General features: G+C 38.7%; 2 protein-coding genes across 4 annotated transcripts in view; both read right to left on the bottom strand.

The window, feature by feature from the left end:
• The window catches only part of olfm3a (olfactomedin 3a), a 21,482-nt gene extending 12,110 nt beyond the window's left edge, over window positions 1-9,372 (bottom strand). The window contains exon 1 of the mRNA XM_053342743.1: window positions 9,304-9,372. Within this exon, the coding sequence (XP_053198718.1) occupies window positions 9,304-9,372 (69 nt within the window). The remainder of the gene's footprint in view (window positions 1-9,303) is intronic.
• Window positions 9,373-37,537: 28,165 nt separating this feature from the next.
• Window positions 37,538-122,937, bottom strand: col11a1a (collagen, type XI, alpha 1a). Of its 3 annotated transcripts, none has more exons than XM_053342741.1 (67): window positions 122,823-122,937; window positions 117,373-117,537; window positions 116,839-117,052; window positions 113,820-113,982; window positions 105,393-105,518; window positions 102,947-103,039; window positions 101,494-101,592; window positions 98,650-98,935; window positions 97,793-97,842; window positions 97,423-97,464; window positions 97,238-97,300; window positions 95,167-95,241; window positions 94,962-95,045; window positions 93,838-93,894; window positions 92,471-92,524; window positions 92,295-92,348; window positions 91,166-91,219; window positions 90,924-90,977; window positions 89,935-89,988; window positions 88,334-88,378; window positions 88,042-88,095; window positions 87,903-87,947; window positions 86,623-86,676; window positions 85,613-85,657; window positions 85,094-85,147; window positions 83,907-83,951; window positions 83,633-83,686; window positions 83,403-83,447; window positions 81,529-81,582; window positions 81,301-81,408; window positions 81,093-81,146; window positions 78,870-78,923; window positions 77,726-77,770; window positions 77,476-77,529; window positions 77,102-77,146; window positions 74,897-74,950; window positions 74,227-74,280; window positions 69,610-69,663; window positions 69,092-69,199; window positions 66,396-66,485; window positions 65,443-65,496; window positions 62,133-62,240; window positions 61,878-61,985; window positions 61,277-61,330; window positions 60,949-61,002; window positions 60,620-60,727; window positions 56,939-56,992; window positions 56,805-56,858; window positions 56,526-56,579; window positions 54,923-54,976; window positions 52,293-52,400; window positions 51,833-51,886; window positions 51,631-51,684; window positions 50,502-50,555; window positions 47,756-47,809; window positions 46,028-46,135; window positions 45,660-45,713; window positions 45,100-45,153; window positions 44,145-44,252; window positions 42,898-42,951; window positions 42,766-42,801; window positions 42,602-42,655; window positions 42,206-42,452; window positions 40,975-41,087; window positions 40,484-40,552; window positions 38,321-38,554; window positions 37,538-37,684 (listed from the first exon to the last, which is right to left on the bottom strand). In XM_053342741.1, the coding sequence occupies exons 1-67, from the start codon at window positions 122,935-122,937 to the stop codon at window positions 37,538-37,540; spliced, it is 5,421 nt and encodes a 1,806-aa protein (XP_053198716.1). The 3 variants fall into 3 exon arrangements, with proteins under 3 accessions (XP_053198716.1, XP_053198715.1, XP_053198717.1); XM_053342740.1 differs by having other exon boundaries at window positions 97,793-97,858; window positions 98,654-98,935; XM_053342742.1 differs by having other exon boundaries at window positions 97,793-97,858; window positions 98,654-98,935; window positions 117,373-117,534.
• Window positions 122,938-144,179: the final 21,242 nt, after the last annotated feature.

Raw genomic sequence — 144,179 nt, 5'->3', positions numbered from 1 at the left:
TTGTCCTCATCAACCTTTTTTTTGTGCGGATGATGGAAAGAATTAGGGGTTGATAATGGAGTGAAAATGATAAGTTAATATGGTTAAGATTGAGTCGGTGAATAATGTCGGAGAGAGCTAGCTGCTGTCATCAGATCCGAATCACTTCCTTCTCTCTCACCCGTGGCGGTGAGCAATTTATGATTACGCTTCTGCAAACAGTGTTGGAAGTAGAGGAATATTAAAGGTTGTGTTGCTTCATACTTTACTTTTTTTATGCATATTATTTAGTAGAGCTGTTTTACTCCTCTCCTTGCTTTAGGATATTCTTGCTGTACTACATTTAAGACTATTTTTTTACATTAACTTGCACTTGAGAAAAGATGTTTGCTGCACTTTGCTCCCCTCATGCAGAACTCTTCAGATTTTTGCAAAGGAATGATTCTGTTCAGAGCTAAGTGAATCTGTTGTGACCGCTGCCAAGACTCACAGCAAGTCCATATACTGTAGCTGACTGCCTGCACCGTAAACTAATCTCCATCCCGCTGTGTATAGCCTCGGTCTCTTGATCTAATTTCTTTTGCCAGTCCCATGATGACTGATTCCATTTGCTACCCTGCAGCAGTATGAGTCTGGCAGTGTTAGGAATTCCCTTGAGGGATACCACAGGTGAGATGCTCCTGATAAAAAATTAAAAGATTGTCAGTGGCAGTGGAAGAAATCGATCTATTATAGAAAAAAAAGGGGGAAAAAACAGCCTGGATACAGTAAATAGCGGGAGAGGTAACCAGCTCCCTCAAAAGCATCAGATGAAGCTGCAGAGAGGTAACAAATGGACACGCGTTTAATATTACGCAGCCATCATTGCCGTACTGACACTGGAGTATAACATATGGCATATTGACTGTATGAAGTTCAGTCTCAGTTGGCAATGTATCAAGTGGCAACATCTCAAGAGAATGGAGATACTGTATAAGATGACAGAATAGAAATACATTTATGTTTCACAGATTACACCAGAGCATTTACAACTTCAGTCTTTGCCACTAATTCTTCTTTTTAAGACTCTCTTGAGACATTATTTAAATTCATTGTCCATACTATATTCACAGCCCCAATCTAATCATGCTTTATTATGTGCAATAGTGAACTAATCATCAAAAATATAATTATGATTAACCAAAGGAAGAAAAGATACAGTTATACAATTATTAATGTTGTCAGTACAATGAGGCCAGACAGTATGTATGTATCTGAAAAGACAGGCACATGTGCTATATGTGCTTATACATACAGTACCTAACAAGTGTCAGTATAGGCATGTGTATCTACCACATATCATCACATTAATACACATCATCCACCCATCTATAAATATCTGTGTTCGTGGATCCATTTCCTCCATGTTCTCACTTTACAAAGCCTATCCATTTATCTCATCTCCTTTCCAAACGTTTGATATTACCTCAGAGTTTATAAGTCATTTTCTCTGCATTTTTAATCTGCTGGACTAATTATTTCCATTTATCTATGCTTGGGCTTCCCCTCTTCCTTCAATTTTTGTTTTCTTTTGTTATTACGTTCAAAGAGCTTACTCTAAGTGTTCAGAGTAAATATTTGTCCTTGTGGTGCATTATTTCAGGATTTATGACACCTGAGAAGACGAATACAATAAAATCTGGAAGAAATGTTCAAAATAGATTATATTTCGGTTCCCAGTGTGAATTTAACATTTCACATGACCAGAATATGTGAGTGAACTTTGCATAGGTCTCTCCACATTCCCTCCAACATGACTCATATTTGACATTTATTTATTCGGGGTGATGAAATACTGCATCTGCACCTTTTCCATTCATTTTTAAGTGTTGAATATGTGTGTTAAATTGCAGACAATCTGAATAGGCAATTAAGTAATTTCACTGATTTGCAGCTTTGCTTAGTGTAGATTCTGCTCTATTTAGCTATTTAAAGCTTTTATCACACAGGATAAAAACACGTTGGTTCCATGTCTACTTTGATTTGTGTCAAACCTTTGTGCACAGGTTAAAATTGGCTTTGTATTGTATTGTATACATTTAAATACAAATCCAGGTGCCAGTGATGCCAACAAAACTGAATCTCATATCATAATAGTGCTGCCGTCCTGCCTGCCACTAGACAGAGACCTAAACAGATGCTATCTATCCAGTCATCTATCAACCTGTCCAAACAAAAAGCCACCAGGGTATTGGAGGCAAGTGAAGTGGAATGCGCATGTCAGTACTGTAACTGATGATCATACTGCATAAACGAGTTAACATTTTAGCTCTAATGGCAGGGGAAGATGAACTCGCATGTGCAGCCAGCTTTGTAAGCAGACTGATGCGGACATCTAAGACAACAGTGACAAATGGTAACACTCCTCAAGATGGCAGCAACAGCAATCCTGGCAACGATGATTGTGAGACCAAAACTGGTTCCAGTAAGAGACTCACAAAGAGATGCTGCATATTATGGAGGCAAAAGAGGGCGGGGGGCGGGAAAAAAAGACACAGCAAAAGAGAAAGAGAAAACTGTCTTGTCTCTCAGATGTGACTATGATGAAAGGCGTACAGGGAGATTAATTTCCTAGAGGCGTGCCACCTTTTTGCCTTTTCTGACCCCAGCAAAGAGAAGATTGAATGGATAATTCTGCAGGAGCTCGGCACATTCTGCCCTAGACAGTTTCTGAATGAGCTGCAACATTATCTGGTTCACACCCTCGCGCTTCTTCTCTAGGGCGCGCTTCAATGAGTCTTCTGACTGAGCAAGACGACATGTCAGTCATGAGTACCACGGAGGATGATAATGAAGCAGTCATCAAACATTATCAGTGAAGTAAAGCCAGTGGACAGCTCCAGGCCACACTGAATGGCACATGCATACGCAAGCAGAATACTAAGCAGCTGTGACAGTATGCCAAGTTATTTCTCGGTACGCTGAATAAGTCAGGTTGAAATAAGGAAAGTTAATGTGGGCATCTTTGTACTTCTATTCCTTGTCAGAATATACATAAGTGTCCACAATGTACACACACCAGAATTTGAGTAAATCGATGTAGCTACATTTTCAAACATGAGATGAAAAGACTGGATGTAATTTATAAGATGCTCCTCTTAAGCATAGGATCTGCAATGATAAGAACCTTCCTTAATTGATACCTACATCACATCTGTGTCCTCAAAATGCATGTCTTCTTCTCAGGTTAAGTGTTTAAGTAAGAGACTGCTCATTAGTATTGCAATAGAAACTCCCAACAGTGAGAAAAGGACATTCCTGCCATATTAATGTCACAGATTCCACAGACATGGCCACATCTTACAAAATGCTACAACAAAGGCAGTTCACCTGATTATTTCTTGCTCTTTAAAGCAACCTTTGAAAGTTCTCCTTCTAATTATGTTCCACAGATGTGCCGGTGTGCTGGGACATTAAATCTGCAGCAAAGGCTCTACACTTCAGACTCCATTCTGATGTAAAAGCAGGAAAATGTGCCGAAAATAAGATTATACATAATTTAAGGATGCGTGTGTCCACACTGGTTTAATATCAGCAGGGCAATAGGCAATCATTTCAATTCTAGGATGCACTTGGGGAAAAAACAATCAGACAACTGCTTTGAACTCCGAGATACCATCGCATTAGTATGTTCAGTGCATTCCAGGACACTCTTTGATGTAATATTACAATTTATTGCTTTCCTTAAACTTAACTCATACACTTCTGCTTTAGTTAGTGATTTTCAGTTTTTGAAAATTAAATTCAGCATCTTCTAGAGCATATGTCTGAAATGTGCTTCTAATAAAGTATGTATGCTGATAAAACTAGGATATATGGGCGTGTAAGGTAAATGTTAAGTAGTTAGCTAGCTAACTAGTTTATGGACTTTGGGTTTTCTGTGATTGCAGGTTTTCTAAAGGCCTAAGAAATTGATCATATTTCCTGTTGCACATCTGAATTATTACACATATCGTATAGTAGCTGCACTGGAAAGCTATAAAAGACTATCTTTTACATATCCACAAGTGACGCACATAGTAAGAATAATACTGTCTTTTTTTATAGCCTCTCCAAATCCTGGAATTAATTAAACAGTGCATTTATCTGCCCAAACTTAAGCTAAAATTGTTAGCATGTCTAGCGAACTAGCTTACTAAGTCAAGTTGCACATTGTTAACTAACTACATTAGAGTTGTAACAGTTAGTCGATTATCCATGCTATTTTAATATTCAGTTAGTCATTTTAGCAATTTTTTAAAGGACAATTACCAAAAATTAGCTTTAGCTTCTCAAATGTGATGATTTCATGCTATTTGTTGTCATACATAATGCTAAAATGAATATATTTAGGTTTGTCTGGGTCACATAAAACAAGACACCTGACAATGTTACCTTTGACTTTGGAAAAGAATAATAACTATATTGGACATCCACTGTGCAGTATTTCCCTGCTGCATGGAAGCCAGTTCTGAGTTTAGGGAGGCAATAGTCAGTTTTTCATGCTATATTGATTTGGGGAAGTTATTACTCCAGCAGCCACAGCCAACTTTACCTGAGATAGTGACACTTGTTATGTTAAAATTCCAAAGAAGTGAACTAAGCATGAACATTAACCTCATTTAACCTCAGTCTTTTAGCATGATATCATTATGTAGCTGTCAACTGCATATTTAAGACCCACTTTACAAGATTCCTGAAAATTGAGTTTCGGCTATGCATGTTTATGTCTATCTAGTCCAGAAACAAGGGTCCATTGCACGACAACCACACAAAAACAGAGAGCTTGAGAGGAAAAGCAACAGTAACTCAGTGCAGTGAGACTTAATATACTGTCAACTGGTCAGTTCTTCATGGCCAAAACTGAAAATACACCAATACAGAAACCAAAATAGACATTCCCAGTCACTGTTAAACAAGTTTTATGGCATACCTTTCTTAAACTCAATTTAAGTTTTGAGTTAGACATAGCAAACTCAAACTACACTCTCTTCTACTACATCAGCATCAATGGAAATCACTTCTCTGTTTAAAGCTACTTATAAGTTATATTACATTTTATCTTTGCTAGTAAGAAATTAACAAGCATGGCCCATAATCATTTCTCTGGTTGACTGACTACATTATAAATTTATTGAGACCACAACTGTCTTCCATTCCTCTCAAGTCCAGCCTTTCAGCTCTCATCTAGTGATATGTGTCTGATATGGAGACCGCTTGGGTTGTAATTACAGTAATCATAAGGGGAACAGAGGGAGAGGGCTGTAACTATGCCCCCGGTAGTTTCAACATCATGTCTCAACTCCTGTAATTATGCTTAGACTATTATTAACTAAGCTTCATTCACCCGAGGGAGTGGAAAAAAAGCTCAAAACAAGGGAAAGTCACTTTAAAAGAGTCATAATCATCACATATAAAAAAAGACAGCAAAGTTAAGCATTCCTTAATTACACATTATTAAGATTAAACATGGCACCTTATGAAGTATCACTTTGCGGGATGAATTGTACAGACTGGAAGCTAGAAAATGGCAAGGTAGAGCAATGAAAGAAGAGAAAATGGTTGAGTGTTGACTGTGTGGTTATCTCGGTCACTGCCAGTAGTTAGATATCTTATTACCAATCAACAGGATGGCTTCACTTGCTTGACAAGCATAAGCTCAACTGACATTTTTTCCCAAAGTGTGCCTACCTAGCATACCTAGGCTAACAATAGACACATCCTAAACCACACATTCAAAGAAAGTGACAGAAAACTCATTACAGCCTCTCACAGGCTCAAACAGTCTAACATCTCTCTATGTCCGAGCAGAAATCACTTTATATATACCCTGCTGCTAGTAGAAACGATTCACATCCATCATCAGTGGACTTGCTTTCTTTATTTCCAGTCCATAAGCTCTGACAACCCCCTCCCTGTTTCACACATGAAACATGCAGCGTCACAACTAATGGCCAGCGCTGGCAGTCTTGTGGCTTTGTGTTTGCTTTGTTCATGTTGACACATAGTTAGAGGGTGTCATCTCTAATTTGGCCCGTGGTGAAACAGCGATGTAAAATATGAAGCCTCCAGCGTTTTTTTTTCCTTCCTTTTTTCCCCTTCGCTAAATGGTTGTGTGCATGTGTAGGTGTGTGCCCACGGAAGCTCTCATCTTTTAATATGGCATCTGTGCCAGACAAATTTCCCTACCAAGCACATAAATGCTAATGTGAGCTGAAAAAGGATTTTAAAATAAGGAAGACAAGCGTGGCGGAAGACCCCTTCAGCTCTGTAATACAAGATAACTTCAAAGAATGCCTTTCCGCACTATGTTTCATATGATTAATGATCAACAAGGTGTCAAATCAATCGGTGGGTGTAGTATTTTCTCAGCAGGATTTTCCCAGACCTTTGCAATAGAGAAGGAATACCATATCAGCTCACATTGTTAAAGACTGATCAAAGTCTGATTATATGGCCTTAAGCATTGCAACAAAAGCCGAGGTTGAAAACTTGTCAAGATTGAGATTAACATCACAAGTGGGTTAGAGATTGTGTGTGAGCGTAAGCGCATGTTGGCGTGTGTATGCTCGCCTCCCACCTACTCACAGTGGCTAACACAGAGGGCAGGTGCCTACACAAACGCTCCATCCCACCGGTGTTGTAACTAAATCCCCAAGAGAGACTCCTCATGAACATTCACATTATTCACAGTTGCTTTAGTTTTGTCCGGAGCAGCCATGCACATCATTTGTTTATACACCAGGGTGCAAATCACATGAAGCTGAATTAAGGTCTATAATGTACTCGAAGAAAAAACACAAGATTCTGCATCTCTTTACTGTCACTGACCAGATCCCAGGGAGCAGTACTGCAATGTCTAATCTTAACCATAACAAAGCACTATTTGGCACACATATAAATAAATAAATCAATAACTGATTGTTAAATAGATAACTTAAATAAATCTCACAATTGATTTTTCGACAAAATTACAGCCATTAGTTGTGACGACTGTCTATTGAATTTTAAGTGGGCGATTGAATTCTGGCAACAGTCTGACGTCAGACTCCTGAAGTCTATTAAGTCTCTCTTGCTCCTCCAATCGATATGTCCTCCAGGTGCGGAATATAATGTGTAATCATAAAACACATATTCCACTCATCATTTTGATCATGATGAGAGCAACACAGTGCCGTTAGCAGCCACTGTGTAATTACCCGGCTGGCACGGACCATAAGGGAAAACTACACTATGCAAATATTTCATTTTCTCACAAAGGCTCCTTAGGGATCTGTTGTGTACACTGCAGAGGTAATAACTGCCAAACAGGGTCATATCATTCCACAACAAAGAGAAAATCCATAACATTAGCCACAGCTTTAACCAGTTCACCCAGGATTAATTATATTAAAGGTGCTAACCTGAATCTGTCGGGAGAAAAACAAAAAGGCAGCATGAATACATAACACCATAACTTGAATGCCTAGAGGTGTAAAGGCTGCTACGCTTTGCTAGAATGAACACATCTGTGAATAAAGCCTTGTGTACAAGGTCTGACAGCCAGTGAGTGACAGCTTAATAATTTCCAGTTTAGTGTAATGCCATATAAAGGTTTGCCTTTTCGGATCGTCTTTTTTAACACTGAAGCAGAAAGACCTTTGCGGCAGTGTTAGTAATTTGCATGCAGCTCCTGTTCCGGCATTATCTCATATTCCTCAATGGCAGAAGAGTATTCATTGATTTAATCGCAAGCAGATGAAAGATAGAAGCTAAACTGAGTGATAGTTCTCAGAGGTAACATCTCAGAAACACCATTGTAAAATATGAAGAGAATGACAGAGAGTGGGTACACGCACACGCACACACACACACACACACACACACACACACACACACACACATACACACGCACTGACAGACAAAGTCAAAAACCTGTAGACCAGAGATGAATTGTTGGGAAATTATTCATTTGTTTTTCACCTGTCAAAACAAAAACTGAGGTAACAAAAAAGACTAAATGAAATCATATGAAACAAGCAGCACCTCCGAGTTGGTGTAACTACAACACATTTGGTTTTCCGACTTCATATATTACATTAAGATGAGCTGATGGACAATTTTCTATCTATTGACTAATTAATTACTTTATTTTGGCATGATGATGGAACAAGGATCATTAATACAGCAAACATTTAGAAAGCTGAAAGTGGGGATGGATCTATAATGTGTCTTTTCTCTGTGGTTTACTGCACAGCCAGAGAGCTGGTGAGGTGAAGTTTCAGCACCACAGAGTGGACAGCTCCACACCCTCAACACCAGGAGACCTGGAGCCCTGAGCATTGATTTATCCATTAATCATAAACGGAGTTGTCAGCTTTAACTCTTAGCACACAAGTTAAATGATATTTTAAATACAAAATCATTGAAGGAGGGTGAAGAAGTTATGTTATAGGGACACGTTCCTGCTGTCACCCAGCTTATATGGAAGCATTCTTGAGTCTTAAGCGTCACCATCTAATAGACAAAACACAATCAATAGCCTGTGCTGAAATACTCATAATGTCGCCTAATGCTTTCTCTCATAATTACATTACAATCAATTTAGTTTACAGCCCAGAGAGGATCCACAAGTGACCACGATGGGCGAATAATAGAAAAGTGATTAGTCACAAAGGAAATGACTGTGTTTTAGCACAGAGCCACTTATGCTCCAGACAATTATAATGCTGTTAGAGGAAAGTAAGATGCTGCTTTCGCTGTTGTGCTGACTGCATAACTGCAGCAGGACTTTCTGTTTATTTCTACGATGATTGTGGCAAGCAAATCTGCATTAAACATGTGGCAATTTAATGATTTCTTGGACATAAGGCGGGGAAAAACAATTTCCGATCAAACTGAATTCGTTATTCACAATCTAGTAAATAGCTTATGATTGGAATTGATTCTCATTTCAGTTCATCGCTGTGGAGGTCTGCAAGAATCCGGATTATTTAAAGTTTAAATTCACTGTAATTATAAGAAATGCAGTTTTAAGTGCGTTGAATCTGCACCGATGTCGAGCTTCCTGCAGGTTTTTAAAACGTCTTTAAATCTTGTTTAATTTGGATTATATTTCTGCTGTAATGTAATGAAATATTAAATGCTGTGACTTTTAAATGAAGTTTGGCAAGACAGCCTATTTACAGAGAGCGGCACGTACCGGAGCATGTCCCCAAGACCCCGAGTTTAATTTAATATTGGGGTGTAATCACAGCAACGTGAAGCACTTAATACAAAACAACACCCTGAAACCTTGTAGAAGATAATATGTAAAACGAAACTCACCATGGATGGATATAATCCGAAGATGGTGAGGGAAAGGACCGGGTATAGGACGCTCAACAGGACCCGCATGCTGACGGGCTCCGGGCTGCCACTTTTCCCCAAGGTACAGTCCTTTAACATGTATCTGCTCCTGTCCAGTTTTTACCTTCTTACTGCTGTCAAACGGCAGAGAGAGCGCTCCGGCGGAGGCACAACGACCACACGCTCACCGGCATCACACCCACTACTCCTCGGTGCTCCGACTGATGGCAGAGCCGAGGAGAAAAGTTTTGAAGTGAGGTGAAAATATTCAAATATTTCAGTTCCAGGAGACTGCAGGGGAGGCGCACAAAGGCTGTGACATCACTTGATGGGTTACAGTGGCTATCTATCTATCTATCTATCTATCTAGTGCTAATGCAGTGATAGTGAATGTATCAGGTTATTAGGTTTGTGATGACCTTCTAGTCACCTTTGGATTGTGTCCATTTTTCTCATAAAGGTAAAAGAAGCATGAAAAAAGGCTTTGCTCTTTAGTGCCCACTCCTCTTATTATCACACAAGACTAGAATAATAATGTATGCCTCTGAAGTGCCTTTCCTGTGACAGTTTGACATTTATTTTCCATATAAGTACACATAAATTATAATAATAATTCAAAACAATATATATTTTTTTTGGTAATAGGCTGTTGGGATTGTGCTGACTGAGATTCAGAGCAGGTTTCCTTCCTACGGTCTAGCTACGCATCTCACGATCCAAGAACCATTTTCCTCATTCTTCATGGTCATAAAATTGGGGTGGGGGTGGGGGTGGGGGAGGGGGGCAGATGTGAAACAGGCTTCACAACAACAAAAACCCAGAAGTGATAAAAAGAATAAAGGTTCTTTTTCTTCAGGTAGGAGAGAGGAAGAAATGGAGGGAGCCTGGTTCTTTATGACCCTTATTCAGAGCTTGAGCTGAGAGAGTTTTTTTCATTTACAAGGTCAACGGGTGGGCTCTGCACTGATCTGTGGCTACCTTCATATAGTTTCATGAATATCTGATACCTGAGATATTCATGAAACTATTCATCAGAGGAGCAGCAGTGGGGGAGATGACATGCCGGTGCAGGCTAGTGTGACGATGCCTTCTCTGGAAAAAAGCAGTAGCACAATGTCATGAGAGGCAGCTGAACTCAGTTGAAGTCTTGATAATCTGGCCATCTGCTTTTTGATACTTTGCTCTGGGAGGGGAGGTGTTGGGGGGGAGGGGGTATCGTCTGTTGTCCTTAAGAAGAGTCTCCCCTCTCATACAGTCTGCATTTTCTCTTCAGTTTGTTTTCATTTGCTTTCATGGACTCTTGACCCTCAGTCGCCTTCCCCTTTTACTGATAGCTGAGTCATTCCTCTATTTATGATTTTGTTGAACAGACAAGACAACAAGCAGAGAAGAAGAAGATTCAGTCTGAGAGCTTGTGTATACCATCTATTTCCAAAGCTCTGAATCTGCTTGTATGTTGTGTGTTTTCATTACAGCAGCTAAACATTCCTCACTTCCTGTTATAGCCTATAGGTCTGCAGTCTCATTTTCAGTGACACATCCTTCAAAAGGCAAAGCATTCACAGTTAAAAGGTCAGCATAGTTTGCCTCCCCCCCCCTTGCTGGTAATGTTGACTTTTTGCTTAAAGTCAAACCACTCACACTAAAGTAATAGATGTATAATAACAGATGAAGAAAAATTTATTATTTACACATTTACAAATCCAGCGGTAATGGAGCAACATTAGCATTCATTTAGAGTCGTGTTTCTGTCCACCTGATGAATGTAAGTCCAATATTCACTTTTTTCTACCACTCTGGTTTTGATCTCTACCAACTCCTGAGGGAAATAGTTGGCTCTTCGGTGATAAATGTTCCACTGTGTTCCCGAGACAGTTGCTAACTATGTCTGTTGGCTCTTTAGTGCTGAGCAGCAGGTTTTTAGAGTGTTTCCCTCTATGAAACAGCTGCATGCTGGGTCTGAAAATAACGCCATGAGAGTGAACCAGAACAGTAAATTTGCAGGTTGGATAGCTCAACATAGAGCTGAAACTCACTATGAAGCTCCATAAAACTGTGTGGAGCTGCAGAGTGGAGGGATAATTCTCTGTAGGTTCATTACTACTATCTGTCTTATGATACATTGTTATTATGAAAATATTGATTTCAACCGCTTTAAAGGATCACCAAGTTACAATTCATCCTTATATGGTCATGAATGTCTGTGCCAAATTTCATGGTGATCCATACCAATAGAGACATCTCACTAAAAATCGCAAATGTCAACCTCATGGTGGCGCCAGAGGAGAGGACCGGGGGTCACTCAGGGGACCATGAATGTCCATACAAAATGTCATGGCAATCTATTGTATAATTGATGTCATAGTTCAGTCTGACCGACCAACATTGAAAAGTTCTATGGTCCAATTTAGCTGTCCAGTGGATGCATGTTTTGTAGAAACTCTGTAGTTTCACACACAACACACCCAATTTGTGCCTGCTTCCTCTCACAAACACCAGAAGCTGGTCTGGGAATAGCAGACTGAAGAGGTAATCAGCCTTACTCGTAGTATAATCTGTTAGTCCGTGAAATGTAAGAGCCACATAAGTCAGGGAACGTTTCTCAAGTAAGATCCATAATTAGATGCACAACTTGTACCCTTTAACAACCAGTGGATGGAGGAGGGAAGTGGGGGTAAAACACTGTTTCTAAATGCTTTCATTTGCAGGATTTCATTGTTTTTGGCTCCTCATATTCTGCCTTTTTATAAATACATGAGGTGACTTTCAGGCATGGCTCTGATTCCACACAGTGTTTCTGTTATTTTGAGCAGTCTTCTGTTTCACCTGGTGTGCTTGTGTTCATTCTGCAACACAGTGTTCCCTCCATAGCAGACAGAAAAAAAATATCCTGTCATAGTTTAAAACAACAGGGTATGGATCTGCTATTCAATATGCCACTTTAAGCACTGCTTACCAATGAGCTGTACAAAGCCATTTGTTTGAAGGAGAGACTTTGACACTTAAAAGGGAATGGGCTTGTTTGCATGTTAATTAGATAAGTGTGACCTCTAGTTTTTGGGTGACATGATAAAAGGAATTAAATCCAATCCATAAAGAGAATTAGGGGAAAGAAACAATCCGGGAGTGATGCAATGACTATTCACACCAGTATAATGGAGTCTTAATGCAGCGTATTTTAATAGAGCTAGTTCAAACGGTTTAGTTGGAGTAATTAAAACTAAATAGACCTTCTAGTGAAGAAGACCAATGGGCTTATTTCTTCTTTCAGTAGATTATGTTTGTGAACTGCACGCTCTGCTGTTTGTCATGTGTAATGCTGTTAGTGTATGTCTATATAGCATGTCTACATTATTTACCACTCCATTAGAGGCAATTGAATGGACAGCGCTATTCATATTGCTCTTTTCTTCTCTTCTACCTCTTTTTGGATGCCCTTGAGAGCTATCAGACTATTTCAGAAGTATCAAAGACAGACTGTAGATATAATATGACAGAGCAAAGATGTCGGTGTATCAATTATATAAACAAACAGTGTATAATAAGACAACCGTTTCTGTGTCTTGAAATGTTTCCGTGTGTCTGTGTACCAGATGATCTGAAGTGAGCTGGTGGTTAAAGGTTAATGCATCACTGAGGGATATGCATATGTGTTTGAGTGTGTGAGTGTGCATGTGACATGTGGCATGTGCGTGTCCATCTGCATTAATTTGCCCAGAGGGTATCTAATGAGTAGTCTGGGGAGTAGGGATGTGTCATGAGGTAGTCAGTCAGAGTCTTGGTAAACAACATTTGCCAACACTACACAGTATTCTCTTTGGTCCAAAGGATTCACTCTTTAATGTATCATCTTTTGAGTCCATAACTGGGAAGAAAACACAAAGTTGAATGGAAGCAGGATTTGGATTGTTCTCACTTCATGTTGTATGTTTTTCCAAGTATGAGAAGTCTAAATGTGTTTCATATCTACATTTTGAGGTTTTTTATTATTTATTTAAAAAGTAAATGCTCTAGAGTTCAAATCAGTAGTCCAAATATGTTTTCAACATAACCTTTATCTGGCCTTTCTTACCTTTATGTGGACAAGTTTACATCCAACAGCTGTCACAAAATCTTTCCATACTATATATCCTCAGGTAGATGGTATCTGTAAAGCATCCAGAGGTTTTGAAGAAGCACACAGACAACCTGAGCAAATATAAAAACACTGTTCACTGTGTTTTTAAATGGATTCATCTATGTTCAGGTTGTTCAAGGTGAGGCGTCTAACCTCGCCTTCACACAGCAGATGCTCCAAAGCAAAGCTACAGTTACTGAAAAGCTGCTTAGGCAGAGCAACATAATGGTTCACAAACAACAAAACAGACTGACACTACAATACATTCTATGTATCTGTTGTTATTTTATGGCAGAGCTGCAGAAGCATTAGAGCCTCCTGTGACTCTGCTATACTCATGACTAAAAGCAGCATCAGTGAAATCTTTTAGGTGCTCATTAAGACAGGTTTTGTTGCAGGTTTACAGGAAATATTGTAAAATCCTACAAAACACACTGGAAGGATTTTTTTCTAATCTGAAATTTTAACAAAGCAGCAAAGTCATATTATTTATTGTCCTTCACACAGTATTACACATAACAACACATAGACAAACCCTGAGTGGTTGTGCGAACGTACCTCGTGCAAAGGAGTGTGTAGTTTGATTGTGCGAGTAAGCAGCTTAATTTACTTGATTGACCTAATTGACTTGACTTTCTGTTGTTCGGGGCAATTAGGTGCCCTGTTCTTTCAAAAAGTTGTACATTTCAAAGAGAACACAGACAACTACAAAACATGAGACAGCAAAGATAATAGTGAAACTGAAAGACATCACTTGGATAGCCACCAACAAAGAGCTAGAGCAATAAGCAACATTCATCCACTGATCCAAATCCTCAACAAAGCCACAAAAAAAAAAAAAATCAATACCCCAAAATTCCACCAAAGCCTCGTCACAATAAGATCACTTCTTATCCGAGCATTATTAAGATACAAACTCACTTTTACAAACAGGAAACATGGAGCAAACTCTGCCAAAACCCCGTAGACACGATCCTTTTCTGACAAAGCTGTATACTTTTGTAAACAGCCAGGAAAATACCTACAATAATCTATTCACTTCAAACACTTCTCGCTGTGCAATACCTTCCTCTTACAGTACACAGTGTGCCTAAATCCCCCCTCTAAAAATAATAATAAACAACTAAATCTCATAGTCACACAGGTGAAAAAAAAGAACTTTTCCAGCCTATATGAAAGCAGCAGGCCTTCTGGGTATTCTCCATGCCAGAGAGACACAGACAGACTGCCTGAAGATGTCCATGACAACCTAAAGAGAAAAAAAAACACCCTGGCAATATATTTTGACAGTGAAAAAGTGTCCAATAAAGAATCACTCTTAAAAACATTGGTGAGAACAAAGTCTCTAGAGGGCATGAGCCAAAATATAAAAAAGAGCCCTATCTGGGTTTGAGGGGTGTGCATTTGTGATGTAATAGTTCCTAGATTGAATTCCAATTGGCTGAATATTGTTCACACGTACATGAAACACATGTACACATACAAAGGGATACACACAAACAGTGAGGTTGACCTTTTTGGTAGAAGAGACATGTTCCATGAGCTGGTATGGCAGAAATTAAACATGCCTTTATGGCAACCCTTCAGATGAAGAAGTAAGAAGTACAAGCTTTTAGCAAAAGGTCGCATCAGAGCAGCACTTGTGAAAACCAGGGGGGCATTTGAGGTGACCAGAAAAGCACCAGAGGGGCACTTGGACTGCAAGAGGGTATAATTTGAGGTTTGCACTTGAGTGGCCCTAGAGTCCCTGTGCTATGAGTTGAAGCATGGTAATATCCCAATAGGGGACAAACATATCCTGGTTGAATGGATGTTTTGTAAAGGAGTACTTCTACACTCCAGGCAAAAAGGGCAAGAAGCTATTTTCCTCCACATCCCCAACTAATATGCCATGGAAGAACACATCACATCACAATCATGGAACAAAACACAAACCTCAGAAGAAAGTCTACATGAAACTGGACCACAGGCTCCCCTATTAGACCTGGAGTCATCACATAGACATCATACTGGCACTCACCATGAAAGAGGCTCACCACTGACAGTAGACATACACCACACACACACGCACACACACACACACACACATACATGAACAGACACAGAATGATCTCCACAATGTAACTAAATGAACTAACCAACCAAGAAATGATTGGAACAATACATGATGAATCTATTTATTTGGATGGATGGGATGTGGATCAGTTAGGGGTATGTGTTGCATGAGTGGAGGGAGTGTGTGTGTGTGTTTTGGTGTTGAAGGGTCCATAAAAGCACGACAAATAACTAAGGCAACATAAAAAAAGTATATCTGATCTCACATTACTTAACCAAACCAAACCAAACCAAAGCAGGTACAGGAAGGGAGAGCAGAGAGCTGCAAATAGCAGCAGCAGCAGCCGCCAGCAGTCAGAGGAAAGTGAGAGAGTGAGAGAGCTACCTGCTGCAGCCAGACTTAAATCACCTGGAAGCAGCACGGACCCTCAGGTATTCCAAGTTTTACTAACAAACACCTGCAGAACAATGAGAGATGCAGATTAACATTAAGATAAACCCCTAGATGACACCAGAGGTCCTCACACTATGTACAGGTTATGATACGGTATGCATGTCCTTTTTTCATTTAAATTGAAATATTCAAGTTTCTGGAGCTCAACCTTTCTTCTTCTAACATAAAAGACTGACTGACTGCTGTCCATAGCTCCTATAAAAACATATGGATGCTTTTCATGTCAAAGTTCAACAACATGACACACCAATATCCAATTTATATTAAAAGCATCTAACTCTGCTTCGATTCTCCTCATGTTCTCCTTTGTGTGTCTTTAGCAGTTTGTTCCAGAATTGCCTTTGAGCCCTTTTTGCTCATCTCATTGCTGTAGCGCTGTACCGTCCTTTCTCTGTCATTCCCTCTGCTGTGTTATTCCTTTTTCATTCTCTCCTTTTCTCTTTTCTGGCATTAGTTGCTCAGCAACATCAAGTAGTATTTGGTGGCACGGAAAAAATATAGGAGAAGAAACAGCACATTTAGTGTGAGGGTTTTATTTTGTCATTCTGCTGAACTTGTAGGTCTAAAACTTGGATCTTTGAATTGAACTCTAAAAAAGACCGGTATTCACTGATTAAACAGCTTTCCAATTGCACATCATATTTGAAAGTGGTTGTTTTTTGTTACAGCTGTCAGATCTAAATAGTGACGTCACTTTTCGAATCTCTTCAGTCAGCACAACAGTAGTTGATGTGAACTAAACTGTGAATAACTTTTAATTGCTACGATGATTACTACAGTCATTAATTACTTTAATTGCTTTAATTGCAAAGACTACATCTCTCAAACTTCACAAATAGTTTTCTGATTAAGACTCAACCAGCACAAAAAGTGTATTTACGGTCCATTTTTTGCACAAGCTTACACATTATTTTAAAGCTGTTACATTTACTCTATGTTCAAAACCTAACATGACACAAAGTTACTGTAAATGACTGCAATTTACTACTTCTGCTACAAAATAGAGAAAGAAATGCATCAACTGGGCCATAAAACACTAAGCAACTCATTTCATCCCTGAATGACCTCTATCAAAGACTGCCAGGTGAGAAAAAAAGGTGCAAGAGAAGGATGAGGACAAGGACAAGGAAGACCACAGGTACTATGTATCTATATCTGTAGCTATTATATATTGCATGTATATGTATAGTGACACGTTTGTCTTATATTGCATTGCTGGTGCGTATATTTTGTCCCTTCCTGAAAGATGCAGCAAACCAAAGTCAGAGATATAGTATGTAAAGACCACCTCTCACAACTGTCACAATCACTTGAGTGTGTGTGTTACTATGAAAACTCACAGAACATGTGTTATTAAAAGTGATGAAAAGAAAGTCAGTTTGAGCACTAACGGTGAGCCACAAATGTTCAGAGATGTACATCAATGGTTTCCATAGAACAAAACAGATTGCCAATCATCAATAATGAATCTGGAGAAATGTCTTACTTTTTAAATATGTATCACCCCTTACATGATGGAGTACCATCTTTCTGCCCACTTACCTTTGATTTTCAACTACTCAAAAATAGAGGATGATCCTATGAATGAGGGACTTTCGCCTCGATGCATTTTATGTGAAATTGAAAAGATAATGACTCTGCATTTTAAAAAACATTTCATGGTATAATCTACTCTGTCTTTACTGGATATTATACCAGAGCCTTACTTTCATCAGCTAACTTGCTGATTTCACTGACTCAACTTTAGAGAAGCAAGTCTATTGTTATCATTTATGATCCCAGTTGGATATGAAATATTCTTCAAATAAAGCTCAAGAACTTTCAACAACAACACATTGATCCCAGTGTGCACCTCTAATTACAATGTACAGTACACCAATTAGCTCTAATATAATTGCCTCTTGAATACTGAAGGTTGAGTGGCCTCTGGAGTATGACTCCTCCTTTGTTTGAACCAAATATAGATCTCTTTATTATCCAACACAATGAAATATGCCTTTGCTTATTAGTCACAATTGATAACTAAGAAAGTACTGGCCAAGTTGTGATCTGACTAGGGAATTTAATGTAACCACCCTTTGCATCTGGCACTTACAAGATTATGTTAATTTAGCCAAAGGGTTAGAGCAATTAACTGAGGACCAAACAAGCCTTTCTCCTTTGTGCTTTAAGCTACTGTAATGAATTTGAATATGTGTCTGGGAGGAAATTCAGTATCCCCCCTCTGGATTTCTTTGAAATTAAGATCTGTGCAGCAATAGAATGCATAGAAATTGCTGTCGAAAATATATAAATCACGACACATAATCAGTCTGATGTTCAATTGAATCAGAGTTGCTTTAATTATTATCCATCAATTAATGACTACAGCTTCGTCACATGCTATGGTGACATTGTTGTTTTTGGATATTAGCTGTATAGGACTGTACCTACATTCAAATTCAAGTTTTATGAAGACAAACAGAGCCTTCAAACAGGGCTCTGTGGGTTTAACCTCTCATCCTAGTGTCCACACACTGACATTTGCATAATGCACACTCAGCCAGCCAACCTAAGATGACCTCATCAATATGATGATAAAAGGGGGTAAGCGTGTCGGGTGGGTGTCTGACATAGACAAGAGCCAGGGGCATGAGGTGCATTTCTCGGAGATCTCATCCATTTGTGTTTTTGCAATGTGCAGCATTTTTGTATTTGCTTGTTTGTTTGTTTTTACTGTATTTGCAACCACGTATATGTTGTCAAGTTAGAGATATCCACTACTCTTTCAGATTCACATATCAATACAATTCACCACTAAGCCTCCAAAATAATGTGAGACATAGGTGACTAAAGGCTTGTAGTAAGACATGTAAAAGGGTTGTCTTACGTCAATCTTCTTTCTGTCCTGGTGTGTTTTCTCTTCGGGTCACTTATCTTATTGTTACTTACCTTCTTGCATGACTGAGATGACTTGGGGAAATGTCAGCTTGGCCATGCTGAACCAAATGCTAAATCAAGAATGCTCGAGTATACTAAGGTTCAGCAACACTTCAGATTTTTTTCACATTTTTGCACTGAAGCTACTTTTGGCCTTCAATGACACCCACTCATGATAATGAACTGACTCACTGGCAGCACTTTTAAAATTTAAATGAAAAAAACTTAAAAATGTGTTTTTCACCAGGTATGTCTGAAAAAGCATCAGTAAGAGATATGTTTTGCATTTTGAGTACTTTTCTCCCCCTGTTCCTTCCTTCCTGTCTGTCTTTGGTTTCTTCTTTAGACATTTGTACAAAATAGAAAGAACAACAGGGTATCATTATGGTTACTGAACATGTAAATGAGGGTATTAACATTACATTGCAGGCAACTTGCTAGCATTGAAGTCAAAATCATTTTTCTTTTGTCAGCCATCACTTTCCAACAACCTATGTAGTGCAATAAAGATTTTTTTTTTTGTTTAATGCAAACTGTCACCTCAAACATCTTAAGGAACTTCTGAAAGTAGTAAAGGTACTGAGGTTAATCACCATTTCATACCTATAGAAATCCTCATTTTCTTGTGTCACCGCCACCACCTCCCCTCTCCACCCACATTTTTAATCAAAAGCTAGATGCAACAAGTTGAGACCTATTTTCTGGGGATTGTTGAATGTCCTTCTGGGAAAACATAGGAAATAATAAACTGAAGTAGAAAGAGGCTACAACGACGGAGTAAATTAAAACATCTAATCACAAACTGGCTCCAAGGATATACTGATTATCCTTGGTTGAACACCTAGGGTTATTTAAGGTTTGGTGCTTCCATTACAATTCAAGTAGATGTATTAGGGCAGGTTTATGATTTATTAAAACCGATTCCATCTTCATATGGAGATCTGTTGATAAGGCCAACAAGGTGAACATCAAATTGTTATTAACAACTTCTTTTCATTTTAATCAAAAATCTAATCTCCAGTGGGTATTCTACTCTGATAAATATGATAATTTGCTGAATATTTGCTCCGACAGTGCTGTATAGTGCCTTCACTGAAGAAAAAAATGTTTAAGTTCTTAACTTTGTGCTCTTTAACTTGCAGCAGCAGCAGCAGCAGCAGCAACAACTGAATTTTATAACTTTGTGTTATTCTGAGTAGGCAGATGTGCTGTTTCCATATTTTCATGAACTCTATGTTTCCCTATATGATGTGTGTTCTTTTCAAGCAGGGAATATAAAGAAAACATTGGAATTTTAAAACATTACAGTTTAAATATACTGTAAGTGATTAGCACCACCAATCATAGTTTAGTAACTGGCCTCTCAATCTTTGAATATTTCCACATGTGATCCAGTGTACATGGGACTGTAGTAAGAGCGATATTCCAAGTCTGGATTGTTCCTATTTGTACTCTGTCAAACTGCGAAAGTAATGGATTAAACCAAACATGCTTGTCTGCTCTGTAAACGTTAGCATGCCTGGCTATCCATAACATTGCATTATTACAAAAAAACTCAGTTCACAGCTAGCATATCCACTGTGTAATATTTCCGTAAGTGTCACAGCTAACCCTGGATGCTATAGAGTGTTAGCTAACGTTAAATATAGTCATCATACTTAAGGACTAATTAGCTCTACATGGCAGTACTGCTGTTTTCTTCCTTTTTGCATGGGACTTGTAGTATATGTGTATGAAGACATCAAGTGTCTATTAAGCACTTGGGTCCTCATTTAAAATGACTCAGCAGGACACATTAAAAGTCAGCCAGGGACAGTGTTTTAAGCCAACAAATGAAGCTAATGCTAGCTTAACTGTAGATACAGCTAATAAAATCTGCTTTCAAGCTGTCCGATCAGCTGGCAAAATGAAGCACAGCTAGGAATGAAAAGCCTGCTTTTGTGTAAAAGCGTCTAAAATAAAGGAGCCGTTATTTTTGAAAATTATGAATTAATTTTGAGCTGTAAATCTGCCCCTGTAACCATTGGAAACTGCTCATGTTTTGTGCAAGAACAGAAAGCTTGACTAAAGTGGGTCTTAGCTAACGCTCAATTGCATGTCTATAATGCTGCAGAGGGAAAATTGAATAAAAGCCTCAGAGAAGTAAAATGAATATTGTTTTGTTTGTGCAGTCAGGGTCCGCTGGCCCTTCCTCTCCCTGCCCCTCCCCGCTGTCCTGCCCTTCACTGCAGTTTAGGACTCTGACTCATCATCTTCCCTGTGTTTTCCCACCATGTCTCTCCTCCTTTTCATACTGCTCCAGCATACATACAATGCAAACTTGATATTGGAGGATAGAGCTTGCAGTACTTGTCATCTCTTCATTATCTCAAGGCTTCAGGCAGACACATCACACACTCTCTGATTATGTGTGTGTGTATGTTACAGGTAAGGGTCAGCTCATTCTGTCAAACACTCTGAGGAGAGAGGGCCTGCACCCCTTTTGACCAAGTCACACAGATGTAAAATTACCCCTGAAACATGAGAGAGGGCCTGCACCCCTTTTGACCAAGTCACACAGATGTAAAATTACCCCTGAAACATGTCATTAAAATGTCAACCTGGGTGGCTTATGGTCAAATGCTCAATAAGAGTCAATTTATCTCTCTAAAGCTGAGGCTTTCAGCTCAACTCCCCTTCACTGAGTGTTTTCCAGTCTCAGAAATGGCCCAGCTAGTTTTTCAATTTCGAATGCAGAAATACTCTCTACTCCTGTCTGCAGCCTTCATTTACTGGAATTTAATGTCAATAAATACTGTTACAGTGTGAACTAGAGAGCTCTGCCACTCTTTACAACAGTCTTTAATCAACGTGCTGAGGTGATGAGGCTGTTAAATGAAATTCACATTGTGTGAAGAGGCTTGCTGTCCTTGCTTTTGAAGTTTGAATGGATATAAAATGTGAGGAGACTCTCCTGGAACGTGAAGGGAGGAACAAAAATGTTTCCATATTCCAGCATGTTAATGTCCTCTAAATTCAAAGCAGAGTTTTCTCTTGTCACATAAACACAAGTGCTGTGTTCTGGATAAATGACTTGTTATGTGAGGGAGTGAGGCTGAATGAGGATAACAGATTAGATTACATCATGTCATTTAATTATGCACTCAAATGAGAAAAACAACCGCATAGAGGAATGGTTTCTATCACAGTATCACCAGCTAAATCATAGGGGACAATGGCATGCAGGCACCTGAACTCACTCACAATCGCTCACAATAGACTGTAGACTGCAACATATACATTAGGGCCTAATGTACAACCAGGCAGCATGGAGATACTGACTAGACTGTGCTGCCTTGGAGGGCTTTTTCAACTCAAAGGATTAGACCATTGATGTGTGACATAATCAATTTTCAGCTCAAATAAGGGATTTAGCTCACATAAGTATTCCATTGCCTGGTCAAATAGAAGTGCACAACAATTGCCTCTAACTAAGTCTGATGCCAGCAATGACGTTTTTTTGTGTAAAACTATGGATTTTGAATGCCAACCAAGTAAATATAGACTAGTTTTGAAACTGCAAAGTGAAGTTGCAAAGAAATAAAGTAGAGTTAATTATCTGGAAGGACATCATATGTTTTGTTGGGTGTACAGTATGTGTATGTGTGTCTTTGTTGAGCTAATCTTACATACTACTGGTCCTGGACCCATCAGTATAACATTTTTTGTGCACATTTTTGACTATGTTCAAGGACCTCTTGTGATTGCAGTGATTCACAGTTGTGCAATCAGCTAGGCTAAAAACAAATCTGGTATAGGTCACATTTTGGCCTCAGTCGTGGCTGAAAAACTGTATGCATGAAATGTTTAGTCTCATCTTGAACTGGAGATCTGCAGATGATGTAACATGATACAATCCACTAAATATAGGCAAGATACCAATACGAGATAAATAAATCCCCATTTTTGTCACAATTGTTTAAATAGTTTGAACCCATCATCCCATCTAATGTTTCCTTATTAGATTTATACAGTTAGGTGAACACAGGATGCTTGGTTACACTATTCTATGCATCTTAAAGAAAGCTGAGACTATACATCCTCCCAGAAACACCACCGCATTTCATAAAGAAAAAACTACTGATGAGAAGCCAGAATCACTTTCAACTGTAGTGAAGAATAAAAGGATATGGACATAAAGTGAGACCACCAAAACGATGACAGCACTTTGGTGCCGTATAGTTAATTTCCAAATGAAAATGCCAATCTTTGAGGCAGAACTTTTTTTTTTTACCCTGTGAGTGTGACAGGACTTCAAATGTCCGTGATGTGAATAAGGCTGTAGAGGAGATGTGGGCTAAATATCAAATCCATCAGTGGCAGGTCGATAGGTGTGACCTTGTATAGAACATTCTTTCTAACTTGTCTCAGAGGGGGGAAAAAAATCTTCTAACTGTGACAAGAGAGGGTCTTTTAAGGGGGAAACAGTGGATATCATTTCTTGTCATGTTCATGTGTTTTTTTTCCAGTCAAGGTAATTGTGTGTTGTGAAAACTGAAATTAATTATAAGAACTGCAAATAAAAGAACTCACTCGTGCTGAAATGTGAAGTTATCCGTTAACAGTTGAAAGAGATAGTCGGTATGAAAATGTGGGAATAACATGTTAAGTAGCATGGTTATAGACAGTGGGGGGGGGGGGGGTTGTACGGGTAAGTATGAATAACTGTTGTCATCCAAATACAAAGAATTAACTTTCACTGCTCATTAAATATTTCCTAATTAAATCCTGGCTTTATCTTACCCAACACCGTGAAACACACTCGGAGAGCAACAAAAAAGAAATGGAATATTAGTGTTTGAGGCGAGGCAAAACACACACATACAGTGGTAATTACTGAACCAACTAACCACAGCGTTTTCAGTTAATTAATAATTGACTGACTCAAATGTATAACCACTCACACTGAGACAGGCAAAGTCTGCTTCAAAGTCCTTAAAAACCTTCACTCAATAACATGCAGCTACACTACCCAGGTACCAATTAAATCAAGGCAATATTCTTAATTCTTAGTTATTATTAAAATAATTATTTGAAGGTTATATTATTAAAGATACATAGTCACATTTGCCTCACTTAATTCCAATATTATTAAGTATAAAGATAGAGACGTATTGCCCCTTCTTCTGTCTATACTTTCACTTTCCTGAGATCTGCCCTCACACCTTCAAGGAATGAAATGGCTTCTGAAAAGCCTACTTGTTAAATGTTTTAACAGGAGCTGCCAAGATCTATCCTGCGCTGTCTTCCTCGCCCTATGAGGTTTGCCTCCGTTGTCCTTGGCTAGTAAACACAATCTTCACGCTTGTCCCTTACCTGCTATTTAAGAGCGAGCCGGCTCACTACCTCTCGGGAGATGCACTAGAATTTATTGGTAGGGAGGTCAGAGAGCCTATTGTCCTGTTCGGGATTCATTGCCACGCGCTGCTACGATACCTCGTGCACAGGATGGGAAAGTGCTCAGAGAGGGTTCATCTGAACTTATTTAAATGAGAGCATGTCTTTGATTGCATGGGGTGAGCTTTTTTTATGGGTCCCAGTGGATCAGCTGTTGACAGTCTCTCAGGTTTTCTAACGAGGGGAGCCTTGGCATGTGCCTTAGGGCTCGCTCACAATCACTTGGTTTGCCTCTCTGATCACTCACTCCGCTTCTTTATCTCCCCTTTTAAATGTGGCCTTTAAAGTCCACTTGAGGATTTTGAAAGGCAAACACAGAACGGGAATGTATACACCAGGTAACGGTTCAGGGCTACCACAGGACTGTCATTTTGTCCACTGAATCATTAATAGCAGTCCAAGGTTTTCTCCAAGGATGTTGTGGGAGTGACTGATGCCTGGACTCTACTCAATGGATTCAGGAAACTGTTACATGTCTCTCTACTGACAACCACTATCTATCACCTGATTATTATTAAACACACACAGGAATATTAATATTACTACTTGATGATGTACCTCAGGTAGAGATGATACCAATCATTACCAGTCAGGGAACCTTTATTGTATACTGTTAGTGTAATAGTAAGGGTTTGGCTTTCTTCTTAAAGGAATCATTTTACAGCTAGCTTGACTCTGTCTGAAGGTCAAAACATCTTGGGCTCTAAAGCTACCAAATTAACATATTATTTCACCTTTGTTTAATCCAATCTACAAGTCTGAAATGACAAGTTGTGGTTTTTTACGAGAGGTTTTGTGAGCAGAAACTTGTCTAAGAAATAGAAAGGCACATAATTACAACCTGTCAGTTTTATACTTTGGCTTTTGAGAGGTGTTGGTAGGTGATTGTTTTATTTTAGTCTGGACAAAGCCAGGCAAGCTGTCTCTCCTGCGTTAAGCCTTTCTGCTAAACCAAGCCAATGAATCCTGGCTGTTGCTTCATAGTTAATGGACAAATGTGAGAGAGGTATCAATCTTCTCACTCACAACATGTTTGGTTGCATTTGTTAAACTAAATCAATCTCTGTTAAATAAAATCCTTTGTTTTAGTTAATCCCTCACTTATTTGCTATGGTATCAGAGCTGGATGATTACATACACACAGCACAGCGCAGGATAGGACATGAAACAGGAAACAGAACTGCTGCACATGACATCAAATGAACAGGATTAATGGATTTAGAAAAGAAACTGTCCATGACTTTGTCTCCTGTTTTTATTCTCCAATGAAAGTAAAGATAGATTCTGGTGAAGTTCTTAATTTTTAAACTCGTCTTTTTACATCAACAATATTACATGCTGATAGAGTTAGGGTTAGGGTCGGTACCATCTCATTGTATTGTCTTAGTCATGGGAAAAGAGTTGTTGATTAACATATTTACACATAGTTTTAAATAACAAAATTAACAGTGCACAAAGTAAAATAAATGAAATCTAGGAAATTAAATCAGAAATTATCTAAAAGACCAAATAGTATTAATTATATTATAGTATTCATATGGATGGATGGTGAATTTCACTTTGAATTAAACATTACACGTTTGAGATGTGCATATCCAATGTAGACAGACTAAATAACTATGCTAAAAAAGCAATTCATTTGGAATAAAGACAAGAAAATGTACACAAACCACCACTAGCAATCACACAAATAATGTCATGCATATCAGTTTGGGTTAAAGTTACCTATCACTTGAATAAGGAACACCAAATAAACCTAAATAAAACAAATTATTCGACTTTACAGTCAGACAGTAGGGAGTAAACGTCTATATTTTACAGTTCTTCAGAGGATCATTTGTGTTTAGCTGAGGCTTCTATGTATTTCAAGGATTTCATTCCCATTTAAAAAATTGGACCCTGTTTTATATCAGGTGGCTGATTTATGGAGAGTGAGAAATAGTTTTTGCAAAATTGCTTATCCACGTAAATCCTTGAAAATCCCAAATACCTTTGTGTTTGACAGATTTTTATCCACTGTTTTGCTGCCGATGCCCCCAGAATGTGATGAGAGTTTCAATGTGAATAACAGTACTTTTCACTTCTGCTCCACATTTCTGTCCCCTCTTAGCAGGAGTTTTCGAACTAGCTTTCCAAACTTGTTCAGAATCTTTTCAAAGTTTTATTTTTTTATATTTATTTTTTTTAGAAAAGCGTATAAATAACTGCAAGTTCTGCTCTTCAGTTGCCTGATTAGAGCTGCTCTCCTACATGACTGAACAGGAGGCCTTGACAGAACCTGAATGAGGAGGCTGCTAATTAACTGAATCACAAAAATAGCTTTGAGCATATTCCATCCGCACACAAAGTTTTCACAGTGCGGTTGTGATGGAGACGGAGTGGATGGAGCCGAGATTGTTCCCTTGTGTTTTCCCAGCCAGTCAGTGAATTGAGCAGATTTCCCAGGTTACCCTCCAAGGACTGCATGGAGCTGGGAGCCAGGATCACGCTCTAAAGTGATTGCCATTTATGCTGACTGAGCAATTTGCCTGCATGCTTAATGTACTGCTTTGGGTTGGTGAGTTATATAGGAATAGTAAAAATGAAGTGTACATCTGGTGATAAGCCATCTGTCATGTAGAGATGATCCCTGCTGTTTTTATGTGAAGAGGAATCAATCTTTGAAGTGTATACTGTATAGTGATGATTTGAAATGTACTATAATACAGAGAGAGGCATATATAGGACTGTCCATTATATATAGATAGATAGATATATTACAAAATGTAGAGGACTGTTGTCAGCTATAGTTCAAGCTACATAGGGGGTCCACAGATATTAAACTCTTTTGTGTTAAATCAAAAATCCACCTTTATCCTGGCATTTTCAAACAAGCTCTGGCTAGCAGCACAATACATTTGGATCCTGACTGCCACCACACAATTTAGTTTGCATTGGAGCTTGAAAGCCTCCACTCAGCTGGTCTGCTGCTGTTGGCTGATCAGAGTCCTCTATTGTGACTTCTCTGACAACTTACAGACTTCAAAATATATTCAATTAAAGCCCTTTTAACTAAATTGCATTTATTTGTGGAACATCATGAAGACCATTATTCTCATTCTACATCAAAACTAAATTATGGTAATTGAGTAATACAAAACATTTAATTAATTTTCCAATATGCTTTCCTGGTGTGACTCAGTAAGCCATCAACCTCCAACATTAAACGCTACAGGCTTTGTGTATTTGCTGCTGACATTTAGGCTTTTTATCAGCCTCTCTTTATCGTTAATTGCAAATGGCCAAAATTACCTCTTGAAAAGGTCATCATCAAGAAATAGTTTGAGTCACTCCAGACTTGGTAGGATGTGGTAGAAGTAGGATTTTTCAGCAATCACTGTCAGCACAGTAAGCCACAATTGTATCAAAAACCAGAGTAGTGCAGCTTGTTATGTATTTATGTGATTTTATGATCAAAAGCACTGAAACCTGCACAATTAACAGCTCTGAAATGGTTGTATTATTAACTCTATCTAAAAGTCAAGCTGCATGGACAGTTTATTGATGTGTTAATTCATTTGACAGGGACAATACAAGTAGTCATTGTTATATTTTAAAATAAAAGCCCTTACTATTGAAAGCTTTATAATGTGTTAATGTTTTAATTCCAAATCTATGGTCCAGGAAAAGAGGACTGACTGATGTTTTATGTTTTGCTGGTTAGCAGTCTCCACTTATTGCTGTCCTTGCAGTGGCTGCTTTGCTATTCAATTTTAAAATCATTTGACTGACTAGTTCTGAGGCAAGGCCATTCACACACTTTAAAATCAATTTTATAAATGAGATTTATAAAAATTCTCAACGCTTCATAAATTCTATGTCTTTCTGAATTTTACAATGGTGCCATTCTATTGGCGTCTAATCCAATATTTTCACTGCTTGTTTTGTGTCATGATATTAAAGGTTTCATTACTGATCGGGTTCTCTGGCCCCAGACAGTCAAGTGTGGCCTTTCACTGTCTCTATTCTTAGTGACAACTCAAGTAGACTGATGACTGATCTGATGATGATGTTGCTGCTGTTAGGGAGGGTGATATATTGTACTGATAATACAAGGCTGAAGGCTAGTGTCACTTAGACAAGGGTGGTATATTTCTCAAGTTAAAGAAATATGTAGAAAGGCAAAATATCATCTGATGACCTATTTCTCCCATGCTGATACTGCATGGGAGAAATGCCTTAAATTCTGTTGGAATCAGATCTCTGGGCAGCCTGGCCATGGATCATAAATAGCCTGTGAAGAAAAAAGACAATGTAATCAGTATTATACAACAGACAGTTCCAGTTTGCTAATTTGATTGGAGGGGCATTGCATGAATCATAAACTATAGTATAACCCCACTTCCCAATTTGACTATTTATAGCAGTACGCCTGTCTGAATCTGTTACTAATACGTTGTGAGGGCATACGGAACGACATGACTCAAATGAATACATGCAAATTACATAACATGTGCATCCACAATAGGTCAGTTCACCTTCCAGCTGTTTGTTGACCCGGTGCAGACCATTGTTTCCTGGAAGCTCTCTAACCTTAACCCTAACCCTATCCTGAAAAATGAACAAAAAACTATTGACAAATATTATACAATATACTTAATTCTCACCATTCCACAAATATCATTCTGCATGTTACATACAGACAACTTAGACATGTGAAACAGACAACCACATACTAGTATTCATATACGTTCAAGTGTCATTTGTAATAAGCAGTATAAGCCCGGGTTGCAAGCAGCGCAGCACCACAGAATGATAAGTCATCAGTCACAATACCTGGGATGACGTACTGGGTCCACGAGAGGAATTGTCCTCCCTAAGTACACTTTTGGCTAGACTGACAGGACTATGAAAGACACCGATTGCATCAAAACTGGTTTACTGGAATTTGTGAGAGAGGAAAAAGTCATGAGAAAAAATATCCTTGGAATATAACATTGCCTCAGTACAAAATTTAATATGCAACACAGACAAATTGAGACTATTAAAAATGCATTGGTGTATAAGTATGCAACACAAACAGACAAATTGAGACTATTAACAATGAAACAGCTCATTCATAGCATGTGCAAATCAATAACTTGTAGAATTTCAGTGACAGGCGTGTGTGAGTGTGACTCACCATGGAGAAAAGGACTACGAGGGGGTGAAATGTCCTGCTCGTTATCACACTGGGGGGGCTTCAGGTGGGCTCTCACTGAGAATGTCAGTTGCATCACTTATCGTGACATGAAGACACTCCTCATCCTGAACTTCAACCTACAGGTCTGGCAGAATAATGCCAAGTTCACTGTGCTGTTGTGGACCCAGCTAGCAAATGGAGCAATATGATCATTTGTCATAATTAATGTGGGGGGAAAAAACTTGTGTAACCTGTGTTCAGTAGAATGAGTGAGAAAAGACAGAGAAAATTATAGTTGTTGAGTGTGTTAAGGTGTTGATTCATTTTCCATCTGGATCCACCCTCAAGCATGTACATTTTTATTTGGATAGCATTATGGCTCCATCCTTGAAAACAAAAAACAAAACAATGTCTGAGATTTAAAGTAGTTAGTTGAATTTAATACTCATTTCCCTCCATGTTTAATCTTCTCTGAGAAACTTGAGACAGTAGAAAATGATGTCATGACTATAATTCAGTATCAGGCTTGTAAAGAGTATGCATTGTGCTAAAAATATATAATATCTACCCTCTGTAGCATCTAAAGACATCCAGAACCTTGTCTCCTTTTTTTGGATCCTGAGAAGAGTTTGGTGTACAGTTCAATACCAGGAGGATCTTAGATACATGTCAGTTGCTTCTGTTGTACCTCCCACACACGTTTTCATGTTCTCAGGGTTGATCAAGCGTAAACCTGAGGTGTCAGTCAGTTCCCAAATGGACTTCAGTAATCCCTCTGTAGTGCTTCTGTAGGAGTATGGCCAGCATGCTGTTTCTTCAGCTCTGAACTCTTGGTTTCCTTGAGAAGCAACAACACCACAGTGTCCTCCTTGAGGAACTGTGTGCTGAAAACAGCGGCAGAATCCAACTGGCTCTGCACCTCGGTACTCTAAGGACAGACAAGGATCATGCATTTGCCTCACTGATGATAGAAAAAGAAAAGTCAGCAGGATACTCTCATGAATGATGATTTTCTATACATAATTTGATGTCAAAAGTGGATACTGATATATTTCCCTGTAGGATTTAGTAAGATTCATCGTCTGGGGACTATGGATGTTTGTATCAAATAGCAATTCATAGAATACTTAAGATATTTCAATCTGTAACGAAGTGATGGCCATCCACAGAACCATATCACAATCATGACTGAAAAGACCTCTTACAGTAGCTCAAAGTTATTTAAGGTGTGTTTGATTGTTCCTTCGTGGGTCCAAATGGAGGATTGCTGCTCTTTTTTCTCATATGAGTATTTAAGCTGCGCTCTTAAGCTTAATGCAGCTGCAAGGTCCCTGTGTGATCCTCAGAGTCCTCTGATCAGAAGAACTCAGGTGCAATTTGGTCAGCCCCCTTTTTTGTTTTTTTTCACTCTCCCAGAAAAAGTGGTTAGAGTCAATATAACAGTGTTCAATAAAGTCAGTGCAGGAGCTTGAAAACTATGAAAATGTGCATAAAAGTGCTACAGTGGTAAATCTTGATTAACCCTCTTGGTCACTTTGATCTGTAAGGTAGCTATTAAGGCACTGCAGGGATGCGAGATAATAAATGTAAGAATTCAATCTAACGGTGAGGAGAAAAAAAACCTTGAGTGAGTGAACCTTGATTGATTAAAAGAAAACACCTTAAGTTAAGGTTTTGCTTTGATGTTTAATTGAGCATCTTTCAAGTAGCACACTTCCTTTTTGTTGCCAACAAGCCATCATTGTCAAGCCAAGCCAAAGATCTGTCAGTCAAACAGTGCTGTGGTGTCTTTTTCAGTGGATTCTCTGTTAGCATGGGTTCTCATTGCCAGGTCCTTATCTTTATACTATAAATAAACCAAAAACACAGACAAAAAACATCACTTCCTGTGAGCCTGAGGGTTTTCCTTGTGAACGACCTACCAAGTGTTTACACTGGCAAACGTATAAGCTGTTACAAAGTGAATATACTTTATATATCCCAATCGTGTTTTGTCATTCAGTGATCATGAACAACAAAACTGACACTTATTTATATGATAATGTAGAAGATTATGACTATGATCTTTCATAACAACTCAAGTAAGTTTGATTGCTTCATTTAAATAGTCTGTGCGTCTTGAATATGTAAAAAGACCCATTAAGGATGCAAGTAATCTTCCGAGACAAACTGTATTTGTTAAAGGATTCAAAAGTAAGTTGAAAGTAACAGTGTGTGGAGCTGAATTTTCCCCTGAAGCCATGGGGAGCATTTCTTGATTGTTTTCTTTGCACGTGCGGTTCCACATGAGTATTCTCTTTGGTCGTCTCTCTACAAAGACCCCCACTCAAAAGAAAGTAAGATAAAAAGAAAATACAAAGTCCATTTCTTTTTCTGCTCAGGACAGACTTGTCAGTTGTTATAATGTGGATTTCTTTTACACTCTTCCAGGAGAAAATAAAAGGTTCAGCGGTGGTCAATCCTTTGAAGTGACACAGGACATCACTTACATTTGTTAGAAGGAGGAAAAAGCTCAAGGAATATTAATTACACCTATGTTTCTGCCTTAAATTTCAAGGTGAGAAGAAGAGTTGCAGGATCGTAGTGAGCTGCATTAAATAGTCCATACAGTTGTATTAGAATCAGAATTAGACATTTGGACCTGTTTAGGATAAATTCAATGAAATGTTAAAGATAAAGAGGTGGAGATGAGAACTTCAGTAATAGGTTTAGACATATTTAGAAATCCACTTATTTCTCTTTTGGCCAAGAGTTAGACAAGAAGATAAATGACAGCCAGGGATATAAAAAAGGTAAATGTTCAAGATTTGTGCGGCCGTCATGTTGGAGGGGTCAACAGTCAAGAAGCATGTGCTGTATTTCACTTTACAGACAGAGGAGACATTCAATACAGGCATTGCAGGACTACTTTTTTAGAAGTAAATGGCAACTTTATTCTATCTAATGTAATTTAGTCCTCCTTTTTTGCATTATTTATTTTAGCTAGATCTATTAAGCCATATTTACATGCTGGGGGTAATTGTGAGAAGATGCTGGACTAAGGACAGTTTGAGCCATAGCTGTCAGACAGAAGGATTTTCAGCCTAATAATACTACAGGTCCCTGTAACTGTCATTTCAAAGCAGATGATTTTGACAGAACAGAGCAAATTGTGTATGTGATTGAGTTGTTGCATCATTTCCAGACCATCTGAACATCTTAGTGTATTTTCAAATCAAAAGATCATAGTGGTAAAGTGTTCATATATAGTGGAATGGCTGATTGGAAAGATGAGCATACACATGATCTCTATCATAACTGGAATTACCACTAAACCTGATATTTAAAGTAAACATTGCTTTTAGATTTTCCCAATATTGTCTTATACTTGGACATCAATACAAACTGGTGAGGCAAGTGGTGATCCTGTCCCTGAATTCATCAACCTCACTAAGTGTAACAAATGAGTTCTTATCAGTAGCATTTTTGTATAATACTTGGAGTGATTGACCCTCCTGGCAGTGAATGATGGGACACCATTATACCATTCAGAGGGTTTTTATGGTATTGTTCATATCAAATATTAAACAACTATTCATAGATTGATTGATATATGATTCATACGTGATTTTATGTACTGAGTCAATATAATATGTGGGTCACTGATGATGTGCCCTAGAGTAGCATTGTGACGTTTCTGCAAGTAGTCCATTGAAAGATGTATAATATACTGTATATAGGGTTGGGGTTAGGGTTAGGTGGAGTAGGGTACAGGGGCTTAATATTTAATTAGTGTTTACAGTTTGAATAAGCTTTAAGTATATGCTGCTGATTTTTCATTTGCAATATCAGCAAATGTATTCATTCAAAAAAAGAAGCTACTAACATTTGGATCCTTGTCTCTCATTGGCCTTAAGGTATATATATATATATTATTAGTATTACTTGATCTTTAAAGTTTTTGCTGTGCAGTGTTCAGTTCTATGTTCAATAAAGTTTGACGCTCAGTTCTATAAAGTTTGTTTGATGTTCCCGTCTGGTCTTGTTATTGTTGCCTTTTATCCTTTTCCATCCCTAGAAAAATCACAGGCGCTTGAAATCAGAGGTATGTGTGGGTATCATATGAAGTTGAAGTGTTTAAGAAGTTCATCAAAATGTCTCTGGTTAAACTTTTGCTGTAGCACGATTGTTGTGAGCATGGCTATTTTTTCTCCAAAATCCTGTTTTCTATATATAGTTATAATAACAGTCCCATTTTTACATTACAATATTCTAACCTAATTACCCTGTTTCATATAGAGTTAATAGACAAATAACAGCAAATGTCATTTCTGCTGTCTCATGGGACAGTTGAATGTGCTCTGTTTACACGCTCATAGTGAAATGGAGCGATTAGGCTGAGGTAATGACCACTGCCAATTTTAACAATTTTAATTTGATTTACTTTCAATTTTTAAACTTTACTTGCCCGTGACTGGCACCATCATTATCATCGACACCTTAACCTTGATGATTGCAGAGCTGCTCCAATCATAGTCTGCACATCCAGCCAGGACCATTTAGAGCTCCTGTTCAATTCCAGGGCATCAGATAGTAATAACATTTTGGATACACAATACCATGCTATTAAGAGAGATAAGGAACATTTTTTTATTATATGATAGAATATAGATCTATAATGTCACTTCATGTACAAATCACAAATGGGTGGAACAACAATCCGATTCAGTTCAAAAGCGTTTTCTGACGTCTAATGGTCCACTGTGGGGTTTCTCTGGGGAACACTGGCAATGTGTCTCTTTGTCTGCTGTGGACATGTCATCTGTAGTGTTAGCTGATGACTCTGACACTGCCCCCTCTCCATTTTAGGACATCTGGAGTGTGATACTGGACCTCAGTTATTGTCAACTCACTTTGGGGGTGTGACCGAGAGTACACCGGTGTATGTAGGAGGATTTGTTGTTTGACAGGTGATGAAGAGGCTTTCATAGGAAGTGTGTGGAAACAGTTTGGTGTATGTTTTTTTCTCAAAGTGACCACCTATTGACCTTGTAGAGCAATGGAGGCCTGCTGACTGGATCTGTAGATACTGTCAAGGTGATCTGCTCGCCACAAACCACAAACATTTCATCATCAGCTCATCAATGCAGCATTACTCTTGTCAACTACACGGTCCGGTCTGACATAGCTTCAGAGGATGTGTTCTGTCTTCATGCTTGGTGTATTATTGGAACTCAGGACAGTTTTGACAGTCATCACTTTTGCGTACTGTCATTAGTTGTCAGCAACTTTCACATATTGAGGCAGCACCATATTGCCAAACTTCACACGCTGCAATTGCACAGTGGCAGCTTGAGATACAAGAAGTGTGAGATGAAGACGAACTGAGTTTGTCCAAGACTAGTTGCACTAGACCATCTTATGTGGAGAGAACAAAAATAGTTTTGTGTATTTTATTGGGGAATTGATTTAATAATAATATAATATCAAGCCACTGGGCAGCTTTATAACAATTTAATAGATACAGAAATCTACATTTTTGGATAAACTAACAAAAGCTCAAATTCTAATAAATAATTTACACTTGATGTAAGTTAATCTTGTACAGTATAATCCTGTTCATAGATGGGAGCCTGGAGGTCCCAGTGGAAGTTGTAGCCATTCAGAGGGCTTATGTTCAGGCACAGAGGTGATTAGATCTGCCCCCAGTAACTGAATTTAAATCCATCAAGTAACTAGTATTATGCTTGATTTCTAATGTTTATAAAAAACACATTTTGTAAAAATCGGTTCAGAGTGAAGCGAGTTACAGTTGATTTTGTTGTTAGTCTGTCTCTCAATACACATCAGTGTTTACCAGACACGTGCAGATGTATAGTGGCAACATACAGCAGCAGCCAATGAAGTATCTGTTTCTATGTTGATGGATGCTACTCTTGTGTTTGTGTCATATATAATATGAAGTTGCCTATCATGTTAGCTTATCATGAATACCAGAAGCAGGGAAACAGCTAGTCTGATAGATAGCTAAATACAGATTTTTTGGTAAATTGTGTTACCTTTGGACAGAGCCAGGCCATTAATGTTCTTATCTAACTTAACAAGAAAGCAAATAAGCCTACTTCCCAAAATATCAAAGTATCACACCAACACTCCTGTGATTTGTTGCAGTCGACATCCCTCTTTATCCAACAAAGTCGCATAAAATTGTCATGCATTTAAAATTTAATTTGTATTGGAATCTTCTCATCCAGAAGTCACACCGTAGTGCTTTTAACTATGAAAATGCTTACAGGTAATTTCAGGATGGGAAAGGAGAATCCCCCAAAAGCTCAACCCACACAAAAGTAATTCAGGTTTGATATAAAAGGTTTTTGTGACAAAAAAACAATTCACTTTTAACATAACGTGCAGCTTTGTAACACATGTATGCTAAGATTACTGCGCTAAAATCCCTATTGTCCTTATTGGAGACTTTACATTCTCTCTGTATAATAACTCTTGATGTTTCCCTCTATCTGAATGAAAAAATCCAGTGGAGATAAAGTGAATGTATGTGTGTGTGTGTGTGTGTTTCAAGTCCCCAGCTAATCCTTCTCAGTGTCACATCCACCAAATTTTGGAACACTTACATAAGCAGATCTTTTTTTTTTTTCAATCCCTCCTGGGACAAACAAAAGCAGACACTTTATTCAAGTTTCCATTCATATACTAAAAATGAAAAGAAATTATTGTAAGATGGTACTTTATTGGTTTCAAGAGAGATGGAATTGCACCAGCCCAGAGTCTTTAGTTGAATTAACACATCTTTGATTTAAAGCATTTGACATGTACAGTAGGTAATCTACTCCAAAGTCATCTTACACAAACAATTGAGACATTCACTTCACCGTTGTTTAAAATCCAGTTTTAATATTTAAATGAACTATAAAAAGCACATTAAACCATTTTCTCATTTTAGTTACAAAAATGGGTCACCTAAAGGGCTTCTCATTGCATTCACAGAAGGATTTGAACAGTGGATGTCTAGCAGTTACGTATTTCTCTCTTTAAAAAAATCCCCACCCAAAATATATAAACTTAATTGCTTAACCAAGGTATATACAGGGCATAACATCCTTGCATCTTAAAAGGTTATCAAGAAAGTTTGAGGTATACAACCAAAATAAAAAGCCTGTCAGAAAACAAAACTGAAAAAAAAAACAACAAATAGAATTAAATAAAAGAAAAATGAATGCCATGATTGCTTCCTACTAGCACAGGATCACAACATTAGTGGGAGATGTTGCCGTGTACGTGCTGGTGTGATAACTTCCAGTTGTTTCACCTACGGTCAGGAGGGCAAAACAGCAAATAACCTCAAGCTTTGGACTGTCAATATATACAAAGGGCATACAGTCTAATTTAGCAATAGAGAATTGTTTGAATGCTCACTTTATTTGCTTCATGACAAGTACACAGTATGTGTTGAACAAACAAAAAATACCAAAATTATAAATTTATTTGATTTAATGATGTCTTTAACTTACACTGTATATCTTTGAACCAACGTTGAAATTAAAGAGCCAGAAGCAGAATCTGATACACATGCAAGTTTTGAAAGTGGATTCAGAAATAACAGTATTGTACAAAATAATAATTACAGTTTTTATAATTATCAAAATACACCTTCTTTTCTTAGCACCTCTTTATACTTTTTTGTGTGTTTTGAACAAGCACCATTGTAGTCGTTTTCATACAGCACCTGGAGAATCCAGAGAGGAGGTCTGTGTCCCCTATGTCTCCCGACCCCCTCTCTTGGTTATCTCCGATTCACCCTCCTCTGCCACGCTTTCAAATGTCCTTCACCTTTGCTCCGTGACGTGGTTAAGTCATGTGGTTCGAGCCCTACAAGGGCAACAAGTATTTTCCTGGGTTACACGTACATACATGGAAAGACATGTTTGCTACACCATCTCTTATTCAAAACTTGCATGTGGCATAGAAAAGGGTGGGGGGCTAGAAATGGGGTTTGGTGGTACCCAAAACGTCTCAACTTGACTTTCTTTGCTGGCCCCATCAAGTCCTTTTTTTTTCTTTTTTTCTTTTTTATTTAGCCAAGGAAGCAGACGGGCCCAACTTCAAACCCAAATTTCTGGTTAGGGTCCCCAAAGTCAGTCAACATGACATCGATGATTGGAACCTGATCGATTTTGGGAGTATTAATCTCCATCACAGTCTTTCCATAGCCCTTCCTCATCTGCAGAGAGAGAGAGAGACACACACACACAAACATAAAGGACCAGATTAGAAATGCACACCCAGAAGAATAAACAGAGTCTTTTCATGTCTCCAACACGAGTTCACACTACGAGCAAGCTGATTATCAGGTCAGTCATTTCATTTCCTGCAGACCTGAGCTACTGGAAAAACGTTGCTAACGTGTGGCTTAGATGTGGGCTGTCACCAGCTGTCATCGACTACAATCACAGCTCTCCACACCTCCTGTTAACATGCCAGTTGGATTTCATTTCAGGTGTAATAGTTCTGTTCAGCAAGTTTCCAATGGATCAGAAACCGATTACAACCGTTCAAAGCTTGACAGTTCTTCAACTTTTATTTCAAACACTACACTACAGGAGTAAATATGTCAGAAATCATGCTGGATTTTTGTTGAATAATCACCTCTTAATTAGTTTTTTTCAGAAAGCAGCTAGCTAGGTCAACTCATCCAAAAAATGAAACATGAAGGGCGAAACAGCAGAAAGCATTTGTCTTATGAATCTCTCACATCATCTCTCTACTTGTACTAACACACAGTCAGTCTGAGTGATGTCAGTGACAGACTCATCCACATAATGCCTCATTTGGACACACAGCATCTATGGACACTTACCGCACATCCGTCTGAGATGGCCTTGATGTAGGGGTTATTGTCGTAGGACATCTCCTCATCGTTGGCACCCAGGAAGCGCAGCGCCTTGTCGTAGCTGTCACTGGTGGCGTCGTGCCACGCCACGGACTGGTGGCAGCTGTAGGTGAAGTTTTGCCTGGCTGAGGCTGTCAGTAGTCTGAGGAAGGTCATCTGTACCATGTTTATTGAGCTTCCATCTGCGTCAACATAGGAAAACTGTGGAGGGGAACAAGTCAATATGTAAGAAGAACATAGATATGCATTTTCACTTAACAGCTGGATTCAATTATTTCCTTATAAATCATAGGCATAGAAATACAAGAGAATGAAATGAACAACTCATGTTTTTGTAAATAGATAAAGATGATACATGTTTCATATATCAGTACTTTTACAGCTTCTCTGTATCTCAGCTGCATTACTGGAACAGAATACAAGATGAAGATACTTAAAACAGACCACTAAATGTATATAACTCAATTCATTTAAAAGAAATTCCAAAAAGTCTTGAGTTCCAGCAGAGAGAACTGAGTTAGAATTAAAGATGAAGTATGTATTATTGAAGTCTGTACTGTTTATTCATTTTGAAGACTGTTAAAAGGCGCTGATGGTTTATTTCCTATTAGAAGAAGCAGCTAATCTAACAAGTTCCTTTGATATTGTGTAAAGTTCTCTAACATAAGAGTATTACTGGCCCATAAAACAGTGACGTAGTTTAGGAAAGGACCAGTTAAACTATAATAAACTGATAGAAGGACAGTTTCCCCTCACTGATGTATAAATACCAGTAAGAATTAGAGAGCGTTTCCAGCTGAGGTACAGTAGCACTCGCTGGCTTTCTGAGTCACACAAGGATAGTGTAGTTACACATCAACACTTTATCGCTACTTCTTATGACATTCCTGAAGCATCCACAGTACTACTGACAAGTTGAAATATGGCCACTAGAAGATGTGTAACATCACTTAAAAGCCCTCTGTTCAAATATGTGATATCAGACTGACGTCTGCACAGATAGATTCATCATTTCATCATCCTTCCCAACACAGATGAATGCTATTTCACAACCAGCCACACAAGGAGTGCTTTATCAATTACCTAAATAATTTGATTTTTATCATTGATATTCATTTCAGTCATTTCATAATATGCCTCAAATTCTCAGGTTTTAGCTTCTGACAAAACAAGACCTTTGAATATGTCACTTTGTACTCTGGGAAAAATATTTAGCTTTTTTAAAATACTATTTTCTGACATTTTAGACAACATGATTAATCAATCAAGAGTATAATTGGCGGATTAACTGCTAGTGAAAATAATTGTTAGTTGCGGCCCAGCACACAATGCTCTGACTGGAACATTAACTCTGTGTGAACCTTGTCTGAACATGTGCATTAAAGTGCTCTCAGTTCAGTGACAGTAGATGTAATGTACTTTTGATACTACAAAGCCGTACAGCGCTCTGTCACAGTCAGGCTTTTAAAGTCTAGTCTCTGTGGAAATTTATCAGCGTGACACCAGTTTGATGGAGCAGGACAAACTAGTATCTTTCATTTCTGACTATAAGAAATAGTAGCTGATGTTTACGTAGATATTTTTTAACTGTTCAAGGGCAGAGTGAGGACTACTGGAGTGCTGAAACTCTGAGGTATTCTGTTTGAATCCTCTGTAATATTTTATTGATGCACTATTTTTTATACGGAACAGTGTGAGACTTGTAATGTTACCACCATTATGAAAAAGGAGGCACTGGTTCAAAAGGACATAGATTATTTTTACTAAAAGCACCATCTTATTCATGATAAAAAAATCTCTTGCTCTTGGAAATAATCTCTGTTTCTGGCTTTGCCTAAAATATGAACACACTCAAACCATTAGGTAGTTTGGGATTTCTTTATGGGGAGCAACTTTGGGTCACTGCCTCACCATTTCATGGGTGGTGCTGCTATTTGAGTCTATTAGCTTCATCTGCCATTTTGCAGAGTCACTGCACGTAGATTGCAGGAAAGAATACAGGAAAAATAGGAGATATGGAACAATCCTTTTAGTACAACACTGAGTGAAATAGTATCTGTTTTGTGTAGTGAGCTTGAGGAGCTGGATGAAAGAAGAAGAAGAAGAAGAAGAATGAGAGAAAAGACTTACTATTTTACCACGCTTAAATTCACTGAACCATGAACCAGGGACTTCTTTGGGCCATGAAGATATTCTAACCTGAGGAAAACCAAACCAGAGAGAGCAGATTAATAGACAATATTGTGGGCATTATTTTTTTGTTATGAACCATGCAGCAAACATGGAAAAAAGACGTGTTGTATAAAGCACCACCTCATGGGTAGCATCAACATTTATCATCTGGGAGCAGAAGATAAACCTGTTTATTATTTTAACAACTTTGAAATATCGTTTTCACAGACTTCACAGACTCTGATCATTGTATAGTATTTGCCTTTTGGTGGTGTTTGCGCCGTTTGCAACAAATGTGTACAAGCTCAGCCCTGAAGCAGACAATGTCTGACTAGTGGTACGCTGTGTGCTGATGTGTGGGTTAACATGACGACTTAATATTCGATGAGAAATGATGATTAGAAACAGGCAGTTAGGAATCTCGTGGGTACAATTCCAAAGTTACTTACTCCATTGGACTTCTTATCTGGGTAGATGCAGGTTTCGCCCCCGGCAGTGAAGTTACAGTAGACTTTGAAGGAATCCCCCGAGCAGCCTTGGTTTGGATCAATCCAGTATTCGCCTGAGGAGAACCAAGCACACTCAAACATCCTGTTCCACTGATGTCCACAGAAAATGGCTTTAAGCTCCATTTCAGAATTAAGTGTGCTGAATTCCTTGATCCTATTTGAAGTTGTGCTTAAAGGTAATTTAGTGCTCATTTTCATGGCTTATACATGTCTTATATATATTTTGCCTGAAGCAGGGTATAATTTATGTGTAACAATTCAACAGTAAACCTAAACCAATCAACACTGCTGTCAATCACAACAGTGTCTTTATCGGCCATACTGCTCACTTTTCATGCTGATGACCCTTAACAGCACTGAGGGGACTGAGGTCCCAGAAGTCATATAAAATTACTCAATTAAACAGAAGGCACATATATACCTAAATGGCCAGACTAAAGGACACTAAAGGAACAAGAGAGGCACAAGCTTTAAACCTGCAGTGCAGAACTTTTACATATAAATGAACGTTTATTATATTCAAGCCCTTGCCAAATGAGTGCAAACAATGCTGATTATGCCTATAACCACCAGTTAAATCTCTCTGTATTTCACAGTGTACAGAGTTTTTAATCTGGTGAATGCATACTGTGCATGCTCTGTGGGCAGAGCATATGCACCAGAGACTTCCACTGGTTGAGCGGCTAACTTCCAGTTATTTCTCAGCCAACTTGAAAGAGGATAAAATAATTTAATAGTACAGCGCATAAAACGAATGATGTGTAGCGTGAAACTAATCATTTTGCAGTGTTTGTGTGATACTCAACAATTTATCTACTGTTTTATAGCCACAACAGTAGAGACAGATAGGCTACACCGGAGACTATGATGTATGCACGTGTTTTTGTAATTACTGCCAAAAGGGGGAGACAAAAGCCCCAACTCGAGCTTTAACACAGACAAGTCCATATTTTGCTTTCAACAAGAAACCTTGATTTTTTTTTCACTTCAGTTTCAGTTTGTCCAAAGAAATGGTGTGCAGACATAACAACAAGATTTGAGAAAATAGGGAGCAATTCTGTTGTCTCAATTACAGAGTGTTATGGAGCGCTTCACCTCTGCAGCCTGACTGTGAGTTACACTGATAAGAGGAAAGTGTTTTCAAACAAAAATCTCTTCCCTTTTAACTTACCATCAGGGAACTCTGGGTGGCAGAGCTGCAGGTCTTTGCATGTTCTGGCAGGGTTGTTTTGTGTGCCCATGGGGTATTTCATACGTTCAATGTCCTGTTTGAGGTTGTTGAGTGAGCCGAAGATGTCCTCCATGCCCTCGCCGTAGTCCATGAGGGTACCGACTGCGTCTGACTGCATGTCACTGGAGCGCTTCGTCTTCTTGGGTGACCGGATGGGAAGAGGCTGGATAACCTCACCTGGTGAGCCCTGTGGGGTGCAATAGGAACAATATTTTAGATTTCACACTGGAACACTGACCTCAAAGACATTGTACAACCTGTACACTGATACTGTGACAGTTTTAACTTGGTCTTAGTAGAAAAACACAGACAACAGTAGAAATCTTAAATACTCACAGGAGGACCAGGAGGACCAACTGAACCAGTGTCTCCTTTTGGACCTGCAGGACCCTGGAAGAAGCATGAATAGAAACATGTTATCCAAGCTGCGTATAACACACAAACTTTGCAGAGATTATTATCACAGTGACAATATGCCTTTAAAACACTGATTTACTCACAGATGAACCCTTGGATCCCTTGGGACCTTGAGGACCCTACATGAGACAGGACATAAGCACAGCAATTTAGCAAAGTCGCTCTATCTGCAGCGTAGAATCTAAATGAATGATCGAATCAGTAAAAAGACTTACAGGCAGACCAGGGGGACCTGGAGGACCGAGAGGACCAGAAGCTCCATTGATACCCTGTGATAAGATGAGATGAAAGCAGGAGTCAGCCATATATTAAAGAAACATTCGAGATGAAAGTTTAATTGTGAGACTTGAATAATGAGAGAATCGATGTGTAGAAAAAGTCAGAATGTGATGACGCAATACAAGGCACGTGGCATGAATGCAGCATTGAGCTCAACAGATGTGTAATGGTAGCCTGCTTTCACATGGAATTATGGATTTTTTTTTTATTAGCCAAGATAGAGAGACAGCTCCACTTTAGCTATCAAGAGAAGGCCAAATACAGCACTTGAGGGCTGCCGTTTTTTTTAACCTGGCCTTTCACAGTCATACAGCTCAATTTTGGCAATGGAAATGATGGAAATGAAATGAAGCCAAAGGAAATGAAACCAAACAATATGATTTTCAGGCCCTGAAATAGAAATGGTAAACTGAGAAAAAACTTTTTTGAAGCCCTTGCGCTCTGACAAAAGTGGACATTACAATTTCATTAGGGTTAATCTCCAGATACTTAATCCAACCCATCACCTTAAATCACTCAGCCAGGGCAGGCTGAGGTCCACAGCAGGACGGAATAGCATATTCAGTCATTCTCCAATGTTTGTTTAAAAATGGATGAAGGGTGCGCCTTCAGTCCTTTCTCAAGACTGAGCTTCAACCGCCCTTCAGTGCTATCTGTTTCTAACTGTAAGAGGAGGGCTCGGTAGTTGAGAAAAAAAGTCTTATCATCATCGTCTTCCACAATGCAGGATATTATGTTATTACAATAGGAATCAGATTCACAGACCAAAATGACACTAGGCGGTTTTATGGTAAAAAGAAAATCTGCAGAAGAAATTCTTGTATATATTCAGACCAAGGTACTGCAAAAACAGTGGAGGGAGAAAAAATAACTCAGTATTTTAAATACAGTGCCTCATTGTCACATTTATAAAGATGTTTTACTTACTAAGGCTTTTTCATCTTTTGACTAATATGAATGAGTAAAATACAGAACTAATTGAATGTTTGTTGACTGGAAGTGATGTGGTGAGGGAGGATATGTGCATTGCACTGCAGGGCTCGGCTGAACCTTTTTCAATGAGTCTTAGTCAACAGCAAGTGACTGCAGCAAGTGTGGAAGGGCAAATGGGCTAAAAAATGGCAAGAGGTGGAGGGCCAATGACCAGAGGACCAGCATGGGAATGGAGTCATCAATCACTTACACCATCGCCCTTGCCACCAGGAGAACCTTGGGGCCCAGGCAGACCTCGGTCTCCCTTCTCTCCTTGTTCTCCGGGGGGTCCAATCAGACCAATCAAACCTGGGTGACCCTGTAGGATGAAAACAAATGTGCGCACACACACACACACACAAACACACACACAAAAGTACATTAAATAAAACAGCAATTCAGAAAGTGTGACTTAACTACTACTGCATGGACGTCTGACAAGGGCAAAACTACCACTGCTTTCTTCAACAAAAATGGAGAGCACATGGCAGGCTGTGATGGGTGTAGTTTCATTATAATACAAATCTTTGGGCATAGTAATTGAAATGTCTCTCTTGCAACAGACAAAAAAAAAATCTTCTCTGTAAATGCAAACGTGACCAAGACCAATTCACAACACAAGGATGATGACTTTGAAATGGGTGAGCTTAAACCAGGCCCAATGATTTGACAGCATTAAAAACGCACAGCAACACAGTGCCTCTATTGTGTGCTTTTAAACTGCTCTCTCTCAAGCCATCATGTCAGTGTGTGGGAGGCAATTTAGATAGAGTAATGTGTGCTGTCTGAATATCCTTTGCAGTTATATTTCACCAGCAAATTTGACAGTGGCAGAGAAGAAAAGAGCAAGATTAGACAGATTAGAGTGATACATCACATTCAGCTGCATATTCAATCCTGTTAAGAGTTTTTCTCTTACAGCAACAAAGGCAAAAACTAATTTGTTTCCAAAATGTTAACACAGTCCTACATTGGGATTAATGTGGCTTTTCTAATTCTAAAAAGATTTTTTTTTTTTTTAAACAGTTTCAAAGTTTTGGAAGCTGTGTGGGTAGCCTCGAAGTCTGCAACAAGATCACTTGGTTCAGACTTCAAGTTAGAGCTTAATCTTATAGCCTATTTGGAACGGGTGTGCGGTCAGATAAAGGAAAACAGGCAACACTCACCTTTTCACCCTTAGAGCCGGGGTCACCTTTCAGACCAGGAAGACCAGGAGGGCCCTAAATAACATGAGCAGACGTTAACAATCAATTTCACAGAGAAAAAGGAAAAAAACAGAGACAGGACAGTATGAGACTAGCAAGAGCAAAAGCTTGAAGAGAATGAGGCAATACGTACAAAGCCACATAAAAGGGACTGTGACAGAAGAGTAAGGCGAAAAAAAGAGAGAACACGAAGTGTCAAAATGAGAAGGAGCAGTAAAAGAGGCAGGAAAAAAACATCAATTATAGAGAGAAAAGCAGAGAAAAGAGTGCAGGACAGATAAAAAACATCAACGTATTACAGTTATGACTTGTGGGGGCGGTGTAGCTTTTTGGGAAATTCACAGATCCAAAGACAGACATGGTGTTGAGAGGCATATTCACCTCTGTATGTCCAGTTAGCTTGTTTAGACTGCAAGCAATGAGAAACTTCCTGCCGAGCTCCACCGTTCCAAACAAATCAAACTCTTGCTAGATAGCTAAACACTGATTGAGAGAGAGAGGGGGATATTATGCATACTAACCATAGGACCAGGTGGACCGTCTTGTCCTGGGGAGCCGGGCAGTCCTTGTTCACCCTGTGAAAAGCCATTCAATTGTAGTGAGCATTATAGCCTGCTGTATTTTCTCCGGCCTGCCATTGATTTTCTGTGCTCAGCACGATGATTAATAGCCCAAACAGGGAAAAAAAGTGTGTTGGAATAAACAAGCGAAACTAAAGTATAAGCCAAATGGAAGTATTGATTATTCCATGAAGTCTATCATCATGCCTTAGCCGTACTTTTTATGTGTGCACATAGTGGGTGTGTGTCTCTGTCTTTTTGAGAGCCGAGCTGAATTTACTGTATGTGCAGAGTAAACAGAAAAGATCATTGCTGTAACTCAGACTTACGACAGGGCCGGGGATTCCACGAAGACCCTCTGGACCAGGCTTTCCTGAAGGTCCCTGGGGCCCAACTGGTCCTGTTTTACCTGCTGGACCCTCGGCACCAGCCTCACCCTGTAAGATAAACAGGAGTTGTGATTCAGGGTGAACAACCTAACAATATCCAAGTATTCAAAGTTTTTCAATAATGTTCTCATTGTTGGGATGATTTAACTAAACATAGGGTTCACCTTGTGTACAAAACTAACATTTTTTAGATCAAAGCTGCTGATATTTCAATTAGATTTTGAGGAGCATCAAATTCATGTTCTGTTCTCCTCCCATGATGGCAAGAAAAGATATAGTGATTGGGGGAAATGTGTGAGATGTCACTACGTTGAAATGAAAAATGTCTTTGATCAAAATATCAAACAGAAAAATAGACAAAATGTAATAAAGAATCAAATTAAACTGACTTGGTATTTCATATAATATATACAACATTGTAAATTATAATACAACTGCATGCCAAAACACTGCAGCTCATAAACAACACTTGATATCAGGTTGTCAGGTTTTCTTTCTAGCATCATGGCATCTCACAGTACTTAAAAAAAAAAATCTGAATTCAGGTGTTGGCTGCTTTCAGCTTTAAATTATGCTGAGACAGTACACCGTGATTAGAATGAGTAAATGGGAACAAGTAAAAAACAGTGTGAGTTATCAAATGAGCCAAAGTGCTTCTGTACCTCCAGCTTAGGGTCAGAACAAGCACAACGATGGATGTTGCTGCATCCTGCTGTTTTCATTTGAGGTTTATGTGAAAACTGGTATAGCCAAAAGATCAAAGTGTGCCACAGAATACTTACTGACTGTAATTTAAAATACAGCAACATGCACAGAGACTAGACAGAGCACATGACAATAAGATATCAAGTTTGGGCTGCAAGCCATTGATAGAGGAGAGACTTCTTGCAAAACAGTCAGAAGTACTTTAGTGAATTTAATACAACCGCTGTGTATTATTGCTGTCCTCAAATGTGGCAAGGTATGTAGGAGACAGCTGGGATTTTTTCTTTTAAAGAAAGATTTTCAAGCACATTCAAGGCAGATTTTCCATTTTAAAAACCATGACAGAGCATCTAACATATTTCATTAACTGTGGAATATGGGGAAAAAATGCTTTAGTGAAGAGAGTTCATAATGCTATTAACATATGACATTGCAAACGCATACTGGAAAATTAGGTTTTACATCCGTACCCATGTAACCAGTGGATAAGTGAGAAATGAATTATCTTTCTGTAGTAAATCTGATTGATATACAGTACATAATATGTGTAGATACACACTGATGGAACCTTGAGATTGATGTTAAAATGCAAGCTCAGAGTAAATTCAGTGAGCTCTGATTCACACTAAAAAGAAAAACATGATAACTCTGAATACCTGAGGGCCAGACATAAAAAGCGTTGACTCCTTTTGTCGGTCTTGAAATTAAGCCACAGAACAATGCAAGAAACAAGTGAATCTTAGTTTTACTCAAATAGGCTGCGTCCATAAATTTCCATCTAATCTAGAGTGGAAATTAAATTACATCTGCTTTTCTGTGCTTTTAATTTAAGACAGGGAACAATGTGGGCACGACAAGGGGGAAATGAGGGTGTGTGTGGGGGTGGGGTGGGGTGGGGGGGGGGGTAGCCAAGGGACTTGCTGAGACGGCTCTACTGTGTAAAGGGTGCATTGATTTTGTTACCTTAGCGCCTTTCTCTCCTTGCCTGCCCTCTGCACCAGCAGCGCCCGGAGGTCCCTGAGGAGGATGAGAGGACAGTGCTTTAGCATTTCAACACAACATCAACACACACTCACACTGTACAATCAGACTGTACAGACAAGCGACTAATCATCACTGATCATTGATAATATTTCAGAGGCTAACAGGACATGATGAAGCAAAAATATTTGTATTTGTTTGTATGTTTGATTCATTTCTTTGAACATGATTGGCAATGTTGAATGTATGCTTTATAAATGCTTTAGTTTTAAGCAAGGAATGATCACTGCAGAGTTTGTCAGGTCATCTCTCCAGCGTCTTGGCATTTCAGTTTACTTCTATTAGGTTTCATATTGAACAATTGTCTTGCCTGATAAATACGTGGTGGGTTCTGTCTTTGAACAAGAATGATAATCAAATGCCCTTGAAGGTGCACTACTTCAGCCGTGTCGGGATCTATTTGAGTGACTTGGACATGCCTTTGTTTGGCTTTAAAGACACAGGTGTACAATCATGCAGCCATGTACGTACACACACAGAGAACACACACACATCCCTTTTTCAGTCATGCCAGGGATTGGGAGGTCATCTTTTCTTTCTGGTCAGGATCTCTCAGCCCCACAACGATTTCTTTCAACTCCACCTCCAGTCGTCCCTCTTCAAAACCACTCTCCATCCAAATTTCACTCTGATCTGGCCGACTGCAGCCTGAGTGCTATTGACTGAGAGCCTATAATGTGAGCTCGCCTCCTGTCTTGGAGCTTTCATCTTCTCCTGATGTGTACCTCTTACTGGTGGTGAAGAGGCAGGCTCTTGATCAGCACAAAGAGCCATTTCAATTGTAGCACGATACACAGCGACCAGAGTCAATGTGTAGGTGTGTACTCTTTTTCAAGGTTGCCAGAGCACCTTTTTGTTGGCTCTGCAGCACCAGGTGTATGAGACACATTTTATTACACTTCTTAATCACACACATTTGCTAACTGTCACTGAGAAAGAATAAAAGGATAAAACAATTAAGGAGTGACCTCAACCCAGATAAAAAAAAGAATTAACATCAGATGAGGTTAATAAGCAATTCCAAATTACTTCTGTCAAGAAGCAAAGCTGAATTCGTTGTCAGTATTAAGACATTAGTAAATCCAATGATATTAAATTTGTTGCAATACTACATTGACTTATTCAGAATCAGAGGTTGAGCTAGAGAGAGCTTTAAGAACTGTTGCAAATTTCTACAGGTAAAATGCTGAGAGGACACAACAATCCTAAACCACTCTAGCTATGAAATTATGTATTCAAAGGAGCAACCTGTCAGGAAGTAGCGGGGATCATTTTAGGTCCTTTTTTCCCCCTCCCAAGCGATTAAAGACCTGTGTGTGATAAAATAGCCTTTTTCCTTACCGTAATCCCTAGGCCATTTAGGCGCAGCGTATGCTGATACCATGCTAAATACTCAGAATGTAAATTCGGTGGGTACATTAGAAAAGCAATCAACCCCGGTTTAAAAATGCATGACATGTTTTTGCTCCCCATTGGACTGAGCCGTGGAGTCTTTGTAATGCAGTCAGTCACTTGAAATTGTGACTTTTCTTTCACAATTCAGGAGAATAGCTGCTCATTTTCATGTGAACTTAAAGCTTCACGTCATATTAGAAATATATTAATGGTTCATCTTGGTTATGTGCATACTAAAAGCAGCTTAGTGGCTCTGATGTTTCACTCAGATATCTCAGCTTCCTACTGTGGAGTTCATGAAGGGGATCCACTTACTGGATGGAGTGAGAATGGACATTATGGAAATATTCACTTTTAATGTAGTAACATTTTTGTATTCTATCCTACCTCAGACTTTTATAAGTTTTCCCAAAGAACAGTAGAGGCCTAAATCTTCTTGTGATGCCTGACCAAAATCTCAAGTGATGATAATGCCCTAAAAATACCATCAACATCAATTAAATTAAAGTTATTGTTTTTTGGGGGTGGTTTTGGAGGTGGTCACTCTTGTATCCCTCCCCTCTCCTCTCATAACCTTTTAACGACTTTACCATGTCCATGTTATGCCTCTGTTTTGCTCTGGCTGTCAGTCAGGCAGCCATGGATCAATAATGTGTCAGACTTGCTATATCTCTCTCACTTTCTTCCCACTGCCACAACGACGTAAATGAGTTTAAAACCCACCGCTCCTTTTTCTCGAGCTACTTTTTTTTGGTAAGCCTTTTCAATTTCTTGGTGAGAAAAAAAAAATTGATTCATGATTTTCACATCCCTACGTTCATTTCTCAACAGGCTTTGAGGCGGCTTTTCTTCACAGAAAGCGCAAAGCTTGACCCCTTAAATCTCCCACTTTGTTTTCCCCACTCTACTTTTAATGAAAATGAATCTCTCCTGCTTTACTGTCAAGATTGAGTTGTTGAGGAGGAGTTACTGCAGCAGGGAGGGATACCGCTCCACTGGCTAAGGAGCTAATGTACAATGCCAACAGTTATACAATCCTTTCATTTATTTTAAAATATGACTAAGAAATTTGATATGGGCTTGTTGAGTCATGATTTTAACACTAACTAAAGCAATAGATTTCATATCAAAACTTTTCACTCTTGGAATAATGAAATGCTGCTAATCAGGATCATGATTCTGGTCTATTTTAGATTAATACTGGAAGCGTTCCAGTGATGCATACAAACAAATAAAAATGGAGTAAAATTAGTCTAAATGGCTTTAAACTCACTCTCTTGCCAGGTGGGCCAGGTGGACCAGCTTCTCCTGATGGACCTGGTGGTCCCTGAAAACAAGCAGGAAAACAAGAAGTGCAGGATGCCATTAAAAGACAATAAAACTAAAAATATATATATTTATACATAATCAAATATGAATTTTGATGAGAGCACAGTATGCTTCACTAAATGTCTCTTTATAGCTGCCAAAAGGACAATAACACAGAGAGAATATTGACATTTAGGGACTATTCAACCCCAGGATAGTCCAAAGGAGTTGAGCCAAAACCTAAAATTCGATGAGGCGCTGCACTGACTGAAATGATACATACTGTGCTCCCTGAGACACTTTCATCCAATTATCTCTGACTTAATTGCAAGCTATCAAACCAATTTTTATCATTTGCATTGGTAAATAGTATTTCACAGTACTGAGCATTGAAGGCAGATATATTCAGTTTTTATATATTGACACAGTTACATGTAAATATGAATAACAGAAAACATGTTTTCTTCTCAAGGTTGCTGAACATTTACACTATTTACACATTTCTCTCTAAACACTATTTTTCACTGGAACATCCGAGCACACAATCAATGTTCATAAATAAAAAAAAAAAAAATTAAATAAATGACTTTACAAAGCGTAAATATAAGATTTTCCTTTGGCAATGATAAAGGCTCATTTGCATTCATAAATGTTAATAGGAATTGTGTTTTGTTGAGCTTTACAAAGGCCCAGCACATTACTGTTCAGTTTTATTTCTAATCATACTTAATGAATCTACAGAATCTACAAAGTAGAAAAGTCCATTTACCCTACACCCAAGAGTATGAAATACATATTATGAATTAAAATGCTGCAGTGTAAATTATTTACTCACTAGATATAATTACAAGTTTTACTGCAGGCAAACTTGTGTCAGATTACTATAATATAGTATAATAATATAACATCGAAATAAACAAGTAATATACATACTCAGTCATGCGCAGTGATAATGTAGGTAATTGTAAAAATAGTGAGATTATATTATGTGCTTGCAAAGTTCTCCTCAAGTGAACCATGTACACTACATGATAAAGTATATGCTTATGCAGACACATGTTTGCTTTGTATACTGTGAAATGGCAACAACCTACCGGCTGACCGGCCTCTCCATCCTCTCCCTTTTCTCCTGCTTCTCCATCCGTGCCCTGTACAGGAGAGAGTGCAAGTTAGATTATGTCTCCTGAATATCTATCCAAATATTGTAAATATCACACTGTTTACTTTGTGATTCACAATACCAAAACCTACATGGGCCTATAAAGGGTTAATATTGCTTCAGGATTTCATACTTACAGCAACACCTGGCTCTCCAGGAGGACCAGGGTCTCCAGGGAATCCAACGGGACCCTTTAAGAGAGACAAACAAGATGCATCAGTGTAGCAAAAGAACCCGAGGCGCTGCTGCTGAGAAATAATTTCCCTAGATACAGGTATTAAGAACATGGTAAGTAATTTAGACAGTGATTTAGTCCTGGTGTACCTGGTTATGGTCATTGAAGGCAATTTGATAGACTTAATGATGATGTTGCAAATCCAGGAGAAAAGGCCTCAATACATTCCATTACCATGCAGGCATAAAAAATATAATCTCCCCCTATAAAAAGGCTTTTTAGCTCTTGAATATGTTCTAGGATGCAATTGCTTGCCTCAAGGCTGGTGGGAGATGTTTCATTTAAAGCAGTGCATTTAAGCCTGTGTGACTGAGTGTAAGAAAACACGCTTTACAGATTTTGATAGTATTTGGTGGACTTACAGGGTTGCCCTTTGGACCATCATCTCCAGGGGGTCCTTTGGCACCAGCAGGTCCAGCAGCTCCAGGGGGGCCAGCCTCTCCTTTTTCTCCTCTCTCGCCTTTAGGTCCCTATAGTGGAGAGGAGTGGCAGAGGACATTCACTACATCAGTACCACAGGTGGCATTGTTTTTTTTTGTCTGCACTGAATTGAAGAGGGTATAAAAACTGACGTGCAGTCGGAGTCCACAGAGAGAAATTGGATCCAAAGCTAATCTCAGTGTGCGTAACAGAAGACAACAACTGTGAGTGGTCACATCACTGCTGATGTGAAATGATGCTGAAATGCCTACATGTATTTTTTCAGCTCTCTGACCTCCCAGATATAATGCTACTGTGTCTCTTCAGTCCTGATACAAAGGGACAACTCAATCTGAAATGTTCAGTGTGTAGCATCAGTGCACATACAGTATATCACTGCACTATTTCTAATTACAAATTAAGACCATGGGGAGATGGTTGGTAATCTTGGCCTCACTACTGTCACACTAATTTAAAATGAGAATGTTTTCAAGAAACACTATGCTCCCTGATAAGAATAAATATGTTGAACATGATTTTCATATCTGCCTTTAATCCCCTTCACCATCTGTCATTGCCTGAACTTTGAAGCCCTCAGCTGATATAATGGCACTCTCCTTCTGTTTTATATGACACAACACTTTTCCTTTGTGTCATGAAAGAATCCAGCAGATTCTCCAAAATATGGTTTTATGGGGAATCTGATGATGATTTGAATATTAAATTTGCTGCACTGCATTTAGGCAGTCAGCTTCTTCTGTTAATGTGATTGTTCAGTGCAACTCTTCACCAGATGATAGAGAAGAGCTGCAGTTTTATGTACAGCTCTAAACTCCCATTAAATGTTTGGCTAAATGAAACAATGTTATTACTGTTTTTGCATTTCCCTTAATGTTTGCACAACACACCACAGCTCTTTTTAAAATGTGTAAACATCTAAATCTTGATAGTGTTTTTAATGCTTTGCATGGCTATCTGTCTGTTTAAGGTACAGTATAAGTCAGTATAAGTGTCAGTGCCTGTTTTCAAATGGTCAATAAGGTAAATATGAGTTTTAAAATGACTCTAATATAAGTTGTATATAAGTTACTGTGCTGAAATTGTATATGGTGCCTTACCAAATGCATTTAAATAAAATGTACATTAAATTAAACTTTATATAAAGTTTATATAACTTTTGTTATATTTGCATATAGTACAGAAATGTTAGTTAAGTGAGAGCATGTGATCAACATTGTTGAAGATTTGTGGTTCTTTTATGGACAGTATTTATGACCATTTAAAACTTTCAGCAGTGCACCTTTGTGTGAGGGGTTTACTGAATTCTAGTCAATTCAGTTTTTCTCAATACTATTTATTTTTGTTATAGGAACTATATTATAAAATAATGTTGCACTGTTGTAATTTTAAGTTATTCTTCTTACATTGTCATTGACACTAAATGTAACACTTCTATGTAAAAGACAGTTGAAAGGCATTGGGTTGGGCTGTGCTTATGATGGGGTCTTAAGCAGCACACTGACTTTGGAAATGTCAATGATACCAGCAGTTGATGGGGAACTAGCAGGGGACATTATGAATGCTTGTAATCACACTTCTCTGCCACTCCCACTGGAGACAGGCCATCTTTTCAATCTGCTGCTGCACCTCAATAATGATAAATGATTCAGTAGAGTTAATAGAGCCATCAATGAGGGGTATTTGGTCAAAGTAAAAAAAAGCTAAACAAATTGTCATAAATCTCTGTTTGACAATAACATAGGCCAGCATATGGATAGATAAGTTAAAATACAATCTTTCAAAAATATTTCAAAATTACATTTAAAATAAACACTAATTCTATGATTGGATGAACCTAAAGAAATGGTATTGAAGAGCACTCTCACTACTGCTCCATTGTAGCTACAGAAACAGGATAAATCACAGCTAAAGGCTGCACTCAGCAAATTGTGTTACTGTTGTTTTGATGCCTTGCTTCCTAGTGGCTGCAATCATTGTTCTTTAGAACAGAAGCAGCAGGCATATCCTCCTGGTAATTATGTCTTAAGAGTCAGGGAAGAGACTCAATTTGGCAGGCCATGTGGACATGGGGTGCAAAGCACAAGAACCATGCTGAGATGAACTACCAGCCTCAATGTGAGGAGCAATTATTTTCACTGCAATGAATACACAGTGTCACACTGTAGGAAAAATGTTCTCATTAGATTAGATTTTGTATCTATTAAAGCAACTGTTTTACTGCGGATAAACTACATATATGTGTTGCTAATGCTGCTGACACTGTTACCTACCACGCGGTAGCAAAAATAATTTCTACCAAGCTTAGCACTGTGTATATTAGGGTAAACTAAGTGCAGCTAACTTCTTTCAAAGCAAAGGCCTACAAATATTTGTCCTAAGGCTGGGTGCAATGTTAAAGACTGAAAATCTAATACATGAGATGCATGTTGATCAGTAAGATGTGTTGTATGTACAACCATACATATGCATGTGCATACATACATACAGTACATAAAGACATATCAACACAAACATGACTGCAACATATATTTAGCTTGACAGACTTACTTACCCCAGTTCCAGGCTCTCCAGGTGGTCCTGGGTTTCCTGCTTCACCTTGTTCACCCTGTGGTTAGACAAATGTCAGTGTCAGGACAAATAACTGTTCTCTCCCATACATGGATTCCAAATTCAGACGCAGCATTTGAAAAAAGTCACACCTACTTTAACAAAACACCTTGTGCATACTAACTCTTAATGACAGCGGTAAACTTGAATACATGTATGGAACTTTTTTATTTTGGTTCTTTCTGGAACGGATAAAAAAGAAATTGTCAAATTAGGCAAAGAATGCATTTAGTTGAACTGTTTAACCTCTTCCGCTCCCCCTCTCTACCATAGGACCATTTTTGTCTTTTTCGGGTGGGGGGTGTTGAGGGGGGGTTTGATACATTTTGTTAAATATAACTATTTATGACCACTCAAGAATTGATAAAAATGGTCAAAAATCCCTCCAAAATACCACATTAAGACACCAAGACTTTCAGAAAACAACAGAAAAAATGAATGCTGTAATTTGGTATCAAAAACTTTCTGTGAAAATTGCATTTTTGGGCAACTGGATGGCAAGCACTAATGTTCTGGAGATTGCTCACAAACCCCCTTATTGCCAGTATACCTTGAGGAAAGTCTCAAGGCGTCAAGTTTGTGGTTGGAAGCTGTGATTATCCTTATACAGTGAGGTCAAGTTTCAAAAAATAGTCTCACAACAATGAAATGATTACTATGGGAACTGGTATCATCACACATGAATACAATTGTGCTCATTGAATCCACAAGAGTCACAGCTTTCCAGTCATACCCAATTTAAGACTGGTGAGGGACCTTAGTATGCACAAGTATACAAATACACTATTTTTAGATCAGGCAATAAATAACACATTGATACTTTATCTACTTTATCTAAAAAGCTGCATTTTTTTAAAAAGGCTTCAGATTAGCATAAAAATGAGGGGAGGGGTCAAGGGACAGATTTGAAATGCCAATATTTAGCCTAACTTTGGAGTGTTTGATGCCAGTGGATGCCTCAGGTTGTTTAGCTACATATGATACCAGTGTCTTCACACTAACTCTTTAAATGACTCTGAAAGACAGTAATGTTGGCCTAGGACACCAGTGTCCTTGTGGAGTTTAAGAGGTTAAAGAAAAATACAAAGGATGGCTTATGTGTCAACAAAAAACAACATTTTACTTCTCGGCATTGTAGGAACATTAGAGTCCATAATTGTAGTTGATTATCTAAGGTGTTAAAAGTTACTGTACTCCAAGTGCCCTTTTAAAGTGTTGGTGGCCCCTCATATTTCATATTCCAGAGTCAATTTAACAGCCGTGGTGCAGCATTAAGTATTTATAGTGCAGCCGCCTGCCAAATGGCAGTAAAATGGACGAATCTTGTTGGAAGTGTTGTAAAATACACATTAATAGTGTCAAAGCACTAATTCAGACAAAAAAGGCTGGGCATATGAAATTAACAGACTGTAGGTGGTAACAAAGGGAGGCAGCTGGGTGGTCTAGAGTGGGCTGGAAGGGGTGGGCCAGCAGTATTTTACAATGTCAGTGCCCAACATCACGCTAAGCAGGCAGAACACCCTCGGGTGCCATGTTCTGACTCTTACCTTCTCTCCCACAGATCCCACGGGGCCCACTCCACCTGGAGGACCTTGGGGACCCTGTAGCAGGAAATAAAAAAGATGAGTTATCATCCATCACCTTGGAAGAGGATAATGGATCATATTGAGGCATTGGAGTGTAAGATAGAGTAGGTAAAGTAAAACCACTAAGAATGTCGTTATTTACATTATGTCACAGTGTTACATGGAACAGATTTTTTAAAAATCTATTCAGGTGATATAAATTTGTGTAAAAATACATTGTCATCAATTAACCATACATACATCAGCTCCACTAGGACCCTGAGGACCTCTGGGACCAGGGGGACCGGGAGGGCCCTGCAGAAAAGAGATACAGTGTTATTAAAGTCCATTTAACAATTATAAGACAACTTACAAGAAGCAGATGTGTCTCTTACCATGGGGCCAACATCACCATTCTCTCCCTTCTCACCAGGAGGTCCAGGAAGCCCCTGAGAACGAGAAAAATGAATACACAATCATATTATCATAAAAGAAAACAATCACGGTACAAGCACAAGGTGCTCTTGCATGAATAAGCAATGGTGTTCTTAATGATTTAAATTTGTTTGTGCTGTTACCCGTATTCACAACAGCTGTTCCTGCTTGAGATTTAATTTGAGATTGGATTTGGCTTCTGGAATACATTGTAGTGATACATTGAAATATTAAATATATCTGTGGGCCAGAACATGCATAAATGAATTACTTGAATCCATGGTTTAACTGCTGTCTCGTTCTGTTCAATGAAATATTCAATGCATATATGGTGAGCATGGCCAAGGACAAGTATACCACAAGATCAGCCATAGACCTGCCAAAACTACATAATAGAGCACGAGTAGAATTGAAAGCAGTGATGACAGAGGGAGTCGTTATCATTTAAGAAAATACATGTCAAAGAAATGCATTAAAAAGTATGATTTAGTAAAATTTTCCAAAGTAGTTGCTGTTAATGAGGACACCTCCACACTTGGGTTTGAGCACAACAGGTGGTATAAATACCCAGGCAAAGTCTGAGATGATTTTATGCAATTCTGCCTCCAGCTCCACAAATATGAAGAAAATACTCCTCTTCCGCTTGCTCTCCTTTTTAGTGACATCAGTGACTTGTTCATCTTCACTCAAAGGCGCAGACACAGATCCAACTCGCTCATGCATGTCAAATGAGTGGCCTGGTCAAGACCTCATATGTGCATTTGATCCCTGACATTTCTACCGGTAATTGCTGTGATTAAATAGCTGTACCCAGCTTTGCCTTCTGTGTGTGTCTGCTCTTGATTCAGAGGCAGTTTGTCATTAGTTTTAAGTGTAAGGTTGCAAGAGAGGATTATTCATTCCTCCACATGTGCTTACACCAACTTTTAATATTCATGCAGCTGAGGGAAAAATTAAAGACTCTTTGCTGATGGTTGTAAGTTTGTATGTCTGGTGTGTGGGCACTGCCGTACATGTAAGCGTGTATATGTTCATGCCTCTCTTAACAAGTATTTTCCGTGGGTGTTAAAAAGTGTGTGTACTGCATGCTGATTCCTCCCGTGCTGAGAAATCTCATCTGTGTAAAGGTCTCCTCTAGGCTGAGATCGTTAGATGTGCTACTAATTATGCAGGATGCTAAATGTGATCAAATGTGAGGAACTGACTGTTGGAGCAGGTCAGTCCTCACAATTAATGGAATCGCAATGGGAAGTGAATTACTCCCAATTAAAAGTCCATTGAATACAAACCTGCAGAGACAGGATAGCACCTTGGAACAATGAGTACTAGTCTATGTAATTTCATTAAGACAATGACCCCAATCTCTGCAGTAAACCATTGACGTGTTCAGTTTCAGAAGCTGCTTCCTAATAAAAACCGATAATTACTAACAAATGGTCTGCTACTGTGGGTAAGGTCCTTCCTTAATCAATTATTATTATGCTACTACAAAACATCATTAACCCTTGTTGTAGCGTAGATTGGTTTATGTGTATCTTTTACACATCAAGCTAATATACCTTTTAAATCTTCCTAATATTTTAGCTTGAACTATATCCTTAGACAGGTAGAATCTATTTTACCTGTTAATAACAAAATGTTGCAGTAAAAGCAGATTGTAGCACTGATGATGACGCCTTCTACTAAAGCTTTATGTACACTAACAAGAATCACTAGTCTTTAAAGAATACTTAACAAGGAGCATTGGCTGAATAGACATTTTGATGAGGAAAAAGTCCTTACTTTAATTACTGGTCAAAGCTACAATAGATCACAATACAACCTGACACAATAGATTCAGAGCATACTGTGTGGGCTATTGTGTAAATGTGAGTTTGTGAGTCTGTCTTTATTTGTGCTGTAGCATTGTGTGGGTGGAATGACACAGTGTCATAGCCCTGTGCAGTTTAAAAAGGTAATTGACTGATACTGATTCTATGTCATCACTACACATTGCTACTGCTACTGCAGGCTGAATGAGTTAATAAATGACTGGAGAAAGACCATATTTCAGTTCCAGTTCAGAGACACCAAGTGCATAGTACTAAAATATTTGAAAATTTAAAAGATATACTGTGTACAAATGTTTGAGAAAAAAACTACTACTATAGTTTTTTGTATTTTAATAGTTGTCCCATCCTTGTACATGCTGAATGACTGTCTTTCTTTGCAACAGGAGATTGATGCAAAGTAGCAAAGCAGCTAATTGTATGACTCTAAAAACTCAATTCAGAAAAATAATCTTGAACGAGGTTAGTTAAGAATGCAAAAACACAATTCCACAACAGTGCAGTAGTTTGTCCTATAACAAATGTAGCCAGATGTATGCTATATTGTTATAACAATATACCACAAAATATGAACATGATGCATATAATATTATGCCCTGGATTCAAGATTGTACTGTGTGCTTTGTCAGGTGATTGCTCATCTGAAGAGTCCAGCTCCAACTATACTTGGCTCAACAGGAAATGTCTTTTTTTTATTATTATTTTTGTGAAGCCAGAACCATGGCTCATAGAGGTCTGGATATTTTTATACCTCAGCAATAAGTTTCACATCATCCTGCTACAGGCCAGCCACCTCGTAGAGGCCTGGTGGCGGCCTAAAGCAGGTGAGAAAAAAATGTAATTAAATAAATAAAGAATAAAACAAGAAAACAGGAGCAAAAGGAAGGATAAATTTTAAAAAATTAATTTAAAAATATGAACCAGCTGCCCTGACCTGACCTGACCCATTGGAGTCCAACCAGAGATGTCCTCCAAGAGCATTGGAGCTATGTGTTTTTTTTTCTTTCTCTTCCTTGCTTCCTTTGGTTAACACTATTGCCCTTTTTTATTCTCTTGGCTCCCACACACACACACACCTACATGCATGCAAACTACAACAAGAAAATCTAAGGCAAACATGCAGTTTTTGATTGTTTTTTTCATTGTTGTTATTATTATTGCTGGTGTTTTGCTCCTTTTTCTTTTGTTTCAGTTTGTTTGAGTGTAGTTCTAGCTTTTGTCTTGTGCCATATCATATTGCCTTCATGTAGGTCACTTTGTTTCTTTAAAAGTCCAACAGTCCAAACCCCAAAGCTATTAACAATGTTATATAACAGAGAAAGCAGCAAATCTTCACATTTGAGAAGCTGGAGTCAGAGATTGTTTGTCATTTTTTCTACAGAAATTCTGTTAACTATTAAGTGAATACCAAAATAGTTGCTGATTACTTCTTTGTCTATTGACTAATCCATTAATCATCAATTTGTTTCATCTACATCTCCCAGATTATAGCTTTAAACCTAATCTGCAAATGTAAAACTGCTTAATAAATTAATCATCTACACTGTATTTATGACAAAGATAAATCAAATTGTGTGGCAATACTGCAAAGGAAATCCAATATAAAAAATAAAAAGTAGAGCTCCATAGTGGATCATAGCTGTTTTTTCTATTTAAAATGTAGACCTCAGTAGTGAGAGAGTTATATGAGACAGGTGTTTGTATGACACAAACAGGAATACTATATGAACAAGAACCTTATGGGTTTATTATAAGTTACTTACTATGTATTTGGATTGCGTGTATCTGTGTACATGTGTAAATGGTACTAACCTGCAGACCGATGGGACCAGGGGGTCCGGGGAAACCTCTGGATCCTTCATCTCCCTTCTGTCCGAACATACCCTGCTGACCTCTGGGTCCAGGCTCTCCATCAGCTCCCTGAGAACAACATACACACATCTTCTATGTGACCCTCTGCTCAGGTGTATTAGGAAGATCTTGCAGATTTAAATTCCTAATCCTTATATGCATGGTCTATGATTAAGAAATTCAGCACTGTATACTAAGTATCAGTTATCTATTTGAGATGCGACAGACTCCACTCATTCATGGTCCGTTACAGCAATTTTGTCAGTGCAAGATAGTTCAATTGTACTTACAGCAGGACCTGGGGCACCAATGGGACCTTGGAGACCAGCTGGTCCAGGAGGACCCTGAACACAAACAAGAAAAAGTTGCTATCTCAACATTTCAAAATGGTCACACAAATGTAAAAGTACTTATGTATGGTTTTGTGATTCATGAGTAAAACACAGCTCAGTCGTATTGTGATAACTGTATTCTGAATGTTAGCATGATGAGTATGTTTCTGTAAGTTGATATCCGATGAAAATGATGTAACGTTACCAACTCTTGAATTACTGTGAAGAATGGATGTCAATGTATGTGCAAGAAAGGAATAGGTGGACTTCGCCTCCCATATCGCACCTGTTCTCCCTTGTCGGCTTTGCTTCCCTTCTGGCCAGGCTCTCCAACCTCACCCTAGGAAAGACACACACAAACACACACACACAGTCAACCATCTCAGATCAGCTTTGCTTCTTCTCTAAATGTCAATAGCTTATGAAAAATCACTGAAATCCTTGGCTTAACACAAACAACTATTAGCTTTTAGCTATAATCTTGACATAGCACTGTATAGATGCATTAAGGAGACATAGGGTTTTAAATATCTAGTTCATTGCACAGCAAAGCTCTGCAGTGACATATGTTTGGCAGCTCAATAGAATCCCTTATAGTAACCTTAAGGGGCATAATGAATGCAGGAAATGAAACAAGCAACAGTATAACGCTTTTACATATCCTCTGGATGTGTATGCTGGCACATTTGGTAATGAAGATGGATAGGCAACAGTGAGGAGAAAAGAGAGACATGTTTTTGATGCAGATGGCCTGACTGTGAACGAGGGAATGAAGATTGATTGGCAATCTGCTTCTGTCTCAAAACGTATTCCAGTTTGGGAATGGAATGTGAGTTATAACTGGACCAACAGGATAGAATGGGGGGTAGTGAGTGTGGTTAACCAACCTTGTCACCATCTTCTCCAGGTGGACCCTGGGGTCCAGCAGGCCCGGGCAGACCAACAGGACCCTGGACACCGTCACGACCAGCTGGACCTTGAGGACCTTTCTCGCCCTAGAGGAACAGACATTTATTCCAATCATATTTTGAAAACTGAAATCTGCAGAACTGAAGGTCAGAGGAAGAGAAACACAGACAGAAACTATTAAGTTAACAAAAATGTGTTTGTTTGCCTCTGTGGGAGAGACATAAAATACTTACAGGTGCTCCCTTCTCTCCAGCGGGCCCTGGGGGACCCTGAGGGCCAGGTCTACCAGACAGGCCAATTGGACCAGCTGGACCAGCAGAACCTCTCTCACCAGGAGAACCCTGCAAGTGTGTGTGTGAGAGAGAGTGTGAGTGTGAGAGAAATAATGAGTGAAAAATAAAAAGGCAGAAGCCAGGTTTTGTCAACAAGTATATATCTAATAGTTTATTAGTCATCAAGTAAATATAACCTGAGTACACTGAACAATAACCATTGCCATTAAGACATCTACAAAGCAAAACTGAGTTCTGCTGCTAATGGATCAATACACAGATACACAAACCCTTTCTAAGAAGAAAACAGGAGGAGTAACACACAGTGAAAGGTGGCTTTTAAGTTCTAATATAGCAGTGCTGCTCCTTAAAAGCAGCAGGTATTATCTGCTATTGGGGTGCTGACGTCTTAGTGGTTCTCTGAGTGCTGAGCAGTTCACTCCTGCTGCTGGAACTGCATTTCTGAATGAAAGAGGGAAGGCTGCGGCTACCTCGTATCAGTATCCAAATAAAATGAATGAATGAATGAATGAATTGTGCATATGTTGCTGCCCCGTTTCAAGGTCTGATTCACAAAATATACTGCACTAATGACATTACAGTGCAAACATGCCATAAAATTCTGAGTGCAATTATTCCTTGTTTTGCAATTATCCATGTGGCAAAGTATTAATGTTGATTTAGTGCCAGGAACATAGAGGCACAACAATCTAAGAGAAAGAAAAATTAAATGTTCAGACCATGAGCAACAAATCCTGGCAGGAATTTAAATGTGACATAGAACGTATTTGACATTTAATTTATTTGTTTATAATAACCTTATTTTTAATACATAGTTTTTTTCTCTTTTTTTCCTTACATGTTTTCAAAAATGACGATGTAAGGGTACTTTATTCATTTATTTTCCATGACACAACTGTTATTGAATCCTGTCCCTGTATCCTCCAACATTGTCCACGGTTCTGACAGCCCTTATATGTAAGTGTGCTTCAGTTCCCCCCAACTCTCTGTTGATGCTAATCATTTCACTCTAACTACATGTGGCTATTAGCGCTGGGCTTTGTGAATTGGAATGTTTTTGCAATGGGGCTCATTTGTATAGAAAGGGGCCAATTTTGTGCAAAGTGTATGAATATTATCTCATTTAAATATGTTGTAATATATTTTCTTAGCAGTGCAGTTTTGGGTGCATTTCACCCTTTGCTGGTGCTTTGTGAATAACACGGTTTATTTTTGTCTTATTTGTGCAGATTTAACAGCCGTAAAAAATGCACAATTATTTTGTACATTCATTGTTCAGTTAAATCCATAAAACATAATGAGTGCATGGATGAAGGACACTCAGCATTTGTATCTCTGCACTGAATCAACTTACTGTGTGCCTGTCTACACATAAAGGTTATGTTTCCAGGAAGACACTGTAATATCAGACAATGTAATGTATTGAAAGAAATGAAATATAAATGAAAACAGTCAAGGCTCTGAGATCAAAACCTCAACATCAAAGATTATAACTTTTAAGATGTTTCTTTCTTTAATTAATTATGTAAAGGCTGTGATACATCATCTGTCATTTAGAGGAAGAATCACACTGCTTTCTAAAAAGTTTAAGGCCCTCCATCCTGGAAAGAATAACAGAAATGCAAAATACTGTGATGTTCAACATGGCAAACACTCATCCTAAAATGTATCCTCTACAGTGTGAAGTATAGGTGACACTTGGCTTAAACCTACATGAGGGTCATTTGACTTTCATACATTTATAATCTTCATTATCTTATAAACCATAATCTAAATGTATTGGTATGGAAGAGAGCGAGGGGGACAAGTGATGCAATGTCTAAACAGTCCTTTTCAGACCCAACCTCAAATGTGAATATGTGTCTCAGGTTATACAATACGTTTGCATGTTGATGTGCAAATAGTAAATTGAAGAGTTTAAGCAGGTTATTTTTTGTGTCAAATCTGTGGCCTTGGAAGGAAGGAAGTTAAAATACCACTATAAGCAAACTTACAGTAATATATAACATCTAATGCACATTGTAAGCAACTTCAGCATTGTACAATGTGTCAAGTGTTCTTTAAACATATCTAAAGAAAGGATAAGGGACTATGAAATGACTTCCTGAAAAAAATGTTCATGCTAAACCATATTTTCTAGCATTCTGTATTTTGTGCTTGTATTTTGTGCTAATTAAAAATGCATGAGTAGATGCAAATTTAAAAACAAAACAGTAAGATTCATAATCAGGAACACTCAAAAACTGTTTTTGCTACAGCAGCAGTCAATGATATCCTGCAAACTCTGCAGACAGTTTTTATGAGAACCTTTAGAGTCTTTGACAATCTGAGAAGTGCAGGCGCAAAGTGCTTGAATGAAACCTCGGGGACTGACGAGGGATGTGAAGGAGGAACGCCTGGAATGATTCTGTGACTCACCATATGGATACTCTCATGGCTGTGTGGTTTTGTTGTGTGTTTGTTGGTTTGTTTTTGTGTCTGTGTGCCAGAAGGCAATGGAGCAAACAGTCTTGATACCCAGCTACTCTAGCGCATGATTGCTCCGATGACAAATCGCTGTGTGCAGTGGGAAGAGATGAAATCCGCTAATGCTTTCATTGGAAAATTAATAAATAAAACACTGATGACGGCTTAATGATTTTATACCTATTACATATGTATTTAGTTCACTCTACTTAGTTCTGTGCAATTACATCCATGTATGCATAAGTGTTTAGAGGAAACCTCTGTAGCTATGGTTGCGGTGTCCTTGAGCAAGGCACTATACCTAGCTGCTTCATTGGATTAATACACAGGACATCAGCAGAATGCGTAAGTGTGTATATATTCATGAACGTACAGCACTACTCAACTGAAAAACGAGCATGTTGCTCATCAAAACCTTACCTGAGGCAATAAAAGTTAAAACAAATAAATAAATGTAACTTTCTTCCATAACTTTGAGAGTGTTGCCTAAAACACACAGAGCCCTCCCTCGTGGTAGAGTAAGGCAAGTATACAGATGGTCTAGTAGTTAGCCAAGGTAGATTGAAGCCATTTTTAAAGCATATCATGTCCAAATGATGTAAACTGCCCTCTGGTCCTTGGCATATGCGGGCCTCAGTGAAAAGAAATATACTGAACAAGCTTCCTCTCTAATCAATGACACAAATCAAGTGTGAAAATAAATATAAAGATTTAGATTAATATTAGCTCAGGCTTTCTTTTTTTAAAAAGTACATTTTAATATAGTGGTTAACAGTTTACTTACAACAGGACCAGGTGGACCTTGGGGTCCCTCTCCTCCCTTCAGACCTGCTGGACCCTGAGGAAGAAAGAAGAAAGAAAGGTGTGAGTATTACCTTGACATTGCTTTAAACATGGTTTAACTTTATATCAGCCTATGTGTTCTGTGTGCCGCCCTGCATTTCAGCAGGTGATGGGACTTTTTTGCACAAACATGTGTACAATTTTCTCTATCTCATTCTGTGCATTCAGGTGTGTGTGTGTGTGTGTGTGTGTGTGTGTGTGTGTGTGTGTGTGTGTGTGTGTGTATGTCTGCAGCTCCCTAGTGGGTCACAAAGGAGCACATGGCAGGATGGGTAATGAGTCTCTGCTGGCTCTGGCTGTGTGCTGGGGTAAATTACAATGGCAGAAAACAATCAGCTGTGCTGCTGGCCTGCAGAGTCTGACTGACCTTGGAGATGCAGGCGGCACAACACTTCCTCTCCCTACAGTATATCCATTCACAGGCACCACAATCTAATTGCCAACATTTCCCACTTAATAATTTATTGAGTAAATAATGCATACAGAGACAAATAACTTTCCTGCCCCCCAAAACATGCTGGCACTGAAATATGAAAAACAATTCAAGTCCTTGAGTTAAACCAGGGAAAGATTTTACAAGTGGATCCCTAACCAACAATTCCCTACTTCTGTAATAAAGGACCATGATGCATTGCAGCGGTTAAAACAGAGGTGTCAGTGGCGGTGGAGCGATTCAGAGGCACGCCTGTTCATTTGTAAGATGTCGCTTTGGATTTCCTCTGTACCGGATTGATTGCTAGGAGTGAATTCCAGGGCTGGTGTCTCTAATGAAGTGAATAGCTCTAGATAGACGCTGGTTCATTTGTTATGTAGCAATGTTCTGTCACTTTCTACTAGCAAACACATATAAAGCAAAGCTATGATGAATAGGTGCAGGTGGTGTGGAGCTCTTACCGTAGCACCAGGTAGACCTCTCTCTCCAGGGAAGCCTCGAAGGCCAGGGGGACCATCTTTACCAGTAGACCCTTGTGGTCCAGGGTCTCCCTAAACACACAATCACATACATTAGTGTTAGAGTTAGTTTGGATATGGTACATCAATGCAACACAATGATTGTAGATTACAGTGCATGAAAAAAAAATCTGTGCAACAAACAACATTTCTTTTCTGTTGGAGGATAAAAATATCAAACAAAGCCACATTATTTATCATGAGCATAGATTTCACAATGAGAGTAAAATCTGGAAAATATCCTCTAAGAAAAAATCCAGTCTGATGAGATATGTGTGCTCCATGGACTGTTGCACAACTCAGATTTATTAAGAATCAGATTTTGGCCATGATGTAGATAATGTAATGTAATTAAATTTGACAGTGTTTCTGGAACAGCTGTTACATTTTTCCGGTTTAAAAAATCAGAGGCAAAGATCAATCCCAGCCCAGCAGGCAGTGCAATCAGGTGTAGGAAGGATGTCTGGGAAAAGGGGAGAGCTGTCCATCATCTACTCTGTGGCCTACCTGAAATGAATCTCACCCAAGAAAAATACCATTTGAGCCTTGTCAGACAATGAATGTCAGTCTGAAAGGGCTATCAGTGTTCAGTCATTGCTGCAGCACCAGTGTGGCAGATTAAGCCTTGGCAAGAGCAAATTAAGAGCTTGGAAGAGAGCTTAGATAACTTTTTTTTTTTTAATTCAAAGTGGAGTTATCCACACACTCCACCTTTACTATAACTCTGCTTCTTGTGAAGTGTTAAATTGGTGTTGGCATAGTGTCGGTGTCAGTTTGGAGATGCAAAGCACATGACAGCTAAATCTTGCATTTCAGAGCTGCACTCCACTCAGACAGAACATTATAAATCACAACTTGAAAATGTCCATCCCACTTAAAGATGCTAAACTTCTTCCTCCTCTGAGCCCTCTGGTGAAATGTTTATATGAAGGTATGTATATTAAGACAAAGTATTAACTACACCGCTTGCAGCTGAGTAAGGACATGCTCTAAATTTCTAAGACAGAGATGAGTACAGAGTGTACAGCATATGACGAAGTTAATATGGTAAATACTAATGGCTTTGTTCATTCCACCAGGAACAGAAATGTGCTTGTTTGTTGCTGACATCCATCTTAATGGGCCATTAGCTGCAATTAGTTTGAAGCATGTATGTTTTCTGTCGAGTCATTAGTACTGTCACCACACTGTCAATACATAAGCCTCAGCTCTAATCAAAACCAACAAAGGTTTCAGGTCTCCTAAACTCAATGACATTTGGAGACAGAATTTGTGTTCATGACATCAGATGGAAATAACAGACAAAGGGCTGCAAAAAATAAAAATAAAGGGTGAAAAGTTCAAAATGTCATGAACACCAAAAACCTACAGAGAGAGATCTTTATTCACTTTTTCAGCTACACACATTTGCATGCTCTTCCCCGTTTCCCCAACCCTAAGCACAGACACTGAAAAACTCTAAAAGTTCCTTTCTATCTCATCTATAACAAAGGAATAGTGCCAATAATTGCAGGGTAACCTCATTCACTTTCCTGTTCATTTTTTAAATCACATCTCTAAAACATAGACATTTTACTTCAGAAAAAGTTACTTCTGGCTTCGTTCTCTTTTCCTTTTGTATTGGCAGGCTGACTTTATCTGCAAACAGGGAGGTACAGAAGAGTGGGCTTGAGAGGTATAAGAGGATTTGGGCTCTGCTGCCAAGACCTCCAAAAAGTGTCCCTGGCATACTGATGCACTGGCTAGGCAGAGCGGAGAGGAGAGGAGAGTGAAGCTGTGAGTGGCGAAGGGTTTGGAGTTGATAAAATTGTCTGCTCAGGGAAGACAGAGAGAAAATGAAAGCAGAAGACATGGGGGTTTGAGGGAGGGGATGGGGAGCAGGGGATGCTGAGTGGTCCTGGGAGTCAGGGGGTTGGTTTGGAGCAGCCCATACTTCTACAAAATGGCTGCTGTCTGTTCCTAATGGGCACTCAATTGCTGGGCAGAAAGGGCTGGGGAGGGAATTTAGCCAGACGCTCCTCAAATCTCAGATACTGTATCTTCAGTGGTCACTGCTGGAGTCTTGTATTGCTCTTGTATTGAGAGTAAAGATTTGGCGTTTGCTGGGGCGTGTTTCTGGATGAATTTATTGCTATAGATTTATTTCTACGTTCTCAGTTTTATTTAAGCAATCCTGCAGTCTATTGAGCCTTGCATGCCCTCTAGAAATATAACTGCCTGTGAATTCAGCTGGCTCAATCTGCAAAATCAAATCATGTACGATAATTGCAACTGCATAAGTTCAATTTGCAGCCCACCTCTATACTGTTGATCTCTCTATCAGCCTTCCTGGCTTCCTCTCTTCAGTGTAACTAACGCAAATCCAATATGAGAAATCCATGAGAAAAACTGAGCCCACTCTTTTAAACAAATTACTATGTATAACTGTAGGAGAGAAAGCGAGCTATTGGGCTGTTTTTGGCACGCTGCACTACTATAGAAAATAAATGATTATTTATTTATTACTTCCAGCCCAACTAACTACTTTCTCCATCCCCTTTTAATGCAGTATACTGGACATTAACTGTGAACAAGCCTGCAAGAAACTAATTTAATTGCTCAGTAGTTTAAGTTTGTTCTTGCTCATTCATCCAACTTACCTTTGCTCCCTCCTTGCCAGCAGCACCTGGAAGACCCTGCTCTCCGGGTGGACCAGGGGGTCCAGGGTGACCTCTCTCACCAACAGGACCGGTCTCTCCAGTGGGTCCCTAAGATATCATCAGAAGGTTAAATATCATTTGTAGTGTAACATAAAAATGATACAATATGGCCAATTGACATTTTCCCCCGTCTTTTATAAATAATGAGATACAATAACTGAAAGGGCTCTTCTACTCTTTAATTTACACCAATACTTCAAAGCGTATGAGTAGATGTTGTAATTTTGCTTCTTTTAGTCACAAAAAGTCCAATATTCATACAAATGAATTTCCTGCTGAAAACATTTGAGCTTTTATGCAACGATGCATAACAGATCAATTGTTTTAGAGCACAAAACATCCAACAGAACCTTAGTAATGTGTGTCTTTTTGTTACCCCACTGCCCTCAAGATGGCACAATCAAAAATGTACTCTTTAATAGTAAATATATTTATTCTTAATAATATAGTTCTTTTACCTGGGGTCCAACAACACCTCCTGGACCTGGTGGACCAGTTTTTCCTTGGAAACCCTGAAGAAAGATTACAGAGTTTTATTCACACCGTTATAATAACACTGGAACACTAAGCTTATCTATTAAAACTCAAGAAAATCCACTAGAATTTGTTTCAGCTGACAGGCAGGGATTTAGGTATTGGCTTGTGTATGTCCTTGATGTATGAACAGGGGTATATAAATGATTTACAAAATCTATGATACAGTTATAATTACATTCTACCAAATTAAAATGCTGGATGTTAAATATATCATCTTTTGATATGCTGTAAAAATTGATCTCTTCATAAAGTAAATGGATGCCTATTCTTTAAGTAGATTGATCTGATCAGAGACAAAAAAAAAACTTAAATATTTTATCCTTGTGGATCATTTGCATGCTGCAGCTATTACTACTGTAGAAAACGTATGTGTGTAACATGCAAATGTCAAGTACAGAATGTTTTCCTTCTGGTAAGACATATTATTTTCACCTGCACACTATGTGAGCATAATAACACCCTACGTTTTCATGGGATTTTTTGAGTCATTGACTAGTGGATAAAATTTCAGAATCCTCCCACTCCTCATTCTTCAAAGGTCATCTATGTGAAAGGCACTCTTATAAGAGTAGCGTAGCTGCTTTAAGAAATAGGGCAGTGCATAATGTGTGTGTCTATAGTGAGTGTGTGGTTGATCGAGTGCAGAGAAAAAGCAGCAGAAACATTACGTCAATGTGAGCATAGCAAAGAAAGAGGTTACCATTAAGTTGTCATTCTGGCAGTAAATGTACAGTACATTGTACAGTGTGTCAGTTAATAAATGCTGCAATTTCTCAAGACCAAGAAAGACCTCGTTTGTTATTTCCCCAACTGCTGCATAAGCTTTTAAGGTTAATTTAAGGTGGATTGACCTTTAAGTTGGACCAACTATTCTCATTTTAGTGTCAGAGAAAATGTGGCTAAGTGATGCATCTTCCTCAAAAAATATATTTGGGGAACCATTACAACGACCCTGCTAAATCAATGTATGCAGTAATTATCTCCTTGGTTCTTCACATCACCTCCCCGCTTAGTACAAAGATAAAATATCGCAGGATCTCAAAGGGATGCAAAGAAGATGAAGTACACTTGACCTGTCAATGAGAATGATGATGAAACGAAGCAGAAATAACTGTCTGTATATGTAGAGCGTACTTGGGAGCAGAGATACATGGATATTCAGATGTTAACAATAAGCAACAATAACCAAACTAGATTAAGCATCACTAAGGCTAAATGAATGAGAGCCTTTGGGACACCTAATTCAGTTTTGCTCATAGTGCCAAACCCAGTAAGAATTTGACCCCAACTCTACAGCTCTAAGCAGATTTTAGATACTCTTTAGAAAATACATGTTTCACAAACAATCCATACAACAGTAAGCAGTTGTTTCCAGCAAACAAGTGGCTTGTTATACCCACTTAATTTTATCAGGAGTTAGTGAATAAAACCAGAGCAAAAATGCCAGTGGGCATTGGTTTTACACTCCAATGGCAAAAAAACACAACTTCAGTAATTCAGTTGTTGCTTTTAGTCTGCTGAATGTATAATTAGGCATCTGCTAGCTATTGTATTAGCATGATCATTTGGTCAGTGTGTATTCCTACTCCCTAGTAGTCAGCAATTGCTTGCAGCTTCATATTTCCAAAGCTTTGTAATTTAAATGTTAAATGTCAACCTTTCCCAATGACACTTTTTAAATAACAATGATCAATCTGACAGTTTCCTGCACAAAAAACAAATGACTACATTTGGTTTCCTGGACTTAAGAACAATTTGAATATAATATAATAAAGAGAACTCATCCTTTGAAAGTTAGCACACACAATTTGCTCTGGGGGACTATATACTAATTAGTTGAAGTAAACATGTTGCATATATTTAAATACAGTGTGTGCTTGATTTGCATTGCAGTATGCTTAAAGTGCTTAAACAGCAGAGCAGACCAAGCCAAAAAGATAGAAGCTGAACATCTCCAACACTGCAGCACAAATCAAATAAACTTCTGTCTTCTGAGAGAGGAACAATCCAATCTGCATTGGCTCGAGTCCTCCTCTAAGCACTCTCTGTATTCCTCAAATATTAACCCTATGTGCTTATTAGTGAAGTAAAACAGCAGAGAGTTTGAGGATAAAGAATGGCTGCTATCCTTATCATATATTTTATAATCTAAGGAAAAAATATGTGCTAGTTTTATGTGAGCTGCTATATGCAGGGTGTATTTCCAGACATGTAAACATGAGGTGTTTTAAAAGAGAATTACATGAGTGAACACAGTGTTAGTCTATTATTGCTGAGAGTGATTAGCATAAAGCAAACATATCACCCTCCAAGGACAGAGTGCTGGGTGCACACTGACTTCAAGTATTTCACTGATTAGGGGTCCAAGCAGCGAAGCTTCACTGCTGGAATCCAACTGTTTGTGTTCTCATTATTAGGGCCTATTGTAAAGAAAGGAATTATTTATTATTCTTTCTGAAGTGAATTGCATTAGGTTGCTAAAGGTACTCGAAAACTCAACAAACTCTGCACATGCATCACAAGTGGTGAAAATGTGTGTTTTATGGGTCTTGGGTTTGGGTGTGGCAAAATGGTTCAATAGAGCCCCCTTCAAAAAGGTTGAAGGTTCAAACCCTGCCTCTGCCATACTCCACCTGGTCTTAATGGTAAACCTTCAAGTTCTTGGCCTGGCTGTGTCTCATCATTTCAGCTTGCAATCATGAAAAGCACACTTCATTAACAAATAAGAAACAAGCATCCAAAAACTTCTTGGACCCTGATCATTGTCACTCTCAGCAATCTACCATTTGATCCTTGAATCCCTCAGCCATCAAACTCTTTCCACAGAGGTATCACATTTATAACGGGTTTCATATGCAACTTATTATCCCACAACCAAACAAAGTTTTCAAATCCAAGCTCTTAGAAAGCTCATCCTGGCTGACTTATAACTCCAGGCCTATTGATCACGATGTGTTGTGATTTATGGTGATGTATTATTCAACGGAAACCCTCAGGCCATGCTGTTACAGCATGGCCCTGACTCAGAGACACAGACTCAAATCTTTATTTGCACTTCCTCAAATGCAACTTGTGTTGCCAGGGCAGGGTGGCTATGAGCATGTTTATTGCTGTGATCAATTCTCATATTGAATGCTTGTGGAGCATGTTCATCAGCGCATGAATCTATAGCTATAAGCACCTTAATGAAGACTCTATCGTTGTCGCTTGAATAACAGCAAAGGCAGGGAAGCACTCGTGTGTGGTGTATTATGTTATCTATAGGAAAGAGGCAGGCAGAAAGGGAAGCTTTAATGATAGAGGCGATGATCTGTCAAGCTTTTAGTGGAATTTATTGCCCTCTGAGCCTCGTCAAACCAAGGTGCACTGATGCATACCAAGTATGGAGGAATCGAAGCTGAGAGCAGAGGATTGCAAATAGATGTGATCAAGTCAAACTTTGCTTTGTTTTATTTTATTGTCATATAAATCTTATGTCCCATGGGATACTGCATCTATGCATCAATGCATCTTCGGTACAGATTTAGTACAGCCATCTCTCATTATAGTCATACTATCTTGAAAAAACTACATGAACCACTGTTCCATGCTGTTGCAACAACCTTTATGTCTGCTGGTTTAGTAGTTATACCTCAATAATTATTGCTCAATTATTTTAGAGCAGGCTGTCCTACACAAGGACACTTTGTTGCAACTGGAACATATCAGTAGATATTTGCAAACTTGCCAAAATAACAACAAGACAGAAAAGCTCCATCAGAAAAGGATAGTTCCCCAACTCCCTGGTGTCCATCTCTATGAGATTGGGGTCAGAGCCATTGGGATTTACTCAAACAGAGCACAGTGTGTGTATGTGTGTGTCGATGGAGACGAGACAAGTAGATAGACTCAGACAATGTCCACCAGGGCTTTGCCTTTAGAGTTTTGCTTTACAAGACATGTCTACTCCCTTGGTTTCCCACTGAGATGTTGTATCACTGATTGTAATCCCCCTGTATACAAGAGCCATACAGATAAGAAGTGAAGGAGGAGGAGTGGGGGGGATTCAATTGAGCTTACTGATTGGGAGGATCAGATCTGTCCTGCAATCAAGAGGCAATTTGAAGAATGAGAGCTAAAAAGATCTAGCTGGCAATGTGTACCTACGTGGCAGTGAATACATAGACGAACCAAAACAATTCTTGTGGTAATAAAAGACAGAGCACTGAAAAAGATTAAAACACATTGTCCTGCTAATTCAGGTTTAGCTGTTTTGGTTTTTATACCAAAAGATCATTTAAAGCCACTTGGAATTTAACATTTTATTTATCTAATGCCATTTAACATTTCTGAAAAACTGAGGTCACATTCCTGCATTTACAGATGCTATGGAAATATGTCACATCTGTCCAATGTGTGAAAAATGAAATCTTATTGAGTTTCTGGCTGAATCTAAGGTCTAATGTTTCCAAACACAGCAGGAAGTGAGTGGCTGAGACTGACCGAAGCCACACAGGTGACTGACAGCTCAAACAGGATATTGCAACTTTAGTACTCACTGTCTCTCCACGCTGGCCAGGGTGTCCAGGCAGCCCATCCTTTCCAGGTGGTCCCTGTTAGAAAATCATCAAAATACACAATCACTTTGTAGCCCAGCACATTCATCATCATGGCTTTCATATCTGAAAGGAATAATGACACGACCAAATTGGCCTTTTTGTTGGAATAAAAGTTTTTTTCAAGCATTGAGATTTTATATTTGTAGTATTGTGTACATGCTTTGTAAGCACGCAAACATGGTTTTCAGACTGGCAAAGTCATAGTTAGACTACTGGAACACTAATAAAAAATAAGGGGACTATTTTTTGGTTGAAAAGAACATCACTGGCTGAGGGCTATAGGTGGAAATTACCACTTGTCTCCTGCTTAGACTGGGAGTGAGAAAATGGGTTCTGCTTCAATAACAGTTAAACTAATGATCCCTGCACAGAATTAGGAATATTGCTATGTATTACTGCAACCCACGAACTACTTAAATGTAATCAATTGTGATGTAGAATGTCTGCACACTAGGCTAATTTGATATTGTGACAGTAGGAAGAGAGTAGTAGTAGAGAGAGTATATATTCTGAGCCTCAGGAACTAGCTGGAAGCTATATTACCTTACTGTAGATGGTTTTACTTTAAGATGTCAACTGCATATTGTGTTCAGGAAGAAGAAATACTTACAGGTGGGCCCTTTGGTCCAGGGAAACCTACTGGTCCCTGAGGTCCTTGAGGTCCCTGCAGTAAACAAACAGTCAGATTGATGACAGATGCATGAAGAATAAAGTTACAGTGGCTTTACTGCATTATGCAAAAAGAAAACAAAGACAAAACTTAAGGAAGTTTAAACTCTAGAGAAAGTAACATAAGATATTCAGTACCAAAAACTGCCATTTATTATTGCTAACATGTTCACCACGTCACAGATCCTGTACTCTGATTAGCTCCAAGTAACATCACATCTTTATAGTGACTGAACTTGGTCATACTCCAAAGGTCCAATTAGGCTTAATGTTACAATGTGATCTAATGCTTCAGTGGTGATATTTTAAGGGGAATATTTCTAGGGACATACATTTAAAGAGATACAGTCTGAGTAACTGAATAAACGACTTAAAATAAGATAAGGTCAATTTCTGTCACATCCCATTGCGATTTCACAGGGGAAAGCATAGTGATAACTCCATATAAAGCAGACAACAGGGATTTATTTTCATGTTTGTAATCCACTAGAATCTAACATTATATGGCCAGATTGCATTTCGGTAGAGTGCTTCCATTAACACACATACTGAAGTATGTTGATCAGCTAACAAAATCCCCTGTGATATAAGAGTTTTGAAAGAGCTAATTGGATGTTAAACAAATATTTTATTAGAAAATGTGTGTACCTCCAAAACCTAGAAGTGCATATCGTATATTCAGCTGGTATATTTAATAATAGGTTAAGAGCTACAGAAATATAGAACGCAGGTGAAAAATAAGACAGACGAAGAGAGGAAAGTAGGATCTACATCAGCAAATAATGAATAAAATAAGCAGAAACAAATGGAGAGAGTCTAAAATATGTAGAATGTGAGGAAAAAGGTCAGTGCAGTGCTGAACTGACAGAGATGTTCACATTCAAAAGTTGTGTGTGAAAGTTTGTTAAACTGAAATATGTTGATGGAGTGAAATTTTAGTAAGGTATACTGTTGAGGTAAAGTAAGGGTTTGGGATTTAGAGACATTACATTTAATTCACATATAAAATATTAGATGCAAATTGATTTTTATCTTTCGCAAACTAATTTAAAGATGACTTAATAATTTAAGTTTATCTTTTAGATCATGGCCATTCATCAGATTTTTCATTTACTTCACCTCACTTGCCCTGTTTGGGAACTGAAACCTCATTTTTTAAAATATATTTTGTGTTCAAAGAAACATAGAGCTGCAGAGGATGTTGAACAATACAGACACAGTTTGTGGCATCAATCTTATCTATTTAAACTGCACTCCCACACGGTATCTTGTAGTTCAAAGTCAAGAGCTGCCCATCAACATCTGCTTCAATATACTATGGATTATTCTAAAAACCTGCACTCTATGGAAAGTACTGGATGGTTGAGGGCAGGCATTTAAACTACATACATTCTCAACATACACTAAAGAACATTGACTGACTTGGCTGTTCAGTCAAACTTAAGCCTTGAAACTCAAATTCATAACTGAAAATCCTATTGGTTGATTTTAGGACAGTCACCTACAGACAGACTTTTGTTCAACTCCTTTTTGACATCTCTACAATCAACATTTTACATTTTCTATGCGACGCAGTGAAACCATATTGCACTAAAACAGAAAAAGAAACAAAATCTAATGAGAGGTATTAAATAACGTGGCACTGCTGGAAGGCTTTGATTGTGAAGCAACTACAGAAATCGTTTTGCCGCTGAGTTATCCACCTAGGGCTAACTCATTACTTGATAGTAATTGCTCTAAATCTCGATTTGGACAATTTTCTTTTACTCTGATGGTGAATCAGTTTAAAACACTGAAAAAGGGGAAAGATACTTTATTATAACTCTGCTGAGAACAGATGGCAAAGGGAAGGGATTAAAAAACAGCCACATTGATGGCTTGTTAGATGAAAGTTAGAAAAGGTACATGGCATTAAAGCTAAATCTCACAACCACAGCACCTGTTGCATGGCAGTATATTTACAGCATGGGCAGTAATTTTCCCTAACCAAAAAACGTATTATAGGGAAAGGAGGAAGAATATGACACATCACTGTTTCTAATGCAAAGACAATACTGACAAACTATTTATATCATATAACCTTTGTTTCATAGAACACATGTATTAAAGCCACTTCATACTCATACTCTGTGTGTGATGGACTTACTCTCTCACCAGGCGGGCCCGGAGGACCGTCATTGCCTGCTGTGCCCTGAAACACACAACAACAAACCATTATCAGTCTTTTTGATATATTTTTTCTCTTGGCTTTGTGCAATCACACTCTATTTTTTTATATGTACCTAAAAGTGCAACATTAGTATGTATGAGATAGGTGAAAGGCAGCATTATTCAGAAATGTGTCATGATTTTATTGGTTGGGGTAATTATTCAAGGCCACTGGTGGTGCCAAAATAAAAATAAAACAATTTCTGGGTAAATTTCAAGTTTCTCATCATTTTAAATACAGTGTTATACTTCTTAATAGAGTACTACAACCCTGTAAATAGCCTACAATTATAATCAGTACAGTTAGTGTACCTTGGGACCTGGTTTTCCTGTTGGACCTCTGGCTCCTCGACCTCCACGAGGACCCTACAGACAGAAAAAAAAAGAATTCAAGAGTCAGACAGAATACCTAGTACTATCAATACATAGTCTAACTTAATAGTATCAAATCCTAAAAAAGTGTTAGAATGCATAACATTTAGGTAGATGGATTATATGATAGAATTTAACAATGTTTAATGAATTAATTAATCATAGAAATCATGGATTGAACCATACATACCGTGGGACCTCTTTGTCCTCTTGGACCAGGTTTGCCTGCAACACCCTGTTAGACAACCAAAGGCAAAACACTTCAGGCACTCACACATACTGCTAGTCTGTCATTATTCAACATGAATCCACTTCTGACAGCACTCTAACATGTACCCAGCAGAAATGGCTACCATCACTTATACAATGACAAAAAGCCACACACCAGTCTGTTCCCTCATCTGAATTAGTGACCTTAGACTAAGATGAATTATGAATCAAACAGTGACTGTGTTAAATTGCATTTTCCTGATCTTTAAAAAAAACAACACACAAAACAAACACAAAAAAGTCAGGTTTGAAATCTTTTGGGGAAAAAGTAATTTCTTATTGACAACTAAAAGCACTGGAGTTGAGTGTTTATAGGGACAATACACACATTTTAATGGCAACAAAGAATATGCTAAGTAATATTATTTCCACTTGTTGGCTGACCAAAGTAGCAGAAATAGCCTGCCAACAACTGCAGCGAAAAATATTTCTACGATAGCTGCAAAATGGCTTTCTGGCTTTAAATCAACACTGGCTAAAATGTGATTTTATGAAAAAAGCACTGAGTGTTTAATTTTGGCATGTGGCCTTGGCATAGCTGAGATAATGCACTTCAAAGTGACCATTAAATGACTCTGATGTACTCAACAAAAGAATTGGCTAATTTTGTTTCCACCACTTTATAGATTTAAGATTATTTGAAATGGATACCTCTTCAATCATTACTTCACTGAATCAGCAGTTTTATTAAGATGAAACAATTAAACCAGGGAAATGTTTGATGGTTGACATGTTGACGTTTACCTAAACGGGTCTCCTTAAAAGTTAAAGTTGTACACTGAGCAATTTCTCAGCACTTCTCAAAAATTGTGAGTGCAACTTATTTTCGAGCATAGAAATGGGACGAGGGGCTCAATGAAAGCGCAATTGCTTCCACATCTTTTGTTCTCTCCCCAACATTGATTCTGCTGCTGTTATTTTTTGTGCCGAGTCACTATACAGATGCCTTCATAATAGGAATCAATTTTCTTTTTGTGCTGAGATATGAAGGTGTGGTGATTTTCATACACAAACAGAAGCACAGTCAGTGTACTCTATGTGTGTGTGTGTGTGTGTTTTCTTACCCTGGCTCCTTTCTCGCCGTTTGCTCCAGGGAACCCAGGGAAACCACTCGAGCCCTGTCAATAGCAGAAGGAGTTATCATGGAGGGGAATGAGAGAAAGAGAGAGAGGCTGGGTGGGTCAGTGCATGCATGATAATGAGCGCTCATCCTGTCTTTATCTGCAGTATTGTTGGATGTCACCTTCATTTAGTTTCACAAAGTTAACACCATGGCCCTTATGTAAAATTCAATGAATTTAGCATGAGTTTTGAAATATAAAACATATCACTTCTATGACCTTAACACTTTGTTCCTTCGTGATTCATTAATGTTGTTTTTGTAAAAGTTGCTTTAATTCAGTTGGGCTGAACACCACATTGTTTGGACAGCTTAGTAGATAAGCTGACAGAAAACTAGGGAAGAGTGAGGGGCACGATGTGTAACAAGGGTCCCTAGCAGGAATCAAACCAGCGACTTTATACTTATATGGTACATGTTGTAACCACTCAGCTACCAGGGTACTCCTGAAAAGCACTTTTGAATATAATGAACATGTTGAAGATGTAAAACACGTTCTATGGTATTCCTGTGTAGTGAGAGGCTTATAAAAAAATCCCCTAATACTTCCTGCTTTCTCAAGAGAATATATCAAATTCCCTCACTTTCCCCACCCTGCTAACTCTGCAATGTTCATCAAGCTAGTAAAATGGAGATTCTGAGGCAAATGATCTGGAATTCAGTAATCATGTGAGGAATGCATGCACACATGCAAAAATACACATGGAGAGAGGGACGTTTGAAAAAAGACTTGTATTCACAAGACAAGGTGACATCATTTTTCTTTAGTTAAACTCTGTGAGTAGAGATTTAAAAGCACCTTACCCATTTTGTAGCACCTCATCACATGTTGCATTGGAAACATTAAATTCAAATGTAAGATTTCCGTGTAACAAAATTTTGCTCTGCTAAAACGTTGATGTGTTCCACAACTGTGTTCATGTTTTGTGATTGTGAGTGATGCCCTTAGGCCATTTCAACCACACAAAAACCACAAAAGCCTATTAATTCAAAATAAAATATTCTGCTGTTGTTCATCACTAAAATATAAACTTTGGGGCATTTTACAGGTCAGGCAACCTCTGACATTAGAGTCATGCCAGCAGCATAAAAAAACCTAAACACTGGTTGTGAGTCCTATTGCGTAAAAATGCCTGTGGCATTGTTTCATCACAATCCAAGCTGGCAGCAGTTCTCAGCATCAGATCATCTTCACTTACACAAACTTATTCTACAGGATCATCAGACTTTTGGGTAAGCTTTGAATCCAATGGACAGCAGTCGTTATGATTTAATGTTTAGAAAATGAGCAAACGCAGGGTGAAATGATGTCTATGAATAATTTTATATGATGCTGTGCATGTAATAAATGCAAGAACATGTCTTCAGCTGTTACAGGAATCTAAATAATCAATAGCTTAGTTAGTGTTCCCTCAAATCTTGCTCAACCATTAAATATTTATGAAAACTGAAAGGGAAAATGTTTTTTTCTGTAAGGCTCAGCATGTAGCTATTATCGTTAATAAATCAATCAACAGAAAGAGGGTGCTGTTCTTCAAGTACAATCATTGCTGAGACCTTACTGTGGGTGACTGAAGGGAAATAAGAGGTTTTATATTTTTAAAAGTTTAAATTTTAAGAAACACGAGAGCAACCCAATGAAAAGGGAGTCATCATTATAATTATGCAACAATGACTTACAGTCAAAAGTGTGGACACATCTTTCCATTCTCTTAAATTACAAATCTTTGACTGGTACTAAATATATAAGATTCCTACAAATAGCATGTCATGATAATGTGATGTTTTCAATAATATTAAGCACTCTTCATTTAGCAATACAGTGTGTAGACGTACATTGTACATATGATTGACAATAAAGCCTTCCTCCTCCCTAAGAACGCAGGTAGCACTTATCTTCACTGACTCTCATGCTGATGTGCACCAACATGGTGAATGAGAAGTTGTTTTTCCTCACAACAGTAGTTATAATTAATAATATGATGAAATAAATGATTACTTATCCTCATTTACATGAAATCATCAAGCTGTCCAAGGCTGATGTTTGCATTTGTTGTGTCATGCCACTTTACTCTGATAAATGTGATGCCCTCACAGAGCAGACTGCTGCAGTTTTTGTGCAGACTTTAAACAATCATTTACTGTGGTGAGAGTGACACTAACTTACCTTGGGTCCTTGTCTTCCTGGATAGCCTGGCAATCCTGGGACGCCCAGTTTACCCTGAGAGACATTAACAACATACTTCAGCCCAACAACACAACTTCATCACAACAAAAGCAAGGTTAAAGAAGAAAGCAGCTGAGGTGAAAACATGGCTTGTTATGATTCTTAATCTCAGCTTTCAAAACTTTTTTTTGTATTATGGTGCTATTACCTTTTCCCCAGCGGGACCAAGAGGACCTGATTCTCCACTAGGACCAGATCGGCCTTTAGGACCCTCAGGACCATCCTCTCCACGGGGCCCAAGCATGCCAAGCTCACCCTATAACACAAACACATAAAAACAATTAACATTGAGATGACACCATTGTTTCCATATGAACAATAAAGACTGGCCTGGAACAATGGAGGAAGTTATTTATGTGACAGACAAGCTTCTCACCCGGTCTCCTTTGATTCCCATGTCTCCCTTGAAACCTGGGAAACCATCCTCGCCCTAAAATGAGACAAAAAGTTATTGCATTTCTCTTCAGCTGTTTGATTATATCATTTTCCCACTGAGAGACTTTAATAATTGATTATTTCGTTCGTGGCATTGGACAATATATTAAGTCTTCTGACATTTTGTATTCATGGAGCATCTGTATTGAGCTTGATGTTCACGGCCTTTCTGTGGATCACTGGATTGATGCTGCTATCTGCTGGTCACATAGTGGAACAGCACATGCAAGGCCCTCTGTTGAGGTGTTGGTCAATGAACTGACTCTGCTGTGTTAACATACAGTACGCGCCACACCTATAGCAGCTGCACCAACTGATATTGGGCATTGGGATTTGGGATATATTGATGTAATAAGTCAATAATAAATGTCTAATACATCATTTTCCAGAAGGACAGACACTGGTTTGAATATATCATACACTGAATCAAAATTCTATATAATGAAACTAGATGAGAATTTTGTGAATTTTCTAACTGAACCAAAAATGTTAGCATCAGCTCAACAGGAATCAAAGGGATGCTCAAGGACATCCAAAACAGTCAGCCAAAGCTGTCACTATTTTCTTTGACACTTTCTCTGTCTAGTCTGTCACCTGTCCATGTTTTCAACCCATCTGATGCATAATGCAGCACGGAGCATGTCTGATGCCAGAAACTCACATCACGAAGACCACACACACACACACACACCTGGGGTAAAGCACATCCTTTATTCATAACAAACCCTTTCTCTTCAAGGTTTTGGCTTTTGAATCTCTTCGCTATAAATTATTCAATAAAAAAAACTGATATGAATACATGTCCCTGTAGTGGGAACAACATCCCACAGATAATGGATTTTATACAGCAATATAACTGTATTGATCTTAAATAAACTTCATTGATATTAAAAGGCTGCTTAGTTTAAATTCTATGGTGACACACGGTCAAACACCTCAGAAGTGCTTGAGACACAATGCTTTCTTTGAAACTAGAAAACCTTGAACATGACAGCTTTACATTTAGAAACTGATTGAGGGTCACTCAAAGAAAGTTTCTATCTCCACTGACAATGGCTATTGACTGACCTCTGCATGGTGCTCTCAAGCAACAGTAGCTGTCTACTCCAGCTCAAAAGAGTCAAAAGAAATGTGGGAGGGCAGGTAGAAAGTCACAGTCAAAGTTATATCCATGACATCAATATATTTACAGGCTGTTCCCAAACTTTATTTTATATTTTAACCTTACTCACAAATTGTTTAGACTGAAGGACTTATAGCTCATCAACCTGTTTAAACTGATTTGATTAGTTAAATAGTTTTTAAATTAGTAAAATGGCCTAGAATTTTAGTTAGTTAAAATAACTGCAACAGCTATGACATAAAACAGGTACTTTATTTACTAAATCTAATATTTTAGAACAGAAAACTACAAGTTTTATATTTTACATTATTAACTACTACTTATTATATGTTATAACAGTTCATTCAAAACAGAACATGTCAGCATGATTATGTAGATGCAAACAGCAAGAATTTTCCCTGTATCATTACACCAGTGACAGGAGCTCTTTCAAAATAGCAATAGAGCACCTCCATGACAAAATACAGATCTTAGTGGAACAAATTTCACAAATCTGAAATGTAATAGCTTAGTATTTTAAATGTTTTTTTTCAATACGGTCAAGCACTGAAACCTTGATGAACGAGCATCTTTTATTCTGTAATGACTATAACATGGTATATGGTTCATAGCCTTTCTGGGTTGTTCAGTTGCAATAACCTGGTTATTAAACCCAGAAATCATGTGGAAACCATTCAGACTTTATTTCATACCTTCTCTCCCTTTGAACCCTTGAGACCACGGACACCATCAGCACCCTATTTGACAAGAAACAGAGAATAATTAAAACAATAATAATAAAAACAAAACGCATACAGTTGCACGAATTGAGTACAAAACAACACAGTGACACAGAATTTAAGAAAAACAGGGACTTTCTTAACTAGTGAGGATTGATAAAGGTGGCGGGTTAAATAAATGCCTGATCTAACTCAAATCATACCTTGACACCACGAGGGCCAGGATAACCGATAGGGCCCTGTGGACCTGCTGGACCCTGGAGAGAAGAAAACAGAGCATGTAGTAAAGGCTTTTTATAGTGTCATTAGCTTATTAATGCAAGTAACACTAACTTACTATAACTATAATTTATGGGTAGTGTATTCTTTATATTTATTGTATTTTATGTTTATATGTATTGACTGACAAAATAATAGATTACTGATTGAAGTTATAATGACATTTGTCATGTACAATTCCTTTTTAAAAGCACCTACCTGGCCTCCTTTCTCTCCAGGTGGACCCTCCTTTCCAGGATGACCCTATCAAGTAAGAAGTTACAAAGTGATTAAAAGAGCTTGTTGCAATGTTGCTTTTAAACCTAACAATCAACAGAGTGAATGGTGTGAATAAACTCATGTTTTCAGTGAATCGATGCAATAATTCATGATGTTGAAGCAGTTTTGCAAACAAGGAGTGAAGTATTTGTTCCTCAGTTGGGCTTGCCACCAATATCCACAGGAGGAAATATTGGGACAAGGCAGGAAAAAAACTAACAGCAAGAAAAATAATTGACTTTCACTACTGTGGTTGCCACTGCTGGTATTAGAGTGATGGGGCAGGTAGCTAGGCCGATATGAACGGCTCAGTACACACCCTCAGACACACACACATGGAAGGCTTTAGCTGCAAACACCTGGTACACCCAATTTGAGGTGTGAGGTTGAGGCAGAGGGCTGTAAATCAGCCGGCTCTGGGGCCTGAGGGCAACTAAGGGCTGTCTACCTCTTGAACTTACACACCTCTCATAACGAGAGCAGAGGAGGAAGAATGACATGAGCGACTACAGGTCTGGAATAACAAAACTCAAAGGCACATTACTATATTTATGCTGATGATAAACGTCTTAAGATGTTTCTGAAGGCATAGTTCTGCAGTATTTCACAAGACAGCTTGGTGTGTCATAGAGCAAAAGAGTAATCCCATAAAAAAGTCTAGTCACAGTCTACCTACATTTTATTTGCAGGATACAGTTAACTTTTCAAAGTAGACACAAATATTTATGGTCTACATTTTTTTTTTTTTTTTTTTTTAGTTATATGGATTCATTAGAAAGCTTTTCTGGTGTGGCCGTTCCCTGTGAGATAGACACGGTTTACATTTATAGATTTGGAGGATTTATAAAGGTTGTACACAGGTCATCTCTGTGTTAGGAATTGTGGGTTGAAGAAAGACAGTGTTCAGAATGTAACCACATCTACAACCACCAGTTACTTACACCAAACTGATTATATATACTGTAAATTTGTATGAAACATCCTTGTGCTATATGTATGTGTGTGTGTATTGCCATGCAGATATGTTTTTAGTGTATTAAAAAACAAGAGTTTCAGAAACATATATCTGTTTATGTGTGTAATACTAATATACTGTATGTACGTATAGAGGTGATAAGAGCACGCACAGGAGGCCCGTCAGCTCCAGGTAATCCAGACAATCCCGACCTGCCCTGAGGTCCCTGCACAAGGAAAAGAACAGAACAAACATAATCAAATATCAGAGGTCACAAACAGAGAACCTGCAGGATTATTATTATTAGGATATATGATTTGGGGCCAAATAACTAAAACTGACTTCACTTTCAGACACTGTTTTGTCTTTACATGGTCAAAACATGTTTCATATACTGAACTGAAACATTTACATTTTGTGTAACCTGTTACAATAATGTAGTTGTACTGTTCTGACTTTTTGGGAACCTGTAGATACAGTAACATTAGAAAAGGTAAGAGTTAACTTAAGTCAAAAAGCTACATTACACTGAGCATTATGTCAACCCAAATATAATTATAGGACTTAGAAATGTAGATAATTGATTATCCTCACCTAATAAACAATGACTTTGAGTTACCCTTGCTAGCATTTTTGTTCTTAAAATTTTTTATATGATAGAATAGAAAAATAACGACAAAAAGTTATTTACTTTTTCACCAGGTGGTCCAATGGGGCCTTGAGGACCAGGGAGACCCTATGAAGTGAAGACACATTGATAGAAATGAGAATCTGTTGCTATAGCAACAACAAGCATGCTCAAACACACACACACACACACACACACACACACACAAATACACATACGCACACTTGCTGTATAAACTGAGGAATTGTTGGAGCTGTAAATAGTTGAGCTGCTGAAGGAATGTTAAGCTTGTGTGTTTGTGTGTGTAATGAGGGGGGTCAGAAGACATATTAGCATCTAGCATACACTTTAACATTTGTGCATGTGTTCACCTATAAGCGTTTGTAGGTGGCTACCTGATGTGTGCTGGTGTTTCTATTAGCGTGTGAGTGTGTGTGTGTGTGTGTGTGTGCGCGTGTGTTGCAGGGTAATTTGAGGCACTGAAGCTTGCTTGAACAGGTGTGGCAGCTTTGCAGGAATTCCACCAACATGAATAAGATGCTTTCAAATGGAGCAACCCCAAAATGCTCCCCCTTCCCAAGAAAACCCCCTGAAAATTACTTGAGAAAAATGGGTCTGGGGGGGGGGGGTTGTGTATGTGTGTGCACTTTTTATGTCTCCAGGGGGAGGCAGGAGGAATAGAATAAGAGTGGGCAGAAAGAGACAAGGAGCAAATTAAAAAAACTTAAAATGAAGATGATCATCTATTTTGACAGCCCAAACACCTGAAGAGATAAACAACATCAAACCATGCTGTGAGAATGAAGCTGTTCAACTGCGTATTTAATTAATCACAGGCATACACATCTGAGCTTCAAAGCTGCCAAACGGTGAATCCAGACTAAATCTTTTCTCCTTTCTTTTCTCTGAGTTTGTGGTGTTTGTGGCATAGTATGCAAGACAGCAGTGAAGACTAAAACATTGTGTCTGTGGTCTTTACACTGTATTTGCACACTATTGTGCATGCATCTACAATATACATTTGCTTATGCTTTTGTCATGGGTGGTGAGAAAGAATGTGATTGAGTGTTCACCTGTGTTCCAGGGATTCCCTGCTGACCGGGTGGGCCTGGCTCTCCTTGTGGTCCCTGCAAAGAAGAGTGAGGCTGTCAAAACAAACACTAGTCCCAGAGTAAACCTCAGCACTGTCAGTAGAATTGTAAACATCAATGTCAACAGGTAGGTGGGTACCATCCAACCCCCTGCCTATCAACAGGATAGATTATTATGGCACTAGAAGACATTAATCTGCTTTTTGTTAGCTAGTTACACTGCCAAACAAACTCAGAATTTTAACTAGTAGAATAAAAGTCACTGATTTGAATATTTGTGCAATACAACGAATGGGAAGATATATGATAAATATTGTACATGGTCCTTTATAAATAAATGTAAAAAAGATGGGGAATAGGGAAGACATAATATTTGCCGTACCAGCCCAGAACAAACTTCAATATCAAATCCAGCACTGTGTACTCATACTCTATTTGACATCTTCAAGCAGTCTGATGTTCGGCACACTCCAGTAGTTATTTGATTAAGCAGTTGTTGTTACTTTGTGAAGAAGTGTTCTGGTGTGCCTACTTCTCTACCCTGCCTGGTCTACTTTAATTTTAATGCTTCTCTGGTTTCCTTTCATCTGGGACTGAGAACATAATAAATGCTGTTGTGAGTTCCACAAGCAGAGTACAAAAAAACGTCCTTCAAACACATGAACACAACATGCCATGTAGTAATTGTGGTCTATGTAAACAGCTGTCAGAAATGGGAAAATCTGTCTCTTGTATGATGGATTTGTGACTGTTGAAAATCAGGGCAAAATATAAGCTTGAATAGGAAGCTCTTGCTCTCTGATGCAGAGATATACCAAATGTAGTATTCATATTTTTCTGATAACAAACTGCACTGTATCTTTGGTACAAATGTCCTACTATATTTACAAAATACATGAAAGAAGTTAAATGTATTTAATAGTTTGAGGGTGCATTTTTGCCCATAGATCAGCATTTTGTTCTATATCTATAATCATGTAACACAGATGTTGCAACACCTTTAATATATGGCAGAAAAAGGTAGCATCACAGTTTAACATCTGATCCTTTGCGGCCTTTTAAGTGTCTACTCTCCTTCTCAGGTCCTCTGAGGCATTGGAATGATCTTTGACCTCACAGCTGTGAATCTTAAAGGAGTTTAACAGTCAAACCCTAACAATGTAAAGTTATAGACAGCCTCATAGACGACCTTCTCAAACTCTGCAGCCTTAAAAGACAAGACACCATTTCAACATTTTACGGAGAGGAAGTTGTGTTCGTACCATGTTTCCTTTGGGACCAGGAGGCCCATCAACTCCAGCAACACCCTGTAAAAGACAAGAAGAAAAGATTCACATATACCTAATGTCAATTATAAGGATTGATATCAGAAGAAGGAATGATTAAGTTGATGGTACATACAGGTGATCCAGGGGGTCCTGGAGAACCACGAGGTCCCAGCAAACCTCTAGGACCCTATGAGGAATGAGAAATTACTTAAACTGAAGTCGGTTTTACTATATGCTCAATACACTGATGAATCATTTACAGTAGGGAAATCCTGTCCCCTGGTGGATACATTTGTCAAAGAATAATTTGATGTCAGAGATCACTTGAAATGAAAGCTTTAAGAGAATTGTGTTGCTGCTTGTTGGAGTCCCACACATGTTTGAGATAGTCTGATTATATAAAACCAACAGTAGACAAGTCTTACACTCTCGCCAGCAAGTCCTCTGGGCCCGATCTCTCCATCCTCGCCCTAAGGGAAGAAAAAGACAAACGTCAGAGTCAAGTCACTGAACTGAGCTTCACTGAAGAGGTTCAGTATTTAATCCACTGTTATTTCTATACATAAACAACTGAAGGAAATACTGGCTTGAAACACTACATATCAACTATCACTAATTATAATCAAAACACATTAGTTCCAAAATCAGCTGTTGAAAGCCTCTATTAGTCAGGGCTTAATCTCAACTTATCCAAACAAAGCTGAACGCAGTAACGGCCTGGGGGTGGCAGTAGGGGGAGGTGGAGTGGTGGAGTTAGTTTCGCAGGAGGGAAAGATTAAACACAAATCTTCCTCCTTCCCAGCTCATAGCACTTGTTCACACCTGGCATTAACATGAGTCTTGGGTGATCTGAACACAAGTGGATAGCTCAATTCACACCTGGCATTAGAATGCGTCTTTACATCTTGAGTGACCACTCAAGATCAGTTCTAACTTCCCTGCTCTATATGCAAATAAATATACATCATTTCCATTTGGGACGACCAACAGTGGTACAGAGGAGAGCAAAATTTTGAACAGATTGGTATGAACCGCTAGGCTTTTCTCTGTTAGGAACAGCCGAAATCATCACTAAAAGTCTCTAAAAGTGAGCCTAGTAAGCTTAGGTAACCCAATGTCACAAACATTGGGGCTAACCCATTTAATTTTAATCTACAGATGGCAAGAAAGACAAAGGTCTTGGTTTGGGTCTAGACGTGTTGTAACAGTTATTCACTGACAAACAGTCTAAATTGTACACACACTACACTGCTACGTTCACAGCTATACTCCTGACTGCATACTCTCTGCTCCGGTCACCAGCCGCCTTGTTTTGTTGACCCACTTATGCAGAGGGCATCAGGTGAGTAGGCGGTCCTTCAATGTGGCTCAGGACACATTCTGTACACGCTGCTAAAAGAATTTGGCCATATGCAGCCCAGACCACCTATGAATGTGATCACACCTCAGTGCATCCTCAATGTATCTTGGGTGCATTCACACCTGTACTTAGAGCTGTCCACCTGTGATGTGATCACCCAAGACACATTTTAATGCTAGGTGTGAATAGGACCATATTCTCCAACTAGATGCGAGCCACAGATGGTAACTGAATATGCAAGTGGTTCAACCCAGTTGAGGGCAATTTTTCTATAAGGACCGGTGTGTTTAGTGGCATCTAGCGGTCAGGTTGCATATTGCAACCAACTGAATACCCTCCCCCTCCAAGTGTGTAGGCAAACCTAAAGTTGCCACGGAAGTCAAAACATGTAAAAGGCCCTTTCTAGAGTCTGTGTTTGGTTTGTCCTGTCTGGAATACTGTAGAAACATGGTGGGCTGAAGAGGACCCGCTCCCTATGTAGATATATAGGGCTTATTCTAAGGTAACAAAAACTTGATTCTTATTTTGAGGTGATTATACACTAATTAAAACATACATGTGAATTTTGTATTCCATTTATGCCAAGTCTGCTAGTTGCCACTAAACTCTTAACACTGGACCTTAAAACATTATAAAGGTTGTTTAATTAAAAGGGGAAGTACTTACTCTCTGTCCATCCTCTCCAGGGGCACCTATGGGTCCCATTGGCCCTAGCTCGCCCTGAGAAAGAGAGAGAGAGAAAGAAGAAAAAGAGTTTGTGTGTGATCATATTTTTTATTATTATTCTAACTAAAGCAATGTAAACATATCTTTTTGTGAACTGACCATATTATTTGATGTGTCATTACAAAATATGAAGAGTCTAAAGATGACCTTCTTCTACTACAGACTGGCTCATTAAATTGTGGTTAAAGATATACATATTTAAAATCATGAATCACATTTGGGATTACTGGTAGAGTGCATCAGGCTGATGCAGTCTGCAATAAAAAGGCACTTTAATTAGGTTTCCTATACCCTCCATGCTGAAGTAATTTGTGCCAGTCTTCTTTATAAAATGTGGATTGTTTTACAAAGTCGGAATGCATCAAAATATCTGGCTTTAGTAAATCTTTCTATGTCGTTATGAGAAGGTACATTACATGAAATGCAACAAATATAATCTCTTATTAAATTATTCCCAACATGACATTACAGGTATTCAGTCATCACACTGAAATTTAAGGAGGTTTATCATCATTGTGATACTACACAGATATTGAAATTCCAAACTTGGCTGGTGACAGCGGCCAAATATATTTCATTACATCCTAAAATTTTACCATCTTAAAGATACCAACTCTTTCATTTAACAATGTAATCTAAGGAGACAAATCCCCAATAACTAGAGGATTATGTTGTGACGATGTGACTTATCACAAGAAGCAACAGTGTTTTCTTCATGAGCTTAAAAACATCTAGAAAAACTGTTTCTCAGGGAAGCAATATTGTTTTGTACAGTAGGATTTTTTTCAAAATCTGTTTTATTACTTCTCTCAAAAGACAAATCTCACGACTGTACAGTAAAGGACTAAAAAGCTGTTCACAATGATCACAATTGTATGTTTTTGTGATAAATGATTTTATAAAACATCATATCAACCTATTGTACTCACCCTGTGTCCCTTTTCACCAGGCAATCCAGGGAGTCCATCAAAGCCTCGGTCACCCTGTATTGAAACACAGTGGGTGATGTCATCAGACCACACAACATTGACAGATTGACAGATCAAACTCATCATCACCTCTGTAGTATGCAAAAAGTAATAATTTTTTTAAAAAAAAGATGAAACTTTCACTATTTTTAATTTGTAATTTGTGACATGAACATGAGAGGACAGGAATCGGCATTTGGTACCTTGGAGCCTGGCTCTCCGGGCATCCCACGGGCACCATCGGCTCCGGCACGACCCTGAGAAACAGCAGCAGAAAGATTAGACACATACATATTTAAATATTGTCACAAAGTTTAATCTGTTAAATTCCCTTCATTTTGGATATGATTGTGTTGTAAAATAGTCACTCTGTGTCCTCTGGGTCTTTGCAGGTTATTTGTTGTAATGTGTAGACTCTTGCCAGTAATAAGAAAAATCTGGCATTTTAAATCAGAAAACAGCTGAGTGCACAGCCCGAAGCAATAGATGGAATTGGCACCACAGAACCAGCAGTGGAGGAGAAATAATGCTGACTAACACAAATAATTGTCAGAAAATATTAAATAGCAATTTAAAAAAATCTATTAAACAATCAGGAGGTGGGAATGGAACTGGGAAAGCTGGTAATCATGTACGAAGCTTCCTGCCAGCTTCTAATTATAGAAAATAAGTAATAAGAAAAAATATGGCCTGAAAAGAATACCAAACGGGCATTAACATACTATATATTTCTTAGTCTGATACTGATCTTATATTCTGTTGCAGGAATAACTAAACCATCCTCATTCTTCTCTTCTTCATAGTTGCTTTAATAGTTTTTCTTAAGACAGTCTACAGTGAAAAAGAGGGAGATGCAAGGAAAAATCTAATCTCATATGATAGAAGATGACTTGTTACATCACATTTTGTGACATTAAAAATCAGCTATTTTACCACATTTGACCCATTAATCAAGCTTGTATTACTAATTTGCCAGTGACTGTTTTATGTTTATAAGTAACCAAGTAGGTCAAGACATTTGGCCCTGTAGAGTGACTGCACTGTGAAGCTAATTACGCCCCACATCCGTAGCCAGTTTTCCCATTTTGGCATTTTCAGACAGATTAACTGGCCGGCCATTGATCCGAGGATTGGAAGCAGTGTAGGCCTTTAAGCAGATATCAAGCAATTGTTTGTTGGACTGGATATAAGCCTCTCAGCGTTTGAGCAGTGAGCACAAGTACAAACAACCGCACACGCACACAACAATAAACACAGAGGCATGTGAGCACACACACATGCGCGCACACACACAGAGCAGTCAGAGTGGACCAGGTCATTGAGTTCGCTCACCCTTTTGCCAGCTTTGCCAGTTTGTCCTGGAGGCCCTTGGATTCCACGGGGACCCTGTGCAGACACATGAGGACCATTTAGTGACCAACGTTTTATAGCCTATTAACCTGCGATGTGTCCTACAACAGCTGATGAGGGATATTTTATTCATCATAGGAGCACCACATCTTTCTCACCTGAGGACCAGGATCTCCACCTTCACCTTTCTGCCCATTAGAACCAGGTAGACCCTAAAGAGGGAGAACACAAACCAAACATGTAAACACACCATTCAACCTGTGACACAAGCAGTTTGTTACAGGACAGATGGATTCAAAAAATAGTTTAAAGTAAACAGCAGATGGCGATATTTATCTTAATATGCGTATTCTTTTTGTGTATTCAGAAATCCACTTTCACAACAGATGCATGAGCTACCTGGCTACTCAAGTGAAGACACTGTAAGTCAATTAGGCCCTTTAAATTCTCATAAAATCTGTTGCTTACAAACACAAAGAGTACTACTCATTTGGATGCTACAACCATATACATTAATAGCATCAGTTTCAACAGGTTTGTGATGATATCCTGAAAGCTCAAAATCAACATCTGAAGCCTAAAATTAAACAACATGAACATGCAGGCACATTAACACAACTGGGTGCCCTTTAGCATGTACTTTATTCTAAAAATGCAGTGCTCAATTGTCGGTCTAGGCAAAGATTTGGGGCATACTGTATACTGTAATCTGTAGCAGACAAGTATGGATTCACAGATGGTGATTTGGCAATTACAGACAGACATTTAGCATCATAAAATAGTTCAACTGTCTGTAATGCTGAGTTTAAAACAAATACTGTTCTAAATCAAGAATGGAAACACTTTGGTGAGATATATATTTGCAGCAGAAAAAAGTCACACATTCTTTATCTCATCCACAGTTTTGTGTCTACTTATTGCCATATCATTTCAGATGATTATGCTTGGCCTTTAGCCTGTGAAGGGCAGATTTAACAGAGGGTAATTCTTCGTGTCTTTTGTAGGGCCTTTTCCTGCACATAAATAGTGGATCGTGTATCAACAAGCCCAAGAGAGAGGAGGGGGGTGAACCAACAACAGAATGAAATTTCTTGGCAACTGGCAGCACCTAGATAACAACAGACAGGCTTTGTGGCCACTGAGCCACCAAGTACCTAGTGATCTGGTATGTATTGTTTGTCTCTTCCAATTGATTTTTCTAGAGGAAATATTAAAAAATAACGAATAACATATGGATGACACTTTTCCTCATATAACACTGAATGAACAGCACAGTACAGACACATTTCATGATTATTATTTAAATATATATATTTAAAGTAATCATTATGACATTATGGGAAAAAATGTTATGCTATGTTGCCAAAAAGGTAAAGGGCCAAACTCCTAATCAAATATGTTTTTCAATCACCTGGCTCCCCAGTTTTTTGTATTTTCTTTTTTTTCAGTTAAAAGGAACAGGAATGGGATATATGAAAACAGTGCTGGTAAAAAATGGAAGGTAAAAAAAAAGATAAAGACTTACCACTGGCCCTGATCTTCCTGTCAAACCCATTGGCCCTGGGGGTCCCCTCATAGCCAGCTGCAGGGCAGACACAGACAGGAACAAGGTCAAGAAATGAATTCAAAGCAATATTGGAAGAAACATTTTTCTATGTTTTCCTTTAGTTTTATGGGTACATGTAACACTGTCACATGCTGAATTTAATCTATGGTTTTAGTTTAGCTTTTCTCCTGATTTTACAAATATCTGGAGTGGAGTGTGTTATGTTTTGACAGAACACAGTCTAATAAAATCACAGTGTTATGATTTGTTTTACTTTGGTGGTATACATTATTTTCTAAGATCTGCTTTACCTTTTTTTAAATGTATTGTTTTACATATTGCTAAATGCTCTATTCAGTGGTTTTGACATTTTTTTATGTTATATAGAGCTATAAATTATTGATGCTGACAAAAATGAAAATATTTTTTACAATGCATATCTGGAATCTCTGTACGAGTTTGCATTGGCATTCTTTATTCTTAATTTTAAAATTTTGCTCATTCTGTTCACAAACTATGACATGCCAATAGCTTCATCATTTGACCACATGACATGATAATGTACAATGCTTTTGGTTCCATTACAATGTTCAAATTCTGGATAATTCTCTAATTACTATCTTTGGGGCAGCACACTCATAGATGTATTTCTACACTTCCTTTCTTTGTTCAGTGTGGTGTCTCATGGTGTAATTAATATGGGATAACAAGCAGAATCCACCAGAACTCCTAAATACCAAGGCCAAACCAAATCCAACTCCTCTCCCACATACACAGAAAAACATTTTGTACACCTGTTGGTTGAGCCCACCCGCAAAATGAGAGCCCCTAAAGTATTTTTAACAGTCTCTCCTGTCTGTCCATCTGTTCAAAGTGGCCTTTTTATGTTGTCGCTCTTCAGCCTGCTCGGCATGTCTTCTTTTAGCCTTGTATGGCCGACGAAACACAGTGTAAGCCCCCTCCCCTCCCCACCAAAATACTGTCTCCCTCATCCTTCCCCTCCTTTCTCCCTACAGCTGTGTGCAGGGAGCAGGGCGGGGGTGGGGGTTTCTCCAGGGCTGTTTGGTTTCCCAGTGACTAGTTTAATGTCTGTGTCTACTTACTCTGGCCTGGGAGAGGATGGCCTGAGCTTGGGCTTCTTGGGCTGATACCACTGGACCCTTCTCACCATCTCCACCAAAACGGAACTGTTTAACACACACAAACATTAAAAAAGTTACTTAGTTTGTTTGGCCATGGTTTCTCATTACTCAGTACACAAGAAATGATTCTGATATGTACTTAAGTTGAATTATTCTGAGTACTTACTGGCAGCATTAGCATGGTACCAGGGGGTCCTGGCAAACCATCAGCACCAGGCAGACCAGCACGACCAGGAGGACCCTGCAATACAGAGGAGACAAAACAAATGATAAACTGTGTTAGAAAAAAGTAATGTAAAGACAATTGAATGATGGAGATTTTGATTTAGCTGTCCTCCAGTGACTGCTTTGTAAACAACTTGTGCAGTTTGTGTATATGTAGTGTTATTACATGTCAACTTAAGTTTGAAAGTTAAATTAATAACTTATGAGATCTAAACTAAGGTTGCTTTAGTGCCTGCTCCTTTTCTGTTGACATCGCAACACAAATATGAACATGTTGTGGCTTCAAGGTAATGGTAACATTTACATCTGGGTTGAATTTACTGAAAATGACTCATGAATACTATAAGAATGTACAACAAATGTAGACAAATGACAATATATATATAGCTACATATCCAAATAGCGATTATACAAATAAAACTTTGAAAAATGTTCCTGATCTTGAAATGTTTTGATTCTTAAAATTGTAGTTAATGTTAACAACAACAGTAATATTAAAGGACACAAACTTTCACACATAGACACACGACAAACCACACACTACAGTAGCAGAAATACGGATGGAGCAGTACATGCATGTGTTGTACTGTCTGTAAGTGTGATTAGCATTTGCTCCTCTTCCTTCAGCACACACAGACTGATTCTATCCATCTATAAGCCACGCCACTGTCTACACTTAAAAACAAACATCCCTTTCCATGAAAGCTGGTGTGTGTGTGTGTGTGTGTGTGTGTGTGTGTGTGATGTATTTCTGTGAAACACAGAAAGAGTCCAATGAGCAAAGCATTAAATATGTATAACTCCTACCAAGGGACACTGAGTGCCAAAGTCATTCCTCATCTTATAACCATCAAGAGTTTGCCCATGATAATTGACCTGTTAATATTCACTATCATGTCTCATCTACAAGGTCTTGTGTATAATTATTTGTGCATAGTGCTAAAGTACCCAATAATGCATGAGCAAGAAGAAAGAGAAAGAAATAATGGATGAGACCTAGGTATATGATACCATAACACAAAACTCTTTCATTTCTATATTGAGACTCCTTGCATTCATTATTGTGTATTTAAACTGATATTCACTCTCTAAAGTTTGTAACCACTATAAGCCATGATTATTTAATTTCCACCATGTTTAGTGAAGCGATCAAACTATGTTTGAGATGCCCCAAGAAACAGTTTTGTTGGGCATCTGCCAATAAAAAACTTGACGTGGCACATGTAGTGCCTGAGTGTAATTTCTTTGGGTATTAAATGAACACACCCAATTTTGCAGACTGTGACCCCAGTCACCTTACCAATTAAGTGATAATAACGTACATACTAAAATCCTGTCTAGATCATTGGCTGTGGTGTTGCATGCTAACACTTGATCGTAAGGAACTAGCATGATCTCAAAACACTGAATCTATTTACTCTGTTAACATAAAGTTATAACATTAGATAGTTTGACAACATGCAGGTAAGTAAAACACTTTGCTGTAGGGGGCTAATTCACATTTTCATTTTGGTTGATTTTTTTGGTCTCTTTAAATGTACTTGACTCAACAGTCAGTAAACTGAGAACGATTTAATTTACTAGAAGCTTTCTGTATTTGTTTCATGTATAAATAACTTTAACATTACAGAATAGTCTCTTGTGTATGATAGCATATCCTGCTATGTGGTCCTCAAAAGGCCATACTGTGTATACAGACCATTATTATCACATCAAGATAAATCATATTTATATCAGTTGCCTCTCCTTTTTTGTGAACCAGGTAGGGTTCCAACTAAAGTGGGCTTTAATGATAAATGTTTAAATTGGGCTATAATTTCATAGAAAAACATTATCAAAGCTAAGGTATGTAGAGCATCACTACACTGATCAACGGTTTCACCTTTTCTTCTACATTGTCCTCTGACTGTACAATATACACAACTGAGATACAAGTTACACAGACTATATTCATAATATGCACACATTCAAAGAAACATGTGGCTGGTTTGGAGACATAAATAGCAACTCACTCTGTCACCAGGATCTCCAGAAGGTCCTGGGGGTCCTTGTAGGCCTGACGGACCTGGAAGACCCTAAAAAGACAAAGCTAAGTCAGCAGACCACCAACATGCCAGGATATTTAAAAAATATGCTTAGGTACAAAACACTGACTTCTGTCAACATTTTTTGGGTTTACTTTTGACAATATACTCACAGCTGGGCCATGGGGTCCTGGTGGTCCTTCAATCAGCATGCCCTTGAAAAAACAAACACATTGTTTAACACCACAAATGCTGCCCTGTGAGACAACAGTGTTACAGAATAGTTCATAATAAGTCAACAAATTTTGAGGAAAAGGCAGCTGCAATTTAAAGTTTTTTGATTAGTGTTGTTCATGGATCTTAAAAAGAGTGCTTGTTACACTTGGTTTTAGAGTATTTAAAATTCATAGTAAAAGAAAGAGAGTTCCAGGTCATGAAAAAACATATATCTTACTCTGAAGCAGAATCATGTGACCTAAAATGACGAAATTTAATCATGATCAAATCACTTTAGTACATCAGCATTAAATTTTGGGGCCTTACAGGTTCAATCACGGCTGGCTCGCCCTTTTCTCCTTTCTGGCCAAAGTCTCCTTCAACACCAGCAACCTGCAGTTACAAAGCAAGCACAGAAGTGACAGTCTTCACACTTCAGTTACAGTCCACAGTTGAATGATAGCAATGATGAGCAATGATGGCTCAGGAGGTAATGAGACTGACGAAAAGAGTGTCAGAACAAATTTTACTCAATCAATCAATATCGTATATTGAGTTGAGGCAGAGAGTGAATCAAGAATAACACAAATTGTGATGACAAAACAAGCAAATGTTAGTCGTGATGAGCAAGAATGGACCGCTACTCTATATGCTTGAAATGGAGCAATGCTGTCATTGCATTGCCATTGTGCAGTGTGGCTAATGGTGACCAAATAAAACAATCTTAAACACCAGCAGATCATTGTTTACATGCAAACCTCACAGAACAACACAAATAGATTTTTGATTGAAGTTGGGTTGACATTCACTGATTGAAGGCTGTGTGTGGACAGATGAAGTTATAAAAAAGAAGAAAATAACGCTTAAGTGTGAGTGATTTCTCTACTTGTGCACGCATTGTAGAGTAGGTCAAAATATCCTAAATTCTGAAATATCCAGTTATGTCCTTTCAAACAAAACAGAGATGCATGCATTGTCTGTATCATAGATGTCAGTCATTAAATCACCAGTCACAGGCAGTCACAAGACAGAGACGCATTTACTGACTCCACACTCAACATGTCAATGACACATTTTCCATGCCAAGCAACCGACCAGAAAGGCGTGCACGGGAAGACAGAATGAGTCCCTAGTATGTGCCGTTCATGCACACACCCCATAGTCAGCAGGTCAGGGTGTGATACTTACGGAGCTCTCAGTCACGTCGGTTTCAGCAGCAACCCCAGGGCCCACCTCATCATTGTTGGCCCCCGTGGGTTTGGATTGGACTGTGCCATACTCATCATATGCCCCGTAATCATACGACCTGCTGCCAACCTCACCCAAGTCATACTCCTTTAGGTCATATTCCTTAAAGTCATATGCGTCTGCACCACTGTCAACGTTGTCCTTTTCTGGGACAATGGTGGGTTCTGGAGCAACGGCAGTGGCCTCTGTGGCATAATCGCCAAAGACATCCTCCTCCACAGCCTTTCAGGTTGCCAAAGCGAAGAAAGGGGAAGCAATGGTCAGCAACCAAAGAAATAAGGATGTTAGTGTAGCAATTGAGGCTTATAGTCTACTTTTAGATGTTATTAAAGCAGAATGCATATAAATTCAGCATGATATGCAAAAAAATATAAAATAGAAGTGGCAACACCTTATTTATTTTTAAATATAGCAGGTTATATTGGAGGAACAGCTAAATACCAATCACTGAGAACATGGTCAAAATCACAAATCAACACACTTAAGTTGAAGTGAGTGAATAAATAAGGTGTTACCATTATGACTGCATAAAATCATTACTAACTCTTGATAATCAAAAGGTTGTTAATCATACATGTCAAGACAGACTTTTTATCTCAGCCTTCTTTAATACATGATGTACTGATAAAGACAGTAAAAGAAGGTTGAAATAGATGTCTGCAATGACGCTAGCAGCATTTTGCATGAACATCAAAAGAATCAATAGATTGTGGCTCCGCAGAAATACAGAGTACATCAGGATACACACCACAAAAAGTTGAATTTGTAAGTGAATAAATATTGTATGCCACCTTCGAGTTTACAATGGTGCACTCTGTATTTTGCACAAGCACTACAACCACAATCACTTGGCACAATTGTTTCTTTCATCCCAAATGTGATCATTGTGGATTTAGCTTTGGAAAGCAACAAACTGGATGCAATTACACAGTTATTATTGGCAGTACTCCATCTTCCCAAATTATATATTTAAAATTGCCTGTATAATTACACCCACGTTGTCAAACTGCAGTAGGCAATGCAAGTTCATAGCTGGCTGTGAGGAGATTCTGGTTTTGTTGATCATAGTTCTTAAAGATAATTAGCAGAACTAGTAATCAAAACCAAGCTTATTATGTGATGGACAATAGGGCATATATTTTTTCAAACAGATAATCTGCAGTATCATTTAATTTCATCGGCATCGGCTTAGAGAGGGTCTGCCATAATCAACTTCTTTTAATCCTGGATAGTCTGCAAGTCTTTCAGATTCTTTGTGTGGGTAACAAAAACAGACAAGCCAATGTGACTGAGGCGACATTTCTCAGAAAACACCACTGCCTCTAAATATTAGAAAACACATGTTTGGCTCTTGGTAAAGGAGCACATGTTACTTTAACAACAAAGACTGAGTGGTTCTTATTAAAAGTGTGGGCCAATGAATGTCAAAGCCACATGTGTCCAGAACAAAAGCCCCTTTATAATTACAAATATTAAAAGGGACCTATTATGTTAATATCCAGCACTACATTTTTGTTCTGGGACTCCACTAGAGAATATTTGCATGACTGACAGTTCATAAAACGTATTTATCTTATACAGGCCCTTTATGCAGGCCCTCAGTTCAGCTTCTGTCTCTAACAGGCTTTTGCCTCTTTAAGGCCCTTCTCTTGATGAGCCCGCTCTGTTCTGATTGGCCAGCTTCAGGAAGCCTAGTGAGGGGCAGCACGTGTCAAACATGTTAAGTTACCACCGATACAAACCCAACATTTCAAACTTGACCACTTTATATTAAAAGTTTTTAAATGACTAAATAAAGGGATTCATTAGTGTTGCTAAAAACTGGTCAACACATCAAGATATGGAGAGATTTGGAGCTCTTTGTTGAGCAAATCAGCTAGAAATGCAGGGAGGAATGCTACAAACAGAAACAGCATGATGATGTTTGATGAAGAGTTGCAGAGGACTGCACACCTCTAACAGGTAAACTACTTATTTTACTTTGCTGTGCTGTGCTGTTTGAAAAACACTTAGCATGCCAGCTCAACTTGGGTCTTTGCTCAGCATGACTAGCCCCCAAACAATGGAATCTTAGCGAGGCAGAGCAGTGAAACTGCACGCTGTGAGTGGAGCAGATGACCGTATTAAGGAAATTGAGTGTTCAGAGCTCTCTGAAGCTGGTGGATTTTGCTCCCAGGGATTACCTCTATATGTGCTTACCTTTGTATTTTATTATTTGACACTTTGGCCATGTTTAAAAGGAACATCTGACATTGTTGCATTTAATATGACTGAAAATTAGGAAAAGCATAATAGGTCCCCTTTAACATACAGCAAATATGGCAGTTTCTGATAGAATCAACTCAGACAGCCCATAGTATTTCATATCTAAAACTCATAAATAGTTCAGCTGAACCATCACACACTAATGTGCCATATACAGTTTTGAAAATAAAAAATCACTAAATTGCTGAGAGCTAACAAAATCTGCAGCCTTAGCCAAAATTGAATGACATGACATTGACATCCACTGCGTTATTTTCTCAGGATGCAATACATCCCAAGAATCTGCTTGGTGCTTGCAGTGGAGCAAGTGAGATGTAGCTTTGAAACAATTTTTAAAATTCTCTGTCCATCTACAAACCAACAAAATCTTATTGAATCAACAGACACATCCATTTCTTTGAATGGTTGTGTCTTTGTCATTTCATACCAGCTACTTCCTTGGGCAAAATCGTCCTGGCTTATAGTTCCCAAAATACCATAACTTAAAAGTAGATGAGAATGAAGATGAAAATTACCTCCATGGGTCCATTCGTGGCAAAGGGGGAATGAGTTTGAGTACCATCTACAGTTCCGTAGTCAATGTCTGTATTGTAATCTCCTTCTACATTGTTTAGCTGAGTCATGTTGAAAAAAGGAAAGAAGAATAAAGCGAGGGTTAACACAGAGGCTGAAACCACAGGTTGTTTGCTAGGGGTCCTCTCAAGCTGACTACAAACTATGCTACTACTACATGAAAGAGGTTAGGGAGCTCTCCGTCTACCATCATAGATTTTCCCTTCAAAACTCAGGGAAGGAAGATCTTGATGGGATTTGGTCTTTTCTTTACATGAACGTTTACCCTAAAATTGCCTCTGGGTCGTGCCGGTGCTGTGGCCTGGTAGCCAGGCATCTGTCGCTTCTTCTTAAAGGCAAACTTTTTAGTTGGTGATTTTTTGGCAGCCATGAACTTTAAGGGCTTGGCCTTAGTTTTACTGAGGGACTTTCTGGTCCTCTTCTTTTTCATGGAGACACTACGTTTCTTTCTCTGGAAGAGGTGGCGGCGACAAAGAACACCAAGACAAACATGGAACATTCAAAAGTGGAAATGATTTAAAGGCACAATCCGTGACTGGTATACAGAGTCTTTTCAACCCCAACAACCAGAGCCCATGTGCTCCACTTTCCAGTAGCAGCACATGTAGTTGAAGTGCATGGTTCCCATTTAAATGTTGAGTATGCACAGCACATCAACTACAAAGGCTACAACTGAAATGCAGAACACACTGACTCCACTTTCAGATTATGGGACAGTTGGGTAGAAAAGTTACTGTGCAACAATCGAGAACTGGGCCTTTCATGTGACACACAGGAATATTTTTGGAAACATATACTGTATGTATGATTCTGGGACAGATGCACAAACAAAACATAGGGGATTTGCCTTTCAGCAACTCTTTTCGCTATTGCAATACAATATAATAGCCACAGTGGTTGGATTGCTTTTGCTGCAGCTTTCAAAATGTACAATAATGTATACAATAGTTTTAAAGACATGCTGGAATGCAAAGAAACAATCAAAGCAGATAGCATTCTCCCAGTGAGAGAAGGCAGCAGCCTCATTAAACAGACACAAGGAGGACTGACAGACTGAGTATGTTTACATGCACACTCAAAAGTCTACTTCAGCCCTCTCACTGTAAAGTCATAATCAGAGTAGGCATAACCAGGTCAGAACACCTAGATTATTGCCAAATTTAACAGGCAATGTCAACACTTTGCCTGATACTTGGATACATTCTGTGTATACATCTAGTCAAAATGTTATCATGGAGCTGATTAATGGCAGTAACTGGAGTATTAATGTGCACATAAACATAACATTAAGACACAAAGACAGCACGCAAGACAAACTGAGCAATGGATGACTAACAACAAGAGACAACACATCAACACATATTACATTTCTTTTCATTTCCTTTTTTCATTTACCTGTGGTTCAGAATACTCATCAGTTGAAGCGGTGTCTGTAGCTCCGTCAGGGTAATCATAGAACTGAGAGTAATCTAAATCATCAGTAGTGTACTAGAGAGGTTGAAAGAGAGAGAGAGAGAAAGAGAAAGAGATAGAGAGAGAGAGAAGAAAGAGAGAGAGGGATGGAGAGAGGTTTTGGTGTTAGTATTAGCGTCAAGGATGCAGAGTGCTTTTTTCAGCAAGATGATACATATATAACATATCATCATGAGCATGCTGCATGTTCAAAAGGTTAAAGCCAAATAATTTTATATCATTATTTATGACAAACATTACTTGAATGAAGAATTTTGGCAATGATATGAAGATAAATGAGATTTCACTCTGTATGCCCATGTACTGAAACATTGTTACAGTACATGCAACTGTCATAAGTATGTACAACAGCACTGACAAATGGTTAGAGATTGAGTAATATATGCACACTGTTATAATTATAACACAGCATCATATTTCATAATATGATAATATATTAGGATTAATATCTACTTAAGAAAACAATGAAAACAATCTTTATAACCTTTAAATAATCAGAACCACATGTTACTAAATTAGATAATGGTCTCAGTATGGTGAATAAATGGGTAAACAGATGTTGAAACTGACCATGTTGGTCTTAGCCTGCAAACATGTAAACAGATGGGAAGTTTAAAAGCTCATAAAACAAAGGAACACAACAGGGAAACTTCAGAGATGAAAATACCAGCTGCATTTCACATCGTAATGGAACTTTCTCATTACGAACATGTAAATTATACACTTTGGGGCTTCTAAAGTTAGCTAGATTAAAGGGGTCTGACTTAAAGAAAAAGCACCTTCTCTCAATTCTCTAGAAGTTACTTATCAAGGAAGAAAAAAACAATACAATATTAATCAGATGCATTGCATGGGAAAACCCTAACATCTGGTCATAAAAATTTATCACTTCATCCTGCCACTTGGTAGACAAGTCTGAATGTGTTTTCATGTTTAACTGATTAAAAAATGACAGGTTATGCTATTTGGAAGTATGTACGTATATTTCCAATAACCAATTAATCAAATATGGTTCGATGTCATCTAAGGTGGCACTGACAAAGGTTGAGGCTTTACATTACAATTTTATGGAAGAACAATTTCACAGCAGGCCAGTGGCCATAATTGTTTCACCCTGCCCATCATAATCATCTTAATGATTTATGGGCAAACATAAAAGAAGAGTTGACTTGTTGTACTTTAGTCCAGTACATAAATGTTTAAATATGTGAGCAGTTAAAGTGGCTAATAAATCTACAGAATAACAGGGAGATAAATATATTCCACTGTGTCCTTGACTGCCGCTTGATCTTGCTTTCAACTCATTTTGCAGGAACACGAATAAGAATTATCAGTAAAGCTGGGGTTAATACACATTTACATTGCATCCTTAAGTTTGAAGGAGACAACTGAGAGAAAGAAGAAAAGAATAGAGAGACAGAATAGATGGCCCTACCAGCTGCTTTCAGTAGAACTAAAAAATGAACACCTTGCACTGCATGTCAGGCAGAGCTGAAACCCTGAGTACTCACATTATCATCAGTAAATTACCCTGATACCATGTACACACATCTAATCTCACAAGTCAGACAACAGCTTCTGCACTACTCACTATGGGTTTAAATTTTCAAGCAAGTACATGTGTGCACATCTGGCCACACCTGTAATCAGAGAAATCACAGCGGGCATTTACCTTTAACAGCTGATGGAGGACACCCAGTATGACATCACTGACTGAGGTGTGGCCACAAACCAGTATACATTACGTGAAAATAAAGGAATACTGATGTTTGTGTAGCTAATACTAAAAGCAATGTAACCACAATACAAAATATGTATGGTAATTCTCCTCCACTTTTTTTCTTTGAAGTAACTGTGTACATCTATGTGTGAATTACTGTCTAGAGATCTGTTTTAACATGTACAAGTGTACCAGGATTATGCACCACACTGGAGTGGATTTTTGAAATGTTTTAACCAAACAAGGTGAAGTCTTTGCTAAAGCTTACACAGATACAAAGGCACTTATTAAAGGACTCCTGGGGGGATTTTTTTTTCAAAATCTAATGAATTACTCATCAAAATAATACAGCCAAGTGACTTTTGTATATAAAATGCCTTTTGAACAAGTAAAAAATAAAGCCACTAAAGCTGCCAAATGTCTGCTTCCACATTAAGACTAAATTGATGTACACTCATAGGCTTATAAAGTGCAAATAAAAACTGACAACTAAGCCTGTCAAAGACATCAGCGGACTGCATATGAATAATATGCAATGCACAACTTGAAATGAGGCTCATTACACTCTTCCCCTAAGAAAACCACAATTAGTCAGGACCCTTGAATGGTACTTTGTGGAATCTCCCCCACCCTCCCTGGTTGGCTGACCTCTTCCTCTGGCTGCTGGGCCTGCAGGGAGTCACTGTGGGGAGTGTCACAGTCTGGGCTGTAATGTTCACAGTAGTCATAAGCTGCTTTGGGATCAGCCACAATCAGAAGTTGCTGGATGTCACCCTGAAGAAAAAAGAAAAAGAAACTTGAGTCAGTTCACTTTCGTCATGCAGGAGCAGATTGTAATTCTCATCATGCAATCTTCCATACCAGTTTTCAAAATATACAGTTCACAATAGAAATCAATATTTTGAATTTGAATGATTTATATGCATATTACAGCTACTAACAAATGTGTGCATTGCTAAAGTTGAAATAAAAACAGGATCACCAGAAAAATACAAGACAAGACAGCACAGACAAACTAACAAGAAGTCTCATGTCTCATCTTGCCCATACGCTCACCCACACATATACACATATTGGGTGAGTGTATGTGTGTAGGCTGGTATAAATGTAAATCTTAAATTATAGATGACACCTCCCAGGTCCCATGCACTTATGGAGTCTGGCAGAGTAAATTCCCCCCTTGTATGATTAAACAGCTCGACACACGCCCCGCAGAGTCCACACTCACATGCTTCAGGGAGGAAACTGAGTTCAGACAGCACGGAAATTATTATTATTAGTGCTGGGGTTTACCTCAGGAAATCAAATAAACATATATCAGCAAGACACAAGCAACACCTGGCATGACTATGTGTTCTGTGGTAAAATACTTCATTCTTACTATCTGTTAAAAACATATTGGCAGCTCCATATTACTGGCTATTATTTGTTATGACAGATAATGTCATGTTAGAGTACATTTTGACAAGAAACTTCAGGACGTGAATGATCTATAGGGTGCTTTCTTTAAGCATAATTAATCCTATGTTTTCTTATTTCAAATGTAATTAATCGCTAATTTCTGATTTCATTTTCAGTCCTTTAATGTTTCAATTATTGTTGCAGGATTTTTGTTTATCCTGCCATAGTACATGTTTTTGTTTTGACTCTTCATCTTTTGTTACTGGATCAAACCCAACTGTCAACGGTTTTGAATGTGAATACTTAGTGCACATGACCACTTAGATGACCACATAGTTGACCACATGTCTGGTGCAATGAGTGTCAAAGGAGAATGAACCAAAATTAAACTACCTCTTAAAATGTCTCTTGGGAAAGCAGAAGGAGAATATTGAGCAAAAACCAACAAGAAACAATGGCTGTGTCTAAAAATGTATCGTAACGTAAAAAGTATCATATAGGAAAGCGAAAAAAGGAAAAGCTTCAAAATCTCAGACATGGGTTGGCAAAGTCCCTCAAACCACAATGCTCCCTATGGCTGGGACGGGACACCACAATGCTTGATACTATTCCAACCCTCTCGCCTTGTTATCAGTCCTACGGCCAAAGAACACAGCTCACTGCAAGGGAGAGAACATACTGGCGAAAGCATCTGGGTTTCACTTCGGAGTCAGTAATTGCTCGAACTGAGTTCCTGAAGGCTTTTTGAGCCCTTATACACATTGCAAAGACAGCTGACGGGTTCTTGGGAGGTGGATGAAGGAGCATGTCTTTGGTTAGCTCACAGAGAGATGCCTGAGCCCAGAGGTGAAATCCTGTGCATTTGTGTGTGTGTTGAGGGGCAGAATAGACGATTGGCAGTGAAACACAAGAGAAATGAAGCAAGCTGCAACTTGTCAGGAGAATGATTGTATGTGTGTGTATCCTCCCTGGTTAAGAGCTAGATGTATGGATCCTGAACATGTACCTTAGTATTAACACCTATGTGCTAAGGCTTGTCCCATGGGAAAACAAGCAGAGCTTCTTGAAACTTTCTCTGTGTAACCATCCATCAACATCTCATTTCATGGTTTTAGAGATTCCTCCCTGTATGCCTCTGGCTCTGTGGAATGCCATTTTAAGAAGGAGTTGATTTGTCTGACTGGCTGAATGTAGTTTTAATAATAAACGTTTATATTGTTAGTCCTTTACAAATGAGACACTTATCCACAGTGCATTTACTTGCCAAACATAAAACTGCAACAAACAGCTCACTCTGCTTTGCTTTTTAAGCCATTACAACAAATGGCCCATTCCATCCAGTCTATCTGTTCTTATCTTAATTTAATGTATTCTGGTTTAGTGGGCCAGTCACAGCACTTCTGCTCATACCAAAAGATCACACTGCAGTTATTATGAGTTATTATTGTGATGCCATATAACCAGGACTTCTACTGTCTGTCTGCTGTGCTATAAGTGATAACTGTTCAATTGAAATATGATGATTAATGTGTTTTAGCAATTAAAGCTTTATGCAGTTATTGCAAGAGAGGCTTTCTCTTTAAGGGAATAGTTTGACAGAATGCTAATATAAGCATATTTCCCAAAACAAAATATTTGAACTATTCCTTTAAGTTTTGGTGAATAAAACAAAAATAACATATCAGGCTATAAAAAACTGTCATAAGAACAATTATGCAACATTACTGAAAGAGATGATACCTCTTTACCTCTATGTTGACCATTCATAACATTTGACACCACAATGACTATGAAAAGAAGCGGGCATGGGACAGCAGTAAAACTAGGTGGCAACTCTAAAAAGGGCCCAGTATGTGTGTTTGGAGAAGTTTGACGGAGAAAGAGAGATCAAGCCTTGCCCTGAGTCAAGTTGACATGTATTACCTCATGTGTCACCCTAAGACCAACAGTGAATGCTTGAACCCTGCCTAGAGTCAGCTCTAATTAGTCCATGTCTGAGAGCCACTCGTCTGCACACAAATAGGCTGTGGAGACATGGTGTTCAACCATCAGACCAGATCAGCACAAAGAGGAAACTTTTTGACTGTTTCATGAGAGGGCATGAGCAGCATGTCAGATACAGTCCCAACATGCACATGGGTTTAAAAGATAAAAGCCTTTTAATTTAGGAGTGCTGACATTAAAGAACACCTGTATGGATCAGACGATCATCTACAGTATAATCTACTTGTTGAGGTAACTTAACATTGGTCTTTGCAGCATTAGATTGTCTTTCAAGCAGAAAATACTGTAAGATTGCAGCTGAGTCATCTGACAAAGAACAACCAATTCACAAACCCAAGATGCAGCAAGTGAGAAACTGATGTCAAGAGAAGGAACACCAAGAGGGATCCAGAGACAGTCAGGCTGGGATTTAGAGAGAGCAGCTGGGATGGTAAAAGATGTTTTGTGCTGGGAAACACCTGGGGAGAGTTATACTGAGGCTGTGGGTCTGTCTTCCATTGTGGACTGCTGAGATAAAAGCCTCTGGCAACTTGGATCAAAGCCAGAGCTCCAAAATATGCCCCTCCTGGCTACAGCCTAGCCCAGTACTGCACAGAAACAAGCCCATGAGGCTGTGTGTTAATGACTGCAGTGTCAGAGGTCAACGAGAAAAGCGAGGCTGAAAGAGAGAAGCAGGGTCAAGATCAACAGCTGAGACTTGTGAATCCCTGTAGAAATCCATTTACAACTCTATACCTGCTACGTATGTACACAGTTTTTTTAATGTATTCTTTTTGAAGAACATGAGAGTGCGTAAAAGTTATTGTTATCCATGAAAGATATACAGTGATAAAGTAAAAATAACTAGGTTTTATACCTCATGGAGAAACTGTATAGTGTATGTACAGTCATGGTATGATACTAAACTCTGTGATTTTTAGAATTATTTCATCCACACAAAGACATCTGTGGTGTCTGTTCAAATCTATCAGTGCTAACTCATCACTTATTAAATTTGACATGTGTGACCTGAATTCTTATGCTGTGTGTTAAATTAAGGATTAACGATTTTTAAGACATTGGAATTCTACTTGATAAGACATGCAAAAAACAAGGTAATCGAGCTACTGTTTTTAAACCTACATATTTCAACTTGCACCGTGTTAATCATACTAATCATTTTACTAGTCATTTTTAAGCAATAACTTCCAATTTGGCATGTTTAGGATCAGATAACATTTACCTTGAACTGATGTGTGATGTGGTGCAAACAGGGACACAGAAAAAGCAAGAAAAAGAATGGTGTTTTTGGATATTGTACAGCTCATGACATCACACCAGCTCTTACTCTAAAAAAGCTATCCACCTTGACCTCATCCTGACTACAAGGCACCATGGGATATAAATACACAAAGTGGGGCGAAAGGTTAAAGCAGTGTTTAATTTCCACGGATGAGCTGCATGAAGACGACATCCATGTTTTGAATGATCAGTATACAGCAGTCCTGAGGTTTGTTGAGATTTGAGATAACTAGTTCTTTTGTCTTTTCTCTACTAAAATCCAATTACATTTTGTAATTACAGAGCGGTTGCAGGGCATCGCTGGCCAAATCAAAACACAAGTAGTCGTCAACGTGGGTCCTTTGACATACCTCTGCCCAGGGCAACATTTAGTCCAACCATACCCAGCTGTAATTACACGTCCCCATACAACAATTAGCCAACCCCCTTCAAAGTCTGTACAGTACAGTTGCCCTAAAGAGAGGAGGAGTATGTCACCAGGAAAAAGCAAAAGGAAAAACTTTGCTAGCTAATTTTTACAGTACAGTAGGGGCTACTGTGAAAAGCAATTATTACTGGCAGACACTAGAAACAGAGTGAAAATTCAACTGCAGGACACCCAAGACTTTCACAAGTGGAAGTGACTAATGTTTTGCATTATAAAATAGGTTTTTTTTAGTTATAGCCAGTCATTTGAAATCTGAGGCTCCATATTTCCCCATTGGTTAACTATGCATGTAAAAAGGAGCTATAAAGCAGGCAGATTATGTGTGATTCAAACATTATTAATAAACAAAAACCTGTCTAAAAGGCCACTATATTGACATTTAATTTGGTATTTGCTGTCCAGGCTGGTATACTTGCTAAACAATATACACCACAAACCAAAATCTTATTTATAGACAAGAAGCATCTTGTGGTGTGGGCACCATGGCATGAAACACCTCAGCTGAGACACACTGAGCGCTGATGAGTGTTTGCTACCCAGAAATAGGGGGAATATGCAGGAATGTATAGGAGTGTACTCAATTCAGACAGGTAATGTCAGCCAGGCATGAATAGATGGTCTCATGGCTTTGGCACGGTAGGGAGGCCTCAAGGTGGGGAGGGTGGAAAGGGAGGAGGAGGTGGTGAGAGGGGGAGAATATTCAGGGAGGGGAGGAGATGAGGAAATGAGGAAGGCCTGACGGGGCAATGAAAGACTCCCATTCATCTAAACCAGATCCCTTTGCGACGGTGGTCACCTCCAACCTGGAGCAGGTATGGCATGAATAGACTTTTATGAAAAATGCAGGTCAGCTTGTGAAAACGGAATGTCAGAGTTTAAATAAGGGAGAAAGTGGTTGACATGTTGTATTATTACTGAATTTATAATTACATTTACTCTCAGAATCCAAATCTCTCCTACAACAGTGGCTTAAAAGGGAAATGAAAACTTAACTTTGGAGGAAACTGAGAAATAGTCACTGCTAAGACTAATAAACTAGTGCCATGTGTTTCTTACATTTCTCACATTTTCTTATACATATTTAACAATGTAAGTAGTAACACCACAGCACATTCTTATGCTTCCATGTCTAATCAAATAATCTTGACAAAAGAAAATGGAAAGAAGTGACTGCAACAAAATTTTACCCACTAATATATTTTCTCATCGTAACCACCAGCTTCAATGCACAAGACTGAGGTATTTCCTTCCCCTTCATATCCCAGCATGCAACGGGCCCCGAGGATCTCTGAGGAGAGCAGGGACAGAGAACAGACAGGAGACCTGTTCCAAAAACCACACAGAGAAGACCCTGTTGACTTATGGCTCCTATTTTCAGCCCTTCTTCCACTGGCCAACCTCTGACTGGACACACTGTTTCATACAAATACTGGCTTCAGTGCCCTCTCATAAATCTAATCAAATCTGACAGGAGATATGAGGGCAGATCTGTTTATAAAACTTTGCAGCTAAAAAAAAAGTTCCCTACATTTTCTTTGTTGAGTAATATGACATAGTAATCTCCATCACTCTGGAAGCAGGTATCAGCGATTGTATTACAAACTGATTTAATACTAATGGAGATCAGCTGAAATAATTAACAAAAACATGAAGACATGCCATCTTCTGTGAGTTTACTACTGACAGAGTTTAAAATATTCTTTATTAACTTGATAAATATCTTAACATCATACTATTTATCATCAAACTGTAAAAACGTATATGTATATCTATTGAATTTAATTGATATTTCTCTTATTTGTTGACTTGTTTGATGGTTGCTCCCACTGCATGAAATCATAGCTCTGGTTATAACATCTGCACGTAATAATGCAAATGACCTAAGCACAGCACTAAGTCAGATGCCAGACAAAAATCTAAAGTGTGATATACTGTAATGACCAACACAGAGAGGGAAAAAAATGTTTGTGAACACAGCCGGTCTCAAATATGCACAGCTCTCTGTTCCTGTGGCGATGACAGGGCATGCCAGAAAAATGGCTTTAAAACAAGAGCAGCAACATCAATCATTCAAACACGGCATCACAAGAATGACTAGTCATTCCTGCTGCCCATAAACAAACCAGCCCCCACTCACAAGCAAACACAGCCCCCGTACAGCCTTTCAGTGTCGTTTACCTCCCACCAGTGAAAACCATGAGTGTCACAACAATTCAGCTATTGTGTGTCATTATTTACATCCTCCTGAATCCATGTCACTATCCACCTCTGGATGAACTGTGTCCCAAAGCAAAGCAATCACATCACTAAGAGAGGGGGTAGTGCCAAACCCCAAATCCCATTATGATGTTGTCTCCATCATTTAATATTGAGAAATAGTAAGGCCAGGGTTGGTGCTTATATTGCAAACAGTTGGTCCAATATCAATTTTTGCAGGTGGCACTCAATGTTCCTTAAGTGGTTATTGCTACTCATACAGTCTAGTTATACTACAATAATGTCAATCTGTATCACTTCCTTGACAACAGATCTTTTTCCCCCTAGGAAAGACCTTCCAGATAGGAGTTATATAGAGCAGTCACACATAGCCAAATAAGATGCAAGAAAAATTAAAAAACATCCCCTAGCACCGAATTCATTTTTTCAATTCCCAGATGTTGGACTCTCCCAGCAGGACATGAACTATGCAAACAGTAATAGTAAATATTACTGTGAATAGCTGAAACACTCATTCATTCATAAAGTGTAAAGTGATATTTTCCATTAAAAATAGGCAAAAGGCCTATGGGTATGGGAGGGTATTGGTATTAAACTAGACACAACCTTGGCACCTCAAACCATACAACTGACCAACTATTCAAGCACAAGGTTTTTTCTTTATGGTCAAGTTATAGGTTATTATATGACAATATTGTAGAGTCTAAAAGAGTTAGTGCCGCCAAAGCCACTTCTCTTGGTAAACCCCTAGCTCACCCTGCTAGAAGTTTCAGTTCAGTGTATCATCTCTCAATCACAATGACCTGAAATTCAAAGGAAAGCTAACATCATGGATGCCATTAATCTTATCAAGTCATTCTTTGGTTAGTCACTTCAACCACATCACTTCAAACCAATGCAAATAGTCAGATTACAAGTGCTGTTTTTTGGTAAACCCTTATTGTGAAGCTGCAGCAATGAGCTAGGGGTTTACCAAGAGAAGTGGCTTCAGCGGCACTAAGTGTCTCTAATTACAGGGTGAAGAGAAGCGTTTACAAAGGATCTGAGAAATTTACCAAAAGCCCATGTGTGCCTTGCAGAAAAACTGAAACAAAGACACAATAATGATGTACAAAAGGTGGCAGGCTAACCACAAAGACATAGCTTGGGTGACAATCTCACAAACTATGACAACATGCAGTCATCATTTTAGGATTGATCTCAGCTCAGTAGCCTAGAGGCCATTACATTACCATATATTTAATATCATTGTTTACTGGGATTTGTTGATTTTTGGCTTTATTCCATTGGAGTGACTGCAGAAGGCTATAAAAGCAGGACATATACCTTTCAACATGCCTGTTTGAGAAGAAAACTTCACCTGTGACTCTTCCTGCATCAAATATAGCCCCTGATAAAAGGACTTAGATGTACATATGATATCTCTAAGAACTTCCTTATGAAATCAGAAGAATTGATGACCTCCAGATCAGTCCTGGTTTCTATTATCTCCACATTCCTTTTTTGGCAGCATCAGAGATGCTGCTTTGATGGGACTTCAGTTAAAACCCTGTTTGGCAAAGTAGTTCCAGCAACGTTTTGACAGAGAAGGAAATCCAGACACACTGTAAATGCGATTATTTGGAATGAAGAGTGTGGAAGGAAACCTACATAAAAAAATGCAAAATGCAAAACAAACTAAAGCTCTAGTTTGTAAGACAACTTTTTTCACAAGCAATTCAATTCCACCATGCTGAAAACTTTACCTGGAAAACCTCCTCATCTTGAATTCTGGTACCGAACGTGGTAACGCCGTTGGTGCTGATGGCAGCATGGTCACTCCTGAGGAGAGGCTTGACGATCTTCTTCTTACAGTCTACAATGATGGTGACTGTCTTCTTCTCCACACTGATGGCCACACGGTGCCACCTGGTCAAAGCAAGACAGAGAAGAGATTAGTAATAAAAGAGGCCACGGTCATTCGGTAAAAGAGTCGCCTAATGTTTTTAAATAACTGAGAGATCTTAGTTACTGTTGTGAATATAGGATATTTTAAGACATTGTTACTGCCCATTGGGAGTCTAATTACTGAAATCAGGTTGGAATGAGAGCATGATGTAATATAAACAAGGTTTATTGGGATATTAGGATTATAATCCACTTTCAATACATTACAACATGTCTAAAGGAGAAACAGAGAGCCAGAATGCTCTGTTGTACAGTGCAATTTGTTACAAAAGCAAGTGCTGAAAGAAACATGAACATCAGAATTATGTATCATATGGATGAATCTACATATATGCAAAGGGTTAAGCGGGGTCACACGTGAGTCTGACACCTCCTTCTCCTCTGGACCATTTGCCACTGCACTTAAGGGCTATTGCATACCAGGCAGCAGTGGACCACATTCTTGCCCCCACACTTTGGCCCTGTTTAACACGGGATTACACTCATTAAACTCCAAACTTAATCCTCCTTCTGGGTTACTCGGCATGACAGACATGGTGAACATTGTGGAAAGTGTGTGTCAGGATCCGGGAAGGCCTGCCTTGCCAGAGCAGGAGACACATAGTCAAAACATTGTTCTGAGGTGGAAGATGAGACTTGGCACCACTGTAGCTCAAGATGGAAATACAAGAAGCATTTATCACAGGTACTATCATCACCATTTATCACATATCTGATCACTTATGAATTAATTTCATTAATCTTATGATCAGAGGAAGAAAAATGCTTAATTCCTTTGAATGCAGTACGATCATACACATTTGAGGATGGGTGATGGTGCTTAGAGCAAAAAAAAAACATGCCCACCAAGGCTTAGCCGCACAGCAGGAATGGATTACTTGTCACCTTATATGGCACGAAAACCAAAGTGGATTTAAATAAATTTAAACAATTTCTCAAACTTTTTTGGGTGCATTATGATCAGAAGAAGAAGAAAGCAAAAACAAATGTAAACTTGATCTTGTAAAAAGCCCGTTTAAAGAGCTTAAATAAGATTAGACCAACCGTATACAATGTGCAGCTCACTAAAAATCCTCCCATTCACCTCCCCTTCCCTTTCAATAAAAGGATAATGCTCTTTTTCGCCTCATCAATATCATCATTGTGCCTTGCCTTTCAAGCTTGGCGTACGCTTCTTAGTAACAATGGATAACTGCATACTGTATGCAGCCTGAGCTGTAGTTGCTAAAGATTTAGACAAGGCCTGGAACTGGAATGCATCCAGACCAAGAAGCGTTAAAAATCCTCTACAGAGAACATTGCCCCTTAGACAGTGGGTCACAAAACTACACACGGGACAAAACAGCCTTACAAGACTAACACAAAGCTGGCTGGGAGTGTTAACTCTTTCTCTTTGTTGCAACCTTCACATAAAGCAGTTATTGCATACATGAGACTTTTAAGAGATTTACCAAGCTTCCTGCCATCATAATAATTGTGTACATACTAGATCTCATCTTAAGCCCATTTGGGTCACAAATATATCATGACCGGGCTATGACTTTCTTTAAAAGCTCAAATAACAAACTATCCTCACGTAACATACTCAGCAAGTAAAAAAAGAAACCCACAACGTTAATAACATTGGAGGGCACCATTAAATACTATTAAAAATGATGCAGTTCCCAGCTTTAGCCTATCTGTTTATTTACTCCCCCCTTAACCCTGCACACGAGCTCATGTCAGCTAAGCCAAAGCTCTGAGTGAGAATTCTGGGATTTCTGAACCTGGGAGCAGATAATCAGGTTTATGCTAAAAGGTTAGAAGCACTGTTTCTGGTTGGGTGAGGTAATCCAAGGGGGTAAAAGGAAGTTAAGCACAGCCCCTTTACCCTCCTTCCTTTCCCCCTCTCTAAAATAACAGAGGCAGTGAGTTCATGGATGAGGTCAGGCTGCCCATAGCAGTCCCTGCTGTGCCCCAATAATCCAGTGTCTCCCTGTCTCTAACCTGTCTCTGCGCCCACAGACCCCTGATGAGATGGATAATCCAGTGATGAGCACCTGTGGTGCAACAATGGAAAGATCTAGGTTGTTTTCTTTCTTTTATTGAGAACAAGTCGGTGGAAATCAGAAGGTGCTTTAGAGTGTTTGAATACCTTTTAGTTATTTAGTAAATGTCCCTGAAATCATTCCAACTTTAGAATAATGACTCATGTATACTCCTGGGAATTTAAATACAAATCAAAATACTGAATAATCCATGCCAGTCTCCCATAAACGGCAATCTATTGATCAACCATATGACAGACTATATAATCAATAGAAAGCACCACTGATAAGCCAGTTATTCATTTCTTAAAGAGCAATATCTTCAGAACATCTGTTTTGCAGCTACTTTTCCCAACTGTATCAGCTGCAAGAGCTAGAATTATAATATATGTACAGTACCAGTCAAAAGTTTTGACACCTTCCCAGTCTGTTGAATGAAAAGGGTGTCCAAACTTATGACTAGTACTATATATGCTGGGTAACCCTAAATCACAACATCCAGTGCTACAAACTGGCCTTGATTATATAAACTATTCTAAATTCTAAGTCTGTCATGTTGAGTTCAACCACAGTGAAGCCAGTTGTGATTTTCTATTTATTTATTTTTTCTTACAGTACCTTCCTGAGTCGAGTTTATGCTAATCTTGGTATGCCCCTTTTGAATTAGCTTGGTCTTTTCTCCCCTTTGCTACAACACTTTTTTCTGCATCAACTTCAATAGTGCATTTAAAGGTGTGCAGGTGTGTTTTGAAATGGGATTGTGTGAATGAATGTTCGAGATGTGACTTACTTTCCGTCAGCAAGATTGAGAGCACGGAACAGAGGGTAGTCCTCTGGGGCTGGTTTGCCAGTCTGATCCTCATACAGGAAGACAGGTGAGCGTCCCACTTCCACACCCAGCTGCTGGACTCTCTGCTCATTGTAAATGGACAGCAGGAAGGACTGGAGGCCGGACTTGGGGCGCAGTGTGGTCAGGATAGAGAAGTCCTCAGGAAAAACACCTCCTGCATAACCAAAAGAGGATGGATGGAGGAGATAGGTTAAAGGGTTACAGTCATTGTGATAAAGAACACAATATATTTTTTATCATATATGTTTTGGTTACTTCCCACCCATATCACTGATGTTTACAACAATATGATACATCCAGTGAAATAGGTGGTTAGCATCAGCAGCAATATTACAGTGTCATGGCTGTACAGACAAAGAGCAACACATTTCTAAGAGACATATTTGCTTGTTAAAAGTGTCAAAATTCAATTCAGATGAAGCACATTCACAAAGCGTTCAAAATGCACTTTGGAAACACAAACACATATCTTACCAGGGAATAGCTGTGTGGTGGGGGCACTGATCTGGACCTGCTTGGCAACTCTGTAAGCTGTGTCCGGCTCCGATGCTCTTCGGTTTGTGCAAAATCCTGATGTTTTCGTCACTCCTTCTGGGGTATTTTGAAAATCTAATACTTTTAGCACATCCACTGGCTCTGCTGTTCAGGGAAGCAGATGAAACATCGGTTAGGTTATAGCATTGTTCTTTTTTTTTATAGGTAACATTTTGTCTAATGGTGTTCTTGGTTAATCACATTGGTCTGCATAGGAAGAAATATGCCAAGAATGCACACCGAACCGCTAGTTAATCAGACATCTGAATGGCAAAAGTTAACATAAAATGCTGATTGTATCCATGTGTTTTATTTATGGTTGGTTATATGGCAGTTTTTCCGCATTTTAAATATATTCATGTGTGCGGCTGATTGTATGGGTAAATCTCTCACAGATCAGTACATGATTGTCCTGACAGCAAAGATTAACCCAATTTATGCTGTAAAGCAGAGACTCCCTCATCATGATCCCCTCACATACAATTACTGGTTTCCCTATGTCATAAACATGGCACATTTGTCACAGAATCAATGACACTTATAATATACCTACATCCAATGTATAATTAACTTACAGCTCACAGGAGGTCAATGCACTGACATCAAAAGGTTCCTCTCCTCAAATAACATTTAACACAAATAACCCCCCAGTGAGCCACACGTATCTAAATAGTTGGTTTAGGAAATGCTGCCTTCCTGTGGCTCTGCAGGTTCATCTGACAGGAAATATTTCTGACAGGGATAACCAATGAGCATAATGAACAATGTGCCAACAGAGATCTGGTTCTGTAACACCTGGGTAGATTTACCTTGATAAGAGTCTCCAGAGGCTCTCAGAGTTTTCTATTCTTTTCAATCTGATGCACTTTACATAAAGGAGCCTGTGTGATGCCCATTGAGACCCACAGGAAAGCATTATAAAAATAATTCTTCTTCTTCAAAAAAAACAAAACATCTCACTATATAACATTCCCTTAGTGATTCTGAGAAGGGGAGACCTCACTGTAATGTGGGCCATTTGGGACATGTTTTACTATGAGGTCTATCAAAAAGTAAAATTCATGTAAAATGAGATTATAAACATACCATATTTGGCTATAAATGTGGTCTATAAAATCCACGTGTTAAAATTAAAACAGGAGGTCACTTCACTCCACAAAGCATGGCAATGTCTGACTAAAACCGGCAATACAATGGCAGACTGTTAAATGCAATAACACTAATCTGTTTTTGTAGGGTAAATAAGCAAGCCAAGGTGTCTGAAAGCATCAGCAAGCTTTTACTAGCAGCTCTAAAGCCACTGTTTTGGTTGGCATGTAGAGGTCAAAGCTCTCTGAAAGTTTCTTTAACTTCTTGATACGAGGGGGTCTTAAAAAAATGTCTGATGTGCTCTCAACACTCTCTGGTCAATATTCTAGCTGCAGCAAGGAAAAGCAAATTCAGAGCCTGTTCCAGACTGCTCAGAAAAGCATGTGGTTTGGGTACAAGTCCCTGTTTCAACATGAATCTACTGAATATGATATGTGCCACGAGCACTGCTCATACAGATGGTTTGCGCAAGATCACCAGATAGACAATGCAGATAACACTATTTAAGCCCATTATTCTGATCTCAGGACTTTCATTCTTATGGATGGCAAGCAACTAAACACATTGAATGAATATTTAAGTTGTCCATGTCACTTTATCATGCTGAAAGTATTTTCATTTAAACAGTCTGGCCTACATCTGTTCTACGTATCTTCCAGGGCCAGATGCACTTCACGATGCAGGCAAAGAGAGCTGGTCTGCTTCAATCGGTTGAGTACAAAACTATATGCAATCCAAAAAAGCAAACATTCTAGGAAGAAAAAAATACATTTTAAGAACTCCACCACTAAGCCAGTTCAACAGCCATCATCCATTTTTATTCTCTCAAAATTACATGTCCCTCTCAAGAAAATGTGTGTGGCATAGCTCAGTAAGAATAATGAGCATCTTAAGTGTCAACCCAACAACAAGCAATATAAACAAAATTATAGAAAAGCATCAGAAAAAAATGTAAGTTGAGAGCAAAGTTAGCACACTGGTACTATGAGGATTGCCATCACCGAGGACAACATGGCCTTTTTTGCAGCTAGCGAGGATGAACCAGCTACTTACTTTGGAGACTGAACTGAGGACCTCATTGTGAGCTCCTGCAGAGCTGCTTTCAGTTCAAACTACAGGACTCATATGTTCCAGATGTGGCAATTTGGCCAGGCTACGACCCTCACACAGAGGTGCTGAGAAAACGTCAATACTGGCCAATCCATTAAGGAGGCCAAATGAGTATGTACAGGTTTTAAAAGAGTGCATCTGATGAGCTGGTGTGAGTTTGCCCTCAGGGCTATGCAAACAGAGCACATAGCTACCAGCAGAACTCAGGTGGTATGGAGGGATGGGCCTTCCTAATAGACTGGAGGAGAGAAAAAAATTCAAACCAACCCTAAGAGGCAACACTGCCGCTATTGCTCAGTTACTGGATCATCCAAACATCATTATGCAAATTGTAGAGGCATCGGGGGAGGGAGGGGCAATATGACACATTACCATAACACATAAATCAACTAATTTGATATAATCCCTGTCATGTTCACAGGTGTAAAACAGTGCAAACAGCATGTTTCAAGAGATAATGAAACACCATTCTCAGGACAGAGGCCAAAAGAGGTCTGTCTCAGCTGATCCCTTATCATAAAGTATGTGAGACCTGAGCATTCTGGTGTCTTAAATCCCCCTCCTGCTGTATCATTTTCAGCCCTTACACCTTTACAGAAATGAGAAATTGGCTACTAAACGGAGGAGGACCTTTTCACCTGCTGCTCCCTGAGACTCTAATAATATCTTCAGTCAGAATGTCTCTCTCTACATCCCCCCCTCTCCCACTCTCCTTCCATAACTTCCACCATGCTGTCGGCTAAAACAAGACGGCTTTATGCTGGTGTCATACCAAGGAAACTGCACTGAGACCTACCCAGTTTTTCAAAGCATTTTTTTCCTTCTAAAGCCCCCCTCCTCTCCCTTGAGTTTCCTCTCATTAAATCCCTTTACTGTATGCATCCATATGAATATCAGAGCATGTAATCAAGTAGTATTTAAACCTTTTTAAGTAAGATCCAAATAGGTCAGGTAAAAGCCAGAGAGGTCTCTTGAAAACCACAGTGGTTGTGTCCATTATACAAATTTCAGTTAAATTTGAAGCAAGTTTTCCAGCTGCTTTGTGTGGAAGGAAGAAGAAAAGCTTATCTCCAAAAGATCCAGCATTGACTATGAATATGTGACAGCTTCAGTAGCACAAAGGTCCAGCAAGGAGCTGATTAGCTGATGTTCCAGCTTGAGCACATTAGGGAGAGGACATTAAGGAGAGAGAAAATGCTAGCTTTGTCTGCTGGAATGCACATCTGAGCTTGCGCCCCGGGGGCTGAGAAAACGTGTCTGTACACTGCTAGATGGAGAGGGCACCCTGCAGAAACTGCCTCGGCTGCCATAAAGAGCACAGAAGAAACTGACTGACTGAGACCCCGGTAAACAGAGCCTGCAGCAGAATGCTTAGGATTTTTTTTTTTAAAAAGAAGCAGGAGTTGATGAGTTAGAAAAGTACTCCAGTGCAGTATCATCTGAACTAGTGAGTTGCAATCTCAGTGGGTAACAAATGACTGTAAAAGGAGGAAATGTGAGGTGGATAAATGAATAAAAATGGACAGAATTGTGGTTTGTGCACTGTAAATTGCAGTTTCAATTGAACTGCATTAAAACTTACTTGTTTATTTCCTATTTTTCTCTGATTATTTGATCAAAAGGGTTGAGATATTTGTCCCCCAGAGACAAAGAAACATTATATACATCAATTGCATAAAGTAAAAAGAATACATACAGTATATCCTTTTATAAAAACAATGGTGCCTTTCACAGAAATTGAAATTTTAGAATACAATTAAGATGATATCGCCACTGTGGAGATAAAAGATACATCCTGAATCTAAACCTGTATCTGTATTCAGTTATAAAATCCTTACAGAGTCGGTGTAAGCCCTATGTATTCCTGAACCCTGTGACTTGTGGCCATTATGGCTGCAGGCTAGGCCCATACGCAGGCCTACTCTTTGAAGGCTCCGAAATCATAGGGAAGTGCAACAAGGACCATCATCAAATAACTGCTCAGTACTTAGAGGGGAAGCATTCCCACCGGTCACACAACACAGCCTTGTCCTGCAGCCGACCAAACATCTAAGTGCAAAGTTGAGGGGAAGAGCTGGGCACTGGGGGGGTTGCACAAGCCAACGCTTGGCCTTCAGTGTGAACCAGGACAGTGTGGAGATAGGGTGAACCTGCCTGACCACTGAGCCCCCTGCAGACGCACAGGGGCTTTGTGCTCTTCACTGACAGGTCTGAGATCCACTAAGGATCTCATATAGTAAAATGTATTTTACTACATGTTTATTAACACACCAATGCTGAGCAATACACAGCATCTCTAATGTCTGCAGAAGTTGCTGTGTGCCAAATAACCATCAATTAATCATTCATCCTGGATAGTGTATGCTCCAACTCCCATGGGAATGCATGCTCTGCATTCATTTATGAAGAGGTGGCATGCTACTAAGAATCAACTCAAAATAAATATATCTATAGCTCTCTAAGATACTGCACAACTTAATATCAGTCTGACAAGAGATGTCAGATTACCTGTTAATATTAGTGGTGTTGGTGGTAAGTAGCATGTTATCAAACTCATGTGTCCGACAAACGTCCAGTGTCATCTGGCAGAGGGAATCCACCCTGCTAACCATGTCCACATCCACCTAGCGGACCACAGCTCAAACATAGAGAGTTTTTCAGCCTAAGTGACTCTTAAAAAGCGAGGAACACCGCTGTTCTCCTGAGCTCTGCAAGCACATACCAGCGGTTTAGGATGAATTTAATTATGCGAGGTGTTTCATCTTCAGGGCGGACGCTTTCCATTGATGCGTAAAAGTAGCCCGTGGTAAATGGTGTGTTAATGAATATAGTGTTCACAAAAATATGTGCAGCTGAAGAAATTACCCCCCTGAGAGCAAGACCTGTCGAAGTTACCTCTGGAGTAGTGTTTAACCTCACCACAGTGAGCAGAGTACAGTTTTACTGTACTTCACTGCGCTTTTTGTTTGGTGGCAAATACTCTGCCGCTCATTAACACAGGTACATTTAATCACGCTAATGTGACTACATTTGAAGAAAACACACGTACCCTACATTTGCCTACTATTATGTCCAACTAAATCTGGTAATCCCCTAATCTCCATCATCAATGATCAAATTTTACGAGCGGCCGCCACTTGGTTTCGATCAGATAAAGTTCATTACAGACGTTTGGCGGCTAGTATTCTTACCTGCTGTGACAGTGGCAGCATGTAGAACCAGGGTTAAAGTGATGAATGCGGTTAGAGTGGAATCCATAAGCCACCTTTTCGTTTTCCACCTTGTGGACCACCTTTGCATCTCCATGGTCGGACGCCCACAAGTGAATACAACTTTTGGGCGACTTCAGGTGATTTTTAATGACGTCCCGTCCACAATCCCAAATGATGATGGAAACTGTCCTACAAAAAAGCCATAAGTGGGAGTTTTAGCCTCTTCTCTCAGCCACAACGAGGCCCCAGATCTTCCTTTCCAGTGCCCAGCCTTCACAGTGAAGGTAGTCGGGCTTTAACCAACACTCACAGAGTGCAGCCGGTACACTTGGTGCGTCCACGAACAGGAGGGCTGGGCAAGCTCCACAAACCAGAGCCACGATTACAGGGGAATGACAAGAGAACCAGCCCCCGATTAGCAAATCACGGGGCTGGAAATTCTCCTTCGGGTCCACCCATCAGCTTTGTAATGCGCCCCCAAGTCTCTGCAGAGTGCGTCTGAGGAAAGAGGGAAAAAACTGTGACAAAGTTGATAACGACCTGGGAATGATGAAATGGCAAATGTGAATGCAGGAATTTTCTAAAATATTGATAATAACACACAAGTTGGTTTGATAAATTAATACAGTACTTAGTGATTGTATTTTTAGGAACTATTTTAGGCATACATTCTGTGATAGATAGATAGATGGATAGATACACACACACACACACACACACACACACACACACACACACACACACACACACACACACACACACACACACACACACACACACACACTACAATCATTCATTCATTATTCATAAAAACATATCAACAATCACAAATAAACCTACAGCAGGATGAGCTTAATTAACTTGACACTAGTGTGATGTGAGGGAATCAGTGCAGTGGTGTGTGACTGTAGAGACACTGGATTTAATATTGTTGTAAACAGTATGTGTCACACTCCAACAATCCAAATTGCAGGCAGATTAAAAATACGGAGGAAAATGAGAATTTTGATCGTGGCAGGTCTAAATTAAAGGAAGTGAGTAAATAAGGGGAGGAACGTAACAAAGGCAGATGCTGACTGAATGTTTTATCTCAGTCTGACGCCTTCAGACACCAAATCTCAAGACATATTGAAGATTTTGGCTCAACATGACTAAGACATTAGTTTTTTATCCTTTATTTTGACACCCACCTATACACTGTATGCACTGAAGAGAAAGCAACATATATAATGCATATAATGAATGTATTAAAGATCCTCAAACAGTAGATGCTTATTTCTTTTATCATTTTTTTGTTTCTTTGTTGACTGGCTCTATGTTTATTGTGAATTGTTTATCATTTAAATGTAAATATACTGTATTATGTCAGAGTTTCTTTTTCACTGAATAGGTACTTTATAGGGGGTTAATCTACTTTTAAGTGCTACCTGCTTTGTTAACTAATGGAAGTATCTGCCAACAATGTACGATAACTCCACTTGTTCCCAAATGATTCCCCCTCTTTCAGCAGTTTACTATGAATGGCTGTTTGAATATGCTAAAACACAACAGATTAAGACAAGTTGACCGAAGCGCACTTTTGGACAACAATACGGTGTGATTGCAGGGGGGTGAAGGATTCCAGGGTTCCTCATCGAATGGCCTAAAAGCAGGGGTCAGTGCAGAGGACAGTTAGCCCCTTGTATCTCTTGGCACACTCCAGTGAAGGCATGGATCCTGACCAGGCTCTGTCTGTCAGCCAGCTCGTCCTTCCCAGCCAGCCAGACTCAGCCTGTTTCCAGCCAAATAGTATCAGATGCTCATCATGGATGCCCAGTGGCAGAAAGCAGAGCCATTTCTCTGGGACGAATTGGTGTCTGGGCAAGAGAAGGTTTTAGTTTGTCCTGTCATGGTTCAGAAAGCAGGGGTAAATATTCCCATAATGGGCACAAGGTTCTTTTAAAGGTCACAGTAGTCCATTGTAACAGGGATGTGCAGAGAGCCCAATATTTTTATTTTATGTGTATCTGTATTTGTTGTGAGAGCAACAATATTTAATTATTACTATTATTATTTCATAATTTTAGAATATTAAAGGGTTAAAATATGTGTTCTACAATAAACTACTTTGCAATGGGGGGTTTCCACATTGGGTCTCAAACCCCAGTCTCCAAGAACACAGAAATTGACTACACTTCGCCACATCATAAATCCTCCTGTTTCACTCTCATCACTATTACCTCCCATGTATACATTTTTACAAAGTACCAAACCATACATTGTTTGACAGTCTTTACTTTAAATAGTCAGGTTTGCACTTCAAAGGAGATTTTAGTGCAACGGCGGTCTGCAGTGGGTGATTCTAGGGTGATAGGGGCAGATGCTAGCCTCAGGGACAGTGAGGCATGCATATGATTTCAAGTTTGCTGGTTTGATTTCCTGTAGGATAGGGGAAATCTGGACAATCAGCATGTCACGTCCCCCCTTCATTCAAGAAACCCTGCCAGTACACTTGCAACCTACGAAACCACAGTTCCTCTGTTAGAGACGCATTGTGACCAACAGTAGATGTCCACAGTGTTAGGGAGCTCTGAGGTACGGTATATGTGCTGGGTGTAAATCTAAAGACAAATTCAGCTGAGTCAGCTGACGAGATAGTAGCTGTAGTACTTTTAGCAGAAGTAGCTATACTGTATTACTTGTAGCAACAGTGTGCAAAATGCTTAGTGACAGTAATTCTGGCTTAAACAGTTGATTGGTAATATCTTTTAGTCATTCAGTCAGTCAATTTATAATTCAAAAATGTAAAATCAGTGTGTAAAACATATAGTCTGTCTCAGATATTCTCCCATGAATGGCTGGGTGAACATATGCATGCAATTGTTATCAGCTGCGACTATAATGACAATCAGCCTTTGTCCACAATTGTAATTGTCTCCACTAATGAGATGGCCCTAAAACCAACAGATAACTAAGCCAACTAAATGCTGCCAAACAAATGATGAATAATCTGTCTGGCATTGAATTCTCATCACTTAGTGGCAGTTACGGTCAGTGTGATGATTCCTTTGCCTGAAGACCTAAATCATGAGACACACGTTGCTGTCTGTCAACTGTTGAGCTGGACCAGAGCTTTGGTGTTGTACTGCCGTCATTGTTTTGTGACTGGGGTGTTTATCCTTCCTGCCCTAATTATTTGGGCTTCAAGAAAGCGAAAGTTGATGCAAATCATGATATGTGAGAATAATCAATGTTCCAAACTAGAGTTACACATTACTTACTGATGCAATGGCAGTTGTGCTGTTTTTGGTGATTTAGTTGCTAGCGCTACTTTACTTTGAAGGCATTCTGGGCATGACTGATGGGGAGACAAATTTCAGGCATATACAGCAGTTGATGAACTTCTAGGATGACACACCACAAAGAAAAGGACTGCTCTTTTTATTGTGACAGTGACACAAACCATGAAACATCTCAAAATGGATGGGTGGAACATGGAACAGTGATTGGTACATCTGACTCTGATTATACATCCACATGAGAGCTCAGGAGTAGGTGCAACTGCAAACTTTGTAGGATTTAATAAACAACGTTGGATGTTTCACAGAAAGTTAAAGCACAAACTTGTAGGAATCACAGCTGTTAAGCTCTCTAAAGCTTTTAACGTTTTTTTAAAAACACAAGCGCCTTTATACAATAGACAACTCTCAAAAATTCACTGCATGTAGCATTCTTTATGAATGAGATTGAGGAAAAGCAGCTTTTGAGGAGGAATGCAAAATCTCAAACAGATTAAGAGGGGTTTAATGCCCATGTTTCATGTTGTCTGTACGAATATACATGTGGCCATGTCAGGAATGAAACAGATAAATAAAAATCAGGTACAGGGAGCAGCCAGAGAACTGTTGCTGTCTTGTCATTTACTTAAGTAGGGGCACAAATGCAAATCACAGGTCAGGATCCTGCAGCAAATAAAAGTAGTTGTTGATAGAATATTTTGGGTTGCCATGTGGCAAAACCCCAGTATAACACATGAATTATAGAATCCAATAACACTTTAACAAAAAACATGAGCTGCAAAATTATATCTTCATTTAAATATTGATATTTATTTTATATGCCGACACATACATACACATATATAAGTAAAAATGGGTAAAATGAGAAGTCCCCTTTTATTTGCTATGAATTTTACCTGACATGGTATCGAAACACAAGCACTTTTCACAGGCACACTCGAGCCAACCACCAGCCACTGTCTGTCACTGTTTACACACTGCGCAGAGGAGAGTATAAAGAGCTCTTTCTCTACACTCACTCTAGTCCTCTGTCTAATACAAGCAAGAAAAAGTTCCCTCACTTCACTAACATTATTTTTGGCTGGCATAGTATTTCATAAGAATAAATATGCTTTATACTCTTGTATCAATTGGTAGGTTTAGACATCATGGATCTAAAAGGCTTTCATAAGCAGCCTAACCCTATTTCGGGTAATTCAAGGTAATCTGTGGAAATCCAAGGTTTCATTTGTTTGAGGGTTTCAATGCCAAGAATTCAGGCTGGATATTTTTTGGGATATATTTTTGCCATTGAAATGGTTCTTCTTTGTTACACACTGCATCCTGAAACTGACAACCATCTATTTTGAATGTGGTCTACCATGTAGAGTACCAGAATTAACATCTGGCTAAATGTTGCCTTCATTTTGAGAAGGCACATGCTGGCCAGTGATATACAATTATACAGGGTTGGTGTCAGTGCTTATTTTGTTTAGATAAACATACAGAAGCATGACATGAATACCCCCTTGCATCAGATACAGACCTGTTGTAGAGTACTGAGGTTTAACTCACTTGACTGTCATGCTTATTTTACAGAGCCATTTCCACTTTTGTTATACATAATATACATATAATATATTTTACACCCATTCACTGTACTGCAACCTCTGAATATAGAACATGAGCTGGTTTCGTATCAGCTGGTATTTTCTTTGATTTCATGAATCTGTTCCAAACATTGAGCCCCTACTGTGTCTAATACATTCTTTACTATTTGGTCTCTTGCCAGATTTTTATGGTTGCATGTATTCTTAGTGACAAATGGGGCACAAATATGAGCCACCTGTCAAATGTAAATCAATGTCTGATTTACAAATTGTGATGGCAATGTTCTAAAAATCGAAGAATATTCAGATATAAGATTAGAGTAGTTTGCATACCTCGGGTCTGATTTAGTACTTTTTGTACCTACCACAAAAGCTACTTTAAGCTTGTTCTTGTTGTTCACACTGATTAGAACGCACCGGTCTGTATCACAGAGGCAGAGAAAAAAAAAACACTCTTTCATGAACGTAAGTCAGTCTGGCCTGTGCTACAGGTGTTTGTAATGGGAAGCAGCCAGATGCTATACCACATAAGAGAAAGGAAGCGGCAATCTTGCAGCCAGACATGCAACAAGCCATTTATATGTTTCTGAAAGTTAGGAATGTCCTCCTGTCTGCGTACACTGTGGCCGAGAGGCATCAAAAATGATGGTTTCAGTTGATATAGATATCATTTCAGTTCTATGATGTTTCTATGCATATGATATGACCATATAATGGTGTTTTATTAAATGCAGTATGAGTCACTGTATGCCACACTGAGCGATGTATGCCACACTGAGCAATAATAATGGTTGGGATTGAGATCTTGGGTACATTTGTCAACTGAAAAAAAAAATCACACTATATTTTTGGTGAGTGCCATTTGTTTGAATGGTTTTTGGTCTGACATCCTTTTTAAAAGGAACCTTTCTCCACTTTACACCTACAATCCTCAGTCATTCACAGACAACTTTTCTTACATGGCAATTTTCAGCCATAAAAACTTTGTTCATGTAAAATTTATGGGGCTTTTGAAAGTTCACAAAATTACTGAGAAGAAAGACTGTATAGTATGCATGGATAGTTTGAGTGCTATGTCAATTTCCTTTTCTTAATAGAACAATTGAACACCTACTGTGTATAGCTCTACTTTCAGCCAATTATACATGAGTTGAGGGTAGAATTGTATGTTCACACCACCTGGTCAGGGCAGTTCTCCAGTGAGCCCTCAGGATGAAAATATAGAGTTGGGAGAATTGCATGACCTTGGTATGTGAGGCTACGGCTGTTAAAAAACAGACGGCAGATATATTCTGCAGCAAATGTGCTGCACACGTTCTGTTACACCATCCTCCTTACAGATGGCAAGGTGGAATTTAGAGGTCCAAAATGTGGGAATAATGTGTCGCGACACTGATTTGGTATAGTTGGACATAGTTTAAAAGTTGTCTCAGAATGGGCCTGTGGGCTGGTGTTTAGAGGTCATGCCATAATGTGCTCAGGTGGCCAGATGGTGGGCTATTGACAGCAGCAGGGGTGAAGAAAGCAGACTAAATGGGAAGATAGAGGGGTTACTATAAAGTGAAGGTGGGTGGCCTCAAGTTGCTCTCACTTTGTGTGTGTGTGTGTGTGTGTGTGTGTATTGGTGGTCTAGGGCATTTGTAAAGCAACAAAGCTCTTGATAGGTCAGCGAACAAGCCATCTATCATGACTCCTGCACAGGCAGATTTATGATTCAACCAGAAACTGAGCTCAAGCTTTCACACCATCAGCATGGCATAGCTGTGGAAATCAACACATTCTCATTTGAGAAGAAACAGCAGTAAACTACAGTCACCAACTGTCAGCTGTATAATTAAAATGGCTGCAACACAAACACTGACACTAGATTAAAACTGAATTCCAGACACACATTGGAATAATTGTTTAAAATTTCACAATTAATTGTCAGTGCAGTTGTAATTTATTGAGTCATAGACAATGATAATGTGACAATAAATGGGACTGTTAACTGTACAATATTAAGCTTCTCACTCACTTAAATCCTGAAAATCTATATCTGATGGTTTAACAAAGCTAACATATGAACTTGTGTTGTGTTTTGTTTTGCATTGATAGTTGTTCTTATTCATTGTTGTATATATTTTTTTGTATTCATTATTATTTATTGCTGCCTACAAGCCAAATTGCCGCACTGGGACATTGACGTTTCACTATATTCTACTGTGCTCTGCTCTAGACTTCAAATTTGTGAGACTACCTACATTAAATTCAAGGCATGTTCAAAGCATGTATATTATGATAACAGCCATATCATAATACCTTGAATAACGTTATAATACAGTTATTAAATTCTCATAAAGTGCCTCAGAACTCATAGGCTGCACATATGTTACCAATATAGAGCAGGGCTTTGCTCTTCTGAGCAGGCACTGACTTAAATCTTCTTTCTCACATTTCCTGGTTTGCTCTGTGGCCAGTGGAAGTCATGCCTCATTCACAGAGCTTCTTTTCATATACGTCTTTTTCCCCCTCCTTCCCTGTGACTGAGTTGTGGAGAACTGTCCTGCAACAGCGCACTGTGTGCACCCTCAGGGGTGGCACTGAAATACTGTAATGGAAGCCCATGAGGCAGGGTTCACAGACTAGCTGAGTGATGTATTCTAGGAGGTATACTGCATGTCACTATTCATATTACAAAATGACAGGGCATGTACGCTACTGTTGCTGTTTGATGTGGTGGAGTTTGGATCCATGTTTAATGCAAGTCTGTCTTTCTATGATTGCTACATATCATGTGATTTTAAGGGAGCATATGAGTACTAGCGAGCTTTTTCATTTACTAATTAAGGTCCTCCTGGCCTTGTTTGTTGTTTCAGCCCATATACTATATTCTAACCTACATGTTAATCTTGGTTGCTACTGAGTCATTTTCACCACACAGCTCCTTATGCCTCTAAAGCTGCTCTAAAGAAAAAAAGATTCTATCCAAACTAAGATGAAAAAAAAGCACCACTTCATATAACTGCATTTGTAGCACTCTTTATGCAAGTAATCTAATATATAATGCTGGTGTGTAAATACAAAAAGGGCCATTATGTGACTGTAAAACATCATGCTTTCAATTGCAAGTAAAAGAGATGCAGTGAGATGTGCCACAATGTGTGCTCAAGGAAAGAACCTCAAATAAAAAGATGCTTACTTTGAATTGCCCTATTTGTTTGTAGAGACAGAAATAACAGTTTAACCACACAGCACTGATTCTGTTAGTGATGTTTATAAAGACAGAAGTGGAAGACAAACCTGAATATTGTGAAAGGATTATATCTTAATGTGGTCATCTCTTGAGCTGTTGAGCAGCTGACTCTAGAGTCTGAGATGCTATAATTCACAGAAGCACTTGAAGGCACCAATCATTTTCATGCCGTAATAATATGCTTTTGACAAAAAGTAAAAGTGACAGAGTATTCACTGTGATGGATTACCTACTGTGTGTCAAGCAGGTTACACGTTTGTGCATGCTGAAGCTCATACCACACAGTCATGGCTTGTAACTAGTGGCTGCCTGGAAGACAGGAAAAATCCATCAGTTTAACAAGTCTTTACATTCATCACTCTATAGATGTGCTTGCTGTGGAAAAAGGGCGGTAATATAAAGTGTTCATTTGGTGTAAACACAACACAACATACAGGGTTAGGGTTAGGTTACATTGGCTGAGTTAACCTGTAAAGAATCATCCTATACTACTTGAATACATGAGCAGTGAGACTTACCCAACAATACCAAATACCAAAAACCCCAACATATCAGAAGGATTTTTGAACAGTGATGCAAAGAACAGACCTATGTCTCAGTTTCTACTGAATAAGCACATTTTATCACAGGAATATTTATCAGAAATGTAAAAATGTATACCTAAATTACAGTAAAATATCTGTCCGTTTCATGGTAATAACATGTATGTGAGCAATCCATCATAAAGCTCTGTAAAGTCTGTCCATCTGTTAAACTATCAAAGAAATGAGCTAACATTAATACAAAATGAGACTACACTATGACATACATCTTGTCAAATCTAAATTTAAATGAATTTTCTAAATATATAAGAATGAACAATTATCAAAGCTCCAATTATAAACAACGACTTTACTGAATTCTCCACTGAACTTAATGAAGTCTTTGTGCAGTTGACAGTGCTTAATTACATGAAAACTCACAAGCTAACTTGGTGGTTGGTAGTTGCTATTCTCTGCATTCTTTTCATTGCCTCACTTCACAAACTGCAAGAAAATTTGATTATAAAGTCCTAGTTGTATAATCTGTTCTGCTTTTGGTAAACTCACTGACTCACTGTCAGCGGACTGATTGAAAAAAGATAGGATATCATGCTGCTGTTGTGTGCAGCTGCCCTGTTGGACCTTTGAACCCTGGGGGGGTGGTTGGAGAGGAGGTCACAACATAGCTCAAGACAAGTCATGTAGCACTCACCTCCAGCCAGAACTGCCTGTTCTGTTCTGCTTGTGCTGTCTTTACTCTGTCAGACTCTAGCGAGTTATCCAACACAGCCCCCCAAGGCGAGCGTCCAGTACAGACCCTTGGTGTTCAGGTATGCTGTGGAAAAGCATGTCGGAAGAAGGAGGAGGGAGCTCAGTGAAAACCTTCCTCACGCTGATTAGGTGATTAGACAAAATACTTTGTCTTTCATTTCATGAACAGGTGCAGTAATGAAGCTTATTAATACAAAAATACTGATAACACTTTACCCTTAAAAGGACTTCACAATGCAAAATTACTAATGTGAGAGTGTTTCAAGGAATAAAGTGCAACCAGTGCCAAGGTGCAAACATTTTGAACACCTAACATTTTGCTTGTTCAGTTCAGTGATTCTGTATAAAGTGCTGTCAGTTCAGAAGTCCAGTATGTTCCAAGGGAGGCACTGAGATTTATCCAGACTTTTCCTCATCCAGAGGTCAATGAGTATCTGTTTGATTATGGTGTCACTGTCAATTACAGTCTTCTGTATTATAGCACATATTGTTTTCCACAGTTTTAAACATACAACAGCTATGATTATATGTGTCAGCTCTGTATGTCTGGATGGCAGTTTATCTTTGATAATACTTTACCACTGCATTACTTATTGAGTCAACACAATATATTAATACTCTAAGCTCTATTAAGCAATGGACTGCTTCTACATCCAATCCAAAAAGGCCATGGCCCTCGTATAGACCATTTTTAATAACAGACATTTTAGCTCCTCATTGCTGGAAAGTGACAGGTATACAAAATAATTTTAAATATGGCTGTGTTGCATTTGTCTGAGGTAGTGTGAACAATACTGAGGTTCTGGACCTGGGATACAGCCATTGTCAATTTTATTAGTTACATCTGTGTTTAACGAGTCAGAAATGTCATGGAAAATGTTCACTGTGCATTCTGGCTGACCTGCAGAGCTTACTACCCGACCTAATGGAGCCATTATTAATGTTATTAGTTACACCTGTAATTTACTATCTTTGTGGTTTTACAGCTTCATTACACTTGTAGTGTGGAACTTTTACATATAAATGAACATCCGTTACATTCAAGCCCACACCATAGGCCTATCACCGCCAGGTAAATCACTCTGTATTTCACAGTAAGGGTGTTTTGTAAATTTTGGTGTCGGCAACATTCCCATGTTGGCCGGATGAACGCATAGGGGCCTACTGCACATGTTCTGTGGGCCAAGTGGCTAACTTATCATTAGCCCTCTGCTAACTTGAATGATGCTAAAATAATGAAACTGTGTGGCTATTCTAGACTTTATAAATGTTATTGAGGTTGTGTGACACTCAAAACTATTTATCCACCATTTAACAGCAGCAACAGTAGCGCTGGAGTAGGCTACACGTAGCCTATATGACGTGAACATGTCAGTAGTTATGTTAGTAATTACTCTCACTTAAAGCTAAACTTTGATATTATTAGTGAATAAAACAAGTCCTTTAACCATAATATGAATAGCTTTGCTGCTTTTACACACTTTTAGCTAGCTTTAGCGAGCATGACTAATTTTTATTTATGTGCTATCATCTATTTTCAACATTTCTGACTGGAGAAACAATTCATAATATATAATGTATATTGCTTTAACAATATATATGCTAGTTTGCCATTACAGTACACAACTGAAAAACAGCTACGACAGTTAGCTTTAATGTTACTAACTTTAGCTTAACAGTTAACAATAGAATAATTAATACTAGTACTTAGCTTTTCTCTGTGCCAGTGGTTTCTTATTATTTATCTTCAAGGTAGTGTTTATATCAAGACCTATGTCAAACACACACACACACACACACACACACACACACACACACACACACACACACACACACACACACACACACACACACACACACACACACACACACACACACACACACACACACCTGTACTTCATTAATGCTTAATTCTGTCTTGAAGGTGATTGGCTGGCTGCACTGGCTGTCAGTGCTGCTTGGTTAAGGATACAATAAAAGCAATCAATAATTTGTATGCAGTAATACTAACTGCAACTAGATGTGAGGGTAAATTATTACACTTTTTAAACACTTCTCAAGCTCAAACTGACTTGGTCCAAATTTGTCTCATCAGTTGTGCTACCTGAACCATTACTGTAGCCTCATTATCACAACAATCAACATGCCAGACATATGTAGCCTATGTGTCTGGCTTTAAATGTAATAGTAGCCTACTGTAGTCTACGATAAATATGTAATTTGCAGTGTTATTATGGAAATGAAACTAGTTAGTACAAACTACTAATTCTATCTGAGCTGAGTTCTATAATTAAGGTAGTACAGCAAGTCAAGAGAGGTGGTGGAGACAAGCGGTAATGGGGATTTTAATGCCAGATTCTTACATCCTTCCCACATTAGGATGGTTGGATGAACAGCCACACAATTAGGTGTAATTTCAGTGTGTTGTAAACCTCTCCATGTTACTATTACACTTTGTGGATTATTGTTTATGTCACCAGGCCATGGATAGCTGCAATAAAAACATAAATTAAAGCTAGGCCTATTTGAGGATCAACAATGAGGCTAAAAGCCTAAAACAGAGGACAATGACAGTATGAGAGCAGATTATTGTTGAGGCACAACTGATAGTGAATGTATGCATGATGTATCTGGAACCACTTAGAGATGCGAATGGTCTCCGTATGTGGAGTCTTTTGTTACCAATGCTGTTGCACTCTCAGTGGGTACATTATAATGCTCAGATGATGTCAGAGTGGAGATGTGAAGGTTTACTTTAAATTTATTCTATTAAATTATACAGTTCTCTTGTTTGAAAAAAAAAACATTAACATGAACACAGAGTCAGTGTCCCTTAGAGATCCAGTTGGAAAAATGATTCAAATGGATGAGGATTACTGGGTATAGCTTTTATGGTGAGTTGATGGTTGTAGCTGTTTTAAGCTCTGGAGAATGTTTACTGAGTGCATTTTATGGCATTGTTCGAAATCAGTGGAGATTAGATTATACTCAATTACAATTATTGTCTAAGTTCTTAACAAGAACCCAAACAACAGTAACAACCACATGGCTAAAACCCCAAACTATTCTATGCATACTGCCACTGCTATTAAACCATCTCTTAGCTAAAACGACTTCAAAGGATCTATAATGTCCCCAGAAAACATAATTTCTCCTCAAGAAAAAGTGGAGGACGCCTGCTGTAGTCCAGCTGTGTGTCTCCATTCACTGTGTGGTTCAGTCAAACTCAGGGAGGTACCCGTGCATTTGAAAGATAATTAGCAGTTTTGTGACGCTAGTCTGGCTGAACTGGTGGATTGGGATGAAGTGGAGAGAGGAAATATCAAACAGGGTGGCATGGGAGAACACAGAGTACAAGATTCCTTAGAAAAATTGTGATGGGGGATAGAACAGCTGTGTCCCAGTAAACTTTTTGCTTGCTAACTTTGCAACTTTAAAGATTTTACAACTGGTGCTGCAGTTTCACTGCCAGGAGGCAAAAATACACTGGACACCAGCTGAATGTATATCCACAAAGCGTGCAGTCATCTATGTTCTCTTATATCCAGAGAATGGTTATGAGATGTTTAGGATGATTCTTGATAGTGTTTATTCACAAATGCACTGTGTGTCTAGAGATGGCAATGTCTGTTCACATTGGTCCAGCCTGAAATAGTTCTATTTAACTATTGCTACTGTTGAATCAATTGCCATGAAATTTGGCCTCCAGATGATGAATCCTAATGACGTTGGTCCTAATGATTTCTAGTCTTGAAATATTTACCTATCAAATGACCTGCAGTGACATTCGCTACATTTATGGTCTCCAGCTGGTAACATTTTTCATGTATCCAGTGAAATATCTAAACTTTTATGAGAGGGAATGGGACACGTTTTTGCACAGACATTGTTCCAAGATGATGTATCCTGATGACAGAGCATTTCCACTTGATGCCAAACCCACCATGATCTATTCATACCTCAGAATAAACTGATATACTCAGTTTATTGACATGATGTCAAATCAAGCTGCCAAGTCAGAAGGAAATGTTTGACGTGCACATGTGATTTGAGTTACATGTACACTTAATGTGGAATAAACATTTACTGAGTAGCTGGTAATCTGTGTGGTCTTCGATAATAAAAATCATTATGATCATCTGTTCAGCAGTTTGTATTCATTCAGTGTGCGGGATTGCAAATGCAAAATTGATTGTCTGAGTGACAGTCTTTCAAACAACTTAATGCATTAGGGTGAAATGCTGTTACTGTTGGACTCTTGCTAATATGACTCATCCTGTAACTTTGACCCTGAGCCATTACTCTGCAAATCCTCAGATGGTATCTCTTGGTAGTTGCTGGTTTTCAGTGTTCAGGTCTGCAGGCAACATTCCTTGCATTCTGCCTTAACCCTGGATTCCTGACCTGCCTTCACCCTCGACAATCTCCTTCCAGAGTGGGTGACACTGTGTTTGATCCCTGCACGTTTTCTTTATGTTTCTCCACCTATGTGGCCAGGAAGAGAGCGGATAAGTAAACATGTGAAATGGTTTAAGGCTGTGCATTGAAGTACTGGTTGCATTAACAGAGGGCCTTCATTATCAATAATAATATAGAGCAGTTAAAGGCATTAATGTGTGCACTGGCCAGACGTAAATTATCTCTCCATTTGGATGCCTGTTTACATGGATCCTTAAAATGTTGGAATTTGGTGTTCAGTTTCACCTGTAGAATAACAAGCGATTGTTACCTTCTCTCTCAGTTTCAGCAAGTTGAAATTTGAGTGCTGCAGCTCTACTTTGCAATTAAGACTGAGACTATGATGGGATGCAGACTAGTTAACTCCAGCACCAAAATCAAGCTTGAGGCAATGTCAGCAGTGACTGACCATAGCTGCGACTTGCTTAATTTTGTGAGGTCATATATCAGCTCAAGAGAATTTCAAAACCTGTTCTAATAAGAGTCTTTTCTACATTACAGTATATTGTTGTGCATGTTTGAGTTGATGCTGAACCTACATATCACTTGGCCATTTCCTCTGTATCACCAACCATCAAATGCTTACTGGGAAGTACTGATTAAACAGCGACTAACCAAAATTCATATCATTTCTGACTATGCCTGGTTCTTATTAGCTATAACGACTCCAAAGAATTAGAGGTTAGTTCAGTACCTGAGATCCACTGTGTGCCATGATTATTAACATCTTTCCTATCCACAACATGCAGCTTTAACTATCCACACACCTACCTAAGTGTTGTTTAGTTTAAGAGCAAAACAAACATTATCTTTTATTCTAGGGTTAAATAAAGAACATGCAAATATAAAAGAGGACATGGGCAATAAAATTCTATCTTCCTTAGAGACACAATCAGACAATAACAAACATATATTATAATGACAATTTAATTATCAGCTGAAATACCACACATCTGTAGGCCATATGAGTCTTCAATGCTTAGATGGCTTCATGTCTGTCAGCAGGATCGATTTGTCATCCTTTCAGACATGAATCAAACATATTAATTAATACAAGCCTGTAATGGTCTGATGTAAACGTCATGCTGTGTCTGTAAAGGATGAGGTGAAATATAAATCATATATTCTGACACAGAGAACTGGGATTCATGGGAATGTGGGAAATTTCACCCTTCGAAGACAAAGCTGTCTGTGACTTCAGTGAAAGATTATTCAATCTTCTAGAAGCAGACACTGGTATGATTAGTGGCTCATATCAGTTGCTTTAATGGTATCATTATCATTTTCTGTTAGATGGCTTGCTAATATTTTGTCCAGCTGGTTGTTCTTTTGGAAACACTAGGTATAATATCAGGCAATTTACTCACCCTACGGAAAAAATATTTTAAATATAGACACATAATTATTTTTAGGAACACTAGTGGTGTGGCTTAAGGGTTGGCAATGTCAGCCAGTCGCCCAGCCCACTACTTTGATCCAAACTGAAATATCTCAAAAACTATTGGACAGATTGGTCATGAAATTACAATGAATCCTGCTGACTTCAGTGATGCCCTGATTTCCCTCTAGCACCACCAAGAGGATGATATTCATTGTTCAGAATAGTCAATATATCTCCTGATAACAATTGGACAAATTGTTGTGAAATTTGCTACAGATATTCAAGGTCCCTGAAAGACAAATTGTAATGACTTTGATGATTCTAGGACTTCTCTTCTAACATCATCATCAATAAGTCAAATTTTCAATGTTTTCAATACTTTGGATAATGACTAAATACCTGCAAAATACGTGTATTGAGTGTTAATTAGCAAATGTTGGCATGCTAACACACCAAGCTAATGTTGGGGGTAGATAATATAGGAAGACTTGCGATGCAATTGCTGTAACGTTTGTTCTGACCAGTGCACTATGCTGGCTTTCTGTCTATTTTCTGGAATAGCCTTTAACTTTTTGTCCATAAAGACATTGGATTGTGACCATTAAACACAATAATGAGAGGTAAAGTGGTAAAGTAGCAATAGGCTAATTGTAAAAATTCTCATCCTCATCCTTCAGGACAGTTTCCGAATTTGTGGAGGTCACTGTGAAAGTCACAACCCCCTTTGTGCAAACATATAAATGATCCGTTCAAACAATTAGCTTGGCTTGTATGCTTCTGTAATCATGAATTCCTGGACTGAAGGATCACTGCTCTGGGCGGGAGGAAAGTACAGACATGAAACTAAAGTCACTACGTATTGGCATTCCACACCAATCCGAGAGATAGGCTTTGTCAAACACACACACATACACAAGGTTAAACAGACAGACAGGAAGAGGAAGGGACACAGCTGCCTCCTCCTACCATATTTCTACTGACAATATTAAAGCTAGCTGGAGTCACTGTTAAACATATACATAGAGTGTAAGAGTATCATAAAAGTCTAAAAAGCTCTTTCAGATGCAGTTTTTAAGAAAATACAGAATACGTGAGATGAAAATCATACATTCCAAACCCAAACCAGTTTTCCAGTTAAAATACCAAAGCTTCTTTGTAACATATTTGTAAAAGCACAATGGAGGCATGATATATTCAGGACCTAAGAGTTTCAATGCAGTTTCCATGCAGGCTGCTGGAAATACACACACCACAGAGGCCCGACTGCTCCATTCATTGCTAAATCATGAAAGAGTCCATTTAAAGGCTTGGAGGCTGGACATGACCTGGGTTTACTGTCTAAGGTATATTAACCATCCCTCGGTGCCCAGTCAGGGAAAACATAGTCCGTTGGCAGTTGATCAGGACTCTAGGACCATGTTGAAGGTGCTGAGTCTTAGTATATTCTCTAAAGCTCAACTTATACTCTATATTTTGTTCCTTTATGGTCCAGCACATGTAATTTTGTTTCTAAATATAAAGCAGAATGTGAATAATCTTCAGGATATCTTGCCACTGAGTTTTTATATATTGTGAAGACTGAACTGGTTCAATTTGGGTCACTTCAAATGCTGCAAACTGAGACTTCTTTATTAGGAAATCCCTCAAACTAACAAACAGGAATGGATGTGTGCAGTAGCTAAATGTCTACATCTGAGGCTTGAACCTAACTGGAAAGTATTTCTGTGGACAACCTCAAAGAGGAGATGAAATACCGGAGAGACATGAGTAGAATCCTGAGCACTGACCTTATTTCAAAGGCAGACATTTTGAACACCCAGGTGGGAAACTGCAGAAGCAGAAGCTTTACATCAGTAGAAAAGTAGCATTTTAACATGCATCCAAGCAAGATCAGTGGATGATTAAATTATCATGAAGGGATAAATGTTTCAACTTATTTTTTACTGTGTTTTTTTAGTTTCTCCTGGCAGTGCAGTCCTTGTTACTTCTAACTCCCTCTGTTGGTCCAAGAAATACGTGGACAGCCACGTGTCACATGAAATACTGGTGAAAAATAAATGGCTTCATTAAAAAAAGGCACAACACAGACGGGGGTTCATTTAACCCACCCAGATCCCACCTCCTGACCAGGTTCCCCAACCAACCAGGAGGTTGTGAGATATTGTGCAAACAACACTTTCTGGGACTCTGGGACTGAGCTGAATAATTTCTGTGCAGCTACATTTGTGACTTTTTCTACACAGTTTATGTTTTTGTTATATTTATGTTTCTCCTGGGAAAGTTTAATGTACATTTACAGTTGCTCTAATCATTATATTTATATTGACGTTAGATCAAATGTCTGCATGTAAAGTAAAAGGTGTCACGACAGATCCAAAGAGAAAGTGTCAGATTCTGAAGTTCCTCTCAGATCTATGGAGAATTTGAACATCTTGTAACTCATTTGGTTTTATGGCCAACAACTTTAATGTTTTGATTAACTCTTGTTGCTCTTATTTGCTTCAAAAGACCTGCTGTACTTCCTGCAGGGACAGCAGAATGATGACAGAACACAGGCAAAGATAGCGATGAGCTGAACATATGAACGTACTAGATATCTGTGCATGGAGTTTAAATGTCAGCGTATGCTATTTTACATTGTGTGTTATCATGTGTGTGTTCTCTATAATAACTCAGATTGTTTTTCTGATGAATCATCAAGTGGATACTGAGTTTGCCTGAAACCTACTGACTGGAATAAGACTATGGAATAAGACAACACTGACTCTGTTGTCAATCGATATAAAACTGGATGGGAGCATCAGTTAAATGACTATACAAATATCAATGTTCATCATGGAGATGGCTTTGTACTTTATGTCTTGCTGAAAGAACTAGTGGCCTTTTCTGACCCAGTTTGCCTGCAGGGGCAAACACAGCTTATTGTCTGTTTCTTTTACCACCTGACACTTTTTTTTTTAACTTTTTACACTTTCCATCCTTTTGTTAGACTAATATATGGGCAGCAACTTCCTTAAAAATTAGATCTAGTGCAGTCAGTGTCAGCCTTCTCTGGTATGGCAGGCATCATGTTTCCCATTAAAGTTGTCAAATTTGAAGGTTTTCTTGGCACAAATTATTCAGCTATCTCCAGCTTTATCCCCCAAAATATTGCCCTCAGCTCAGTCATTTGAACCTGAGTCACTCTTCCATCAGACTCTGATCATTTTTTCCCTCTCTCCCAACCTACCACATTCCCGATCAGCATCTCTCTCCCTCTTTCCCCTCCCTCAGTCTGATGGACTACATCGCAGGGAAGAAGGAGGATCAAGTGTCTACCGTTCCTCCCATCACCTGTGAAATTTCAGAGCCAGGCCACGGTGAAAGGGGGTATTGTGTCCCCCTGATGAGGAATGCCCTTGCGTGGCTCCTCAAAGAAAAGGCTTCATTTGGCCAGGAATTTGGAGGCATCTCGAGAAGTGTAGTGAGATTTTCTCGGGGGTGGGGATGGGAAGCTAAAGGTCTTCATAAGGGTGGACAGGAGAGGGATGGGCCTTCCCTAACTGGTATTTAATCCCTGTAATACTAATAGATTAGCATTCAACTATCAAGAAATCACCTCAAGGCCAGAGGTAGTTTTTAAAAACCTCTTAATAAATGAATCAATAAAGAACAATCTAACACAGTCTGTGAAAGAAGGCATTTTAAATTAGCCTCAAAACATATAAATAAAAGTTCTTGTTAACCTATCACTGTCTGATTAATATCACAGTAAGGTTGAAGAGGTAAACTGAAGGTAATTTTTTCACCTGCAAACAGTAGTTGGAAATATCAGACCCATTACGGCTGCAGCAAGTGTTATTTCATGTGGTGAGGTTGACACCTGCTGGTGAAAAACAACAACTAAACCTACAGTGTGTTTGGCTGGTAATTGGAATGCATTACATGGTGCAGGGGTTTAGATTGCTGGATAATAAAGTGCACACTATTAATACAGATACTAAGATTACTAGGAAAACTCTTTTGATACCCCTAAAGAATATCAGTGTTAATAACAAATATGAATATCTTTATTTACAATGTGTGTTTTATTAGTTTCCCCTGAAGAATGATTTGTATTCTGTAACAGTAATCTATAGCAAACCTGTGCTTTAATAGAGCCTTCTAAAAGATCATATCTTATAACACTAACTCATTCGGCAAACATTTAATATAATTCGGTTTTAATTTTGGCTCCATGTAAAGTGAATAACTGTACTGTATCTCAGTTAATGTTTGTTAGCCAGATCAAGATCTTTCTGACAGTAGGTGGTGGTTCTTATAGGAAGTGTAGTCTTCATTCCGGGAAACACTACTGCTTTTGCCAAAATCAACACACAATGAAAGTTCCTTGTAGTTGCTTTAAATGTTAATGTGCTTAGATGAGATTTTGGTGTTTTATTGTGGCTCACGTGTAATGGCCTTATTTGCGTTACTATGCCAGAGCAGCATTTTTGCAATGTGTGTTTTATGTGGGTTTCAGAAAAAGGTATTAATGTGTGATTTTTTTTCATCAACTGAGCGGGTTTTGACCAAGACTGTGCAGATTTAATATGGCAACACTGTTGATTGCATGCTGTAGCTTGGCTCCCCGAATATCAAACCTAGTCTGCTGGCTTGTTTTGTGGCCTGTGAAGGCAGCATGGAGGGAGGTGACTGTGACATAGAGAAGGTTTACTGGGATGCTTTCCTGGCCAGTACAGATACCCCACCTCACAATCTCTGATCTGCCTGCAGGGAAGATTAACCAGGCTGAAAAGAATCCTTGTCTTGACAGACATCCTTCCCTTCTAAGCAGAGGGGGCCCTAGTTATGATGGTGAAAATGTATTATTATCCAATCAACCTTCTTTTACTGCTAAGACTTGCCTGAGCACAACCAGCAACATGTTTCCCACGAGGAGATCAGGATGATGCAGGGGGTTACAAAGATTGAGAATGAAAATATTGCATGTGACCAGAATAACAAGCAGTATGACAGCGACAGTGAAACTCATGGTGTTTGGCTAAATAGGCTGTTCAGAATAAAACAAAATGCACATCTGTTGGCTAGCTCCTTTCTGTATTGAGAAAACATGGACTTGCCTAAAAATGCAGGAAGCAAGTAGAAGCACAGGAATTATGTGGTGGTCAATATCGGTATTGTGGTCTTGAGTGTGGAATTTTGAAGATATGTTCACAACACAAACAAACTTCTGAGTCCCTCTCACATAGCCAGAGAAGTGGTTCCTTGTCAGGTAGACAGTGGGGTACCTCACATTCCCAGTCATACAGCATAAGCAGACCCTTCAAAATGGCCTCAAGTGATGAATACAGAAAGGGGGAGGTGAGCCTGTCACTACAAAAATATGTTGACATATGACAAAAACCTTCCTGAACTTTTAAGTATGGATCCATAGCAGCCACATGTAGAAGCACATACTACAGATACATCTAAGTATAGATTTCTTGGCAACTTTGTAAGATGGTGTCTGACTATAGAGCTGTGAATAGCCCATGCTAAGTCATTAATTCAATTAAAAGAGTCTACTTTCATTTGTTGGTATATTGATGTTTCCCTCCCCATCAGTGATGGCCAGAGTACAAGGAGTTTAGAAATAAGCCGGAGGCAGCATGTGATTAGTCACCCACCACTGAAGTCCAACAAGAAGAGAGTAAGATCCTTGAGCACAGAACTGTCAAGTGAGGGACAAAGACGGTGGGTGTCATACCAAAACAATGAGGCCAGGGAAACAGAGCCTGCTCACTCTGAAGTGTACCAACCGACCTCAACCTCTCAACTGAAGGCATCAAACTTTCCTGTCAGTGGAAAGTAAGTTGCTCTTAATTTTACTGACTCATAATAAGGAAAAAAGTGTTGGACTCTTATTGAGTAATGTTTGCTTATACTTGGTCACAGAGTTGTATCCAAGTTGAATTACTATTCCAATTTACTCAAACATGGCCAGAGCTAATTCAGTTTTGTAAATTCAGAAAATAACATGACATGATGCCATATCATGATATTACAGTATTCAAATTTTTAAAAAGACTTCTATCATAATATTGATACAAATGTGATATTTTTCCCAGTCCTAATTCAAAGG

This window comes from Scomber japonicus, chromosome 21 (genome assembly GCF_027409825.1).
Source record: "Scomber japonicus isolate fScoJap1 chromosome 21, fScoJap1.pri, whole genome shotgun sequence".
Classification (NCBI taxonomy): domain Eukaryota; kingdom Metazoa; phylum Chordata; class Actinopteri; order Scombriformes; family Scombridae; genus Scomber; species Scomber japonicus.
The sequence above is the reverse complement of the archived record's forward strand: the minus strand, read 5'-3'. Positions and strand labels throughout refer to the sequence as shown.

Excerpts from the sequence above, each read along its gene's own strand:
- col11a1a (XM_053342740.1), bottom strand. The coding sequence starts at position 122,937 with ATGGAGATGCAAAGGTGGTCCACAAGGTGGAAAACGAAAAGGTGGCTT. Across the intron at positions 97,301-97,422 it reads CAGGACCCCATGGCCCAGCT|GGTCTTCCAGGTCCGTCAGG; the intron begins GTGAGTATATTG and ends TTGTCTTTTTAG. Across the intron at positions 69,664-74,226 it reads CTGGCCAGCGTGGAGAGACA|GGTTTCCAAGGAAAAACTGG; the intron begins GTGAGTACTAAA and ends ATCTTTCTTCAG.